A 136,822-nucleotide genomic window follows, 5' to 3' on the forward strand; every position below is an offset into this window, starting at 1 on the left:
GTGCTTTACAGGACACATATGTGTTACAAAATTACCTTTCCATGATGAAAAGAAAATAGCGCAATTGTATAATGCGAGCCACATTTTAAGCAGGAAATATTCTGATATATCTTCACGTCGACCCGAAACCTAATAATGTTTCGGAATCGCTCGTAAAAACACTCCAGAGTTCATGCATATTTTTAGGTGTTTGGATTGAAAACGTATAACACAAAATAAACCGCAACAAAAACGAAAAAAGAAAAAAGAATAGAGCAATATTTTGGTTGTGAGACTCATTTTGAGTAAGGATCAATTCCGAAACAATTTTGTTTTGAGTTAAATTTTTTTGTTTGTTTTTGTTTTGTAAGTGCCCCGGTCGATGTTTGCATCGCTTAATAAAGTACGCCGAGTGGGTCTTTCTAACAGCACGACATGTCGCTCTACACTCGGAAAACAAAGTGAGCATTGTGACACGGAACCGAAAAGATTACTACGGGAAACCCAAGGGAAGGACAAGTCCTTTTAGATGAAGTCACTTTCTTCTCGTGAAGGACAAGTCCTTCTAGGTGAAGACTCTTACTCCTCGTGAAGGACTTTCCTGTTGTGTGCGTGTCTGCTTCGTATATTATTCTCCGAATGCCCAGATGAAAGTTGATTGAAAACAGCTGCGACCGCGTGCGCTGTGCTCCCGACGCGGTCTAAATTGGAGAGGACGCCGAGATAGTTCCAAAAAAATAAAGAATATCAGACGGCAGGGGAGCTAGAGGTTGAATGTCATATTACGCGATTCATTGAAGCAAGAAAGCCTCTTTCATTTCGGATTATGTCACAACGCATTCACGAGAGACATATTTGCTTCTCCAAGAAGAGTCTGCGGCAGCAACAATTTTTCATTTTCCACTTTTTTTTTTCGCAAATATATATATTTTTTTAATGAAACTTTGCAGTTTTGTTACAAAAAAAAAAAAGAGAGAATTTGGGGCATTTTTTTTAAGTGGTGCCCTATTTGAGGAAGTTGCGACCGTGTTTTCGTGTTACTAGTCTTATATTTAAATGCGCCGATTGAAAATATACCTATTGTCCTACAGCGTTTCCTAAACAAAACCCCGCGGACTTAGACCACCGTATGTATAATGTGCTCGGGCGGTCTTTTTCATCCTTCCGTCATTGTGGACTCCGCGCGGGTTATTATGCGTGTCCTATTTCACTATCTGTCCTTTGTCGACTGATCGATACGATTGCTCTCGTTTCGCTGCACTTAATAGGCGTTCCAGTTCTGGCAACCGACGTCTTGTCACGTGGGGTGACCAAACAAACGAGGTCAAGTCGTTTCGCGCTAACTCCAGCAGTCAAGACCCCATTGATCGCTAAACACTAAAATATTTTTGCACGTTATCATTCGTACTAGAATAATGCATTAGCTCCGATTTTGTGGGAACTATACAACCACTAGATTATTCTACTCTCCATAGTACCGACACTTCAGCCATGGATGGATAGATGCATGCTAACCAGAGCCGTATATGTAGAGAGTTTGATCAATGGGAGGCACGGACACAGCCAGGGCGTGCACCAGACTCGGAAAGAGGGCTTGGCATGCTCTCTTGACCAACCAGAAGCCGAAAAGAATCGCCTAGCGGTGGTAGCGAGAAACAGTTCTGACCAAAGGTCTATGTTCGTAAATGGTTTTAATAAGCGCGTAAGATTGAAGTGTAGTAACTATTTGTGGTTGAAAATAGGGTGCACGTGTTGTTTTGATCATGATCATGCAGAAAGATGTAAGAAACGAATGCGCCGCTCAACTCTGTTCTGCTCGGACAGAGTGTGACCGCTCGGACGGCAGATTCCCGGCCCTCGGCGCTTGGCGTACGGATTATGTCGATCGCTCCGCTAGTCGCACTCCTCAATCATCATTTTGGATGAGCGTGATTAAAACATCACGTGTACCATATTTTCAGTCATCGAGAGTTACTCTATTGCAGTTATCAGGTTTGTTTCTCGCGACCACCACGAGGGTATTATTTCCGGCTTCTGGTTGGTCACATTCGAATTTCTGAAGACACCCTGGAACACGCCCAGCCCACTTTCAGCCAATGGCGCCTCCTCATTTGTCTCCTATACCTCCCAACGAATGGCCAAAATCTCTACATATACGGCTCTGATGCTAACGGCTGCACCCTTTCTAACGCGCGGTAGCTTGCGCCACCTAGCCACCTTGGTGCTTAAACTTTGCGTTGTCGGTTCCGTGAAGCTTCATCTGAAATCGCAGGAAACAATGTTCCGTCCTATATAAATATTCAAAGCCCGCTACAGAACAAAAAAACGATATCGCCTGAGCTTCTTGACGCGGCATCTGAAGCTCAGCAAGTCGCATTTTCGAATCGCATCAATCGCCGATAGGTAATTTTCAGAACGCCATCAAGCAACATTGGCGATCGCCATTTCTCGGATAGGCGCGAAGCTTGCGGATGGACCCGACGCCTCGCGGAACGCTGACTCTGCACTCGCTTTCGATCCGAGCGGAGTCGAGTTCACGCCGAATCCTCACGCTTCCCTCGTGTCTACAATAGGCGCTCATGGCTCCTTTACACTTGCGGATTCGGATTCGCGAGCGCATCCTCGCGAGCGGATCCGCGCAGGCGGAAAGTGGATTTTGGAGCCGGGTGATAAAATCAACTCGTCGCTGGCGGAAAATATCGATCAGTCCGGGACCCATATCCAAAATTTCGGCAAGTGACCAGTCGATTTCGCCACACGGCTCCAAAATCCACTTTCCGCCCGCGCGGATCCGCTCGCGATTCCGCAAATGTAAACGCGCCATTAGAGTAACTGTCCAAACAACGATGGACTCAGAGGAGAGACTAATCTCACTGTCATGGTTCATTGGAAGGAAGAACGTGAAGGACGAAGTGACGGGTGCGCAAAAAGGTGGGTGAAGAGCACGAGCCGCGACGTTCGGCAGCTGCTTCAAGGATCTGACCGGCTGTGTCCCGGTATCGACGACCTGAACCAGAACCCGCCGTTACGCACGGTGTGAAGGGAACAGCGGAGGCATGAGCATCTACGCCATCTCAACACCGTCCCTGGACTGAGCGTCCACAGAAGCCAGGAACCAAGCCTCGTCACGACATATGCCGGTGAATCTCTAGGACGATAGCCCCGTAGTTCGAACTGCGCATTTCTTTCTTGTGACTTTACTTGTATTCTTCTTACAGTTTTTTTTTTTCCTTCCATACTGATATTTCTTTTGTTTGTGCAAATATATGCCCTGTTTTTTTTTCTAACTCTCTGTCTCCCGACCCTTTTCTTACCAACCCCGGACGAGCCTGTGACAATTTGGCGAGCCTGCCAGGATGGCGCGGCCCATTACATCCTAGTTCGTTTCCCGGGAGGTGAGAGAGGAGACGGAGATTTGAGACTGGTGCATTACTATGGAGCTCGATAGAATAATCGCGGCAGCTAAGGAATTGGGGTATACTGGGGACGAGTTAAAAAAATGGGTTGATGAGGAAAGAGCGGGTAGTAGAGCTGAGAGAGCTCAAGAGCGCGATAACGCTAGGGAGGACCGTGAGGCGGCTCAAAGAATGTTAGCGGCCGAAAGCGCTAAGTTAGATAAGGAACGAGAGGTCCTGCAGTTAAGGATTGCGGCCAGTGAAGGGCGAGGTGAAGGTGCCGCAAATTCGGAAAGCGGCCGCGGGGAAGAGGCAGGCCGAGGGAGTCACGGAAGTCCCCACAAACTGATTCCACAGTTCAATGAACGAAGGGACGATCTAGATGCCTATTTGCAGCGCTTTGAGCGTACCGCAACAGGGCTGGGTTGGCCAGTGGAGAAGTGGGCCACGACTTTAGGCTTATGTTTGACCGGAGAGGCGCTGACGGTGGTCGGCCGACTGACACCCGAAGATGCTCTAGACTACGCCAAGGTCAAACTGGCGCTGTTCCAGCGATTTCGTTACACTAAAGAAGGATACCGCGAGAGGTTTCGCGACGCCAAACCCGAGGACGGCGAAACGATGAGACAATTTGCTGCTCGACTGGCAGGGTACTTTGATAGATGGCTCGAGATAGCGGGAGTTGAGAAAACGTTCGAATCACTGCGAGACAATATCCTAGTGGAACAATTTCTGTTGACATGCTCGAGCAAGCTGACGGTCTTCCTGAGAGAGCGCGACTGTCAGAGGCTGGATGACGTAGCAGCTAAAGCTGACCTCTTCTTGGAGGCCCAGGTGCAGCATAGCACGGGTAAGCAAAAGCGAGAGGAGGTGACAAAAAGGCAAGACGCCGGAAACGAAGATAAACACGCAAGGGGTGGTCTCCGAAAGAGTATCCGCTGCTTCCTTTGTGGGAAGATTGGGCACAAGGCAGAAAACTGCAGAAGTAATGGCCAAGCTATGAGGTCACTGGCATGTTGGAATTGCGGCCGTAGTGGTCACAAGGCAGAGAACTGCAAGGGAAGGCAGAGCGAGAAACATCAGGCGTCGTGCTTGTACACGGTGCCAACAGATAATTGCGAAAACGCCGACGATTCCTACGTCACCCTGGATAATGGTGACAAGATCCCAGTAGTGAATGCGGTCATGGGGAGAGCCCCGAAATTTCTGTCGGAGAACATGCCGGTAGTGGAAGGACGACTGGGAAAACACAAGATAACGGTGTTAAGGGACACTGGCTGCAACACCGTGGTTGTTCGCAAAGAACTAGTCCCTCAAGAGAACCTAACTGGAAAGTCGAGTCCAGTGTTTTTATTAGATCGAACAGTTCGGTACCTGCCGGAGGCGGTTATTCTGATACGAACGCCCTACTACACGGGAAAGGTAACGGCGAAGTGCGTCAGTAACCCCCTATACGACTTGACACTGAGAAACATACCGCAAATGCGTGAGGCTAATGACCCTGACCCAGAATGGGAAAGGAACAATGAAGGCAATCTCGGCGACTGCCTAGACAAGCCGAAGGAGAGATACGAAACGTGTTCGAACGCCATCGGAGTCAACGTGGGCTGTCGCAGAGCAATGGAAGCAGCCAAGAGCATCGACGAGCTCCCGGATGAGAAACCAGCCGTAGTTGCGTCCGCGAGCGAGGGGAGAGAAGCTGGAAGACCAATAGGAAAACTAGAACGCCCTCTGAAAGTCGCGCAGGGATCAGTAACCGACATAACAGCCGAGGAACTCGGAAAGCAGCAGAAAGAGGACGCTACTCTTACGAAGTGTTTCAACGATGTAGGGAAGACAACGAAGAAACACAATTCCAGGACAAGGATTCAGTTTCTGCTGAAGAACGACCTTCTATACAGGAGCGTCGTATACTCATCCGGCAGAAGATTAGAACAACTGGTTCTCCCAAAAAGGTTCAGGGCCGCTGCTGTAACTATGGCACATGACAGCGTTATGTCCGGACACCAGGGGGCGAAGAACACCCTCAATCTGGTGGCGGAAGAATTCTTTTGGCCATGTATGCAAAGCGAAATCAAAAGGTACGTTCGTTCGTGTGACGTGTGCAAACGCACCGTACCCAAAGGCAAGGTGGGCAAGGCCCCCTTAGGAAGCATGCCAATCATCGAGACACCTTTTCAAAGAGTCGCGATAGATATCATCGGTCCTATAGTGCCTATCGCAAGCTCGGGGAATAGGTATATTCTTACAATGGTTGACATGGCCACGAGGTATCCTGACGCAGTAGCGTTGAAGAGCATTGGGTCCCAGCAGGTAGCCGAGGCGTTGGTTCAGATGTTCACGCGGTATGGAGTACCGGCAGAGATCCTTAGCGATCGCGGCACCAACTTTACCTCTGAGCTAATGAGAGAGGTGAGCCGGCTTCTATCGATGAAGCAACTCTTAACCACTCCCTATCATCCCATCAGCAACGGCCTGGTCGAGAGGTTTAATGGCACCATCAAGCAGATGCTAAGGAGGATGTGCAAAGAAAGACCAAAGGATTGGGATAGATATCTCCCAGCGTTGCTTTTCGCCTACAGAGAGGTGCCCCAGGCTAGCCTCAGGTTCTCGCCATTTGAAGTGTTATATGGGAGAAGAGTACGAGTACCACTGGCCATCCTCAAGGAGTTGTGGTCGAACGAAGCCCTGAAGGAAGACATGAAGACGGCATATGGATACATCTTGGAACTAAGGGAAAAACTAGAGGAAACATGCAAGCTGGCGCACGTGTGCCTGCATGAAGCAAGGGAGAAGTATAAGCAATACTACGACAGGAAGAGCTGCAACCGAAATATGAAGCAAGGAGACCTGGCGCTCATTCTGCTCCCCACCGATCTGAACAAGATGATCATGCAATGGAAAGGTCCCTTCCCCGTAGTCGCAAGAAAGAATGATGTGGATTACGAGTTAGACGTAGGAGGCAAGAAAAAGGTGTTTCACATCAATATGCTGAAAAGATATGAAGAAAGAGAAGGAAGTCAACAAGGTAGACAACATTGCGGTATGGTAATGGATTCTCAAGAGAAAGATGAAGTCGCAAGCGAGCTAAGTTTTGAAGATACAGAGGGAATTCCTACGCCAAGCTGGACGAGGCAGCAAGGATGGGAAGACGTCAACATAAACGAACACTTGGAATCCCAAAAGCGTGATGAGGTACGAGAGCTGATTGAGGACTTCAAAGATATATTTTCGAACCTTCCAGGCAGGACGAGTCTGCTGACCTGTGACCTTCAACTGACTACGTCCCGACCAATACATGTGAAGCAGTACCCACTGCCGCTGTCGGTTCAGGAAACAGTCGAGCAAGAAATCGACGAGATGTTAGAGCTGGACGTGATTGAGAGATGTAACTCATCATACAACGCGCCAGTGGTAATGGTAAAGAAAAAAGACGGGTCAAACAGGTTTTGCATTGACTACAGGAGGCTCAATGACGTGACCAAGCCCGATGCGGAACCAATACCACGGATCGACGTCACGTTTGCTAAGGCGGGACAGAAGCGCTTCTTCTCGAAGCTTGATGTAGCAAAAGGGTACTGGCAGATACCTATGAAAGAAGAGGCCAAGGAAAAGACTGCCTTCTCTTCGACGAGTGGGCTTTACCAAATCAAGGTCATGCCCTTTGGTTTAAGAACGGCTTCTGCGACATTCACGAAACTGATGCGAAAATTGTTAGACGGCATCCCAGATGCACACCACTACATCGACGACATCCTGATCGCCACAAACTCGTGGAGAGAGCACGTTGATACGCTTCGCTGCATTTTTAGGCGCCTGCGCGAGGCTAATATTACCGTAAAGCCAAAGAAATGTGAAGTGGGCTTTAAGGAGATCAGCTTTCTGGGACACGAGATCGGAATGGGAAGGATATCACCGGACCCTAAGATCATTGAACGGATTCAAGACGTACCAAGACCGCGAACGAAGCGACAAGTAAGATCGTTCCTTGGACTCACGGGGTTCTACCGCGAGTTCGTAGAGGACTATGCGGGTCTTGCCGCGCCGTTAGTAGACCTCACCAGAAAAGGAGCCCGCAATGAGGTTGAATGGGGGCCGGAGCAAGAGGAGGCCTTCAATGAACTAAAGACCAAGCTGGGACGTCCTCCCATCTTGCTGGCGCCAGACCCCGAGAAGGAGTTCGTGCTAAGGACAGACGCGTCTGACGCGAGTCTGGGTGCAGTGATGCTTCAAGAAAAGGATGGAATGCTACATCCCGTGGCGTACGCCAGTAGAGAGCTCAGCACCGCAGAAAGGAACTACGCAACGATAGAAAAGGAATGTCTGGCATTGGTATGGGCCGTTGCCAGATTTAGGTTGCTTCTGTACGGCAGAACTTTTCGAGTTCAGACCGACCACCAACCACTGGAATTCCTAAACAAAGCTAAGCATACAAATAGGCGAGTGATGAGGTGGAGTATGGCTTTGCAAGATCATAGCTTTCACGTGGAATACATAAAGGGCAGGGATAACGTGGGAGCAGACTTTCTTAGCCGCATTTAGACGGTTATTTTTCTTTTAAACTGATATTTCTGTTAGGGATAACTAGTCGAGACCCCGAAGAGGATGGGTTCTCTTAATGTATATATCTTTTTGTGTTGTATGTGTGCCAATGTCTTTTGTTAGACTTAAGACGGGGCCTTTGCATATGTATGTGGCTACAGTGAGTTCTCACAAAAGAAATCCTTGATTTGAATGTGGATGAAGAGGGCCCTCCGGCCAAGTGTGGTGCGGTGCAACCGGACGTCGTTTTAAGGTCATCGAGAAGGTCGTGTCGTGAAAGTGTCGTGTAGGAGAATTGTGGGGGTGGCTTGTGCTCGGTGACGTCAAGATGGAGTTCTCGGAAGTACCAGGCATCAAGAAAGAAAAGTTTATGTTATAAACTTCTTGAAGTTGGGGGGTGTCATGGTTCATTGGAAGGAAGAACGTGAAGGACGAAGTGACGGGTGCGAAAAAAGGTGGGTGAAGAGCACGAGCCGCGACGTTCGGCAGCTGCTTCAAGGATCTGACCGGCTGTGTCCCGGTATCGACGACCTGAACCAGAACCCGCCGTTACGCACGGTGTGAAGGGAACAGCGGAGGCATGAGCATCTACGCCATCTCAACACCGTCCCTGGACTGAGCGTCCACAGAAGCCAGGAACCAAGCCTCGTCACGACATATGCCGGTGAATCTCTAGGACGATAGCCCCGTAGTTCGAACTGCGCATTTCTTTCTTGTGACTCTACTTGTATTCTTCTTACAGTTTTTTTTTTCCTTCCATACTGATATTTCTTTTGTTTGTGCAAATATATGCCCTGTTTTTTTTTTCTAACTCTCTGTCTCCCGACCCTTTTCTTACCAACCCCGGACGAGCCTGTGACACTCACCAAGAGTTGCACGACGTCAAAGCTGGCGCGGTGCATTCTGGTACCTGTAGTTCTCTCGTTTTGCGGCCGCGTCAGTGCCTGTTTTTTTTTTTTTTTTCAGCGCTTGGAAATTTTCGGGTTGGCTCGAGACTTTTAACAGGGTGTTTACTCGGGGTTTTCAATGGGTACGGTTCCAACTGTTGTGTGCCAGGGCGCAAAAAAGGCAGCACCAGGCAAAAAGGCATCGGGCTTCATGTCTTCCCGAAAGAAATCAGCATCCAAAAATATTGGTTAAGAAAGATAAACAGAGTCGGATAGCGCTTGTATCGCGATTTGCTTTATAACTTTTATCTACCTCATCGCACGTTCATTGAAAAGTGCCAAATTACAGGGCACGAGGCATAATAGGGAGTGCCGATGTGTTCCGTAATTTTGAATCTCCCTGAGCAATCGCTACGTAGCTGTCTCCGCATTCTTTTGCTGCGGCCGTTTTAAAAACAGCTTTTGCTCAGTTTATTTTGGTGTTTATAACTCTTATGGCGACGACATGTTTCAAGCACAAATGTGTTTTAAAAGAACAGGGCGATCACTGAAAAATAGCAGTGATTCCCGATATGCATCGCTTGAAACGAGACCCACTTTCTCAAATGCAGACTTAAAAAAAAAGTGAAAACACCACATAGCTCTATTTAGAAGTGCAACACTTACCATCAAAAAGGCAGAAAAAGAACATCACCCACCTTGTGATGGTCTATTATGCCACAATTTGGTTAACACCATTCGGGACCGCAGCAAAATGCTCCCGGACGACTGCTAAAGGTCGGAGCTCGCGCAAACAAAAAAAAAAAAAAAAAATTGAATATAAATTTTACACGAAAACTCATCTCCACCCAACGTTCCTAGGTTTCTAATGTGTTGTTTCTTTTTGATATACGCGATTTGTTACTGCACGTCAGGCATGGTCTTTCTGTAGATGGTCTCTTGTTTGTGTGCAGGCTTCCCCCCCGCAGTTGATCTGCACCCAGTCAAACAGGCTCTAGGCCAGAGTGAAACTACTTTTATAAAACTATCGCTGCCGAGAAAGTCTATTTAGCGTTTCTTACTTCATTATCAATTAAATGTTATACCCGAGACTGAGCACTAGCTCCGTTTTCCACCTACACACTCGATGCTGTTAAGCGGGGCTGCACAGAGCTGATGGTCCCTCAAATTTTCGTGTTCTTTGCCATTGAAGTAAATGTTCACTTGTTTACAATTTCATTGAGACGTCTGAGCAGCCAGAGTGCTCAAATAATAGGTTTTTTTTTTCCCCGCGGTCGCAGTGAAGAAGTAATTAGTTGTTAGTTGCTTCTACGGGTAGCTTAGTCTGGGGGCCTGAAGGTGGCGACATTGTTACACAGTGTAGATGTCAAATTTCACCGAGTGATACGCGACCGCACGCCGGTACGATGCTCATCCAGATTGAAGCGGGCGGGGGCGGGATTGAACCCAGGCCTCAGTGGGATCACCGCGTGAACGCGTTCACGAAAACTACGAAGCAGACGACGAAGCGATTCGAAAGCGATAAGACGACTGCAACCGCTTTTCTGCGCTGGCTGACGAACTAAGGCATCGAATAAACGTGTCCATATATGCAAGATACCGTCCGTATCGGTAGGCCACACCTAATGTATTACACACTTAAGGTAAGTCGCATATTTGAAAATGCAAGAGCTGTATTTGATCTTGACGTGATGTTGTGGAATGAGGTTGGCCATTTGAAACCGAAACATAGTAGCCAACGAGTTCTCAAGATGCTTTGCGCAGTTTTACACCGTTAGGATCGCTTCAATTTTGGAAAATCTTTATTAGTGCGCTACATTTTTACAAAGAAAGTCACCAACCGCCGGTGACTGCTTAAAACATTAAAACAAAAAGCTGGCTTTTTTGTTTTGTCGTAATCTGCGCGTCTCCTAACTAAACATCGATAAAACACTTTATTTCCTGGTTTTAGTTTGACCTCATATATGTTGAACAATATAAATCAACGGTGCAATGATTTTAGTGCTTTCATTAAATGCCGCTTAGGATTACTCCTTCCCGTTAATAATCTACGAAGCCAACAATATTTCTTTTTTCTTTCCACACAATAGCGGTCGCAGAAAAAGAAAAAAAAAAAGAATGGACAAAAAGTAGCAGCGTTTGCCCCCTCAATTTTCAGCCAGAGCGAGGGGTCACGCGATCTGGTGCAGCTTATGCGCCGCCAATGTTCACCCAAACAAGTGCTGTGGTTGGCAAAGCACGGGGGACATGTTGAGTCCCAGGCATTGTTAGGGTTCGGCTATCTAATTGAATGTGTCGAGGCATTGATTGACACTAACCTAAATCGAGTGCCCGAGAAATGCCCGGGTTCAGTATACTATAAGCCGCATTTTGATATCGTCACCCTAGGTTCTACCCAAGCACGCATCAACACGTCCATACCTATGACTACGTCATCAGGTTTTGCGAAGGAGAGATAGAAAGAAAAAAGTCAGTTTTGATCCCTGAAATATGCACCTCAACAAAGAAGCTTCTTAGTCAGGGGTGTTGCGCGCGAGTATGCCTGGGTTATACTAGTGCCAGTAAGCTTGAGCAAAGGAGAAACATGCAACTTAAATATTGTAGCACGGCCCCTTCAAATCATAGGAAGGAATTTTGTTACGACTCTCGGAGCTATCACGATTTTTGTTTTTTGCATTGTGTCAGTTACGTGGCAAACACAGGTGTAATGTATTACCAGATTAATGATCAACAGTCTCAGTCCCACGTAATTCCTATTTTAACTGACGTTGATATCCAGCAGGCTCGTAAAACAACTACTCCTACAAATAGATATAAAAAAAAAAAATTCTATTTGTCTTTGCCAATCAGCGCCAATCTTATTACAACTGTAGTGTTTGAGGGGCATTGAAGTTAAATTTGAGTTCGTAGCTGATGATGAATAATCGTTAATAGCATCGTTCTAAATCTGCTGACACATTAATGCGTTCGTAACGGGATTCAGAGCGGCAAAAGCTAGTGAAGCATCGTGTTAAAACCACGCATTTCCTCAGGACAATATCCTGTTGGAAAAAGCATATTAATTTTTCTTCAAAGATTTCATTCTTTATTGGTTTTTGATGATGCTCCTCATTTTTTACAGTAATTTCTCGAAAGATAGCATCCGTCAAAAACCAAACGGGGTGAATAAAAAAAAAAAAAAAGGGGGACATAACTTTTGATGTTTTTCAAGAAGAATTTCTCGCGATATTACGGTCATTAAAAATCCATTCTTATCGTATTAACATTCAAATATTCACAGACCAAACGAAACACATAGTAATATCCAACGCTAAGGTCTCTAAGTAGGTTCTATCATCATCTGGCACTTAACAATACGACATTAAAATGTGTTGTTTGTGATGTGATGTTCCTAGAAAAATGTCCTGTACTTCGAGAAACCCGTCGCATGTTCGTTATTTTTAAACGACGCGTATTTTGTAAACGTATCAAACTCTGATAATGAAATATTTACGCTGCTCTTTAAACTTACAATTCACTCAAAATCAATGCGGTTACTTGATCTCACCTATGACCTGACCTAATAAAACTTCAAAATATATAGCTCTCCCCTCCCCCCTCCCCCCCCCCCCCCCCCCCCCGTTTCCTCGACGATTTACTGCCAAACAAACGCAAGTGCGCTCTCCGTTTCAGTTGCTCACGCGATGTTTTCTAAAACATCACAGGTCTTTTTTAGAAATAATTTTGACGCTGTTTATTTCAAAAAGAAGAGACACTATCTTTAACTACTTTGGCTCCATTATGCTATCGCGTGAAGATATACTGTACACGGCTTAATTTTTTGCGAAGATACACTTTTCGCAAATCTCGGGACCTGAAAAATTTCTCGAAGCATCGATAACGCGAATATACCAATCACCACACGGTAACAAATACATAGGATATCTCCAAATCACAACATCTTGTGTCTTCGAAAAAATGATATGAAATGCACACTTCGAAAAAGTCGCGAAATAACGGGCCCGCGAAAATGAAGTCGTAAACCGCATTTCGGGAAAACGAAGGTTCTCCCGGTTGCGATCGAGACGTTGCCTTCTATTGCAATAGACCCTTCTCGAAACCCCATGAAGCACCACTGGCAGTCGCCATTCCTTGGGTACGAAGACTGTGATTGGATCCGAGTCTTTACCGAACGCTTACGCAGCCTTCGTATCCAATACGCGTTCAGATTGCAAGCCCAAACAATGGCGGACTCGGATAAGTAGCGCAGCAGCCACCAGAGGGCGCGCACTTTTCAAAAGGGTTTAGAGGAGATAATTGTTAGGAATACTCAGACGGATTTGAGGTAGACAACGCGAAATAAGCGATTCGGACAAGAGCTGGTCGAAAGTGTGGAATCAAATAAGATGGAAACGAAGACGCAAACTTAAGAGCTGGTGGGATGATGGCGTAAAAAAGGCAATAGAGGAGCGCCAAGAAGCTTCCAGAGCACAGCTATTCCAAGTGCAATAAAGAACCGGAAACTAAAGATAAAAAAAAAAAGTGGGATAGATTTATTAGATGTCGACGGGAGGCATCCTGCTTGAATAATAAAAAGATTCAGAGGGAGGGGTAAATAAAAATAAAAGTAAATTAAAAGTGAATAAAAAAAGATAGAGAGGCAGCCAAGGAGTTTTGGAATCACGCAAACTCACCAAGTCATAAAACAAAGTCAGAGCAGGAGTTTATTGTCATACCTGAGGGTAATCAGCTTGAAGGGTAAAAGGCACTGGGAAATATAGGAACAATAATGACAGAGAAGATCAAGCACCAAGGATACATAGGAAAAGTCTCCTCAGTGAAGGATAGCTCAAGTACTTATGTTGAAGTTATAGGACAAAAATAATGGGAAAGAGCAGAACGGTGTTATCCAACGGGTACATCAATAGTTGCAGATGGTGTATCAATAAAGTTGATAAAACAGTTAAAACCCAAATCGAAGGAAGTGTTAGGGAAAGCAGTAGCATTATCATGAAAGGAACTGAACCGAAACATCGGAGGCTAAGCATTTTTTTTTTTCAAGCAGATAAAGAGAAGGCGCGTTTACGCATTTGTGACCTGTCTTTTTTATATATATATAAAACGCCTATATAATCCATCTCTCTCGGTTTTATCTTTCGCTTAAAAAAAACAAAAAAAATTGCATTCAGCATGCGCAGTTGGTCTCTTATCCGGATTCTGATATGACGTAAGTGTTATTTTTTTTTTTCCCCTTTGTAAACTCTCTTAATTCTGTCCGATGCTGACACGGCAGCAAAAGCACTCTGTTCTAAGAACCACGCAATGCATTACATGTGCCACCGATGTTGTATACGAAACACCACTAAGTTGTGAAAAAGTTTAATCGGGCAAACTGGAGGCTGCTTTAACGATGGAGCACGAGGGCATTATCTTTCTGTGCGCAACAACGCGGCAAAGGGGGGGGGGGGGGGGGGGGGGGGGGGGGGCACTTGCAGACCACTGCAGGAGATGCGCTGGCTGTAAACCTGTTTTAAATGCAACAAAGTTAAAAAAAGGCAAAAAATAAAGCTGACAGAGAGAGATTACAGAGAGTCGTTTTATATAAAGCCAGGTGAAAACCGCGCATGCGCGCGTTGCTTTTACAACTGCTTCAAAAATAAGTGACTTTTCTAGATGACTGCTTATAAGAGTGGTGATTGGTTGTGATGCAAGTTGGGCAAATGAGTGTGTGTATATAGGTGATGCAGGGCTCTAATAAAATCAGTTCAGAGATGCGCCTATCCTGTTGCCTTTGGGTCTTTATTGTCCTCGTTTTCTTGGCGCTTTTAACCTTTTAAATCAGTATGAACCAACTCGCCCAAACAGAAGTTTTAATGCAACGTATTTCTTCTACTACTCAGGGCTCTTTTCTTTTTCATCGTGTAAAGCAAGGTCCTACCATCACTTGCGTCGACCTCATCGCCATCTCGACTTGCCAAGCCCAGATCCTTCCTGTCTTACTTTGGAAGTGCAGGGCCTCTTCGATGTTGTGTAACCATCTTGGGGTCACACTAGAAGGTTGTGTAAAATTCTTAAATAGGTATCTTGGAAACAGGTCAGACTGTATTTGAACTGGCTCCGTGTCGTCGTTCAGGGAGGATCGGAAGAGCAGTATATGTCATTCGCCGTTACACGGAGTACAAGAAATTGGCGACACAATCTACAGAGTTTTGTGGCAAAGGGTGCGACTGAAGCTTCCATGAAGGGAGAGGAAAGCTGACAGATCCACTGACAACGTCACCGTTTTGTGAAGTACTACTCTTCCAGCGGAAGTCAAGGTTCTACAAAAAGGCCCAAAGTTCAGCATGAAGCCTTCTATGACGCGACCAGAGCTGCTCGCCATGGTTCGGAGATTTGAGGATCGTGTCGGAGAACAGAATAAGGAGCGTGTCATTGGTGATGTTGCGGACTCCTCAGAGACACTGTGAGTCATCCTGCTGGGGCGAAGCCTCCTTTTGAAGAAGTAGTAGGTGTTTAAAAAACAAAGTAGACTATCCTTTGTCTCGTCCGATAAAGAGAGCGCTTTCGTTGTTTTGGCATGATAGGATCATCTTTCTGTGTGAAACACCGGGTGGGGCATGGGCACTTTGCAGACCACTGCAGGAGATGTGCTGGCTGTAAACCTGTTTTGGATGAAACACACATGTTAAAAGGAAGCAAAGATAGAGCTGCAGGAGGGAGATTACAGAGGCGTTTTATATAAAAAGGACTGATGACAAATACGCTAGCGTGCCTTCTTTTTATATCTGCTTCAAAAATAAGTGACGATGGCTTCTGGCAAGAGTGGTGATTGGTTGTAATGCAAGTCGGGAAAATGAGTGTGTGCTTCGATGACGATAGTTACTAATAAAATCAGTTGAGAGTTAGCGCTTGTCTTGTCTTTGGGTCTTTATTGTCCTCGTTTTGTTCGCACTTTCAACCTTCTTATTCAGTATAAAACAACACACCTAAACCAAAGTTTTAAAACAGACTAAATTGGCCTTTGAAATTTACACATCGTTTAAAAAGAACAGTGCTAAAGAACCTGCCTTTGACAATCTTAGGGGGAGCTCTTTGTTGTTCGAGACGATGACGGGAGTGCTGAGGACTAACCGCCGAATTCAGAAACCTCACTCAAACTACACTCAAACTGAAGGGCCCCCCCCCCCCCCCCCCCTTCCTCGAGGAAGTGGAGGGGCCCTTCAGTTTGAGTGTAGTTTGAGTGAGGTTTCTGGAATTCGGCGGTAAGACACATAGGGCTAGATATCAGGAAATATAGATACGGTGTGTGGAGTTTGTGGAGAAGAGGAGGAGACGGCTCAGCACTTGATACTTTATTGTAAAGGGCTTCAGCTTGTAGTAGATGAAGATACGACTAATTTAAGAAATGCAGTGGGATTTCAAGACAGCGAGGGAAAAAGCCACGGGGAAGGTGGAGATAACCAGGAAGAAATTATCTGGCTAGTGGCATAGGTCGCGGGAAGGATGGATATTTTCTTATTCGCTTCCGTGCAGTCGGTTGCCTAAAGGCCCCTTCGGCAGATCGTAGCTTTTAGGAATAAATCTCTAGATATATAACTCTATGTTAAATAAAAGTTAGGAAAGAGGAAAACACTGGCTAGGTGGCGCAAGCCGCCGTCCGATTTCAAGGGTTTAGCCTTATCCATCCATCTATCCATCCATCGGAGGGTAGATTTGCAAAAGTCCGCGCCAACGCCTGCCAGCCATTGCTTGATCACGTACTCTGAGTGTGTATTAGACACGAGCGCTACGTCAGCGTTTGGCGAAGGCTCGGATCCAATCACGCGCTTTGTGTCCGAGCAATAGCGACAGCCAGTGTTGCCTCATGGACTTTTGAGAAGGGTCTATTGAAACGTTTGCCTGCTTTCATCCAATTTCTTTCTCTTCCGCGTTGAAGTTTTCTCGTCCTCCACTCGGCCTCAGGTGGTTTAAGAAAATGGTAAATCTACATCAACTTGCCTGCGCTATCCATGCTTCATTGTTTGAAGGTTGTTCAGCTTGACATTTAAGTCACGAGATCACAAAGCGCTGTTCTCTGAAAACTATTGTTCTTTCAACATGAATACATATAAAATAACTGGGGAGGGGAGCGCTCGCGATAACATCTAACTTCTTAGAAATTGCTGTGGGCGTTCTTCGTGCGATGTCAGACGACTCATCTTTTCACCGAGCAAAATTATTTTTCCTCATGAACAAGAAACCGGTATGATAATGCAGCGCCGGCAGGCCTTAAGACAGCACCGCATGCGGCTATCAGGATTTCTTGAGCTACGTGATCCCCTTGCGTTATTTTTCTTCGTTGCTCCCATGAATAATTTTTTTTGCTTATATATATGTATGTATGATGTTGCAATCGGAACTCGAGAGAGGTTGGGTATCACTTGTCAAAAACACGACGACGGATTTTGCGAACTATCTGCACTGCCCTCCAGTTTTGAGGTGTTTTCGTCTAATTTGGTGTAATTTTGGTCTCAAATTTAATACTTATTATGAGAAAGTTCTACACATAATATTATTCTTTAATATTTTATTCCGTAGGCGTATTTCTTAAAATCAATCACGAGCGCATTTTTTTCTTTTTGCCAGGCCTTTTAGCCATGGTCGCATGATCCCATCGAGATATTCCGCTTCCTCATTATATGGTTTACTGTTAATTCAAGAATGGCGAGAGATAAAACCAATGGCAATACAGATTACTCGAAAGCGGCTTTTCCCAACGTGAAGACTTTTTCCCCCTTTTAATCTCTAATATATTAAAATGAGCCAGTCTGGACGTTTGTCTCGGAGCACTTAAAATGAGTGCTGCGCGAAATATCTAACCACCTTTGTGCCGCACGAACAATGACCCAATAGTGCCCTAGAAGAACTGTCACTCTACGGAAAGAATTAGCGACAATACAAATTGGTCAAATACCAACAGCACAGGTGCTAGTGCTCATCTATTCTTCTTCTCAATGTCATCGCTCCCTGATATCAATTTCCCGGCATGCATTTCTTGCATATCTTAACATGTTGATTTGACTTGCTTATTTTCAAGCTCCGATCCCGTCACTTATTTTACAAAACAAAACAAAAACGATGGGCGAAGCGAAGGGAAGCGTGTGTGAATCGAAGATAACACTAAGGTGCATTCGTTTCCTGACTGTAGCGCGACGCACGCTCGGGACAACAGCTGATCAACCGTATGTAATAGGCCCTTTCCGAAATTCAGTGCCATCTGGTGGTTTGTAAAGCAGTTTAGGCTTTTCCATATCAATGGCGGAAATGAACTTGTATCGGCACCGTCACTTTTGCAAGTCAACGGCTCGCGAGGAATTGTTGAGTGAAAGTTCTTTCTAGATCACTTTCAGTTCGATGGTGACCAAGAACCTGCATTCAGAACAAAGCTCTAAACCACTCAAATGCCTCGAGAAATAGACCGATCTCACCAGCCAGTTTGAGTACGCCACCGCTGCCGCCATGCATCGTAGGAGCCACTGATCTCTATTGTAGTAGGCTGGATCGCGGACCGCGGCCTCGGCAGATGGGGCCGAGTGTCGCCACTGGCGGGCATTGATTGACACCAGCCAATGCATGGGACTCTAGGGGAAGAACGAGAAAGAGTGCCGTTTTCCTGGTTTCTAAGCTCTTGTCGGCATTGAGACTTTTTGGAAGCTTTTCGATAAGCCCGTCAAATGGCTTGCTTACAACCATTAAAACTGACAGCCTTCGCAGTTCTTATAAATAAATATTTTGTGACCGAGAGTGACTCCGCTGTAGTGCAGCTCAATGAGGCGAGAGTCACCTAGAGTTACCACGGAGAAGGGGGCGGTTTCGTTGAGTTGGGTTTAGCAGACGACAAGCTCGAAAGCTTTGTTACGTGGAATTTGCTCACTGCAGGAAAGCCGCTGTCGAGATGGAACTTCTTAGTCATTCATCAACTTCTGGGCTCCCCCGAGGACGGTTTCATTGGCGGCAAGTTCCTTTGTTTAGTCCACTACGACAGCAAGCTTGCCAGCTCAGTCGTATATGCTCCGGTACGTTTGATATATTTAATTGGCGTTCAAACGTTTGACAAATACCGATTCGATCTCCAAACATCCGACATAAGAATCGCAGCACACCAGAAAATACTCGCCTCCGAGCACAGCGTACATGCTTCAATATTCGTACTGTTGTGCGTTTCTCCCATAGACTTGCGTGTATTCCCTGGTGTCAAGCAATGGCCGCCGGTGGCGACACCGACGGGCTCCCGATCCGCGATCCAGCCTACTACAATAGAGATCAGTGGTAGGAGCTGTAGTCCTTTCTGCACGCGCGACAACCCCGCTGGAGGTCTGCGCGAGCAGAGCACGAGGCGGCGTGAGCTTTCTCGTTAACTGTAAGTTAACTGGCGTCTGCTTTCTATGAACTACAATTATGGCGGCGTCACGCATGCGTGGAACGCCCGGTGAGATCGATCTATTCTATACAACAAAGTGCTCTAAAGCCAATTGTGTGTCGCCCACAGATTGACTGAATCTGAGTTATTAGAAATAAATGCTTACGTAGCTCTTGTGTTCCATTCCTACGTCGCGTTGTACTGACCCCCCACATGTACAGGCATCGCATCATCCGCTTAGAAGCATCTTCAAAGTCTTCCTTTATCAGTCACTAGAAGGCCGCCATTGGTATGGCACAGATGCCGTTCCACGGATGATGATAGTGATCAAAGTGGCCAGACTGAATTTCGGAAAGTGTCTATACACTCGCAAAATTTACAGACTACAGCGGAGACAGGAGGCGCCATTTCAAGCTCTGTGCTGCATGAAAGTCCTTGTAGCAAACTTCACACTGACTTATTCGAGGGAGTAGGAGGAACATATATGCGATGCGCAGATACAATTTTTTTCCAGCTTTTTGACAATTGAAATAAGAAACGTGATACCAGATGCTGTTCTTTCTTAGCGCATTCCTTGGAAGTGTCCCGGATCGATCCAGTTGATAAAGCAACTTTAGTCACTAAACGGCCCAAGAAACGCAGAGCGTCGCGAGTTCCCAGGCACGTTATTTTCACTCCGCAGCCAATAAGATATCGACAGTCGGTAAAAACGCCGAAGATTGGATCACCAAACATAAAGCACGAACAAAGTAGGCCACGCCCCCGCATTTCTCAAGCTGTCAGCAATTATAGATTTTCTTGGATCGAAATAAACCGAGCCAAAGTGCGCCACAGTCATTTCTACATAAAGGTATCTTTCATTGAGTCTCGGAGGCCCGGTCGGCGTATCCGAGGAAGATTATCGAGACGAATGGGGCAGTCCCGTTTTCTTCGAACGCCGTCGTGTTCTCTTTTCCACGCACCGCATATTACAACGCCACTCAGAAACTTAGCAGCACTAAAATCGCATTAAAGGGGCCACGAAACGATTTCTTTATGGTGCCTTCATGCGCGCTTTGCTTAGGGTGGTGGCATCTCGCCATTTTGTCACACACGTTTATTTTTATTTTTTTGTTGAGAAGCGCGTGAAAGAGCGTGTTCCTGCACGCGCTTGTGGCGCTGACTGTGCTATGGCGACATTTTGTTTCCGTCGATTTCTTTGTATTTTGCCCGTGAGCGCGTGCTGTCGGCATCTGGTACTACATAGGGTGGCATCACCCTAAACAGAAGGACATTGAGGCACCCTAGTGGCATCTGGCCATTTTGTTCCACAGGTTTTTTTTCTCTTTTTTGTTGAGAAGCGCGTAAAAGAGCATGTCCCAGCACGCGTTTGTGGCGCTGACTGTGCTATGGCGACCTTTTGTTTTCGTCGATTTCTTTGTGTTTTTCCTGTTAGTGCTTGCTGTCGGCAACGGGCAATACAAAGGGTAGCCACACCCTAAACAGAATGACATCGAGGCACCCTAGATTTTTCAACTTCTTCCTCGATAGCTTTAATTCTCAACAAAAGCGCAAAATGAGAAATCACGTTGTCGTGACGTGCTTGGGCACCGGTGCGTTGACTCCAAGCTTCCAACGTCCTTTTAGAGCGCAGCTCATAGGCGCCCGTTTCCGGCTCGGGCGGCGTCGCCGTCGGTGTAACCGTAAGGTCACGTGACCCCCAGATCACGTGACCCCCCAAGTCACGTGACCTGGGGGGGGCACGTGACCTGGGGGTGATTCTATATTTTAGAGCACAGCTCTTAGGCGGCCGTTTCCGGCTTGAGCGGCAAGGAGGACAGCAGTAGGAGGGAGGTGGAGGAGGAGGAGGCGAGGGGAGGAAGTTAAAGGATGAGGAAGAAGTGAAGGAGAAGGAGGGGGTGGAGGAAGAGGATGGAGGGGAGGAGGAGTAGCAGGCAGGATCGCGAGGGAGGAGGAGGGAGGAGGAATATACCCTCCCCTCAGTACCCTTGCCTCCTTTTCCTCAAGAGCTGCGCTCCAATTCGGCGTTACAGGGAGTTGTAAACGGCTTTCATTTTTTAAGCACACCATGGACCGTGCCATTCGTAAGCGATGATAAGTGCCGTCACGGCACTCATTGGCCACGAACGCGTATTCAGATATTCGTTGAGGGACTGATTGTTGACGAGCGGATACGTCCGAGTAAAACAGTGCTCGTGTCCAATCCGTGAGCTGGGTATAGGCTGACGTGTTTTCGGCGCCGCGGATGTATCACAGTGAAAAGGCGGAAAGCTTTCGAAAGAAAAAAAGGTACGAAAGTGTCCGATATGTTTTCACATTTTTGTAACGAAAAGCAGGCTTTTGATTTTTTTTTTCCTTTCGGGCCACTAAACGATATGCGATTAGTAAGATTCCAATTTAAAATTATTTATCCCAGCCCAAAATTCATTTTATGACACCTTTAACTATTCGCACGTTCACGGAATTGGGGAGGGGGGGGGGGGGGGGGCGGGGGGGGGGGTATGCACTGCTTTACACTGGAACTGCGCCTCCACATTCTTGGTGTTACGATCGACTGTTTGGAGAACAAAAGCAAGCGGCGGTAGGTTGTCCGCGCCTTTCATTGCAACGCTGGAATTCCGCCGCCGATCAGCGAGCGGGACGGCACGAGTTCGTTGTGCACTTATTGCCCCTGTAGAAAAGTTCGTGCCGTGGGATGCTGGTAACGAAGATTGGCATCGCTGATAGTGTCAATCCAGAAGAAGGCGAACCTATACTTCGCGACTACAGAAATTTATAGGGGTCGCCACTATCGGTCAAGTAGGGCAGAGCCTCCGTACATAGTGAGAGTTTGGTGAATCGGAAAAAGAGGGGCAGAGCCAGGGCGTACACCAGGCGCAGAAAGAGACATATGCTCTATTACCAGAAACCGAAAAAAATTCCCGAGCCATGGTAGCGACAAACAAATTTAATAGGTGCGTAACAATTAAATGTAGTAACTCTTCGGGGTTGATTATATGGTTCACCGTTCACGTGATGTTTCGATTATGATCATGCAAAAAGATGTAAGAAGCGAATGGGCCGCTCGATCTCTGTTTTGCTCAGACGGAGTCTGACCGCTCGGACGGCGAATTCCCAGCCCTCGGCGCCTGGCGGACGGATGACATCGATCGTTTTGCTAGTCACGCACGCTTTGTATGTCTTCGATACCTTTATATATATATTCCACCACGATTTTGCATGGCCCTGATTGAAACATCACGTGCACGTTACTTTCAGTCACCGAGAGTTACCCCGAAGCATTTATAAATTTTGTTTCTCGCGACTACCACCACGGTATTATTCGCGGCCTCTGGCTAGCCACATTCGAATCTGTGAAGACGCCCTGAAACACGACAAACCCGCTTTCAGCCAATGGCGCCTCCTCATTTGCCTCCAACACTTTCGAATGAATGGCCAAACTCTTTCACTCCGTGCGACGCGACTGGCGCGCCGCCGCGCGGCCGGTACCGAAGGTAGGCAGCGAGGACCCCAGAGAAAACGAAACCGAAACCACGCCGCGTACGTTGGTACGCATTGAAGTCGGAGTGGTGCGGTTGCGCTGGGTTCACAGCATGAAGTGCTGCCTGTGCTGCGTCATTAAGTGCTTCAATAGTTATGCGTCGTATCTCGTGGAGACAAAGTTTCACAGTTTTTCACCTCGCCGATGTTTTGTGGGACAGCGACAACGATGGAGCCGTGCCGTACGACGTGAGAAATTTGGTCTCCCGATCATGTCTGCCACTGTGTCGGCACGGCTGACATATTCTACACTGCCGCTTTGCGCTCTGCGTTTGTTTTCGTACCAGTAACGCCTACATGTGTCAGCGCCGATGGGACGAACCCACACTCGCAGGTATGCAGTGCCAATTTTGTTGGAGGAATGCCCTCCAAAGAAGCTTCGTCCCCATCGTACGTGTCGATGATATTTCCGGACAAGTATGGCACGCAATCTGTACTTCATGAAGAAAGATTCGAAAGGTAAAAAAAGTGACAAATATAAATCTAAGGAAAACAACAATGAAACTCGGAATCAATGGAGAATCGACGTTTGAGTATGGAAGTTTATGTGGTGTGCTTTCTTTCTTGACCAGCCTCCTTTTGGTTGGGGAAACGCTGACACCCCGAGTTCTGTAGACAACATTTTTTTTTCTCGGCTTTAGAGACACCTATTGCAAAGTGGTTCGAACTGAAAGTATCGTCCACTGGTTCCTTCCTACCTGTAAAGTGTGCACCTCCCACGATGAGTGGTATTATCTGACAGCCTTTGACGGTCAAAGCCAGTTCCCATTTAGTTACGCCGCCCAAACTAAATTTCCACCTGGTTTCGCTATGCCAACTATTTTTGTTATAATAGGTGTTGTGCCAAGTGACGGTCATGTCAAAGTACCTGTGGGCCGAAAATCAGCACCTCGCACAACAGGTTATTACACAACAGCTGACCGCAAAAGCCCTTGGCGGCCAAACCGTGTGTTGGCCGACAACTTTGTTTTCTCGGCTTTGGAACCACCTTTCGTGAAGTTGTTTCAATTGGAAGTACAGTCCACTAGTCCCTTCCTACCTCTAAAGTCTCCACCTCCCCCGACCAGTGGTATTCTCTTGACAGCCTTTTCATGATCACAACCGGTTCCCATTGAGTTACGCCGCCCAAACCAAATTTTCACCTGGTTTCCCTATGCCACCTTTTTTTTTGTATAATAAGTGCTGTGTCATGTTACTGTCAAGTCCAAGCACCTGTGTGCCTAAATCTGCACTTTGCACAGCCCGCTATAACACAACATTTTGGGTCCAATATTGGATATCCCGTACAGCTTTATTTCTTTATTCGTTAGAAACATAAATTTCACACCTGCTGTCTTAAAGAAACTTGGCTCTCTTCGTGCACAAACTTAGTGAACCTCTTACTCGCCTCCAAATATCATCGTTCCAGCAGTCCTAGGTTTACAGCGACGAGCGAAATAAATTTCCCACTCAGAGCAATTAAGGTGGCGGCCGTCTTGTTTTTCGGAAAATTACTCCAACTCCTTTTTCGGCCGCAACTAGAGAAATTACCCCTAATTACGACTCAAACTCAATATATAAGAATTTGAGAACAGCTAAATGCCCTTCTGCCCCAGCACTCATGCAACGTCACCCTCAACTTATCGGCTCAAAAAGCAAAAGTTTCGTCCGTGCGCGCTTCCGCCGCCACAGCTTGGCATGCGAAAAGGCGCCGCAGGCTGCTGAACGCGCCTCACAGTCGAACGCCAGCTCCTCCGCTAGCGGCGCTGCGCGCGTTTTTCAAAGCGCCCCCTATAGTTCCCGCACGGAGTGTAAATATGGCGTTGTAAAACAGGTCGTTGGCTCAACGCGCAACGGCTTTTCAGCAGTCAAGCACATGGCTTAAAATGGTTTGCATCGATGCTTATTCAATACATGTTTCAAGGCTGCGGCGATGTTTTGTTGTAAGCGAGCTTCCAGAGGCTCGACCTTCTTCAAGGAAGCGACGGAAGGACTGCGATGAAAGCACAATAGAGAGTTTTAGTAGATCGTTCAGACAGCTCCGATAACGGCACCCGATAACAACGCGATACATGCGCAAAGACGTCGGCGGAGTATCGGGTCTCGTTATCGGAGTCACCGGAAATATCTATTCGAAGCCTCTAATGCCTGGTTCACGCAGTAGCGTAGGTTGCGTCACGAGCGGCCGGGACAACTCGCTAATACGACAGTAGCAACATTGTAACGGGGGAAACTGTTTTATCGAGACAGCCGCCGACAACCTGTAATCACGGAGGCCACAGGGGACGAGCAGGAATTGCGAAAGGATCTATTTTGTTTAGTTCACTGTTTTCCCACTAGGCGCTGTCCGTTTTGTTGGGGTCCCCAATTCTTCGTTTCACCTTAAAGGGGCACTGAAGTCATATTTGAAAAAGGTCATTTTTGATTTTATATTGTTTAAATATGTTAGTCCCAAGTCCTATATTACAAAACCGCCTATTCATCTTAGGGCAATAGAAAAACATGTGGACTCTTTTTTTTCTCGTGGACTACATTGTGTGAACCAATACGCGCAGATTCCGGATGATTTTATTAAAACTTCTTTCGAAGAGGGTCTGATAGGTACATGTTCGGATAAGACTCCTCTTTTTCTCCGCGGGTGAATTAAGCCATCGCTTGCAACTCGCCGACAAGAGCCCTTCGTCGACGACTTCACTCGGAAGAAATTCTTCCCCAAAAGGGCGTGTCGCGACCTTTGAACACGCTTTTAACGAAAAAAATAAGCTACGCACGATTGTGATTTCGGGTTTGTTAGGACGCTTAGAGCGTCTAGATTCAGTTGCCACCGCAAAAGGACGATCTCAGAATTGACTTCAGTGCCTTGACGATCCACTCCAAAGTCCTGACGCAGCCAACTCCACGAGCTGACGAAACCAATTACACGGCGTCGAAAAGAGCACCAAAATGGTGTTCGTCGCGTTTCTGCACGTGTCCGATCATCGCTTAACCAACCATGTACTATCGGGTTCGAATGAAATGCGAACGGTGACGGAACTTCCAGCGAGATCGCCCAGTACAACCCAAGCGTCCGCGCTGCGCCGGTGTTGCGCTGGAAGCTGCGGAAGGTGTGCGTCCTATAGGACGCACACCTTCCGCAGCTTTCTACCCTCCACCCCGCAATTTGATCAGTTTCCGATGCCTCCAAGAGCCGCATCATCTGTCAATGGCCCCGGGCTGCAGTGTTCGCATTTCATTTGAACCCGATAGTGCAGGGAAGGCCCAGTGACTCGCGTTTTTGACGCTATTTGAAAGTATCGACGGCATACAAAAACAAACGAGCAGACTCAAAAACGCAATGTCGTGGAGCAGTAGCGGCATTTCATTGGTTTAACTGGTGAGGGAAAACACACAGGACGACGATATAGGCGCGAGGTTGCGCTTTTAACGCATCTCGGTTGACCTCATGAGCTGATAGAGTTAGCTATGCTTTATGAAACGAAGCATTTAGAATCATGACAGTAGAACATCATATCGTTGTTAAAGAAGGTTTATTGGATTTAAGCGAGGTCTCTAAATCACATTTTCCAAAATGTATCTTTTTTTAAAAAAAATCTTTTATAGTTTTTGTTACACCCTTTTGATTAATTTATTGGTTCAAGTGCACCTTATTTTTGAAAACTTGAGTATCACAAACGGCTCCTTGTCATTTTTGCCGTTAAACGTTTCGAGCAAATTTTGAAGCTAAAGGAATTTTTTTTTATTTAATTGTTAGCAAGCAGCCTCATTTGTGTATTTAAATAGTTGGGAAAAATTGCTCTGATTGGTTTAACACATCAATGCATAAACATATATCAGCCACTTGCGATAAATATTGAATCACGCTCCAAACCGCTTTGATCTATTTTTGTCTGAGGATAAAGCATATCACACAAGCGCTTAGCGTTCCCACACAAAAGCGCCTTTTAATCAAATCCTGAAGTGTACCCGTTACTGAAGTTCAATAAAAGTCAACACCTTATTCTGTGTTAAAAGTAATAATTCCATAAGACATGAAATAATTAATTTGCACTGATACCGTCAGTTATTTATATTCATGTTCCGAAAATGTTTTGCGTGTTTCTTAGAATTTTTGTTTTGTAACTCGAGTTATTCTAACAAGCCCACGAACCGTACACGCCACTTGTATAACACATTGTTGCAGGGGATATTGAGTTTTTAACCCAAAAGTTTGCAGCATTTAAGTTGTTCTTGACAAATCCTTCATATACCTGTTGTGAATATTCATATTAAGGCGCAAGAAGTTCAAGAGTACATTAATCTACAAATTTGAAAAGAATGGGTGCATGAAGTAAATGCCGACACTTTATGCCTATTTTCCCCCTAATCTGGAAACAGGAGTTCATATGAATGTCGCGTTAATCGAAGGGCGGAGCGCAGACACAGGTAAATCAGTTTGAAGAAGGAATTGAGACTCGCAGCAATGGTGTGCAGCCCCTGAGCAAACAAAACGCGTCCTTGCTTGCGTTCATATACATGTATACCTTTCGCAGTCTCACGTCTTAATCGCATGAAGTCGACCACACATTTTATCAGTGTGGATTCGAGTGTATAATAAATAGCGCGCGTTGCACAATCACGTATTTTGTGTGCCCTCGTAAAATAATTGAGACACGGCGAGCGCCGTGTCTCAATCCCGGTAGTTCCTTTCATAATAACAAACTCGTTAGAGCAGGTGTTTTGAACAAACCCGTCCAAACGTCCCTAAAAAAATGCGCAAACTGTCTTGGAACTAAATCTGTGGTTCGTTATCAAAATACAGCCAAGCAACGTCTCGGGATGTTTGCAACTCGTTTCCGCGGAAGTGGTTTTATTGACATCGCACTATACGTGAATACATAAAATGCGCATGCGGTACACTGTAACGGATTAGGAACAAGAGAGCGCTCTCATGAGACACGAGAAGCCTGTTAACCCGTGAAATCACGAGTCCACATAAAAAAAAAAAAAGTAGAGGGGAAAGATGACAAAACGAAATATGCGTAGAAGTGCCAACGCGAGGTAACCCCTCTACTCAGGATTACGAGATCACTGAGCTGAACGACGAAGACCCCGATCACCTTAACGCAGATAAGAGAAATAGATGGTCCCGAGTCTTCTTATTTTTTATTGTTTGGGAGGTTTGGTCCCTACTAATATATATATATATATATATATATATATATATATATATATATATATATATATATATATATATATATATATATATATATAAACATACACACACCAACCGTCGTCGTCGTCTGTGTTGATCAACACCCGCACACCCGAAACGCAAAGCGAATACGACAAGAAGCGAAAGTGAAACTCGAAGCATCACGCCTCTTACGTTGTATAATAGTGTTCTCTCGGCATTTCTACATTTCTACCGCAAGGTCACCCGCAGGCTTTGCGTATCGCATCGAGAGCGAGCCTCGCAGCCCCAGCGACACCAGAGCACCGTATTTATCTATATTTGTTTCTCCTTCTCGCCGTCGTGCCGTGGATTGGATGTGGTGGTTGCGCGCGCCCGGGGTCGCCGGCTCCCAGGAAACCGATCGGCACCCTCTGCGGGGTGGCAACCGAGAACCGTATTTCCGCATCTTTATCGACCCCCTCCCCCCAAGCAGCGGGGATTCTGGCGTCTTGACAGAAAAAAGAAGGAGAAAAAGAAAGCGTCAGGCACAAGAGCCGTGGACGGAGAGGAAAGAAGGGAGAAGCAAATGGGAAATGAGGAAGAGAAAGTGCACCGTCGGCGGGGTTGGGTTCACCCTTTCGCGGAGTGTAGGGTGTCAGAGACAGAGCAAACATGCGCCAAACGCAAGCACGAAGAAAAAAAATATTACGGATATTTGGTAATGCATAAATGGGTGCGGCGAAAGTCACGATGAAAGGACAACGATAAACTAGAAGGACGAAGAAAAATGAAATGAAAACAAAAACAGAAGAGAGAGAGAGAAAGGGGTGGAACTTGTAGCTGCTGCTTTCTTTTTTCCATCTCTCGTTCCCTCCTCCTCTTTGCTTTCATCTCCTTCTGTTTTCCCCGAGTGGTTCTGTCGGTAGCGATCCATTCCTTAATTATGGAAGGAAAAGATAAACACAGAGAGAGAAAGAGAGAAAAAAATATTAAGCAACAAAAACATCAAATCTCTTTCTTTTTTTTAGGGTAGAAGGAGGAAAGAAAATGATTCCGAATTAAGAGCACTGACCCAAATGTGTCCGGCTGTGGGAGCACACTTGTTTTTCTTTCCGTTCCTTATTATTGCGGTGGGAGTGCCCTCGGGGCAATTATTCCCAGGACACCACTTTGATCGAATCATCCCCCTAGAAAACACCCGCCCGGGGGGAGCGAGTCCGGAGAACGGTGACTCGAGTGCTGGGTGGACACACCATCTCGAAATTGACACTGGGCTAATTTGCGTTAAACAAGCTTCGGCAACTGTGTAGGCGTGGGTATAGCCCCACGTTTTAGACGGCAGTTTCTATCGTTCTTTTTAATCAAACAAAATTCCATAGAGCGTTTTCTCGGCTTCATCGTCGAACGGTTAAGTACAGGGCAAGTGACAATAGGATGCCGTTGCCTGATGCTTCACGGAAAAGCAGAAGCCAAGAGCCACTCTGCAGCACAGGTAGATGGCTCGAGGGGCTCCCTGAAGCCGGGGTAACACTGCTAATACATATTGCGAAAGACAGCCTTTAGAAGCACCGTCTGAGGCATGTCTCTTCTTTGTATGACGGCCACAAAAAGAAATTGGGATGTGTGTGTGTGTGTTTATACAGCCTAAAACTTGGTCTGCCTCAACGTGTGACGAGCATACCTCGGCAAACCTCACTCATGAGGGCCCTCACTCACCCTCACTCACCCTCATCTTCACAGGTGAGGTGAGGGTGAGTGAGTTTCTGAACCAGGAAAATTCATGAGTGTGAGGGTGAGTGAGGGTGAGTGAGGGCCGTGAGGGCTGTGAGGGCGGTGAGGGCCGTGAGGGCGGTGAAGACCGTGAGGGCCGTGAGGGCCGTGAGGGCCGTGAGGGCGGTGAGGGCCGTGAGGGCCATGAGGGCCATGAGGGCCATGAGTGCGTGAGGGGCGTGAGGGCGGTGAGTGACGTGAGGGCCATGAGTGCGTGAGTGGTGTGAGGGCGAGGAGTGCGTGAGGGGTGTGAGGGCCATGAGTGCGTGAGGGCAGTAACATGAGAGGCGTGAGGGCCGTGAGGGCGGTGAGTGCATGAGGTGTGTGAGGGCCATGAGTGCGTGAGGGCGGTGAGTGCGTGAGGCGCCCTTCAGATCGAGCATCTTTCTCAGCAATTTTGGTGTTAATGGCGGGTTGCTCTCTAGCTTTTCCTAGACCGACACGAATTGCTGAGATCGGGTCCGGCTCGAAATAAGCGAGCAACTCGGAGCAATTCGAGTACGTTTGAAGCGGCTGCATCCAATAAGGGACGCAAAATTTTCACGTGATACTTCGTGCCGGTGATGATGACACCGAAAGACTTGGTTCTGGTTTGAAATCGATCGTTTTTTGGAAATAAATTGTTTCACAAAGGTGCATTAGTATTCTTAACGAGATTTAAATGCATAAAAACACGTTTATAACGCGTAATTTTCTAAATAGTGCAAGAAAAATAAAATTTCATGATGACGATGGCAAATTGCAGCAATTGGTTGCTGCAATAGCTGCAATTGCGTCGCAACACCGTGTTGCTGGTGTTGCGACGTAAAGTTTCTGGGCGAAATTGCTCCATCTGAAGCTGGCCTGAGTGGCGTGAGGGCCATCAGTGCGTGAGGGGCGTGAGGGGTGTGAGGGCCGCAATGGCGTTGAGGGGCGTGAGGGGCGTTGAGGGGCGTGAGGGCGGTGAGTGGCGTGAGGGCGGTGAGTGGCGTGAGGGCGGTGAGTGGCGTGAGGGCGGTAAGTGGCGTGAGGGCCGTGAGGGCGGTGAGGGCGGTGAGTGGCGTGAGGGCTATGAGTGCGTGAGGGCCGTGAGGGAAGTGAGGGCGGTGAGGGCAGTGAGGGCGGTGAGGGCGGTGAGGGCCGTGAGGGCGGTGAGTGGCCCGAGGGCGGTGAGTGGCGTGAGGGCCATGAGTGAGTGAGGGGCGTGAGGGCCGTGAGGGCCGTGAGGGCGGTGAGTGCGTGAGGGCCGTGAGGTTCAGTGAGGGTGAGTGAAGGGCTAAAGGTGAGTGTGACTGTGAGGGTGAGGATGGGTGAGGGGCTGAAGGTGAGTGTAGCTGTGAGGGTGAGGGTGAGTGAGGGCAACCTAAAATGCCGACCTCTGGTGACGAGTCTCTCAGCTGTAGATGAGCAATTTAGCCAGTGCAGTACAACCGCTTGCCTGGGGTCCTTAACCTGCACCACGCAGTAGTGATACACGACCGCACGCCGGTACGATGCTCTTTCAAATTGAAACGGGCAGGGGTGGGGATTGAACCCACGATCCTGGGTTTTGCAGCTCGAGCTTTCGCTCCACGTGCTCCGAGCTGGTGTGCGCTAGTCCACTTGGCCACCGATCTCTTTTTTTTTCCTTCTTTATTACAGGAAAGCTGTAGAACAAGAGAGAGCACATCAGCCAAAAAGCAAAACAAAAAAACATTCAAACAGAAAAACTAGCATAGTAATATTCATACAAAGATGAAATGCTATTTGCAGAGAACATTCAGTGTGCAGTCAACAGTAGGAATTTCACGCTGATGTCTTGATTAATTATTATACAAAACTAAAGAAATGATAATCAAATCTTTCAAAATCTGATGACACTCAGAAGGCATCTAAAGTTCTTAGCATCACACTGCTATATACATAAATAACGAAGGAGTTGACAAAGGGCAAACAAGTAAAATGTTCAAAAATCTATTAGTCCTATGCAGGCGTCTAAAAGTGGAAACCAATCAGACTGGGATGACTGTGCCGCGTACACACTGCGCAGCTGAGCCATATTTTCCACAAAAAATAGATTTTGTGGTGCATGGCGCTTCCGCGTTTTTATCTATCATTCTACATCTCCACAAACTGCGGAGGCCTAAAATTACGAATATGTCATAAGGAACACTTTCCTCTTGTGAGAATGGAAGGAACCGAATATTTTGATCAGTGATGTCGAGGTCTTTCTTTGGTGTTCGATGAAGCACATCGCAGAAAAAAAAAAGCGTCATTACAGTAAATGAAGCAGTGTTCTATGGTTTCTGACTTATTGTATAGCCCACAGTTAACCGACCACGGAATAAATATCCCTCTACTATGAAGTCAAGTTTTAACGGGCAAGGTCGAAGCGTGCTGTTTGAAAAAGAACGACTTGGTTGATAGTGGAAAGCACATCTTCTTTACTCCTCAAAGGACATCGCCTTGGAGATTAACAGGAAAGTGACTTCGATAAAGCGGGATAAGAAAGACGCTTTCAATTATTGCTGCTGATAGTTCCTTGTGTGTTACAGTAAATAAATATTCTAATGAGAAACGTGTCTTCAAGAATTCAAACGTGTCCACAATCCCTTTTAGGAAGGCCCAAGGACTTCCCTGAAAGGAATCACCACTGGATACAATTAAATATATTAAACTTGTGGCCAGTTGTAACTGAAGAACGGTGTTGAGCATAGGGTGATCGGCATTCTTAAAAAAAGACAAAAAACGGGGATATTAATTGCTGAACAAATAGATGACACAGACTCAGTCCACCTGCCTCAAGGGGAAGGAAGATATTGCCCCTTTTGAGAGGCTCCCACGACGAACGCCAAATAAATATCGAAAAATTTGATAAAAGTTTTGAATATTTTTACGCGCACAATGCATCACCGGAATTACATACATTAGCTTAGACACTAGGAACACGTTGCAGACATTTGCCCTGGTGAACATGGACATGTCCCGTCCTTTTCATGCTTCAGCTTTCCTCCTCAACGAGGTTTCCATAGACGTCCAATATGATGAGCTACTCCTAATGTGTGAGTGCGGACCACGATTCTATTCAATACCGGCAAAAAATGGGGGCGCGATCGCCCATGAACAACACCAAAATCTATTACATTTTTCCGGGTTAACTGATGCTGCAGGAACACTACAGAAATGTTCTGTAACCGTGGATGGCCTCTTCCACAGTTTTCTCATCAGCACAGAAGACAACAACGTCATCAGCATGAGCGAGTACCTTTACCTCAGCATTAATGAGTGGAAATCCTCGAATACTCTGACTTGCAAATATGCTCCGGCACAAAGGTTCCAAATATATGGCAAAGAGAAGAGGTGATAATGGACAGCCTTGGCGAACGGAAGCTTTTGTGTGTATTTTATCGGAAAGCATGTTGTTCACAATTAATCTTGCTATTCTGATAACATAGGTTAATACCTTCGGACACTGTTTCGCCTACCTTTATGTGGCATAGAAGTGCAAACAAAAATACGTGGCTCACACGATCAAAGGCTTTTGACAAATCAATTTGTGTCAAAGCAACTTAAGTGTTACTGTAAGAGGCACACTCAAGAACCGAGCGCGCGACGTGGAGATTGGTTAGAATAGGTCTTCCTCTTATACCACATGTCTGGTGGTCACAAACAAGGTCTTCGATTACTAGCTGGAGTCTGCCATTCAATATTTTAGCAAAAATCTTGTAATCTACATTGCAAAGTGATATTGGCCTATAATTTTCAACTTTTTTTCCTCAGTCCCACGTCTTCCGTCTTGGGTATTCGGACAGCATGACAGTCGTAAAAGGATGGAGGAAGCTTCTTCCATTGGTAGGAGTCATGAAAAATGTCAAGTATGTAACACTTGACATAGTTTGTCTCGGTATTTCTTATAGAATTCTTCGCTAAGCCCATCGGGTCCTGGTATTTTGCCATATTGAAGAGAGTCAATTGTGGCCTTGACTTGATTTAAAGTTATAGGGCCTTCTATGATATTTTTATTGTCTTCACTAAGTGCAGGCATCACTGATAACAAGTTATTGACATCCTCTGCATTGCCTGTGTGAATCGCCTTGCCAAAATGCTTAAGTAGTAGTTTTGAAAGGCTTTAACAATCAAGGTTGGCTTTTTGATAGTTATACTTTTTTTATCTAGTTCTAATATTTCTTTCGATAGGGCATATTGCCTCTCATCGTCCAGGGATCGTTTGGTGGGTTGCTCGCCAAACGAAAACTTTTTCGTGCGAGAATATATCACAGCTCCACGATTTGTTTATGCTTGGAATTTTTGAAGCTGTGCTGTGGTGACATTAATGTCGTCGTTGTGAAAACCGGGACTGATCCTTTCCATCTCATGGAATAACGAGAGAGTTTGATCGAGTTCGCGCTGTTCCTGTTTGTTTTCATAAGATATTGTTGTAGAGCGTTCAATTGCCAACTTTTTTACCTCTCGCTTAAAACTGTCCCATATTGCAAAAATATGCATATTACTATCTTTAAGGCTTCCCGACAGAGTTAATGAAACACCTTTTGAAAACATCTAATTTTTTAGAAGCTTCACATTAAGTTTCCACAGCCATTTGGGCCGAAAATTTCATTTGGGCCGAAAAACACGGAGAGTTTTGGTCCCGAAGCTAACAGAAACTAAACAATGGTAAGAAAAAAAAACAAAAAACACCGGTTTAACGCTATAGTTGTTCATTAAATTTAATGCGTCGCCTGGCACAATATTCTATCAAGACGATCGTGTGAAACACCTTGAAAGTGGGTGAAGCGTATAGACTGGTCTTTCCGACATGCCACATCTACAAGGTTGCGCTCCTGGAGTATGTCATTGAGTAACGCAGAGCTTTTGTCATACCGTGTCGGCTGTAGCGCATGGTCTTCTGCGCTACAGGCACAATTAAAATTTCACATTAGTACTACTGTTTTGTCGGTGTTCAGAAAATGTGCTAGAAACTGGAAGTAAAAAGTCATTCCAGTTACCGCATTAGGAACATATATACAAATAAAACGCCAGCTTAACTGTCTTAAAGAAAGGTAACATGAAATGAGACGCCCTTCCTGGTCACTGGTCAAAGACACAGACGAATAGCCAAGCTTTTTACGAAGACAGGGAAAAAACCGGCAGAAAGGCCTACTGCATGACTCACACATATTTCGAGGTCATTCCGAAAAGGCTCTAATGCCTCTGGCACGTCTTAATCTGATAACAATTTTGTTTCTTGTGCTGCGGCTATGTCAACATGCTCGTGATTCAAGAGCCTTAGAAGTTGGTACTACTTCCTTTTAGACCTTAAAGGTGTATTCACACGAAGGACTTTGTCCGCGGACAAGTTCCTACGAAAGGCGTGACGTCATCTCTTCTCGGGTATAAAATCGGCCATTTTTCTGGCGAAAACAGCAGGCAAAACCAAGGGATATGTCCACGGACCTGAAGAACGTGTCCTCGGACCTGGTGTATCTTGCGTATCACGTGGGCGAACGTCACAGAATATGTCCGCGGACCTGCCGGACCATGATTATAGGAGTTTTGAACGCGATCCAATTCTGCCTTTTTTCGAGTCCGCTGTGGTCCACAGACAAGCCCGGGAACCGATTGCGTGAACGTGCTCGTGGTACACTTCGTTGCACGAGCGGCTTTTTCTTTTTTTATAGACGCTTTACACACGCGCCAAATTACAGCCGCCATTGCTGACCTTCTCTTGGCTTACCGAGATGCCGAGCAACTGAAACGGTAGTTGACGATCCTCTACAAAGGCCGGTGCTTTAGAAAAAGGCACAGTTGAATCTAATGTGGCAATAACCTGGCCTGATATGGTAATGATGAAGTGAAATAAACGAAATAAGAGGAAACAAAAACTGAAGGTCAGTTATGGCGGCGTCCATGCACAGCTGCTGCAAAGCGCCTATATGCCTCTCACGGTTCTCGTACACGGATTGGCCTTTACTGATTTTCCAGTGTGATTTGTACGCACGAGCTACAGCTGTGGAAGATGCTCGAGGGTTCCTGCGCATAGTGAAAAGAGGAGCAGAAAAGAAAAAGAAAGAAAACGACTGGAATTTGTTTTTGATTCGAACATGAAGGCCAACAAGGCTTCACGAGTTGTTGTGGCATGTGCTCTCATGATGGCGGATGAGGAAGTCACGGAAGCACCTAATACCGACGGGAGAATACCATGGATTAAAACATGAATGTCCAAGAAGAAGCTCGGTATACAAAATCTACTCTATCAAGAACTTCTGGAGAGCGACCCCGTGGAGTCCCGCCGCTTGCTGCGCGTTGACTCCAACCAGTTTGCTGACATTCTCTCGTCAATTGCATCATGCATCACAAAACTTGACACCGAAATGCGTCCAGCCATTCCAGCTAAAGACAAACTTCAACTGACGCTGCGGTTTCTTGCCTCAGGTGTGTGGTGGTTATTCTTACTTTTGTCCTTGTTTTAGCATATTTGAGAATTACGCTCGACCTAGCAGTGTTTCTTGTTTTCTTGCGAATTTTCCGGGGAAAGTCAACATTCCTTAAGCAGGCAGTTCCGCATTAGCCACAGCGCCGTCAACGTGTTCCTCGTTGAAACTTGTGACGCCATTTACAAAGTGCTGGGGCCAAAATATCTGGTTTCCCTGCGGGCGAAAGACAAGTGGCTTGCAGTAATGAAGAACTTTTACGAAAGATGGCAGTTTCCGCAATGTATTAAAGCGCTGGACGGAAAACATGTCACAATTATCAAACCTCCAAACTCTGGATCTGTGTATTTTAATTACAAGAAGACCTTCAGTATCGTGCTGTTTGTTCTCGTGGATGCAGACAGCAGGTTTTTGTACATTAATGTCGGCGCACCCGGGTCTGATGGAGATGGAGGCATTTGGAGGACGACACCACTGCGGAACGCCATCAAGAGCGGAACAGCCGGGCTGCCGATCTCAGGACCTGGACCGGTCGGCGTCCCACCCGTCATCGTGGGAGACGACGCCTTCCCCTTGTCTATAAACTTACGAAGCCATATACTGGTACAACTTTGGATGAAGAAAAGGTTATATTTAACTGCAAGTGTGTTGCTTACATCGTGTCATTTTTTAACATCGTTTTCCTTAGCGTTTTATTTTTTTTTTTTTTCATTTCAGATTAAGCCGAGCCAGATGGGTAGCAGAAAATACGTTTGGCATTCTGGCAAACCGTTTTAGGTTTTTTCGCACGACTATCGATGCCGAACCAGGAAGGGTCACCTCATTCGTCAAGGCAGCGTGTGTGCTGCACAACTATTTGCGAGCTGCACCTGTGCTTTTTAAAGCGTCGAGGGAGGGCCACCAGCGAAAAAGGGCAATCTACTTCGGGCTACGAAGTTGCAAAGGGCGCTCCGGGTCAAGAGCTCTAGATGTGCGTGAGCGTGTACGGAGATAGGACGAAAGCGCCGTCGCGTGGCAGAGGGAACAGGCGGGCCTTAATCTGCGGATACATAACATTATGTAACCTTATCTGCAAGTGCAGACAAGTGCGAAAGCAAAAATACCATTTCATGGTCTGTATATTGTTACTTCCCTTACTTAACAATCGTTCATACATGTGCTGGCACTTTGACCACCAAAACTTTTTTTGTGTTATGCTCTAATTGTTCAACCTTATGTAAATAAACTTCAAAGAATCTTCAATGTTTTCTTACTTTTTTTATTTCGTCATGCAAAATATTGGTCACAACCTAATACACTAGCCCACTCCGACAAAAACAGCCAATCAGTTTTGAATGTAATAAGGATGTTTGTTTCCAAGTATTCCTTTTACTTAGGAGTGGGAAATGCTAATTTTGGTCTAACATTTTTTTTGTTTGTTTACATAGGGTTCCTTGAAGTACATTTATTCTTACTGTAGGTCTAGGTAACGCTTGACTAGTTCCAATACCTCTGTCTGACACCCAATAAAATTGGTTCGGTTCAGGTTTCTCATGTGGCCCGCCACTACTCTTCCGAACTTATCAGCGTCGTCGCCACTTTTTTCAGTTGCAATTTTAGTTAAAGAAACCGTGTGTACTTTCCACCCAGAGTTGGAGCAGTCATCTGCTTTCGTTTTTCCGTCATCGCACTTTAGGCGCTTCACAGGAGTGCCAGATGCTTCCACACTGGGACTTGTTGTTCCGCGCGGTATGTATGTGGAAGGCGTGCCAACGACGGGTTCCCTCATCTCGGTCATAACAGATGCCAATTCAGTCTCACTGTCCATCTGGAAAGGTAAAAGAAATACGGATGCGTTACTGTAGAGGAACTATGTGTAAAGCACCGCTTGCACGGCAGAATACCGCAAGTGTCGGCCATTTACTCTTCAGAATATTCAGCGAGAGATAAAGAGAGAGAGAGATAGAGCTTTAGTAGTGAAGGAAGGACGGTGACAGGTTACATGACCAAGAGTAAATGTCACCACCGTAGTATTATGGGAGAAGCGAGAGTTGTTTTTAAGTCGGACCCATCGAAGGCTCACCGGCGGTTAGCCGTCTGACTTGCAAAATTTAATAATACAAAGAAGGTTTACTCAATGAAGGACCCTGCACACTGCATATAAGGTGAAAACTGTTGCGTGGCCCTGAAATTTGAATGAAACTGCATTGCGGCCAGTACCCGGCCCGCGGGCCGCCAGTTGTCGAACCCTACGATAGTGTCTCGCAACTTCATCCAGAGACTACCAGCATTTCAAGAGACCGTGATTAACACGGGTGAACGAAATAAAATGCTGAAGCATGTAGAGCAAAGCCAGAATTCGAATGTCAGCCAAGCTAATAGGATTCATTCAGTGACCTCCATTAACGAACGCTCGCCAACGTTTCATTCGATAGGTCTAAAGAATCAAGTTAAACGAATCGGTCAACCCGCCAAACGTTACTCACCCCACCGGGACCCTTATGTTGGTAAGATTCGTTGCACTCCCGGGAAAGGACAGGTTTGCTACGATCCAAGAACAGGAGACAGCGGTAGAACCTCCATCTACCGTTGTACGTGTACTCCGCAGCCTGGCCGCTCTTCGTCTTCATGATATTTTCCTTCTCCCGTCTGAAGATGCGTCGCTTATTGTGAAAAAAGCCCCCCACTCCCTTTGAAACATCAGACAACAATAAGCGGTCGAGTACAACACGGAATCGACACTAATTAGTCTGCCGTCAATGAACTCACCTCCCCTGTAAGGCCCATACTGGGAGTAGCGCCGTTCCATTTCATTGGAAATTTGTTTCCAGAGCTCTGATTTTATGCTGTTGTTGCGGTACTGGTCGTTTTGAAGGCACCAAAGCTGTGGAAACTCTTCTACGAGTGCAATTAAACACAGCGTCGCTTCATCGCTGAGATCCTTCATCGTTGTCGTCTTCAATGCCAGGTTCATCAGACGTTAGCAGGTTTGGAATCGACCGTCACGTGCGTTGTGTGGCCGTTCTCTTGTAGCTTGGAACGCAACGAAGCACAACCAAGGCTCTCGGCGCAAGGTGAGAGCGTTGGAAAAAAGCAATCCTGAACAGAGAGCTCGTGCAGCGAAGGCAGCGAGAAAGGTATACGAGCTCGGACTCGCAGATCTCGCTTTGGTTCACGGCAACCTTGCAGTATTAATTCGTAGGTCCTCGGACTTGCACAAGTCCGCGGACTTGTCCGTTGTGACGTCGAAGCCACGTGATACGCATATTTTACAGGTCCGCGGACATCGTTTCCGAAATTTGTCCGCCGTGTGAATACAATTTGCCCCTTACATTTAACGTGAAAGAATGCAAAGACAAGGCGGATTTTATGAGCGGCATTAGGGTGAGGTAAAGCCCTTCATGACCATCTGCAAGGGTCTTATGGCTACTTTGTTTTCGATACGGTTGATGTCTGGTTCCTACCTATTTTCTATCTTTTCTCGACTTTGCGACAGGCCCTTCATCAGCTACCACAGTGTCCAACTAATGGCCGAGTCCTTCTGAAAGATCTTGCGGCTTCAGCGCGTCTCTAACCCGGTGGTCGTTGGTGCTACATCAAAGGTGGTGGTGGTGTCGTCTTCACTTCCTGTGGCATCCTCCCCGACCACCGTGGTTGTAGACGAGTTGTCGTCATCATCGTCAGGTGGAGGAGATGGTTCAGGGAGTAGTTCTGGATCGTTTTCCATGGTTTGGGGGTCGGTCACTGCTGCTGGTAGGTCACCTTCTGCTTGGCTCTTAAAGGCTTCTGTGGGTGGTGTGTGCCCGGAAGCATCGACAACCTCTGAGACATCCATCAGGAGCTCAGACCGTTCCTCCGAGTTCATCCTGGGATATCGTTCCGCGAAGCTTGCTTGCGTAAGTTGTTACGCAGTCGTCTGCGGTGTGTCCATAGCTTGGAACAAGGATGAGAGACTGACATCCATACACTTTAAGTAGGAATGGCATTCTCTCCGTGGTGTTTCCTTCATGCAGGGTAATGTTAACTTCCCTGTTGAGGGTGTCCATGTGCTTCATGCCGGGGCGCCACCACTTCTCTCGGCTGATGTTACGGACTGTGCCGTAAGGCGCTAGAGCTTCGATGATGCGCCTATCTTCGAGGTAGTCCGGAAGCCAAATAAGCTTGATCTTGAAATCCCGGGTGTCTGGGTCAAGGACAAGGCATTTCTTGCCTTTCACGACCAACTCACCAGGACTGTAAAGCTCCTTTTTGGTAAGGGCGTTGACGCAGGTCCCCATTCACACATGACTCATCTGAAATTGTCCGGTGGCTTTGACATCTTTCAGGTCGATAACATCTTTGACGGCGTCTCGAAAGTCCGGGGCCGTGTATGGCCTAACAGTCATATCGGCGTGGAGAAATACGGAGTTGAGGACGATGTTGTCGGTTGGCAGATGTGGAAGTATGACCTTATATTCGTTGGAGACGACATCCGAAGATATAGAAATAGCTGGGGCACTGGCCGATGCGGTGTTTGCACCATAGAGCATTTTTCCACGGCCGTTCGCAACGGCGTCTTCTTCCTCCGGCCACCGATCACACTGGTCACACTAGTCACACCGATCACGCTGATATGACTGTCACACTGGTCACAGAATTGGATAAGGATAGCTAGTTGGGATAGTTGGTTTTGCATAATACGCAAAAAAAAAAAAAAACACGGACGAAAACGAACAAAAAATTAGAAGCGGCGTAACTTTCAACTTAATGGTTTATTTGGATGAAATACTTGTTATATAAAAACCAGCATACTTGGCAGAACAGGAAGATATTGTCTAAATACCCACCACCCTCAAATACCAGCGTCATTTGTTCTTCAGATAGTAGACTTCTATATCGGACAATGACAAAGAGGGTGCGCTTACACAAGAGTTGTCGTGGTGGGGCTCAACCAGGAAGATTTCATGAATTTCTGTGGCCGTTTTTGTTTTGTAATGGTCCATGACACAGGTCTCACCAAAGGTGGGGCTGCACTCCTCCGAGTCGGGCCCGCATTCGCAACGGTCGCAGTGGACCGCTAGGGGGCCAGACGGGTACTGCCATATCGCCAACACATGCTGTCTTACCCTATTATTGAGGAAGAAGAAGAAGGTTGCGGCGAGCGGACGCATGCTCATTAAGGCTCCGCGAAAAACCGATGTTTCGTGCTGAAATTCTTGATTTCCGAGCGAGAAGAAGTCTTGGATAGACAGCATTAGTGACCCAGTTCACGTGGATACCTTCCTCAAGCTGGTGAGCGGAATATTTTGATTTTAGAGGCATTTTGTTTTGAACCCACGAGGAACCTCGCTAAGCCTCGTTGGGCCTTGCTCGACTAGGGCGATGAGCCGAGTTCGCTCGGTGCGGCCGCCCTACTGGCCCTAACCAGCTAAGCGTCACCACGTGGAACCGCCGCGGCGGCGGTGGAAAACGCAAGATGGAAGTAATATCGACGGAAGCTCTCGTGCTCAGCCCCAGGACCGGATACGATCCGGACAAGGTGGCTTTTGACTTCATAAATCCAGCGGCGCGGCCCCTTTATACGGATGGAATTCAGAAAACCGCCTCGGAGGAGCAAGTAGGCACGCTACCCGGCAATAGCTGGGTACAAGTTCTGCATAGAAAGAAGACCCAGAAGAAAGAAGTCCATGACCAGCGGAAGGAAGACCGAGGACCTACCGGTAGAGCAACGGAGGTCAAGAAGAAAGAGACGAAGAGACCGTTTCGGCTTCCCAGCCTCAAGGAATTCAAGCACAAGATCATTGTGAAGCCACGGAAGACGGCGGTCGACTTGAAAAGCTGCCGGGACCAGATCGGCGAAGTGGTGCAGAACTCGCTCCCGAGGTGTCTTGCGGAGAATTCAATCGTCCGGTTGCTAGAAGAGCAAAACACCATTATGATCTGCACGGACATATGGGACGAAGCCGAAGCGTTGGCGAAGCTTAGAAGTTTGATATTCCCGTCCGGACAACTCGACGTTGAGGCCTACCACGTCTCCCCGAGGGAAGAGGCATGCCGTGGCGTCATTCATGGGGTTCGGCCGGAGCTGTCCAATGCACAGATCAGAGAGAAAATCAGGGCCCCAGGACACGAAATACTCGACGCTAGGAGGCTCGGAAGGTCCAAATCGGCGCTCATCACTTTCGCCCGGACCAAAGTTCCGTTCACGGTCACTTTCAACTGGCTGGAAACGCCCTGCTTTCTATACAAGAAGACAAAGGCAGCCTGCCTTAACTGCGGAGAGGCCGGCCATCGGACGGATGTGTGCAGCAAACCGACGAGTTACGCGTGTGCGATGTGCGGGGCCCCGCAAGCGATGGAGGGACACCCATGTGTCCCGAAGTGCGCACTGTGCGGAGGGGCGCACAAAACATACGACAGTCACTGTCCTGAGAAGTTTTTCAAGGAGTAGAGACAAATTGAGAGAACCGGACGGAGCCGCTCGAGGCACCGCAACGGAGAACAGCAGGTGCGCTGGCTGTCGAAGGAGCGGAGTGGCTCAAGGCCGCGTGCTCGCTCTCGCAGCAGATCAGCAAGCTGCAAGAGAAACTCGTCACGCCCGGCGCCTCTTTCCGAAAAGAAAAGGAAGAGGAAAAGTCGTAAAGGCGGGAAGAAGCAAAATTGGAATCAAAGAACTATGTCGCGGGACGGGAAGAACTTGGACCTGGGGGACCAGGAGAAATGGCCCGAGCTGCAGAAAAATGATAACCATATCAATGTGACCAAGAATAACCCGCCACCGAGGTCAAGCGGGAGTAGCCAGCATACACAAGTCCTCAGGCAGGATGCCCCGAGTAAAGGAGTGGAAGATGTGGAAATGAAGAGCATTTGCTCTGGGACCCCCGGGATCACTACGGACCAATTTCGAGAAATCGTGGAGGCTGCGGTGAAACAGGCGGTGCATCTGCCACGCAGCTTTTAATGGAAAAAATCACGCAGCTTTCCAACAAAGTGGTAGCGTTGGAGCGAAACCGGGAGTCCATGCTCAAGCAACTTGGGTCAAGCGGGAAAAAATCGACATTCTTGGAACGAAAAAGAAGTTCCCTGCTCCAGGAGCTAGGGACGAAGAGAAGATCGCCGACTGATGCACGACGTGAAGTGGAATCAGTAGAAGACACGAATAACCATGTGTCGTCTAAAACAATCATATCTGAAAATATGGCAATGGAACTGCAGAGGGATAGGTCCGAAGCAGGCCAGTCTCAGCCTTCGGTTGTCGCTTGAAACCGATCCCCCTGCGGTAATACTTCTGCAGGAACCTGGAAAGAAGCCCGTAAAGATTAAGGACTACCGGACGGTCGGCGGAACGCAATACCTCTCGACCCTCGTCCACAGGACATTCGCGGCCACGGAGAGGCACCTGGACGGGGGCGGAGTGGAGTGTGGGTATGTGGTGATCGTCCCGGTGAAGAAGGGGGACCGGGGTGTCCACATAGTGAATCTGTACGGGAACCCCAAGCTTCACAAGGTTGACTACAGAACTCTCCTGGGAAACGCGGTGAGGGCGGCCGGCAAGAAACCTCTCGTCATCGCGGGGGACTTTAATGCCCCGCACCCGGGATGGGGTTACAAATACGTCACGCCGAAAGGACGCAGACTTTTCGAAGGAATCAACCAGGAACGCCTCACGCTCCTCACGGAACCTGACCAGCCTACCAGGACTGGGACTAGCACGTGCAGAGATACGTGCCCGGACCTCACGCTGGTGAAGAACGTGGGGAGCGCCGACTGGAAGAACCTGGCAGAACAACTTGGAAGCGACCACTGTATCCTTGAAACGACACTAAGAGAGACAGGATACAAGAGAAAAACTGGAACCGCAAAGATCACGGACTGGGACAAATGGAGGAAGAAAAGAGAAAAAACAGAAGTGCACCTGGCGGACATTGAGGAGTGGGCTGCGGACGTGACCACGAGCCTGCGCCCTTTTGTCACGGAGGTTGAGCTTTCGGAGAAGACCCCGGCTGTGGGTGCAAGACTCCTCCACCTTTGGGAGGCCCGGCGTGGTCTGACCAAGAGGTGGAAACGTCAGCGACACAACAAGAAGATTCGTACTAAGATCCAAGAACTAACTAAGGACGCGGAGGACCATGCGGTCGACCTCGCTATGAACAACTGGTATGGGATTTGTGACTCTATACGCGGCAGCCTCGGTACGGCACGGTCCTGGCGTCTCCTTAGGGCACTCATAGATCCAACTAAGACTAAGTCGGTTACGGACAGTAGAATAGCTGAACTCATATACGAGTTACCCAACAATACAGAGCAAATCATGGACCAACTCGCGCGCAGATATTTGTGTCTTGAACGCGCGGAGGAAACTCTAGAATATCTAGGACGCGAAAACTCCGAACTGGATAGGCCGGTATCGGTGGCAGAATTCGAGTACGAGCTCGGGGCCATGAAAAAGGGCACCGCGCCGGGGCCCGACACCATCACGGCAAAACTCCTTTATAACTTGGAAAAAGGCGAACTCGGGAAGCTAGTTAATCATTTTAACGAGCACTACTGGGCTAGGGGGGTGACGCCAGCTTGCTGGAAAACCGCTGACATTCGCTTTATTCCCAAGCCCAAAAAGAACTTAAATCTAGAAAATCTTAGACCCATCTCACTTACCTCATGCGTGGGTAAAGCTTTTGAGAGGGTACTAAACACTAGGCTCATGAGGTACTTGGAGAAGGAAAATCTCATGCCCCATACTCAATTTGGGTTTAGACCTCGTACCTCAACACAGGACATCCTCCTGTGGCTATGCAAAGATCTTTTGGAGAACCCTTCCAGGGGACAAACACGGTGTATTCTCGCTCTTGATTTAAAGGGGGCTTTTGATAACGTTTCGCATGCCAGCGTACTCAGAGGCCTGAACGAGATCCACTGCGGACAGAGAACGTTCGAATACGTACGGAGTTTCTTAACGGACAGGAAGGCTACTCTAACCTTAGGGAGCATGAAATCCAATAGCTTCGAGCTCGGCTCAAAGGGGACGCCTCAAGGGGCTGTTTTATCTCCGCTTCTTTTCAATCTGGCTCTGCGGGGTTTGCCGGAGGCGCTGGGGGTGGTTCCCGGTGTGGAACACGCCATCTACGCCGACGACATTACCCTGTGGTGTCGGGAGGGAAACGACGCGGAGATTGAAGAAAGACTACAGGCGGCTGCCAAAATTGTAGAAGACTACGCTGAGGAGTGCGGTCTAAAGTGTGCACCGGAGAAGTCCGAATTACTTGTCTTGAGGAACCCTTATGAACGTGTGTCGGAACAGATTGAGGTTTGGGTGAGCGGGAAACGGGTCTCCAAACCCACGGAGATTCGTATCCTCGGCCAGCTCATTCGACAAGGCAGGGGCAACAAGTCGACTATCGATAAACTTGACACCATGACCACCCAGGTCTGTGGCATGCTTCGAAGGATAAGAGATCGTAGGAGGGGCATAAAAGAGAAAGAAGCAATGCAACTCGTTCAGGCCTTTATTATCTCCAGAATCACTTACGCCACACCGTACTTGGTCTTGAGTAAAGCGGAACGGCAAAAAATTGATGTTTTGATAAGAAGAGCTTACAAAAGTGCGCTAGGGCTTCCCGAGAGGACAGCGACCGACAAATTACTAAAGTTAGGGGTCCACAACACGATAGATGAGCTTCACGAAGCACATCTCGTGGCTCAGCTAAAGAGGTTGGCGTCTACGAAGAACGGGGCGTGGCTCATGGACAAACTCGGGATGGCGGTTCCGGGAGGAACGCATACGGGTACTGTCCCCGACCACGAGCTGTCAGCAGAAATACGGAAGAAAATAGTGGTTAGTCGTATCCCGAGGAATATGCAACCAGGAAAGGACGACGGCAGAAAAAAGGCCAGATCTGGGGCCCTGTCTAAGACATGGGATCACAGAGAGGGAACGCTATATGTTGCCTGTGGCGGCCCAGTAAACGGAGTTGCCACAATCGCAGTGGCTAACGCCCAGGGTCGGGTGTTAAGATTAGCTTCGGTCAGAGTAGAGTCGGCTGGGCAGGCTGAGGAAGCGGCGATTGTGTTGGCGGTTGTTTGCAACCCCAGGGCGACTGTCATCTCTGACTCCCAGAAAGCATGTGGAAATTTCGCTCGCGGGATGGTGTGCGCAGTCGCTGATAGAATACTACGTAAGACGGAAGTGCAGGGGGTGCATCTGATCTGGTCCCCTGGCCACATGGGGAACACTGGGAATGAGGCAGCAAATGCTGCGGCCCGAGGCTGTATTCTCCGGGACTCGTCCCAGTCGGGTGGTCAAGTGGACACGGACCTCTCGTTTAACGAGGCACTCAAAATGAAGAAACTCGACAGGCGCGTATTCCCGAGCCCGTGCGGGGGGCTTGGAAAGGAAGAAGAATGGACTTGGAGAAGGCTCCAGACGGGCACTCTTGTGACCCCCGCCAAGTTGCACCAGTGGTACCCCGACCGGTACACTACGGGAGCCTGCCCCTTCTGTGGTGACCCCTGGGCGGACGTGCATCACATTACTTCGAAGTGTAAGAAGATCCCTGGACTGGCCCCACTGATGGAGCCTTCTACTCAAGAGTGGGAAGCGGGGCTGCAGAGTGAAGTCATCGATGTGCAAAAGCTGCTGGTGACCCGCGCGCTGCATGCCCAAACCGCAATTGGAGCCCTGGAATGAGGGCATACACTCACTCTCTATCTCTTTAACTCCCCCTTCCCTTCCCAATCTTTCCTGTTACGTCCAGTAAAGTTTTCAACAACAACAACAACAACCTATTATTGATGCACCTCCCAGATCGGGATAGCAATCGGCTGTGCCGCAAGGGACCGGCAAAAAACGACGAGTCGCTAAGTTCCGCGAGTGCGCCACTAGGGTCCCGTACGAAATTCCCCTTTCATGTGGTAAGGTGTACGTTGGCCAGACGGGGAGGTGCATCAATGATAGTGTCAGAGGGCATGCATGGGCGATCAGGCAGTCCCCGTCTGGTCACCTAGCGGTCCACCGTGACTAGAGCCACTAAATGAGCTGCGCTTAGAGTATCGGCACTCTGTCCCCCAGATACCCCGAGATTGTTGTGGACGCCGCCTTTTTGGTTCTTGTGCAAAGCAGGCGCAACTGCCGGTCGTCATGATTCAAAAGTGCGATTTCCTTAGCATTAGCTTCAGTGTTAGGAAGCTCATGTAATATTGCTTTGCCCTGTCGCGAACTATTTCAACATTTGTGGAGGCCGGAGAAGCGTTTCTTGTGATTTCCGATAAAGCCTCAGGTAACTGGCAACCATGATTTTAAGACACAATATGGCCAAGTGTTGTTACTCTGAAGCGTAGCTTATTTAGTGGCACTAACCGTGACCATTGCCAATGCGCGTCCAACTCTGAGAAGTGCAGCCCCACCTTTGCTGAGACCTGTGTCACGGGCTATTACCAAAGAAAAACGGCCACAGAAATTCATGAAGCCTTCTTGATTAAGTCCCACCAGGACAACTCTTGTGTAAGCGTACCCTCTTTGTCATTGTCAGATAAAGAATTCTACTATTTCAAGAACCAATGACGCTGGTATATATAGGCGGTGTGTTTTTAGACAATATCTTTGTGTTCGGCCAAGTGGGGCGGTTTTATGTTCTAAAAAAGTATTTAATCCAAATAAACTATTCAGTTGTAAGTTACGCCGTGTCCTGTCCAATTCTCTCTTCGTTTTCGTCCGTGTTTTTTCGCGTATTACACCATGGTCACAAAAGCACCCTCTGCAGACACCTTAGAACCATGTATACTGTGACTGAGTTTACTTTGGTGTGGTCAATGACCAGATTAGAACAAATATTGAGCCGGCCCTGTGCAGTCTTCGCGCGCATCGTCGTCGTCCCCAGTGGCTTCTGGCATGCGCCTCCTTTTTTTTCTACGGTTGTTTTTTGTTAGAAACATTAATTCTGCCATAGCCTCCTTTTTTTTGAAAGCCTATCGATTCCACAACAAAGAGCCCCATTTAGTGCGCGGCCGCCGTAAAAAAAAAAAAGGAGCAGCGCCAAACGGTTACCCATCCCATATGGCGCAGGGCCGCTTCTGGTGTAACCTAGAGTTTCTGTATATAGGCTCCCTACGGGAGCCAGAGTTGCACGTTCAGCCATCTCGAAATACAAAGTTATGCGGGAAAGCCACTCCTCGCGAGTGTATAGGAACCGTGCTCTGTTGATTGCAGCCTGTCACGTGATTGAATTCAGTGAATAGCGGCGCCGCGCGCGCCGCCGCGCATGGAAAGCAGGAAGGGTGGAGAAGGAGGAGGCAAAACCGGGGGAACGTACGCCGGGGCGCGTGCAACGTCGGCGAAGTGACTTTCCTGCACGGCGCCGGATTCTTTCCTCCTCACGTGATCAATCTCGGCGAATAGCGGCACGGCGGCACGTGGAAAACAGACGCGCAACTCTGGCTCCCGTATTCTGCATTCACATTAGCGATCGAATCACAACCGCAAAGCGGATCCCCTTGGTTTCATCATCAAATGAGTGTGAAACTGCACTGAATCTTAAAGCAACCTCGTTCGCAACCGCTTTGCGAATGCGGTTCAAGCGCAGGCAGTGGGGAGCCTAGACGGAAACTCTATAGGGTAACCCTTCAGCCTGCGCCGCGAAACAAACCGCAACGAAGAAAAAAGAAAGGAAGGTACCTGCGCGTGAGCAACAGGAGAGGCCCGGAATAGGGGGAGGAGGGCCGACGCCAAAAGCTCTCATTTCCTTTAAGAAAAAAAAAAAAAAGAACGCGTTTTTGTTTTGGGGTTTTACCGCTGGGGCATTGTTTGGCGCAGCCAGTGAGAGCTCCTGCGCGTGCCCTCTTCTGAGTCTGATCTCCAATTCCCTTTACAGCCGCCCAGTTTTTTCGCGATTTGACAGGCTTTCTAGAATAAAGAAGGCTATAATTCTGCTTAACCTTCGCCACGTTCCATTAGAGCCAGTCACTTTTTCTGCACCTGTTCTCGCTTATGCTCTCATTTGCACACTCACGTTATTCACGCCAAAGTCACAGTACCTCCGCAACACCAAATTCCTGCTCATTCGCGCCTTTGAAGTTGATGCGCGCAGTTTTGAGACCTGGTCACCATTAGCTTTTTTTTTTTTTCGTCACCTCCGGCGGTGAGTAAATCTCTGATGCCGGCACATATGTCATATCGGTGCAAAAGTTCACAGCACATTTACTTATTTGACACTCAACTCCGAAAATAAAATGCACCAGTAAGGCCAAAACCCAGGAGAAACTGGAACGTACTGTGAAGATTTTCGCCTATTACCTCATCCGTTGAATAGTCACAACGACGGCAGGAGAAGCATTCGAGTCCAGCGCGCACTTACGCGCCATGAGGGCTTGAAGCTCTGTTATATGCCGATGGGGCCATCGGCCAACCTGGGATCTCTATTTCAGTTCCAGAGAGTAGTCATGAAGAACACGACGAAGAGGGTAATTGCTTGTTCGGGAGGTTCGGCCTGAAGATCTGCGGCTTCAGGTAATCCAGCCGCAATCCTTTATGGCTTAATGAGACGCCGGCGCTGGTCCCATCGCAGAAAACTTCCTAACAGTACGCTTTCCGAGTACCTGAGATGCCAAGAAAATCTCACTTCTGATACCCGTGTTACGGAGTTTACCTTGCTAGGTGTCGTCCATGGCCAGATTGGAAGATATATTTAATCGGCGGGTGTATCTCGAAACAATCCATTCTTATTTGAACCCTTCTCGTTTGAACCCATTCGCAAAACGCCCTTCTCGTTTTAACCTTTCGCGTTTCGACCCTTTCTTATTTATACCCGTCTCATTTGAACCCATTCTCATTTGAACCCTTCTCGACTGAACCCATTCGCAAAACGCCCTTCGCGTTTTAACCTTTCGTGTTTCGAACCTTTCTCATTTGAACCCGTTGTCATTTGAACACCGTAGTGAGGTATAGAAAGAAGGAAAAACAGTTGAGGATGAAGGTTGAAGATGAAGCGAAGCGGCATCATCTCTTGCATAGCACATGAAACAATTTTCCTTATGCCTGCGTGCCACCCCGAGTCTGTTGACCTAGCTACGTGGTCACACGGTGAAGTGGTTTCAAAAGTGCTAGCGCAGATTCGGTACTTCATTTCTCTTCTGTCGCTGTATGTCGTTAAGATGTCGTCGTGTGGAGCGAATGGATCATTGTGCTAGTCGTGTGTTATTGCTTGTAATGGCCAATTCGGGTGGTCATTTTCCCTGAAAAAAAGTTTTCCCATACCTTCGGCAAGGGCGTTCGCGTGGTCAAAGGCTGGCGGGTGCAAGCTTTTCGGGTTGCGCTTCTCAGGCGTGTACCGGCAATTTACCAGCAGAAGTTTTCCCGAGCTCCAAGAGGTCGGGCAGCTTGTCTGCCAGACTGTATCCGGTATCGTCACATCAAAATCGGGATAGGGAACCAAACGAAACAATGCTCGCTGAGACGGCAAATAGCGGGTTCGAGTGGCACACGAAGCCATCGACACAGGCACCCTTTTGTGCTCTGAGACAAGATAGCAAAAACAACGAAGAGAAAGATAATTTATGTTTCAAAGAAAGTCAACATTTTTGGAAGAATTTATCCAGCCTGAGCAAGGTATGTTTGCTCGGAGACACGGGCTGCGTCATATATCACTTTATTTTACAACTCTGTATTAAGAAGTTATTACACCGCTAAAAAAAAAATTATGCATAGTGATGCAGTTTGAAACTTGAACACGCATTACAATTTCAAGGAGGGTGGGTGCAATGAGAAGACTGAGGATTCCAAAAAAGGTACTAGAGAGTTTTAGTAGATCGTTCCGATACCCCTGATAACGATACTATGCATGCGCAAGGGAGGCGGTGGCGGAGTATCGGATATCGTTATCGGAGTCATGGGAACGATCTACTAAAACTCTCTACTAACAGTAAACAGAATATAGAAAGCGACGCTGGCAGCCTCCGTGGCAACAGTTAATCGAAAACCCAAACAAAGTTTATTGAAATTTGACGCGCGTGCGGGCAGCACCACACTGATTTATACATCTACCCTTTCATTGATTTTATTTTTTAATATTCTGTCAGCAGTACGGATTGTGGTAATGCCATTATTTTGAAAAGTTTTGTGAAGCCGCTTCTGTTTACACACATCTCAAAGTGTCGTAATTTATGTTTATGCAGCGTGCTCATGGTAGCATAGAATGATCGAAGAAGAAGTTAACAGAGCTCACTCGCCACCCAGTCAAATAAAAACGCCAGTTCATTGTGCTTTGCATTCGGGTGGAGACGTGATGCGCCGCTGGCGCGTTTTTGGTCGCCGGTGCCACAGGCAAGGGCTCGAAGGCAATTAATTACCCGAATTCGCCATAAATACCGCAGAAAGATTGCGAGATCATGATGTTGGATTAATTTGGGTTCGAAATGAGAGAGGTTAAAACGAGAAAAGTCTTTCTGACAATGGTCAAAACCAGAAACTATGTTTTGAGAAAATTTGAAATGAGAAAGGTTAAAATCGTTTTGAGTAGGGTCCAAACCCTAAAGTTTGTTTTGAGAACGGTTTAAATGAGAAAGGGAAAAACGCGAAAGTTGTTTTGCGCTAGGGTTGAAATAAGAAGGTAAAAACGAGAAGGTAGAAATGCGAACGGGTTCAAATGAGAACCATCCGAATCGGCCCCGTTCCGCCTGCGCGCGCGCGCATCGTCGTCGTCTTTTGCGGTTTCTGGCACACGCCTCAGCCGCACGCTCCAATGTATAGAGCTTTGCATCGCTTATCACCCGGGCGAAAAATGCTGACTCACTGTGCTGTGGACACACGCGCAGCGTCTGATATACCGCACAGCAGAGCAACAGCGCAGAAGGCGTTCCACAGCCCAGCAGACAAAGGTGGCAACATGCTTGAGGCGCACCCGCAGATAATTTTGTCATCGTGTCTCCAACGATCCCCGTGTAGTATGTGGTGTATGAGCATTCTGGCTGAGGCGTAGTGCTCTTTCGGTGTCGCCGGACACACCAAGAATGCCGGTGCTTAGTTTGCGTACATATTAGTATGCACGTAAAAAGTTTTGTATACTAAATATTTTTGTTTTGCTCGGATTAACCAAACAGTTATGGCTGACACGTCTCTTGGTTTTCGGACTTCGCAACAAAAAAACAACAACAACAACAACAACAACAAAAAGCAAGCAAATAAGATGAGGACTCTGTCGCGATTACAGCCTAGAAAGACGACTAAACTATTTGTTTAGATTTAATTATGCGGTCCTCATTACCAGAGCACAAACTCCAAATCCTGTGTTTTTCCTAGTTTTTCGTAAAAAAAAAAAAAAAAAAAAAAAAAAAAAATACGTGCGCAATTTTTTTTTCTAACTTTTATTTTGAAAAAAAAAAAAAAATTGGATGCCTTACATTAACTGCCGATTGCGCTTGTCAACACAAAAATGACAGCCTTCGGAAGCGTTCTCGTTTCCTTTCCGAACTTTTTATTACCCGTGTCCTGAGAGAACCGACGTGTTGTTTCCGGTTCCCAAATGCCTTTCCTGGCAACAACTGAACAAACGATAAAAACACTAAAACAAACAAAATACAGCATAATGAATATGCATAAAGCACGAGTATGTCAGCAAGGTGACGCAATTCCTTCAAACAAATCACGGGGAAACGCTAAACTACTCCATAAACAGAGTTAATGCTTGAAATATAAATGCAGCGGGCGTGACGCACGAACAATAAAAGCCTTTCACAGATGCCAATAAAACATAAGAGGCAGAAAAACTAAAGAACAAATAAAATAAGAGACACAAAAGAGGCGGCTTCGATTTTCATTTTGACATATAAAAAGAATCGTGCAATCGTCCCGAGCGCCCCGAAATGCGAATATGTCGGTAGACGGGAGGCATTGATCGACTTCTCTTGTTCTCCAATTCCGAATAGTATCTCGTCTAGGCTTGACGAGCCCGTATAAAAGGAGATTTCGGAAATCTATTTTGTTTCCTCGCGAAATCATTAGCGACGGCTGGGACCACGCCCTTCATCATCTCTGATCGCTTTACGCAATGCTCTGGAGCAACGCAGTGAAGCCCCAACGCTGATTCCTCTACGACACATCGTCAATCCATCCATACTCGCTCGACAACTCCGGTGCGTTAGCTATAGCTCGCTTCGCCCGAGCGCCGTCGCTGCAGGACGAAGGCGGCTTCCGAATGGAGATTTATGTCAGGGCTTGCGCAGATCATCGCTGGTGAAACAGCCTTGAGTAATAAGCCATAAATAATGGGGCACTTAGAACGTTAACAGAAATGCAAAAAAAAAAAAATATCATGAGCCATTCTAGTCTATGAAGGTGGATGACCAGCGAAGCTGTTTAGCACACGACAGAGACGTGACACAAAATTTTGACCAAAGGTACGAACACATTTATTGTCTTGATCGGGGGTCATCGTGACGAAACGTACGCACACACATCTCGAGGACTATCGCCGCCCTGAGGAGCCGGAGGAAACTAGACACGCGCGACGAGACCACCACACGGCGGAACGAGACTAGACACGCAAGCGCTTAGAACGGCGACAAAGAGAGGGCGGTGCGCTTCCCTCCTCCTCCTCCTCTCCTGCTGCCGCTGAATATTCCGGCTAAATTTGGCGGGGAAATTCGGGTGACGTGACACGAAGTCGTGACGTCATTTTCCCCGCTAAATTCAGCGGGGAAACTGAATTGGTGTTGAGGTCATGTGACGTCAATTTACCCGCCAAACTTAGCGAAAAATATCCCCGCTAAATGTAGCGAGAAAATTACTCCTCCAAATGTAGCGACAATGTTGTCCCGCTAAATTTAGACGGGAAATTTCCCCGCTAAATTTAGCGGGGAAATTTTTCCACTATGGTGGGAAAATTTTTTTTGCTAAGTTTAGCGAGGAAGGTGGAGTTTTTCTAGACGCACACGGAAAATCCAGGGAACCACAGTCATAAACAGCTTCGCTGTAAAAACATAAACAAAATAACGCCTGTCCGCAAAAAAAAAAAAGAAACAATGGAGTGTGTCTGTTTGTACAGCTTGAAGTTAGTCTGCCTTTACGGCAACTTGTCTCTCAGCTATAGATGCATGCTTTCATGCTTTCATCTGAGCATGCTTGCATCTCTCGATCTCCACCTGTCGAGCGCCTTGAAACGTCAAGAAATGTTTTGTACCGAATTATAGCTTTGGGTACCGTTCGTGTGAGGTGCAAGTCTTTTTATTTATAGCACCTACAGACCCCGATCGCCTCGCATTATTGGGTGGGAGAGGTTCTCCCACCCAAGTTCTCCGCTCCGACCGCGAGCTTCAGCCCAAAGGCAATTGCGTTTGCGAAAAACGTTTCAGTCCGCAACTGATCTCTAACCACTCATTCACACTGGAAGCGGATCCGCGTTCGCAAAACGGTTGTAAACGCGGTTGGGTAAAGATTTAGTACAATTTCACGCGCACTCGATGACATTGAGTGCGCGTGCAATTGTATTGCATCTTTATACAACCGCGTTCGCAATCGCTTTGCGAACGCGGATCCGCTTCCAGTGTGAATGAGCGGTAAGACCTATTACGTAGAGCACTAAGGAAAAGTACTGCTGAACGCACCAAAAATGTCATTTTTCTCGGCAGAAACGGTGCCATTGATTTTTTTCACCGTCCAAAGTACTTGCCCTGGGCGTCGTTCAAGCCGCCAAGGAAAGCACCAAAGAAGCGGCCGCTCGTATTTCGTGAAACTTCCGCACAGCGACGCTTCTCGCGAAATGAGTCTATAGTGCGGCGGCGGTAGTCGACATGTCGACACCACCCAAGCAGCCGTGCCTCCGGGTACTTGTCCCGGCAATGAAACAAGTCACGCGAAGGAGAGTGTGGGGAAAAATATAAGAAGCAGAACCACTCATGGCCCAAGCCGCGGAGGACAAGAACATCGTCGCGGGCACGGTGTTTACGGCAGCAGAATCACCAGTGACCCATGCCGCGGAGGAAGAAAACGTTATCGTGGGCACGGTGCTCACGGCAAGCAAGCGTTGCAAGACCCTCTTCGAAGCTAAAGGCCCTCCCTTGTCGGTAACGGAGCACTTGATAAATGCTGAATTCGGACCCGTTTCTCCGACGGCGATATTTTCTTCTCGTTGCAGAACGGGGCACTTCGCAAAAATGAGAAAGATGCAACTTTCTTCCGACCGAATCGAACATACAAGAGGTTCCAGCAGCATTCCTGGCGCCACCTGCATGGAAGAGTACTGGAGACGAGAGTAAGAGCGAAGATTCTTTGGGCGCCCTCGCGGCGGAGTGTCTTCACCTGGCCTCCTTTCTTTCACTGCGGCGGTGAGTGTGTTTGTTTGAATTATACGAAGAATAGGGGACTGGGAAATAGAAAGACGGGGTTTGGAGCAGGTACAGTGGTGAGGTCCCGCTTTAATTGAAGGTTAGATTAGAAGATGGGCTTTCTTGATATTGTGAAAGGCTACGACACACCCGTACCACGTTTACGAGAGCGGCGCGTCCCCCTGGCTTACGTCGACCAAAGCACGCTCTCGCACCGACCGGCGGCTCGTGCGGGAGCTTTGGAGAACTCGGCTCTCGAGGCAACCTTTGTACAAGCTGGGTGTCTGCGTGTGCGTGTGGATGACTCTTCAGCGAGCGAGCCACCAAGCCGAGAGACTCGCCACGAACTTCTTCGGCATTGGCTGGCCGTTGGCACACGAACGTCTTCCGCATTGGCTGGCCGCTGGCACACGAACTTCTTCCACATTGGCTGCCGAGGACCACGTAGGCCCCTGCGATTGGACAAGCCAGTGGACGGCTAGATTGCGAGGCGGATATATAAAGAAAGGACACCCGTGAAGTTGGGGTGGTACGAACACTGAAACGATGTTGTATTTAATGTAAATATAGAGTGTTCTGTTTTGCTGAGCTCGTCGGTACCGGCTCCTCGATCCTGTCTCCTACCCGGCACAAGGTAGTGTCGCCGGGCTGGGAGCCTTCGTCGGAACCCTCAATCACGACAACTGGTGGCAGCGGTGGGATACGACTACGTGGGACTCGACTTCGTGGAATTCGACTACGCCGGATCGACTTCGCCGGACCCTGACTCTCGGTGTGGGTGAGTGCCCGGCCCTCTTTCTTGGATCCGCCAGACCTGACAGCCATTAGATTTGTTGTTAGGGTTTGGGGGAAATTGTATCGGTCTAAACGAGTGTGTTTCCGTTGGACGCGAGCTTTCCTGAGTTCTAAAAGGGTGCCGATACACAGAGAGAGTCATGAATCTCGAGACGTTGTGTGTGCCACAACTGGTGCAGGTTTGTACCGAATTAGGAATTGATTTGGGATAAGCCAAACGAAAGCCACATATCATCAAGCTCATTCGGGACGCAGAGATTACCGATGAGGAGCTGATGGAGTGTTTGCAAACACTCAGAGAGAGGGAGAGCTGCGAGAGAGAGGAACGAGAAGGAGAACACGAGAGGGAGAGAGAAAAGCGAACTCAGGAGCTCGAGCTAAAGAAAGTGGAACTTGAGCTTGAGAAACTGGAGGCAGAGTCTCCGAATCAGGCAGCAGCTAGCCTTGAACCGGCAAAAAGGTTCAAGATGAAAGATCTTCTTCAGCCATATAAGTTGGGCGAGGACATCGGGTTGTTTCTCGTAAATTTCGAAAGAACGTGCGAGAAAGTGCACTTCCTCCGCGAGACATGGCCCCATAAGCTACTGACGCTACTCCCTTGCGAAGCGGCGGACGTAATAGCGCGCTTAACAAGAGGGGACGCCGACAATTACGACCAAGTAAAGGCCGCACTTCTCAAGAAGTATCGCTTGTCCACGGAAGCATTTCGCCAACGCTTCCGTCAAACATCTAAGAAGCCATCTCAATCGTGGCCAGAGTTCGCATATAACTTAAAGGCAGATTTGATAGAGTGGTTAAAGAGTGCCGGGGCACACGGAGACCACGATAAGGTGGTCGAGTGTGTTGCAACGGAGCAGTTCTTCCGGGAGCTCCCTGAAGCCGTGATGTTCTGGGTTCAGGACAGGCTCAGCGAGCCTAATCTCATGAAGGCCGCGGAGCTCGCGGAGGAACACGCGATGAGAAGAGGCCTGCAAGGTGATAGCTCAAGCAAGGCGCAGAGGGACAAAAAGGGTAAGAAAGCTTTCTGGTCGAAAAAGAACGAGGTGGGAAAGCCGTTCCCAAGACGGTTCGCTAGCGAGGGGTCTTTCCAGAAACCTAAAGAAAAGGAAGTCGAGGCAGCGAACAGGAAAGTTGGCTACGAGCCGAAACCAAAGAGCGAAAGCAGCAAGGTCTTCGAAAAAAGGAGACCATCTATTTGTTTCAATTGCAAAGAGCCGGGCCACTTTGCAGCCAGCTGCTCAAAGAAAGTGGCTTTCCACTATGTCCGTGACAGCGAAGACAACGAGAGGTTGTTAGAGCCCTACACGCGACAAATGCTAGTAAATGGCAAAGACTGCCGTGTGTTGCGATACTCAGCCGCGACGATGGACGTCGTACACCCTACGTACGTACGACCAGAGGAGTACACTGGAGACTGCGCTTGGATTCGACAGATGGTAGAAGAGCAAAGTGTTTGCTTGCTTATTGCTAAAGTTTCTATCTTGGGACCTTTTGGAGTCCTAGAAACCGAAGCGGCAGTCTCCAGACTTCCCTTGCTGTATCCGTACCTCTTTTCAAATAAGTCTGAAGAGATGTTGCAACAGAGGGGGTTGAGCTTCGCGAACAAAACAGTGTTGGCCCTGACGCGCTCGAAGGCACGTGCTCTAGCGAGGCAGCTGAGCTATAACTCCGTCGAAGAGGCTTCCCCTTCCGCTGAGTCGGGAGACAAGCCTGGAGTGTCGGGGGAATTTGCCGAATCACAGCACCAGAACACCGAGCCAGGGACGGAACGGGGAGAGCAGACTGCCGATCATGAGAAAGAAGATGGCATACTTCTCTCACCGGCTTCCGAAAGCTTTCAGGCTTTAGCTAAACTGGATAGGCCGACGCTTATTTTGGAGCAAAAAGTGAAAGCCGTTTACAACTCCCTGTAACACCAAATTAGAGCGCAGCTCTTGAGGAGGAGGAGGGAAGGGTACATGGGGGGTGAAGGGACCTTGGGGGTCACGTGACCTTGGGGGTCACGTGACGATGCCGATAATGTCATCAGTGACGTCACTGATGACGTCATCAGTGACGATGACGATGCGGACTCCGATGACGTCATCAGCGGTGATGACGATGACGATGCGGATGTCGGTGACGTCATCAGTGACGTCACTGATGAAGTCACCGGCATCCGCATCGTCATCATCACGGATGACGTCAGTGATGATGAGGATGACGTCATCAGGGAGGTCACGTGACCCTGGGGGTGGTCACGTGACCTCGGGGGGTGTCACGTGACTTCGGGCGCGGGGGGGGGGGGGGGTCACGTGACCTCGGGAGAGGGGTTCACGTGACCCTGAGGGGGGTCACGTGACCTCGGGGTGGTCATGTGACCTCGATGGGGGTCACGTGGCCTCGGGGGTGGGGTCACGTGACTTTGAGTGTCACGTGACCTTGTGGGCCACGTGAACCTAGGGGAGGGGTTACGTGACCATGGAGGTCACGTGACCTTGGGGGCCACGTGACCTTGGAGTGATCTGGGGGTCACGTGACCTTGGGATGACCTTGGGGGTCACGTGACCTTGGGGTGACCTTGGTTACGGCGACGGCGACGGCGACGCCGCTCTAGCCGGGAACGGGCCCCTAAGAGCTGCGCTCTAAAAAATGATCGATCCCTGAAAGATATCCAGGGAAGTAAGAGGGAAGGCATAGCCAGGAAGAACATCTCGTTTCAAACGAGATCAGGCGTGCTCTACCGGCAGTACCGAGACCGAAAGGGAAAGTCGTTCGACCAGCTTGTCGTTCCCCGTAAGTACCGAGCGGACTTGCTCCATCTCGCCCACGATTGCTCCTGGTCAGGACACCTTGGAAAAAAAAAAAACCAAGGCGCGACTGACGCAGGAGTACTACTGGCCGGGATGCTGGAAGGACGTCGAGGGATTTGTGAAGACCTGCGACGCATGCCAGCGTGTCGGGAAATCTACGGATAGGCAGAAAGCCCCTATGACATTGGTTCCAGTAATTACTGAGCCATTTCGTCGTCTCGTGATCGACACCGTCGGACCACTTCCTCAGACGCAGTCGGGGTACCGGTATATTTTGACAGCTTTGTGTCCGGCCACAAAGTTTCCAGAGGCAGTTCCACTGAAGGAACTGTCCTCGGCTAACGTGGTGGACGCTCTTTTGTCCATCTTTTCTAGGGTGGGGTTTCCAGCAGAAATTCAGAGCGACCAGGAAAGCGTCTTTACTAGCTTACTAACTACCACCTTTTTCGAGAAGTGTGGTATAAGGCTAGTTCACAGCTCCATCTACCACCCACAATCGAACGGCGTGGAAAGGCTTCACTCGGTGCTGAAGCGCGTCCTGCGCGCTCTTGATGTGGAGCGCAGAAGGGATTGGGAAGCCTGCCTCCCAGCGGCGACGTTCGCTCTTAGAACCTCACCTCTCGAGACGACGGGGTTTAGTCCCGCGGAGTTAGTGTACGGGAGGGCTTTGAGAACACCGCTCCGTATGCTTCGAGAATCCTGGGAGGATAAAAAGGAAAACCCAACGGTCGTCGAGTACTTTCTGGAGTTGTTGAATCGGCTAAGTAATGCAATGGGGATCGTGGAAAGGAACGCGAAGACCGCACAGAACAGGGCAAAAGCCTATTATGACCGAACAGCCCGGCTGCGTACTTTTGAGGTGGGCGACAAGGTCATGCTTCTCGTTCCCTGTAGAAAGAACAAACTTGACGTTCAATGGGAAGGCCCAGGCAGGGTTCTGCAGAAGCTGTCTGACACAAACTACGCAGTTGAGCTAGAAGGGAGGCGGCGAAACACGCGAATTTACCACAGCAACCTCATGAAGCTTTACAAAGAACGCGAGATTATTGTAAACTTAACTCTGAACGCGCCAGAGGAGATGCCGCATGAGATCCCCTTCCTCAAAGGTGACGGATGCTTCACTGTCGAAGAGCTCTGCGCAAAAATGATTATTCATGAGAAACTCCAGCCCGCTCAGATTGCAGATCTGACCCAGTTGATCGGGGAGTTTCGAACGACCTTTTCAGATAGGCAAGGAAAAACGACCTTGGTGGTCCTTGACATCGAGCTAACTGTCAATCAACCGGTTCGTTCTAGGCCGTACAGAGTATCTCCAAGACAAAGGGAGATAATGGAAAGAGAGATCAAGCGCATGTTGGAGCTCGGGGTTATTGAACCCGGGGACAGTGACTTCACATCGCCCCTGATCCTTGTTGAAGCACCAGGGAAAGACCCTAGGCCCTGTACCGATTACAGAAAGCTAAATGCTATCACCCGGGATCAAACCTACCCGATCCCGAACATTGAGGAGAGAGTAGAGGTAGTTAGCGGGGCTAGGTTTATATCGACGTTAGACCTAGTGCGGGGCTACTGGCAGGTCCCTCTTACCGAACGGGCTAGCCGGTACGCCGCGTTTATCTCTCCCATTGGCACCTTTCGGCCGATCATGTTGAGTTTCGGCATGAAAAACGCGCCGTTTTGTTTTTCTAGCCTTATGGATCGTGTCCTTGGAGACTTTCGCGACTTCGCCCTCCCCTATCTGGATGACGTGGTTATTTTTTCGGATTCCTGGGAAACCCACGTGGAAAACCTTCGCGCGGTTCTAGAACGGCTTCGCCAGGCGGGACTTAGCGTCAAGCCCGAAAAATGCCAGCTTGGGAGAGCTGAGGTCAGCTATTTGGGCCATGTGATCGGACAAGGTTGTCGCCGGCCCTCTGAGGTTAAGACTGCTGCCGTCACAGAGCACCGGCGTCCCAAGACGAAAACAGAAATACGTGCATTTCTGGGGCTTTCTGGTTACTATCAGCACTACATAGAGAACTATTCGCACATAGCAAGCCCGCTCACCGACACCCTCAGAAAATCCGAGCCGCAAATAGTTCAATGGGACGAAGCAAAGGAACGTGCGTTCAACCCGTTGAAGGAGGTGCTAACAAAGGGGCCGGATCTGAGGGCACCAGATTACGCGAGGGAATTCGTAGTGCAGTGTGACGCCAGCGATCGCGAGGTCGGAGCTATCCTGAGTCAGACCCATGACGAGGGGAACGAGCGGCCGGTACTCTACATTAGTCAAAAGCTCTCCACACGCGAAGAAGCTTATAGCGCCTCAGAGAAGGAATGTGCATGTCTCGTTTAGGCCGTTCAGAAGCTTTCATGTTACCTCTCAGGCACCAAGTTTGTCATTAAGACAGATCACTGTCCATTGCAGTGGCTACAAAACATGTCGCCCAAAAATGGCCGCCTCCTTCGGTGGAGCTTGATCCTTCAGCAATACAATTTTGAAGTAAAGTACAGAAAAGGACAGCTTAATGGAAACGCAGATGGGCTCAGCCGTAGCTTCTAGCGAAAAGGGCGAGCCTTGATGAGTTGCGGCGAATTTTCGAAATTCTCCGGGGAAAAATTCTGTTGTGACTCGCAAGGCGTGTTCAGAGAAATGACTATCTCGGTGAGTCGGCTATAGTGGGGGCAATTAATTTGTTTTGTCGTTGTTGTTTTTTTTTTTTTTGGGTGTCCGTTGTATCCAGCTTTTCAGCTTGCAGTATTTCTAAGCTCTCTAGTTTATCTTCGTAGCGCAAGGGCTTTGAGGAGAATTGATGAGCTGCTTGTTTATTTTGTGATGGTCTGGCGGACTGAGGGAGGGGGCTGGGTGTTCATCGGCCCGGGGTTTGGTCTGGTGTGGTTGTTCCGTGTGTCTACCTCTTCCCGGATGAACGAGTGCCCGAACTCCTGCCGAGAACCCCAGAGCGAAACCGCGTCTCTCGGAAGAGCGGTTGCTAGCTGCTCAACCTCAAAACGCTCTCCCGGTTGCCGGAGGAGCTATTGTGAAAGGCTGCGACACACCCGTACCACGTTTACGAAAACGGCGCGTGCCCCTGGCTCACATCGACCAAAGCACGCTCTCGCACCGACCGGCGGCTCGTGCGGGAGCTTTGGAGAACTCGGCTCTCGAGGCCACCTTTGTACAAGCTGGGTGTCTGCGTCTACGTGTGGATGACTCTTCAGCGAGCGAGCCACCAAGCCGAGAGACCCGCCACGAACTTCTTCGGCATTGGCTGGCCGTTGGCACACGAACGTCTTCCGCAGTGGCTGGCCGCTGGCACACGAACTTCTTCCACACTGGCTGCCGAGGACCAGGTAGGCCCCTCCGATTGGACAAGCCAGTGGACGGCGAGATGGCGAGGCGGATATATAAAGAAAGAACACCCGTGAAGTTGGGTGGTACGAACACTGAAACGATATTGTATTTAATGTAAATATAGAGTGTTCTGTTTTGCTGAGCTTGTCGCCTCCCGGCTCCTCGATCCTGTCTCCTACCCGGCACAAGGTAGTGTCGCCGGGCTGGGAGCCTTCGTCGGAACCCTCAATCACGACAAGACTAGAAAATGGGCTTTCTTGATTAGAACACCCTCGTCCCACAAAGACGGGCTGGATCGGGGGATCGCTGGAGCCCGGTCAAGAGTCTCACGGGTAAACTGATTGCGCAGCTTATTTTCAGCAATCCCTGAATATCCAGGGATACACCTTAAGGTGACCGTAAGAGGTTTCAGACTCAGAGGAGTCATATCTAGGTCAGTATATATCCGGAGGTAGGGGACGCTTTTAAAACGCCCGAAGGGCGTTTTGGGAAACAGTGTATACTACGTTTTGCTGGGTTGGGGAAGCTGTACAAATTCCTGGACTGCATGCACAATGGAGAGAATTCCCATGGCGGTATTGCCCGCCACACCCTATTTATCCCGTTTCCGCTTTGACCCCTCCTGTCCCCGTTGTCCTGAACTCTATGCCGATTTCGTCCACTGTCTCTCCCTCTATCATCCTCAGTCCTCCCCCGGCACAGCCGGCTGGCTTCTCCTCATAACGAGTACCAGTTTGGCCTGGTGTGGCAGGCGGAGCGCATTTTGAGCACTTCATTTGTGTTCGACAATAAAGTGATTTCCTTTCTCTCTCTCTCGGGCGGCGAACCTTGTCTCTTTTGCCCTATTTGACATGTTTAACTAAGATGAACCAGCTAGCCCAACAACGTACCCTATTAATTCAGCGGAGCGAAATTTAAAATGCCCTATTTTTTCTTTTATACCATGTGGGCAGCGCGACACGGTTAGTGCCAACAATCGATCACCAATTTTAATTTTCTATTCTTTCCTTAAACTTGAAAGGCTCTCACCAAAACAACTAGTGTAGTGTGCAGGCTACATCCAAGTCCGAGTTATGATCTTGGATGTGTAGTGGGCGGTCCTCATTCAAAACCAAATAGGCGACCAAATTTTAGCTAAGCGGTATCATTTGGTCACCGCAATTGTAACCTCTCAAAGTAAAATGCAAAAAAGCGCCGATGTCGCGGTCGCGCTACCAGTATACCGGCAGCACATGGACGATACGCAACACCAATTTCATTGTTATATATTTATCAATGTGTGAGCAAGATCAACTACGCTAAACGAGGTTCATAAACATAATACTGAACGTGCGTAACATGTTTGCGTGTGGATGGGGGGGCCAAAACATCTACTTTATTTTTAGCTTTGTGAGCAGAAAATAGGACGAGGGATTAATTAAGTGGACTATTTTATTTCGAAGCCACGCATAAAGGCTACAAAGCTCACAGCTCCTCTAATAGGTGTGGGCGACACATCTATTGAATGCTAGTGGCGGCCGGGCCTAGGGAGATTTCAGTGCTATATCTCTGAGTAGGTGTGGCAGCAGCCTTTGAGACGTCGAAGTCTCAGACTGGCCCGTGTGGAATATTTTATAATATATTGAGATAAAAAAAAAGAATTCAAGACAAGGAGCCGGATATGTTTTCATTTTTTTAATTGCGCATTTTAGTTATTTGTTTGCATTGCGTAACCAATGATGGTACACTTCATTATTTAATGAAGACTATTTGTTGTTTTATTTCTATTATTTTAGAGCACAAAACTATAATGGTCCGTTGAACTTTACCTATTATATATAAAAAGACGCCAAGCTCTAACAAATCTTTGGTATTTGGAAATCTTGCGTAGGAATGTTTGTGCACGTAGCGTATCGGGGAATTCGGAAGAATATACAGTCAGAAAATTAATTCTTGTTTGATGGTCAAGTAAAACGAACAATATAAATAACATTTTAATTCGCCCTAAGTTAAAGGATTTTGTGAATGCTTGTTAAACTAAAATCAGCGTTATTAACATTCATACAATAGGCGTTTCCCCGTGTTATACGCATTATATTTGTTTTAAGCGGTTCTGACGCTCTGAAGCAACACACCGTATTAGCAGCTCTGGGTAGCGTTCATTTAACAAATGTATCACCTCAAATCCAAACCGTGCGTTCACTTTATGGTTACTTTAAGTGTTCCTCCGCTTTCTGGTTTATACGAGGTAGGCTAACTTTGTTTCCTTCGAGGGCAGTCACCGTTTTAGTGAGCAATGCGTTCAACCACAAAACCGTGGATGCACAAACCTTGCGCTTCTGCCTGCTGTACAGGGGGTATTGAGCCCCTTAATTAAAATACGGTAGATGAAGTGTGATGACAAGAAACGTAAACGTAAACATTTTATAATCAAGTTCAATAATATTGTTCTACACACGGGTGCTCGAGAGCTCGCGAACAGAAAGCGCTTGATTGATTTACGCCGACGCTCTTGAACCTGTAACGTTAGCAGCACTGCAACTTGGGAGATTGCGTCTAAATATATGCTGCAGTTCTGCTCTTGGTTTGCTACCATTAAATATTTGAGACTTGGGGTACGTGGGCAGCGGAAACAAGAGAAAAAAAAAAAGCTTGATAGTAAATTGTGATTAGAAAGTAATTCTACGTGTATCGCGTGCTTTTACGACTCACGCAAATCAGCAAGATTCCTACCAAAACACCCAGCAGAACTTTCCGCTATCAGGTTTAGAGAAACAATTCCAGTTACATTTCCAGTTCCACAATTCAGATAGTGAAAAGTTATACTGGGTTTTTCGGTAGGGATATGTGGGCATACTAGAGAAATTAATATTGCTGTTTCATTATAGTTAACGCAGTTCAATTAAGACAGACCAGTTAAAACATTGAAGCGAAAAACGTTCGTTTTTACTAAATTATATCATCTCTGCATCGTCAGGCCGGTAATGTTCGTGAAATAAATTATTATTTTATTTTTTTTCAGAAATACTAGATATTTTGTCACGTCTATGAGATAAACAATTTCCAGTTTTAGTAGGAGTCCTTGCCGTCTCTTTCCGAGCACATGACGAAGAAGCGCCAACTTCCAGAAGAGTGCCTCAGAATCCTCAAGTTTGTCCTTTGTATACACAGGATGTCACATGGCTGACTCCTTGTTTCCGGCTTCGTGCTCTAATAACGGAAGACCGTCACACGAGCGCTGCGTCGACGTTCGGTTTGAACTCCCGTCCTCACTGATTGGCCACGACTCCCAACCGAATTCTCACGCAACACTGTCGTCCAATCTGTGATCCGCTTTGGCTTCCGGTAGGTATCGTAAAAAAACCTACAGCACTACGACTTTGTTGACGCCCATTCACGCAGCAGCGTTCGACTACCTTACGTTGGCTGGGTTCCCAATATTACTGGAATAGATCTCAATTGCTCCCACAGATCACATAGCACGTGAAAGCAGAGATAGAGCGGCGCTGGACGCGAAAGTTAAAGGCGAAGTCAGTACGCGTCGCCGCCGTAACGCGTACGTAAAAACGTTGTCTATCAAATATATATATATATACAGGGTGTTTTTTTTTATTCTTACACATTTGTTAAAAAAAAGACGTGAAAGCTACACTCATGCGGTTTGTGCAGGTGGGTTATACGGCCAGGCGGACATTATGTGGGTGGCTAATTTTTGCGATAAGTCGGCTAATTAACTAAAACTCGTTAGTTAACTTTTTAATTATTGAAAATGAACATACGGTTTCAATTAAAAACTTGCTGACCGTCATCAAAAACCCCTAAATCAACTATTTTTAGCAGGATATAACGCCGGGGCAGCATTTTACGGCGTTGTGTAAAAATGCTCCATTTGGACGCGTTTCTAGATTTCGGTTTCTTATCGGAGCGCATCTACGCGCCCGCGATCCTGCTACCCGGTGATCGCGGCGCGAAGCCACCTCCTCGCCTCCCTCGTAGAATGGAGGGAAGTACGGCGCACGTGTGTTGCGCGTCTCAGCCGCTGGGGAGCAGGACCGCGGGCGCGGTGATGCCGCTCCGATAAGAAACCGAAATCTAGAATCGCGTCCAAATGGAACGCTTTTACAGAACGCTGTAAAATGCTTCCCCGGCGTTATATCCTTCCAAAAATAGTTGATCTAGTGGTTTTCGATGATGCTCTACAAGTTTCTAATTGAAACCACATGGCAATTTCCACTAATTAAAAAGTTAATTAACGAATTTTAATTAATTAGCCGACTTATAGCAAAGATTAGCCACCAACATAATGTCCGCCTGGCCGTATAACCTACCTGCTCAAACCGCATTAGTGTAGCGTTCACGGTTTTTTTTTTTAAACAAATGTGTAAGAATAAAAAAAACACCCTGTATATATATATATATATATATATATATATATATATATATATCGGTGTTAAACTTTTGCATATGACCCGCTAACGTTGCCGGATGCTTTCTGCTTTCACTTTGTTTTACCTGCACAGAGAGACAAGAAAGGGAAGCGACGACACAGAAGGAAAGAAAGTGGCTGGAGAAGAATTGTCAATCGCAGCGCTTTTCCAGATGGCGCGTGGGAGGAGCCCACGAAACCCCAGAAAGAGGCCCACATCCGGTGTCCTAAGGATGATCCCGACGCCGTTTCCTTTACTACACACAGAGTGACCGGCAAAGGAAGCGCCAGATCAAAACTGGACGCCGAAGAGCAGCGTCCTCCCATCGGAGCACAAAACCAGAGCGGAGCAATCCAAGTGCCCGGAGGGACCAGACGGACTTCATATACACCGTCCCTTGTGTACACCGAGTCGGTGGGACACGGCTCGAAAGATGAAAAAGAAAACAAGCGGCAATCAAAAGCGGCAAAGGAGGCGGGAGAAGAGGAACGAGACCAGAGGTCAGATGGCAACGGCGGGGCCGAAGCACACTGCTAAAATAAAAGAGAGAAAAAAAAAAAAAGAAAGGCGGGAGATTGTGTCCGCCCTGCACTTTACTCGGCTGTTTTATTTATTTATTTCAAGAGCGTCAATAACGACGCGAGTGTACCGCGTGGTATTTTATTTTGATTAAGAGCGACAAAATAAAACAAAACTTGTCCTTACAAAATATATATATATATATGGGTGATTTCATCTCAAATCGGGCAGGCTAAAAGTGTCTCATTTTTAATTTTCACGAAAAAAATATATGTTTTGGGGGTATTTCTCAAATGAAGGAGGGCGCAAACCGCATGTTCTCTCGATTTTTTGTTCTCGAGTTACGAGCCGTAGAAGCCGCAGTGGCAGAAACTAGTGTTTTTGCCTGCCGTCGCAGGTCGCGTGTTTGACACCCTCTGCTGACGCTATTGTTTTCTCTACACCCTTTTAAATTTTCCCCCTAATTTAATAGGTATTATAAAGATACCTTGATGTATTCAAATATTTTTAGAAATTTCATTGTTTCCTAAAACACATGTCAAACTCGTCACTCCGGTCGCTTTTCGGTCAAATTTGACAGGTCATTACTTTGTCTGTACTTAAGGTAAAATTTCTTTCTTTAGCTCTACAGAAAGCCCAAAGCAAGCCCATTATAGATATAATAATATCATTATGATCTGTCGACTAGCCGCTCCGCTACCTTCACGTAAACGTTGTAAGAAATAACAAATGTTGAAAGTTTGAGGTCGATTTTCTCAAAAAACCCATTTTTGTAAATTTTGATTTTTTTAAGTCTTTTAGACATATTAGTCGACTACAAGAAAAAACAGTCTAGAAATGTAATATTTTGGTTGTATGTCCTCTGTTTGAGCCGCAATCGCGTGAAATGTGTGAACATTTGTTATTTTTCACAACGTTAACGTGAAGGTAGCGGAACGGCTACTCGGCAGATAATAATGATATTATTATATATATAATGGGCTTGCTTTGGGCTTTCTGTAGAGCCAAATAAATAAAATTTACCTTAAGTACAGACAAAGTAATGACCTGTTAAATTTAACCGAAAAGCGACCGGAGTGACAAGTTTGAACTGTGTTTTAGAAAACAATCAAATTCCTAAAAATATTTAAATACATCAAGGTATTTTTATAATACCTATTAAATGATGGGGAAAAGTTAGAAGGGTGTAGAGAATACAATAACGTCAGCAGAGGGTGTCAAACACGCGACCTGCGACGGCAGGCAAAAACACTAGTTTCTGCCACTGCGGCTTCTACGGCTCGTAACTCGAGAACAAAAAATCGGGAGAACATGCGGTTTGCGCCCTCCTTCATTTGAGAAATACCCCCAAACACTTATTTTTTTCGTGAAAATTAAAAATTAGACCCTTTTAGCCTGCCCGATTTGAGATGAAATCACCCATATATAAAAGGCGTACTAAAGAAAAAAGAGGAGAGACAGGGCTTGTCGCTGGCGCGATCATGTGCCTGGCTGATCGACATAACAGAAGCAGCGCAAATGGGCATCCAGTGACATGTGTCTCTTTCGGGGGCGCGTGAAGAGAATTAATGTACAAACTAAAGGCTTAATTACACGCTGCATCTTTTCAACGCGCCACAGTGTAGCGAAACCGAGATTTCGCGAAATTGGCCTGTTCACACGTGGAGTCTGACGCGCGAAACCTATGGCGTATTGACTCACGAAACTTTCGCCAAGCCTTGTCATCTGCACGGGGAATATCAAGCGTTTCGCGTCAAAGTGATAGGAAGTACGCAACTGTGAAGAGACAGTCTGTTTTATTAATACCAATCAATAAACTTCGTTAGATTCGGTTCACTGGAAAGACCGCGAACATCAAAGAACAGCCGGATGATCTCGAAGCATTTCCGACATTTTTGCGCCGCTAAAAGAAGTTATCCCCAGTTATCATGTTTATATGCGGTGCTTCCACTCGTTGCGGCTGTTGATGAATCTGCACCGCGCCACCAACCCGTACTGTTATAGCGCGGTTCAACCAATTTCAACCGAGTAGGACCCGTACGCACCGCTTCTCCGCTTGTCGCTCGCCATGTTTGTTTTTATTTTTTCGGCTTTGGCTCGGATACGGAATCGGCCAAAAATCAGACTCCTCCAAAAGCTCGCTCCTCCTCGAAGGTCAGACGTCATAGCAAAGTCGAGCGGCCATTGGCAGCGCCCGCGTTTCTCCTTTGGGTGATTGACGGGCGTCGGTGAGGTTTCAGCGAAAAATTACTCCAGAAGCGAGGAACACGCGCCACTTTTTTCGGAGGCGCGCCACTTTTTCGGTCGCGTTCAGACGGAGAATCTGTTTCCCGAAACCTAGTTTCGCGACACAAGATTTGCCAACAAGATGCATGGTGTGAATAGTCATGAAAGCATATTAGATCCACTGCAAAGCGCTCAGAAGTACGTAATAAGAGTCATGAGATTTAATACATTTGCGTATGTATTTCTATTAGGACTCTGGAATTTATAGACTAATTCCTACACAAGTGCGTTGATCACCTACTAATTTTTTTAATCGTTGAATGGATCAAAAATGAATTATTTTGTGTCTTTCACGGGCATTACCTCAGCAGTAAACGAATCGATTTAGATTGCGTTGTTTACGTAACTCGCAAAATCAGATGCGAACCCCTTTTCGGCAGAATGTAATGCGGTGCCCGTATGTGCGTATTAGGATTGTCAGGAAGGATCGGTGGAGCATCATTAATGCTGACTTCATGTCGATCTTGCGTTTAAACTTCTGTCATTATAAGCTTGCCCTTTATAATTTTGTTTAATGGGCATTCTGTAATCAAGAAAGAGTTGTTGAGCACTCAATGAATGCAAATACCGTATATTTTTATATACTGTACGTTGCACAACTTTCACTGAAGACCGTGTTCTTGGCATTGTGTTCAGTTTTCCATGTGACAACATGCTACGACATGCTGGACGCCATTAAAAGATACATCGATGTTTGTTTCTGTCCTCTCCTCCACTTTTTTCACCAGCAAATGGCATAGAATGTGTCAAACAAACCAATAGGTGCGAGTAAATGACGTCATTAAAACGCGCTGTTCTCCTCTCGCTAAGACTATACGAATTGCAGAAGTTGGGTTCCAACAATGTTTGTTGTTACATCAATAAATTTCGCAGTTGCTCGCCTTGTCTTCTGCCTGCCTAAAAGACAAGGTCACGGCGCAGACCTTGTCTGCTAGGATTATTGACTATGAGCACATCTTTCTCGCCGAGCAGCTATCGATCCCAGGGCGACAACGAGGACGCACACAGCGAAGCGCGTCTGGAGAGCCGAGAGCGAGACAAGCGGGAAGTGGGGTGGAGAGGGGAGGGGGGTGGGGAAGGGGGTTGGACTCAGGATAGACGTAGGGGATTGCAGCTCCTGGCTGGGTCCGGCGCCAGAGCGCCAATTAACTTCCCATGCACGAAGGACTGGGCGGACCTGTTTCGATTTTTTTTTCTTGCCTAAAGCAATAAAAGTCTTCTGAGCATGAAAACGCCCAAAAGCTATAACGCAAAAAAAAAAAAAAAAAAAAAAAAAAAAAACTGTAAGAGCAGTTAGCGCCCCGGCCGTCGAATGCCTCTTAAACGTCCAAATTATTTTTCCTGGGTTCTTCCTTCAGAATGAACACTCAACTCCTGATTTGTTCAGTTAGCATAGTTTCGAAAGCAAGCCCAGTGAAGAAAAACAGCAACAGTGTTTGCACCCTGCAATTCATCCCATACTATCATACGAGAGACCCATAAAAAAAAAAAAAAAAACTTATATTTAGGTATTTTTATCAACTGGCTTCACAGTTTTGAGGGAATACACCTATTGTACACATAACCCACAACATGATGTCGGTGTTGGCGCCCCCATCTATGTTATTAATATGTCACTAATTAGGAAGTTAATAAGTACAAATGGATAAAAGGAATTTCATTTAAGTTTCATCAGACAGAATGTATGGCAGAAAACCATGGCCAAACATCAATTAGAAAAATGCATACATTCTGTCAGATGGTTATTCTATATAAATAATGGGATATACGTTGTATGGGTGCATATGAATTTTTTTTCAATGAAGTATAAATGACTAAGATTGCTTTAGAATGGCATAATATGATAATAACCAGCTATCACACTTAAACTACTACTATATCCCTACTGAAAGGACATTAAACATGTTATCCTCAGTTTAGAAACGTTTTCTGTTTCCGTTCGTTCTCAGTCACGTGAGTTCCGTATCTGGTATTCGGGACGAAAGAATAATAAAACATTTCAACCTGAAATATGCGAGTAAATATAGGTGACGCAAAGCAAGAATGTGTGGCAATCACACATTTTTCGTAAACAACTTCCAGCGGTGCCGAGATATCAAAACGAAGTTTTACCGCATACCAGAAGTGACGACATTCAAGGTGGCTGCGCCCTTGTGGAAAAAGTGTATAATCGGAACCTTCAACGGGTCACTAGACGTTTGTGGGGATCGCGGCCATGAGGGGGCCGAATATGGGACTCGGGGACCAAGGAGGAAAACGAGGATGGCACGGGGCGGAGCTCGGGCGGCGTGCTCGAGGACGATCGGCAACGGAAGAGAGGGGGTGCTGAAACAGGGTTGTTCTAACCTACATATTTTCTCAGCTTCAATAATTTCTCTTGATAGCTGGTTGCCTCTCCTGCTGATGACAGTGCAGTTGGTCATGTCCGGAGAACAACCGCAGTCTCTGCAGTGGATCCCTAGGTGTCCCGAAATTACTTTGTGGAGGGTGTATTGATGTTCATGCAATCTGTAGTTGAGACATCTATGGCGGGGAAATTGAATACAACACTCCTACCTACTGTGCATGGAATGTACAAAAGTTTCGCTAAGCCGCCACTGGCGCGATGCATTTTGGGAACTGTAGTCTTTCTGCACGAGGGTCAACGCCGCTGTGGGCTTCCGCGTGTCGATTACGATCCATCTTGTGCACTGCCGCTGCCTCTTGAGAACTACAACTATGGCGGCGTCAAGCATGCGCCAAGCGGTTGGTGGGATCGGTCTATTACATAGTTGTAAATGACTACTTTACCAACTTGGTCTCCACTTAGTTCCGGTGTCAACGAAGTGCACCTGCCGGCTGAATATCTCTGGAGTCTCTGATGTTCAGAGACGGAGTTATTAGGATAAAACGCGGCCACGTGAGAAATAGTGATAACCTAAAGACGTCGTAAATGGGACATAGGAACAAACATCAATGCCAACCGCGAGGTTATCGCTTTTTAACCTAATGGCTCCGCCTCTGTACATCGAACAGACTACAGAAGTACTCGGCCGCCTGCCACCGCTTTGATTTCTCTTATGATTTTCATTTATCACGAGCATTCACAATCGCACATGTACAAGCCGCAGCTAGAAACCGTGGGTTTCTAGCTGCGAGCTAACAGAAGGGCTAACAGGCTCTCAACATGATTGAAAGGGGGCATCCCTTTCAATCATGTTGAGAGCCTGTTAGCCCTTCTTCGAGGGCGCAATTGCATTTCTTTTTTTGCTTTCGAAACGGGGCCAGCGGTGTACCAGCGGGCACCGCGGACGGCAGCCATGTTGGATGATACGCTATTGGCTGGCCGTAATCATTACCAGAGGATTCATAGTGGTTCTTTGTTACGGATGCTTACGATCACTGCGTTTTGAACGCGGAGATCATAAGCGGCCGTAACGTAGTTGTCGTAAGAGTTCGTAACGTAGCTTAACGTAAAAAATGGCGCAGTGTGAACGGGCCTAGCCCTGCCCCCCGATCGTCCAAATGTTAGAAAGTAAATCCTTTGTACCTTATGTTGTGCGACCTACTTCGGGGCGGTCGAGGCGAGGCCTGATCGGGCTTTGACTAAACTGGACACCCACATCATCTGGCGCTCGAACGCGGGGCCAGATCAGCTGGCCCTTGCTTTCGGCCGTCGCTTGTTGGTCACACTCGACATATTCCTTGATCTTTTTGGAGGGATAGCGCACCTAACTCGCTGAACATTCGTTATTGTGAGATCCAACGTTGCCCGTCGATACTAGGTAAAGCGAGGCTGCGAATAGGGAGGCTTCGTCGAAGAGCGAAACTCAGCGAGGGTCGGACGTCGCCGGGCCTGTCCCGGTGATGGGAATTATAGGCTCCCGAACGCTGTCGGAACCTGGGACTCCAGCTCCGGCGACGGATGTTGAAGGCGTCGGTGAGCTCACGCGCGCTATGACGGTTATGTTCGAGACGCTTTCGCGGGTGTGTGGAATGCCTTGCTTACGTCTGGGCCCCGACCGCGGTTGAACGTCCTGTCGTCTGTACGCTTAAAATATTCTGATGAAAACTATGTCCACGATTTCCTACAGGACCTGGACGCGTACAAAGTTCCCCTACGCCAGTCGAGGACACCTTTGAGCCCAGCTGCGTATGACTGGACAGACTGCGGACTGCCCGATCGGGTGTCATGGCAGCTCTAAAAAAAATTATTGCGCTTGTGGGGACCCTCTCCCTGGCTCCTCCGCTCTCCGTGACCTTGCCGCTCCCTGCCGCCGTACTGTCGGGCGCTCCTTCGTTCCCCGTGACCTTCCCGTTTCCTGTCGCCGTCCTGTCGCGGAACGTCCGAGCTCTCCGGGAGGAACGGGGCAAGCGCCCCCTCACCCAGCGCTGACGTCGGAGGATCGGCTCGCAGCAAGGTTCCCGATTGGACGGTCGGCGGGACAAGGACTTGGGAAGGTCTTAAGAGGGGAACGGAGACAAAGGAAGAGGGCTTGGGCTGCCGACTTCACAAGGGACCGGTCATGGAGGCGAGCTCGGACGGCGCTGGACGCTGGCGCAGGGAGTGCGGGCACTACGTCGAGTGGCGGACTCGACGAACGGACCGGACAGCGACCCTGGACGACGACGTCCCCATGACGCGGTGTGGACGAACACCGCTGGGACTCGGAGAAGCTGCTCGGGCAGCGGACTCTCCCCCGGCCTCGCTGATGACCGTCCCCCGATCCCGAAACCCCCCAAGGCAATGAGTGAGTGAATAAACCCTTTTGAAGAGAGCGAAGTATTGCAGTGTCATATTCATCCGGAGACAGGGTCTGAGGGAATCGGAGCTAGAAGATGCCCGCATAAACTGGCGCCGCAACGTGGGGCCTGATTTTTGATCAGGCAGGCATTCCGATTTCTAACCTGTTTCCGGTCGAATGGGGGCACTGTTTCCCGCTCTTTTTGGGGGTCACCTTTGTCGCGGGAGCGCCGCACGAAGTTTCGTTGCGGGCACGCCGCGCGAAGGTGCTGACATGATCGCCTGCCTGACGAGGAGGCGCGGACCTTGACCGTTGTCTTTAGGGATTAACCCTTTGTCCCAGCACGTCAGGAATTTGCTTATCCCCGTTACGAGAAGCGCCTTGAGTATTTGCTGTTCAGCGCACCGCTGGACGCTGGCAGGTTGATCCTGCTGCGCAAGAGCGCTGTGTGCGTCGAAATTACCGCACCCTCTCGAGGCCTGTAGCGTCGGGCTTCACCCCACCTATGCCTCCGGCCGTTTACGTCTGCTGGGAAAGATGCCAGCTCACGGTTTGGGGAATGTGACGCGCCTAACCGCCTTTGCTCGCGTATCGATGTAATGGTTTGTAACGCTTGTTGCGGATCGGACGCGTTAAAGAGGCATCGCTCTGGGTGGACAACGCTCCCATTGCGGATGGCGGTTGCATGTACTGTGTTTGGAAATTATTCCCGCATTGCATTTTGTCCGTGAGGAGACTAGCGTCTCGGTTTGACCGCATGCTAGCTCCCAGTTGGCCTTGCTTGAGCTGTCGGCGCGGTTTTGAGGGTCGTTAGTTGACAGCGTTTTAAGGTACGGATGCGCTCTTGTGGTTCCGACCAAGATCGCTTTGAACGAGTACCTTGTGGCCAGAGGCTACATTTAGGGGCTAAGCCCACTAAATTGTTCCGGATACGCGATGTCTGGTGCGCAGATATTGGAATCCAGAAAACCACACAGTTTCTGTTTTCACTTTATCAGTGGCTGTGCGTGTGTAATGCTCCGTGGAGTCCAGTCTGACGCGATGGGCATGACCCGTGCGTTTCTGGTTGTAGAGTTGTGAGGTTGATCTCGTTTAATTGTGCGCACAGTTGGTTCCGGATCCTCACACCGCCATATCGATGGTTGAGCCTCGAGGCGGGAGTTACTCTTTATTTCGCTTTCTCCGTCTCCGGAGGAGCGGCGGCAAGCGCGCGCTTTGCGCTGCCGCCGGATACAGTACGGCTCTCGGCCGTGGTTGGGTTCGCGTTGGGACGCGAGGGTGTAGAGAGCGCAATTGGTCGTGCAGAGACCTGGAATAGAGCTAAATTATAAATTTAGGGGAGAAAAGACAGCTAGGTGAGGAAAGAGCTGGGCTCGTGCAGTGAAAACCTGCACGAGGGGAGTGGCGGTCTTGCGAGGATGTGACGAGTTGCTCATAGTTTTATCCTGTACAGATGCGCGGTTGGCCCGGGAAAACGTACGGTTCACGTCGGCGGGTACGTGCCCGGGAAGCCTAGAAATTATGGCAGCGGCATGGCCGTCGGCGGCCTATAACTGTTGTGCGTTGGGTCAGCCCGTCGCTGTACTAACTGCAGCCTTTGCATGAATGGGTAGCGGGTGTTGGAATGCGGCGCTAAATGCTGTAGACACTTCGACGCTGCGGAAACTGTTTATGCAGAGCAAATATAGTTTATTAGCTCGTCCATTTCCAAGACCGGCCGGTTAGATTATTTGGCATTTCGGTATCGCGCTCGTTGCGCGGAAGTTGAGAGGTGCGCGTGTGGGGTACTTACATTGGTTCGAACCCTGCCTGCCCTCACAGTCGCAAGAAGACTTTTCAGTCATGCGGCGAGTTGACTTGGCTGGGGGCGAGCTTTGTGCGTAACCTACTGCGTTTGTATGTGGACACGTTGCTCGATTCGAGAACGTTGAAGAGTCGCGAGACGCGTTGACGGCGTACCTTTATTGCTGGATCCCGGCCGGCCTTGACATCAGCTGGAAGACTTTTTAGTTATGCGGTGTCGGCGTTTGGCCGAGGGAGAACTCTAACGTGCGTCGATGCGCTTGTCGCGGTTATCGAGCGCGTGCGGGGTTCGGTGCGGACCGCCGTTACGCGCTCGTCGCTCCTGTTGGGTGGTCACCTCCGAGCGGTGAAGCGGTAACGTCTGGTAGATGCCCAGACGTTACGGACATAGCTTTGTAAATAGGCTGTCCAATGAGATCTGCTGTTCGCACGATCCAGGTACTGTTCCTTTTGTACTGGTGTAAGTGGCCGGTACCACGGAACAACGGCCTCTCAGTAAGGTGATTACCCCTTCTGATGAAGGCGTGCTGCGTAGCTTGGCTGTAGCGTGTTTGTAGCTCGGGTAGCGTGAACGCCGAGTGCATGAGTGCCCGTCATGGGTTGTTGGCAGCGTGTTCTTTCCGAGTCGCACCTCGCGAACGGGACTGGATTTGTGACCGTTTCTGTTTTACGGGAGGTTATTGTTAGTTCTTGAGGTTTTGTACGTTCTTCGCGAATGTGTTGGAGATTAATATTGTTGTCAGAGGTGTGCGGTTCTGACGCTCTGGTAGATTGCTTACTGTATTAAAAGAATGCGGTTGAGTTTGATAGGAGCAAATGTTGTGTAGTGGGCGTATGTACGATTTGAGTATACAATGAGTGCTCACGCTTTTTAGTTCAGGAATGATTTCCTCTTATGTACCTCTTGAACGTGTAGCTTGACGTTCTTGATGATTGCCTGCCCGTTAGTATTGAAATGAAAAGTTTTGTTTTTATTTCGTGGCATGTCCAACGATCGAAAGATTTTGGTTTCGTCTCGCTGTCTGATATAGCGTGCCGCTATTCGTTTTTGCGCATTTCGCTGTCTGTTACATTAGGGACGGAAGCGAACTTTAAGAGCCGGCGTGTGGTGTGTGCCCGTCCGTGTTGTGAGCTGTGGTGCTCCGGACCAGTTCGTGGACCGTGCTCCGTCGGTCACGAGCTTCCCAGTGAATCAACGTTCACCGCTGACCTGCTTGGTTTGATGCCATCATCATCATCGAGGGTGCTCGTCGTCATCGGCGACACTCAGCTGAACGAGCTCCCTGCCCAGGGTCCTGGGGACCACGCAACCTCAAGCCCCCCGGGGTCCGAGCCTTGAGGGAGGGGAGGTGTGGGGACCCTCTCCCTGGCTCCTCCGCTCTCCGTGACCTTGCCGCTCCCTGCCGCCGTACTGTCGGGCGCTCCTTCGTTCCCCGTGACCTTCCCGTTTCCTGCCGCCGTCCTGTCGCGGAACGTCCGAGCTCTCCGGGAGGAACGGGGCAAGCGCCCCCTCACCCAGCGCTGACGTCGGAGGATCGGCTCGCAGCAAGGTTCCCGATCGGACGGTCGGCGGGACAAGGACTTGGGAAGGTCTTAAAGGGACCATGAAATGATTTTAAAATCGAGTTTCATCCACCGCACGTCGTAAAAGGTGTGAAAAGAAACACAAAAACACAAAAATAGGGAGCCCAAAAAAATTATTTGCTATAGAACTTTTAAAAGAAAACTGGACTCTTTTGCGCCTTCCTTCCTTCGCCTGTTCACTACGATGCATACGCAGAATCGGTGCACGTCAGCCGAATCCACATCGCCTATTGGGTAAGAGCCTACCTCACCAGCACCGCGATCGTAAACAATAAATAGCCGGCGAATGTTTCCTAAAAGTTTTGTTAAATAATATTCAGATCCACATTTTGTAGCATAATTAGAGATGTGTGGCGAAAATTTCCAAATTTGATAATGCTGAGAGCCAAGCGCCATCTATCGTGTGGTAAACGAAGCAACTACTGCGCGTGCGCAGTAGGGCAGGGCCGCCAGTTACTTGGGTGACGGCGACCGACCAACATTTATTTTCTTTGTTTTCCTTCCTCTCAAAACTCTGACTGACTGAACGTTTATTTTTCTACGTGTTCTTCCCGCGCGTGCCGACTTCAAGCAGCAAGAAAACAGTACTTAAAACAGACCACGACGAACAAGAACGCTGGATTCACCGACTCCGACGAAGCGTATAGGCCTAGCAGGCATTCCGACTCGGCGCTGCGTTGCTTCGTCGCAAGACCGTCTGCCTACGACCGGCTGGCGTGCTAAATGGAATATGCCCGCGCGACCCTTGTGGACCCTTCCCGTATTATAGTTTGATCACTGACCTCAATTCTAGATTAAGAGGTGAGGAGGTCAATCTCTTCCCCTTGTTTTCCGAGGCAGTGTTGACGAACACTCGTCGAAAAGGGACTCTCGTCGATTCTATCTTCTTGTTTTGTGTGATATAGAGCTGAAATAAACGCCGTATGGATTGCCTTCGTAACACGGTATGTACACTTTGTTATTGGTATGCCATTTTTATTCTGACAGACTGCACGTCACTGTCGACCCCGGTCCAACCTTTCTTTGCCGAGTGTCGCGTCAGTATCGAGTTGCAATCGTAAAAGAACGGTCCCGAAGCGCTTACCAACAGCGCGAATACAAGACTTCCATCAAGCGCGCGCGTCCGCTCCGAGTGTAAGCAGGTATTTACGTGGCTCTTGCTGACACTCGTAGTTCAAACGTATCTTTTTTAACGTCGGCTCGCTCCTGCATCTCCGAGGCCGCGAAAAACGCCATCTACGTCGCTTTGCAAACGACTGACACGGGCCGGCCCTTCTGCCAACAATGACGGGGTGGTGACAAGACTCGCTGCACTTCCCAACAGGCATACCGGCGTATGGGACTAGTCCCATGCTGTCGCTGTAGCGCAACATATCTCATTGAATTTCGCTCAGCTGCGATGCGGCGATGAGAGGCGCCGATTCAGGAAATACGTCGGTGACATCAGCGCAGTAAAACCTACCGGCGCACCCCAACTCGTTGCCGCTAACACTCCCATTCTCCTACTGCCGAGAGAACTTCCGGTTCCGGAAACGCTCTACGTCACGGCTTCTTTTGCGGTCAGTTGGAGAGAATGAAAAAGTCGATATTTCAATAATTTTTTGTGTAAAAGTTAATAAACCGAGACGAAAACGGATGCCTGTTCGGCATTCAGTGAACATTGACGGTTTAATGTAAAAGTTATCTGGAAAAAGTAAAAAGGTCATTTCATGGTCCCTTTAAGAGGGGAACGGAGACAAAGGAAGAGAGCTTGGGCTGCCGACTTCACAAGGGACCGGTCATGGAGGCGAGCTCGGACGGCGCTGGACGCTGGCGCAGGGAGTGCGGGCACTACGTCGAGTGGCGGACTCGACGAACGGACCGGACAGCGACCCTGGACGACGACGTCCCCATGACGCGGTGTGGACGAACACCACTGGGACTCGGAGAAGCTGCTCGGGCAGCGGACTCTCCCCCGGCCTCGCTGATGACCGTCCCCCGATCCCGAAACCCCCCAAGGCAATGAGTGAGTGAATAAACCCTTTTGCCGAGAGCGAAGTATTGCAGTGTCATGTTCATCCGGAGACAGGGTCTGAGGGAATCGGAGCTAGAAGATGCCCGCACGCTTTAGGACAAGGATCGTGGAAGGACAGACAACACAGTCAGCACTTATCCGTTTAACTTTGCGGGCATCTTCTAGCTCCGATTCCCACAAACCCTGTCTCCGGATGAGTATGACACTTCAATACTTCGCTCTCGGCAAAAGGGTTTATTCACTCACTCATTGCCTTGGGGGGTTTCGGGATCGGGGGACGGTCATCAGCGAGGCCGGGGGAGAGTCCGCTGCCACAGCAGCTGCTCCAAGTCCCAGCGGTGGTCGTTCACACCGCGTCATGGGGACGTCGTCGTCCAGGGTCGCTGTCCGGTCCGCTTGTCGAGTCCGCCACTCGACGTAGTGCCCGCACTCCCTGCGCCAGCGTCCAGCGCCGTCCGAGCTCGCCTCCATGACCGGTCCCTTGTCTAGTCGGCCGCCCAAGCCCTCTTCCTTTGTCTCCGTTCCCCTCTTAAGACCTTCCCAAGTCCTTGTCCCGCCGACCGTCCAATCGGGAACCTTGCTGCGAGCCGACCCTCCGACGTCAGCCGTGGGTGAGGGGGCGCTCGCCCCGTTCCTCCCGGAAAGCTCGGACGTTCCGCGACAGGACGGCGACAGGAAACGGGAAGGTCACGGGGAACGAAGGAGCGCCCGACAGTACGGCGGCAGGGAGCGGCAAGGTCACGGAGAGCGGAGGAGCCAGGGAGAGGGTCCCCACACCTCCCCTCCCTCAAGGCTCGGACCCCGGGGGGCTTGAGGTTGCGTGGTCCCCAGGACCCCGGGCAGAGAGCTCGTTCAACTGAGTGTCACCGATGACGACGAGCACCCTCGATGATGATGATGGCATCAAACCAAGCAGGTCGGCGGTGAACGTTGATTCGCTGGGAAGCTCGTGACCGACGGAGCACGGTCCACGAACTGGTCCGGAGCACCACAGCTCACAACACGGACGGGCACTCAGGCACACACAACACGCCGGCACTTAAAGTTCGCTTCCGTCCCTAATGTAACAGACAGCGAAATGCGCAAAAACGAATAGCGGCACGCTATATCAGACAGCGAGACGAAACCAAAATCTTTCGATCGTTGGACATGCCACGAAATAAAAACAAAGCTTTTCATTTCAATACTAACGGGCAGGCAATCATCAAGAACGTCACGCTACACGTTCAAGAGGTACATTAGAGGAAAACCATTCCTTAACTAAAAAGTATGAGCACTCATTGTATACTCAAATCGTACATACGCCCACTATACAACATTTGCTCCTATCAAACTCAACCGCATTCTTTTAAAACAGTAAGCAATCTACCAGAGCGTCAGAACCGCACACCTCTGACAACAATATTAATCTCCAACACATTCGCGAAGAACGTACAAAACCTCAAAAACTAAGAATAACCTTCCGTAAAACAGAAACGGTCACAAATCCAGTCCCGTTCGCGAGGTGCGACTCGGAAAAAACACGCTGCCAACAACCCATGACGGGCACTCATGCACTCGGCGTTCACGCTACCCGAGCTACAAACACGCTACAGCCAAGCTACGCAGCACGCCTTCATCAGAAGGGGTAATCACCTTACTGAGAGGCCGTTGTTCCGTGGTACCGGCCACTTACACCAGTACAAAGGGAACAGTAGCTGGATCGTGCGAACAGCAGATCTCATTGGACAGCCTATTTACAGAGCTATGTCCGTAACGTCTGGGCATCTACCAGACGTTACCGCTTCGGTGCTCGGAGGCGACCACCCAACAGGAGCGACGAGCGCGTAACGGCGGTCTGCACCGAACCCCGCACGGGCTCGACAACCGCGACAAGCGCATCGACGCACGTTAGAGTTCTCCCTCGGCCAAACCCCGACACCGCATAACTAAAAAGTCTTCCAGCTGATGTCAAGGCCGGCCGGGATCGAGCAATAAAGGTACGCCGTCAACGCGTCTCGCGAATCTTCAACGTTCTCGAATCGAGCAACGTGTCCACATACAAACGCAGTAGGTTGCGCACAAAGCTCGCCCCCAGCCAAGTCAACACGCCGCATGACTGAAAAGTCTTCTTGCGACTGTGAGGACAGGCAGGGTTCGAACAATGTAAGCATCCCACACACGCACCTCTCAACTTCCGCGCAACGAGCGCGATACCGAAATGCCAAATTATCTAACCGGCCAGTCTTGGAAATGGACGAGCTAATAAACTATATTTGCTCTGCATAAACAGTTTCCGCAGCGTCGAAGTGTCTACAGCATTTACCGCCGCATTCCAACACCCGCTACCCATTCATGCAAAGGCTGCAGTTAGTACAGCGACGGGCTGACCCAACGCACAACAGTTATAGGCCGCCGACGGCCATGCCGCTGCCATAATTTCTAGGCTTCCCGGGCACGTAGCCGCCGACGTGAACCGTACGTTTTCCCGGGCCAACCGCGCATCTCTACAGGATAAAACTATGAACCACTCGTCACATCCTCGCAAGACCGCCACTCCCCTCGTACAGCTCTTCACTGCACGAGCACAGCTCTTTCCTCACCTAGCTGTCTTTTCTGCCCTAAATTTATAATTTCACTCTATTCCAGGTCTCTGCACGACAAATAACGCTCTCTGCGCCCTCGCGTCCCAACGCGAACTTAACCACGGCCGAGAGCCGTACTGCATCCGGCGGCAGCGCAAAGCGCGCGCTGGCCGCCGCTCCTCCGGAGACGTCGAAAACGAAATGAAAGATTAACCCCCGCCGCAAGGCTCAACCCTCGATATGGCGGTGTGAGGATCCGGAACCAACTGTGCGCACAATTAAACGGAATCAACCTCACGACTCTACAACCAGAAACGCACGGGTCATGCCCATCGCGTCAGATTGGACTCCACGGAGCATTACACACGCACAGCCACTGAAAAAGTGAAAACGAAAACTCTGTGGTTTTCGGGATTTCGATGTCTACGCACCAGACATCGCGTATCCGGCACAATTTAGTGGGCTCAGCCGCTAAATGTAGCCTCTGGCCACAAGGTACTCGTTCAAAGCGATCTTGGGCGGAACCACAAGAGCGCATCCGTACCTTAAAACGCTGTCAACTAACGACGCTCAAAACCACGCCGACAGCTCAAGCAAGGCCAAATGGGAGCTAGCATGCGATCGAACCGAAACGCTAGGCTCCTCCCGGACAAAATGCAATGCGGGAATAATTTCCAAACACAGTACATGCAACCGCCATCCGCAATGGGTGCGTTCTCCATCCGGAGCGATGCCTCTCTAACGCGTCCGATCGGTAACAAGCGGTCCAAAACAATACATCGATACGCGAGCAAAGGCGGTTAGGCGCATCACATCTCCCAAACCGTGAGCCGGTATCTTTCCGAGCAGACGTGGACAGCCGGAGGCGTAGGTGGGGGGACGCCCGACGCTACAGGCCTCGAGGGGTGCGGTAATTTCGACGCACAGAGCGCTCTTGCTCAGCAGGATCAACCTGCCAGCATCCAACGGTGCGCTGAACAGCAGATACTCATGGCGCTTCTCGTAACGGGGGATAAGTAAATTCCTGACAGGCTGGGCAAAAGGGTTAATCCCTTAAAACAGCGGTCAAAATCCGCGCCTCCTAGTCAGACAGTCGATAATGTCAGGGCTTCCGTGCGGCGCTCCCGCGACAAAGATGACCCCCAAAAAGAGCGCGAAACAGTGCCCCAATTCAACCGGAAACAGGTTGGGAATCGAAATGCCTGCCTGATCAAAAATCAGGCCCCACGTTGGGCGCCAGTTTATGCGGGCATCTTCTAGCTCCGATTCCCACAAACCCTGTCTCCGGATGAATATGACACTTCAATACTTCGCTCTCGGCAAAAGGGTTTATTCACTCACTCATTGCCTTGGGGGGTTTCGGGATCGGGGGACGGTCATCAGCGAGGCCGGGGGAGAGTCCGCTGCCACAGCAGCTGCTCCAAGTCCCAGCGGTGGTCGTTCACACCGCGTCATGGGGACGTCGTCGTCCAGGGTCGCTGTCCGGTCCGCTTGTCGAGTCCGCCACTCGACGTAGTGCCCGCACTCCCTGCGCCAGCGTCCAGCGCCGTTCGAGCTCGCCTCCATGACCGGTCCCTTGTCTAGTCGGCCGCCCAAGCCCTCTTCCTTTGTCTCCGTTCCCCTCTTAAGACCCTCCCAAGTCCTTGTCCCGCCGACCGTCCAATGGGAACCTTGCTGCGAGCCGACCCTCCGACGTCAGCCGTGGGTGAGGGGGCGCTTGCCCCGTTCCTCCCGGAGAGCTCGGACGTTCCGCGATAGGACGGCGACAGGAAACGGGAAGGTCACGGGGAACGAAGGAGCGCCCGACAGTACGGCGGCAGGGAGCGGCAAGGTCACGGAGAGCGGAGGAGCCAGGGAGAGGGTCCCCACAAGTTCTAGGACTCTGTACGAGAGAGCAGATTATCGTTACTTGGGGTGAAGCGGTAAGCAAGGAAGAGCTCGTTGAAGGCCAGAAAGCAGGTGCGTTTTGCCAGCGGGTGTTGCGAAAACTTGCGGAAATTGCAGTTAACTGAATTAGGGTTAGTGAGGTGGGGTAGTTGGTTCATACTGACAAAAGAGAAAACGGCGCCCGAATAAGGACAAGCGCCGGCAAGCGTGAAGACAGGACAAGCGCAGGCAGCTCTTCTCCTGTGTTCACTTCTTCTACTTTGTTCCTGCTTTTTGCGCGCCGTCTGCCCTTTTGTAGTTAACACCGAGAATGCTGGCAGTCGAGGTAATGAGCACTTGCATTCATATCTGCTGGGCGCAGACAGGCTGTGGCTTCGCTACATTCCAACGATGGATGAAGAGGAGGGTAACGAGTCTCTTTTCAGGGTCCTGAGTCCTAGAAAGAAACTGAATTGAGGTTTATCGTGTATTTCCACGACTCCGCTCTGGCTGGTCATAGCAGTGGAAGCAAGACTTTTCATAAGTTATATCGCGCCGCGACCTGGCCGGGACTGAGGGACGTATTCCGGTACACTCGTAGATGCCCGGCTTGCTGCAGATAGCAAAGCGAGAAGCGCGAAGCCTCCGGTTTTGATGTAGCCGGTGGTGCGTCGCTAGGTCATCGTTTGCGACATCATTGGCCCACCGCCGCAAGATGTAGATTCCTCAAGGATCGAGCGGCCGATGTGCTGCGGTAAGAGTCATCGTCACCTGAAATTCAATGTCGGGGGCGTGGTCTTACGAGAAACCCACCAACTGAGCAGCGCAGCTTGTGGTTTCGCGGCCTCGCTGAGAAGCTGGAACGGGCCCTACCAGATAACCGCGCAAATGTCGGATATTACTTACGGACTCAATCGGCTTAGTACAAACGAGCACTCTGAACGCGTTCACGTCGCCGATTTGAAAAAGTATTTCCTTGGAGACCAGGACGGGGATGAACGAGACACTACGGAAGGAGATAGGGAGCGTCCCGGTCGCTTCAACGACTTTTTGCGCGGGGCCCCGAGTGCAAGCCAGCCGTGGCGGTCAGCCGGTTTGTGAAATATTGACAGCAGCTCGGACCTTTACATGAAAGAATGGCGCAGAGTGCAATGACTCTGATCGCCTTTAACACTGTTCCATTGCAGAAAAAGTCCTCCTGGAATGATGCTTTTCCGGTCAGCCAAGGAGACGATCCCGGATTACGGTGGTCCGACTCGCGGGGCGCGAAACCCTGGAGGTGGTTATCACGGAGGAGGCATGGTAGTGGAGCCGGTCGGTATCGACCGGGCCCTACCGAGCTGGCAGGAGTTGGTCCATCTGTACGCCCCGTAGCGCGGACCGGGTCAGGCCCGTTCGCGGCGGGGAGCTTGGAGCAGGACCCCCTGCCACGCGATGGCCACGAGTACGGAGTCCGAGGGACTGGGGGCAGTCCATTTCGTCTCTTGGCGACGGTGAAAATACCAACCGAGATCAGAGGCAGGGTAGCCCCGTGGCACCATTTCGTTGCCCTTCCGAGAGCATGCGGAAACCCCTCTGGCTCCGCCCCCTGGACCATGAAAACAGCTCCTGGCTGTACGGTGTCCCCCGGGTACACCCGGAGACACACGAGACCGGACGCGTGTACCAGCAGAGACTAAAGACACTGTCTCCCCCTGCCAACGTAGAGGCGGCAGTTCAGCTGCTCCGACGAAACAGGCCCGACCTGCTGGCGCCCGAGGCCGGGCCCAGGGCCTAAATTCAGCAACCTGCTGGGCCACGACGCCGCCACAAGCGCCTTCTTAAAACCTGGAGCCGTCGCCGCACAGCACCCATCGACGTCCGCATGCCCAGACGTGTAAAGGTTAGCGCTTGTGTAAAGGTTCGCGCTTGCCCCACGCCCGTCGCTGCTTCAGTGGCCGTCGAGGACACGGGCCCGCCGGGGCCAAGGGAGAAGAAGACGATGATGACACGGGGCAGAGCTCGGGCGGCGAGCTCGAGGATTGTTGGCAACGGTGAACATCTTGGGAATAAAACAGCGGCAAAGAAACTTGGACAAGAGTAAACGAACAAATCCGACAGGACAGCACTGAACTAACAACTGTTGTTTATTACACAAAATTAGAAGGAAGAAAACAAGAAGCATCTTAATCAGATAAAAATATATAGACACACACAAACGTTCCAACCAAGCAGCATACTATGTCGCGATAGGCCCAATCAGTGGCTCGTAATGCCGGACATAGTCGATCGCAGGTACCCGAACTCTTTGTCAGATAACGCCACTGACGGTTCGCTGACGCATCTCCTGCCAAGTTTTGAGATAGGGGGAGAGAGGAAGACTGGTTTCGACAAAAAAAGAATGGTGGTCCTCCCCTATTTTCATCAGGTTTCCCATAACCTGAAACAAGTCGGAGGTCGCTATGGTGTACCGGTTGTGTTATCAACACCACAAAAAAAAAAAGGGTCAGTATGTGCAAAGCCAAAAAGCGGTCAAAAAATAAATGCAACCAAAACACGCAGTGCCGTTTGATGCCTGTGTGTCTGGCATGGTCTATAAAATCCCCTTGTCTTGTGGCAAGGTGTACGTTGGACAGACGGCCGCTGCCTAAATGACAGACTTAAGGAGCATTCTTATTCCCTCAGGGTTACAGTCGGGGGGTTGCTACCTTTACACTGCAGGGACTGCATGTGCCAGCCTAATTTTGGTGAAGCCACTGTTTTGGACAGACATAGAGACAGGGTGACAATTAAAACTATCGAGGCCTTTTTTATCTCAGAACTTGGCGGGAGATGCGCCGGCAAACCGTCAGTGGCGTTATCTGACAGAGAGTTCGGGTACCTGTGATCGACTATGACCGGCATTACGTAGCCACTGATTGGGCCTATCGCGACATAGCACGCTGCTTGGTTGGCACGTTTGTGTATGTCTATATATTTTTATATGATTAAGAAGCTTCTTGTTTTTTTCCTTCCAATTTTGTGTAATAAACAACAGTTGTCAGTTCAGCGCCGTCCTGTCGTGTTTGTTCCTTTAGTCTATGTTTCTTTGCCGCTGTTTAATCCAAAGATGTTCACCTCAAGCCAACTAGCCCAACACGTCACATTGTTGGCAACGGAACGAGAAAGGTCAAGGCGCTGCCTCCAGATCGTTCAACTGTGAGACAGTAAATCTTTTGTACCTCGCGCTATGCGATCTCCTTCGGGCAGTCGAGACCGGGCATGATCGGGCGTTGGCTAAAATGGACACCCACACGTTAGGGCGGAGATGGGGCAAAGTTTCGTCATTTCCGTTCCCCCCGAATGTTTTCGCTAGCCCACTGAGCAGACGACTGGGACTGATCGTTAAACGCGCGCGCGCATCGAAGAACCATTATCTAAGCTTAGGTTAGCGACTATTATTAGACCCTTTTCAAAAGTTCATGGAGCAACATCGGCGGTCGTCACTCCGTGGGCACGAAGGGTGTGAGCGGATCCGAGTTTTCGCCGAAAGCTGGCTCAGCCCTCGTGCCAAATATGTGCTCAGAAAAAGTGCCTGAACAATGGCGGGCAGGCAAGGGTGCGCACTTTTGAATGTTATCCGTTACATGGGGTAAGATACAGAGTCAGATCTTAGGTGGCTAACCTCTCGTAGGGTCGACTTAATGCGATGACGTCTCGAAGGGATACAGCAGCTTCTCACGCCTTACTGGTCAAACTTCCGCATTCAAATAAGCATTGGTGCAGATCGAAGCGTTGTCTAGATTTCCACCATTGATAACATCGCCCCAAAGTGTGTCACCGGGCTACCCACAAATGTTTCGCTTAGGGATGTCGCGAACCTTCAGTCGGACCTGAGGTTCGGCGTAAAACCTCGAGGTTCAATTAATTCCGCGAATGTTCGAACTTCTGACGAAGCTTCACAAAGTGCAACTTTGAAACAGTGTTGCCCGACTACTACAAAACAAAAACAACTAGTTTTCAATTTCTGTGCACTTTTGCAAAACTTAGAGCTAAAAGTTTAAAAATTGGAGCTTAGTTGAACTCTATGCTAGGCAGGTTTACGACACCCTGGTTTTCTAGGCAGGTTTACTAGGCAGGCTAGGTAGGTTTACGACACCCTCGCGGCCACGCTTTTACCTGCTTTCACAAAATGCCGAACAGCTAACCAAAGAACGTTTCACATAAAAAAACAAAGAAGAAGCCAATATACCCTTTTTTTAAAGTTAATCGAGCAACATTGGCGGTCGCCATTGCTTGGACACGAAGCGCGCGATTGGATCCGAATCCTCGCCAAACGGTGACGCAGCGCTCGTTTTCCGAGCTGAGCCGAGTTCACGCTGAACGCTGGCGCAGTCGTCGTGTCCAATAAGTGCTCAGAGTACGTTATCAAGCAATGGCGGATAGGCGTTGGCGCGGACTTTTGAAAAGCGTCTACTATGCTCTCACCGAACCCTACTTGATTCCAACCGGGTCATGGCAGGGCTTGACCAGAGGGCTCATTGACTTGGCTAGAATTTGGTCCCACCTTTTAAGAAAGCAATCTGGACTAGGTCGGGTTGCCAGCTCTCCATCGAGTTGCGTCAGATCGGGGCAAATCCGATCGTAGCGTGACGGCCTGGACCGGATCCGGTCAGGTCGTGTTGGGTTTTGACTAATTAGCCATTTGGGGGCCTGTCGGTGGCGATCCAAGACGTTTTTCTCTTAATTACTAAATTAAGCAACATGTAATATGTATAAGACCACACAAAAATAACAAAGTAAAAACGAAAATATTATTATTACCTACGACCTTAGATGCCCGGTAAGTTCACTAGAGCGACCAATAAATAATTTAACCGAAAACAAGTATTCTCGGGATCACATTAGAAGAAGGGAAGGAGAAAAAAAAAGGCAAGAACAACTAGAAATAGGTGTCAAGCCTAGAATAATAGGGAAAATAATACAAATCCATATTTCGTGCTCATTGACTTCAGTCCCTATGTTGAGATAGTAAGAATAAAACTCCACGGACATATACGAAGTTTTCCTGAAGAATGCGTCAGTGCATAGTGTCTCTGTTTGCTATGAACACCTTGCACACGTGCCAGATTACAGTCGCCATTGCTTACCTTCTCTTGTCTTATCCAGATACCAAGCCACTGAAGCGGGCGTTGACGAGCTTCCACAAAGGCTAAGGCTGGGAGAAGGACGAAGTAGAATCTAAAATGGCAATGACCTGTCCTGCTGTGGTAATGGCGAAGCGAAGTCATCAAAATAAGAGGAAACACAAACTGAAGGTCAGTTATGACTGCGCCCATGCACAGCTGCTGCAAAGCTGATATATTTTGTCGCATAACAAGCCCCAAGGGCTCAGTATCCCTTTTTTGTTTGGACAGACTGTCGTAAATGCGACTTTGCGCCAATTCGTTTAAGGTCGAAAAGTTGGGAAAGTAAAGAATACGATAACAGCTTATTGTGCAGAAGTTTGATGGTGATAAAATGAAGCAAGCTGTACTACATAAACATAATATGCAACTAGTGAACAAAGAAATGAGCGAGTATAGTTAGCTATAAATAGGCTATCGCGTTTTCGGTTTTTATTTTTTCAAAATTCGGCATACTTTTTTCGGTGTTTATTTTAAAATTCAATTTTCGTTTTTTTTCGGTGAATATTTATTTTATTCACAAAAAAACTTTACCGTTTTTTTTTCGGTGAACATAAAAGACACACCATCGGACACCGGATCAAATGATCCTTGTAGCTGTGATATTTGTGATCACTCAAAGAATAACGGCACATATACATACATGGTCTTCGCTACAACTTCCGTCAGGACACACCTCAAAATCGTTCGAGGGCATAATCTTCAGCGCGCTTCTTTTTCCTTCCCATTCTGACGACGTGACCGTCTGAGGTGATGACCGTACAAGATTCAGCGGAATGTCAAAAGAAAAATCCACTGTATTTATGTTTTTAACCACAGGGAAGTTTGAGAGCGGGTGGTAAGGAATGTATTAACGGCTTTCCTCGATGTCGTCTGAAGTGCATGAAGCGAAAAACCTTATGCTAGCCCACATCCGAACTTTCTCTTTAGGACCGGGAACTTGACACACTAAGCCCGATCACAGAAAGGACACAGGTGTCCCGCGAAGGCCAATCCAAGAGCTTTTTTGTTGCATGATGAACCTTGGAAGAGGGCAATCACGAAGACGTCACTCAATGTCGAACCTTGCAAAGCCCTTCCCCCCCCCCCCCCCCCCCCCCGCGCACCCTCCCCCCCCCCCCCCCCACCCCCCCCCCCCCCCCCCCCCACCTTGACGCGGCCCTAAAAAGCTTACCTTTTTCGGTTAAAACCAAATTTTAGGAAACGGATTAGACATACTTTTATCGGTTTTTACCGAAAATGCCGAACCTACAACTGACCTTTTTCAGTTAAAACCGAATTTCCGAAAATAGATTCGGCGTACTTTTATCGGTTTTTATCGGTTTAAACCGAAAACTCCGAACCCTAGCTATAAACCATTACACCCGGAGTCGGCAGGTGCATCAAATGGGAAGCTTGGAGACCCGTATTAGAATGAAAACATATCTGGAGCGGGAAATGGGCTAAACGGCTTCTAATAGCGCCTGATTCACGCCAGGCAATAAATCTCTCTTTCATCATCACGTCGCATTCGGTCCCAAAAGTAACGATCAAGATGAAAAAAAAAAAAAAGCGTAAGGACCGGCGGTTATTTTTGGGTTATTCAGTCGGCTCGGGATGAATGGAACTGCCTGCTACCGAGCCCTGTCAATGGGAAGAACTAACGGTGCCGGAGTCCATACACTCAGAAGAGAAGCGTGCCAAGGGAACGATACAGTACACAGTTTGACGCCACTTGTATCGAAGGCCGTAAACATGTCTTCGCAATGGCATCACGTGGTCTCGCAGTCGCCCTCGGCGGCCTTCGTTCCGGCAGCCAAGTCCTCTTCAGTGCCAAGGACAGGTCATCAAAAGTGTTCTTCGTAAGATAGACTGCAGAACAAACATATGGAGGCGTTGTATCAGTTCCTGTCCCGTGCTTATATGCGCTTCTCGCTGTCGCGTTCCTTTCCGATAAGAGGCACCTGGTTTGTCGTGGCTCCTCGCGGAAAATTTCTCGAAGTTGTAGAGCTGGGATAGATTCGGCCAGAAACTAATCTGAAAAGGACTTTGCGACATGTTTCTCGCTTTACAGAAGCGTAGTAAAACTAGCGTGCTCCATTTATACTTAGGTCAGTGGCGCTGCGTGCGAGAATGAATACTCGCATGGAACGTCACTAAACAAGAAGCTTATTTGTTGTCGCGTAATTTCAGGAATAAAAGCGTACGTTTTATTTCAATCTTTCCTTCGCAAAACTTGATAACGAAGCTGTGGGGTTCGCAATGATGCCGTTCTTGACAATGCGGTCCCCAGGATTTTGTCATCGAGCTTCGCCGTCCCCGCGATGACGATATTTAAAGCCGGCTGATACGGTGGACACTATAGTCACTGAATAGGTTTCCAGAGTACCGAAACTGCCAAGCTCCGCGCTGTGGAGCTGAAATTCGTCCATATTCGTGCCGCAATTTCGGATCCTTGCGTAGTACACTGTACAATGACTGTATACGCGTAACGCGTCGTTGCCGTTGTCGACAGATCTTTCAGGAATGTGTGTGTCGCCATGGATAGCCGCTTTAAATCATTTGCGACATTATTTACAATGTAGTCTAGCTTTACTAGTGTATTCATTACTCCGTGGTTCAGGTTAAAGACCACAGGTACATTAAGCCGCTCGCATTTGTTTGTCTACACTTTATGAGCATTCAAAAGACCGTCGTATAAACGAATCAGCATTTTATCATCTTATTTGCAACTACATAGAAGAGTTTCAGTACTGGACAGGAACAGGACAGTTTGAAACATAGTCTCAAGCTCTTGTGACATCTTGCAGCGAAGTTCTGGCCAGATGAAGTTTGAACAAGATTCAACAATGATTTCCCCAAGATGATTCCCATGGCCCGACGCCGTCTTTCTAAAGTGTTGATCCAGAGAAATAGATCGGACGATTAGCTACAAAATAACTTCATTTACGTTATTTTTTGGGGGTCAGGGCAGCAAAACAGCAATGTAACCAAAAAAAAAAAAAAAAAGAAACTCAAATGACAATCATTTGAGTGCCAATTCGCACAAGACTGTTGGCTTAAATTGCGTTATGAGTCACGTGGACCTTCGTGCTTCGAATTTTGCATACAGGGCTGTTCTTTTCATTGGTTTTTTACGCTGCATTCGAAGCGAAACAATTTGAGCAGAAACCGCTGCAATAGAATTCTTTTTCAGAAGCAGCCAATCTTCCAAGCATTGCTCGTGTCAAACCAAGCTCAGTCGAAGCAGCCTTATCGGCTGCGAGGCGACGGGCAATACACGGAGAAGACCAGTGAAATACACTTACCTCACAAAGCTTGCTTCCTGCAGTGGGCTTGGAATTCTTTCGTTTAATAATGGCAAGCCAAACACTCCTCCGCTTCAGAGTAGTGTTCTTTCTTGCTTGACTGGAAGCGGAAGAGCCTTTTTCCATCCTCCGACCCTTTTCGGCACACGCAGACAAGTAGGCATATGGGAGTCGCGAAATGCGGAACGCCAGAATGTCATTCCCTGAAAATACGTGCGCCACGGTCACACGTATACAAGACTGAGCGCACGCCAGCGGGGCGCGGAGTCAGTCTTGTATACATTACTGAAAAGAAGTAACTGATTACAGTTACAATTAATTTACTGAAAATACAATTGATTAAAATTACCAATTACCGCCTGCTAAAGGTAATCAAAAATTCCGAAAGAGTATATTTATATTATTTTACGCGTTACATTTTTTAACACATTACAGAAACACAAAACATTGCAGTTTATTTCGATCTATCGATGAAACAGACATATGCAGAAATGCGTCCTAAGAGGAATGCCGCATACTTAACTCTAACTCACGGAGGAAGATATAGTGTATTTTTTAGAGGCTCCATATTGTTTTCATAAGAGCCTCGAAAGCTACACTAATGCGGCCACTATACAGGTAGGGCGTCATAACATAGGGAGCTACTCGTCACGATAATGTAAGAGATGAAGTAGAACTTCCTAATTCAATTTTGAATTAGTGAAACCAAATATATTTCTCTGTGGATACCGAGCTAGCGGTGCTACCGCTCCAATTAGAAACATGCTAAGCGTCATTGGCAACCACTAAATTCGTCAATTGTAAAAAAGATCTGGTGCGCGTTCTTCGTTTTTCTGGGTCTCAAAAATGCGTTCAAATTCAACACTCTCGCGAGTTTTTTTTTTTTTTTTTTTTTTTTGCTGTTTGTTTTTTGTGCGTTTTTTAACCGCCCACCTTGCGCCCTTTATATGAGTGGTAACGTTAGCACACAACGCGCTTAAAAGTTTTCTGATATTAATTTATATTGGGCAGGGGATCTAACTATAGGGGGAGCTTTTTCGAGCTTGTTGTCCCCACAGCCCGGTGTTTACTAACACAGAATAACAAAGAAATTGAACCTCACCATGCACGGTCTGGACACGAGCGCTTCACTCTTACCAGTGCTTTGGTTGCACGAGGAGCGGCTTTCGAATCGTCACCATCGATATCGCTGATCAAAAATAAACAAGAAAATTCGGTTTGTTGTCCCCCCAGCTGAAGCGTGCCGCCAGAGGCGTGACTGTTCGATCTCCTCCCCAATAGTTGGTTTCAATGACGTTCATTAAATTTCTTAGTTAAACCATATCTTTGTTTGCAATAAAAAAAAAGTGTCATTCTTCGGGAGCCGCAGGTCCGCTATACGCACTTACATTCTGGAAGGAGTGGCTAGGCAACGTCAGTGTTTTCGCCTGTCGTTTTCTTTCTTTAGCTTAGTTTTAGGCGTCAACAACGCGAATACTCGGGGAATCGTAACAGTTCCGGAAACAGAAAATGAGACACTCGGAACAGACAATTGCTTCGCAGCAACTTGACCCTCTAGAAAGCACTGCTTGGTGCATCCGGAAAAGAAATTAAAAAGAAAGCTATCGCTGGATACCTGGCTGACTACTAATTCAAGAAACGTTTTCTGAAACTAAACCCCACAGGCGTGCCAGTTTGGTGCCTCTAGTAGAACAATACTTCTTTGAGTTTAGAAACCCCAGCTGAAGTGAAAAAATTAATGGATTACTAGTAACTCATCACCCGAAAAATTCTTTGAATTACAGAATCGTTATAACTCAAGAAATGTAACGGAGGCGTTACAAAATGTCTATAAGATGTTATTGAAAACAAGTAACTTTTAATGGGTTACGAACAGGTTTGCCCGCAATCCGCACTGCACGATTTACGAAACGCCCCTAATAGGGACTTCTCGTAGATCCTGAGCTGCGGAATGCGGGCCGAGCGAACGTGTGCTCAATCTGCACTCAATGTTACGGCACGAGCTCCACCTGGGTCGCTAAACTCGTCAAACACAAAGTTGGGGCCGACGTTCGCGGAGCGTGCTGATTGGACACTCGCGACGATGGCGTCACGCGGGACGAGATGTCAATCATCCAAACACCTCTCGGGGCTCAGATTCAAGCGAGATTGAGAAACACAAAGTCCCAGCGAGCTTCATCAGAGCGCGCGCGAGCAACACCGTGGGGCCAGCCGATTGAACGGCTGCACTGATGAAGTCGCGCCCGCGTGTCCCTCATCCCTACGTCGCGTTTGAGTAAATGCTGTCTAGATTGTCCCCAGGTGGACTGCGAATATTTTGAACCTTGTCGTCGCAAGATCGTGATTTGTGGAGGTTATCGCTGACGACAAAGTGACGTTTCGCAGCTTTGGGAAGGAATTATTTGAGGCCGAAAGCTTCGCTTCGAAATCGAGGCGAAGATTGAACTTTGTGATATTGTGGAGCCGCGCCCGGAGAACGCTATTTTAGAGCTCATCTTACGCCACTGTCAACCACGTTACCGGGGCCACCGAGAGGCGGTGTGGGTAGTGACGTCGGTAGTGTACATGAGTTGAGGGGGCGACGGGGGTTGGCGAGAAAAGAACCGGGGGCAGGAAAATGGAAAATAAAAAGAGGTATGTCCAACACACACGCACACACACACACAATTCGGGGTCAGGACGTGCCGTAGAAAATGTTCGGGAGAGAGAGAGACAGAGGGGCGGGGTTGTATTAAAGGGCTACATCCCTTCCCTCGAATTTTGTGTTGTATATTTCTCAAATGTCGGCTAAGGTGATCGCCAATTCACCCTCCCCCCCCCCCCCCCCTTTTATCCCCTTATGCCCCTTGGCCCCTCTTTCACGAAACTTGGGGAAAGGGGGGGGGGGGGGTGGAAAAATTGCCCGCTCCCCACCCCTTTGTTCCCACGCACCTGCTTGGAGGTGTTACAACTGAGAGACGACGAGGAACAGAGTAGCGTGCTGTGACGAGCCGCAAAAGACGACTCGCGCGGCTCGTGCGAGCTCCGGTGCCGCGCGTGCGAGCGCGAGAAAAGGAGATCAAAATAAAGAAAGAAAAATAAGTTCTGCACGGAATCTCGGAGGTTGACGTGTCTTTCCTGAGCTCGGAGCCCTTTTCTCTTGACGACCAAAACGAATCGTCACATATGGCGCCCGAACGGGGACCCGGGTCTTCAGAAAATTCACGCTAACAACCTATGTGGGGACGGCGCTCACTTCGACCAGGTCTCCACCAACCACTGTCACCTGGACGGCCAAGGTTTCAAGGTAGCTCCAAGATGGCGGAACGTTCCATCGAAGCTTTCCGAAGGCTGGATGACGACGCCAAGGACGCCGCCTACCAATCACTCGTCAGCGACACGGAGATCTTGAAAGCCGAGGTGGAGCAGCTACGCCTACAGCTAGCAGAGCTCAAGGACGCGACCTCCGCGCAACCGATCGACCGGCTGGAGGACATACCGCGCCCTTGCGACGACGCCACCAACAGACAGCTACAAGCAACAGAGAATTTGATCTGCGGACTGCTGGCCCCTGTCGTGGATCGTCTTGATCAGCTCGAGGGAAAGATGAAGAGAACTTCGTCGGCAGATTCGCTGTGCAGCGCAATCTCTATCGAATACCTTGCCGAGAGCGAGTCCGCCAAGAAAAGAAGTCCCAAGGCACCCAAGAAAAGCGCTCCTGTTACAGCTGAGTCACCGCAGATACTGCAGTCACGCCAGACCGGCCGACAAAGTCGCTGACCAACGTGGCTGTCAGCTCGGTTCCTCAGCTAGGCAAGGACGTCATCGGATGGTTTCACCAGATGGATTTCTGGTTCCAGACGTTTAAAGTCGCACCAAGTGAGGCCATCCCATTGATTGTATCCAAGCTACCATCTAAGGACTTCATGTGGGTGAGGTACCACCTGAAGACAACCAAGGTAACGACGTGGAAGGAAATGAAGACCGCTTTCCGTCGGCGTTACAACCTGGACAACGAAGTTGAAGCGAAACAGAAGATGTTCGGCGCAAGTCAGCGTTCGGGAGAGTCCTGCACAGACTTCGCCTTCCGCAAACTGGAGCTCATCGACGAGAGCAACTACCCAGAGACGGAGGCGGAGAAATGCAGGGTTATCCTGGGAACACTGTCTGGCAAACCACGAAAGCACTACTTCGATAGATTCTTTGCTTCGTTGGATGAGTTGCTGGACTCATTCCTCCGCTTTAACCAGGTAGTCTTCAGCCAACCAAAGACACCGGCATTGACGGTAGCTGCAGAGTCAGCTCAGGCTGCGAAGGCAACCAAGAAAGCTTCCTCCTTCCCGCTCTTGAAGCAGGACCGGTCGCCGCCTCGTCAGAATGCGGACGATGGTCATTGTCAGCAGCCTCTTTCTCCAAGCGAGAAGCAAGGAAAGCAGCACGTGTCGCCTCAACGCCCGTCAAAAGCTTCCCAGAATTTTCGGCGTTCTTCGTTTCGTCACCCGGAAGTTCGTCCGCTGTGCCTCAATTATAAGAGCGGCCACTTCGTCACGCGTTGTCGCCAGGAGCTCACACCAGACTTTTTGGAGTGGCAACAGGGCTTCGAGTCCACTGCAGCACCGACGCAGGGAAACGACAAGCTGATGCCTCTGACGCCTGCGAGAGGTCATCAGTAGTTCGTCGCATCCCATGTGGCGCATTAGTGGGTACCAAAACCATAAAGGTTCAACTGAACGGAGAGCCTCTGACAGCTTTCTTAGACTCAGGGGCCAATGAGAAGTCTCATCAACGTTTCCATCGCCAACCAGTTGCACCTTCTGATTCAACCTTCTTCCATCCGTCTCCATGGTGCAAGTGGTCAATTCCTCACAAACCTTGGCGAGGTGACTGCCACAGTGACAGCTGACGGGCAGATGCTGAACCAGGCATTCATCGTGGTCCCACATCTGGAGGAAGAACAGTTGCTCCTTGGTGACGATTTCCTGACAGCATGCAAGGCTATGATCGATTGGGGTGCAAATAGCTTCTCTATTCCTCCGCCTACGACATGTCATAAGGTCATCTTGGTTACGGAGCAGCTGATACCTCCGCGGTCACGAAAGCTTGTTCAAGCACGCCTGAAGAATCTTGTCCGAGGCAATCAACGAAGATAGAGGTGAGCGGCACAAAATTGCTTCCATCTTAAGTTGCTCATGCCTGCCTTCACCGGAGGACCTGGATCGCCCAAATGCTTTAGAAATCGTCGGCCCTTAACATCAACCGCTATCGCTTGAGGGTGTCACGTTCAAAATTGGTTCAACGCTGGCACCTGAAGAGCTCCGAAAAGTTCAAGAGCTTCTTGCGAAAAACATGGCTTGCTTCGTGCAAACCAGCACTGACGTTGGAAACTGTCGGCTTGAGCAGCACTTCATTCCGACAGGTAATGCGAGACCTATCTCCCAGAGACCACGTCGACTGTCGCCTGCGCAGCGTGATGTCGTCAAGGCGATGATCAAGGATCTCATCGATGCCATAATTGTGCAACCATCGCGCAGTCCATGGGCATCCCCCTTGGTTTTAGCCACGAAAAAGGACGGATGAATACGAATGTGCGTCGACTACAGAAGGATCAAAGCGCTCACTGATGACACTGTCTAACCCTTTCCGCGAATTGAAGTGCTTCTACCTGATGACTGAACTTTTGGAATTTAAAGTGTGTGCATTTGTTTATAGCGTGCCTTCTCATTTAGCATTTTGTATGTACATATTTATTCACTCTCGTGCATATCTCAGAGCGCGGTATTTGTTTAATGTTGTTTTGTTTTTGTCTCAAGAAAGCGCACTGTCGGGTCGACAGTTTCCGAAACCCCGGCACGTGACGAGCCGCAAAAGACGACTCGCGCGGCTCATGTGAGCTCCGGTGCCGCGCGTGCGAGTGCGAGAGAAGGAGATCAAAATAAAGAAAGAAAAAGAAGTTCTGCATGGAATCTCGGAGGTTGACGTGTCTTTCCTGAGCTCGGAGCCCTTTTTTCTTGACGACCAGAAGAAATCGTCACACGTGCAATTTTCGAAATAATGGTTTTAGAGGTTCTGGAATTAAAGGGGTCATGAAACGATTTTCCTACTTCTTCCTCCTCAGTTTTAATCCTCAACTCAAATGCGAATTCTGAAATCACGTGGTCGCGACATTACTTCGGCACCGGTGCGATGACTCCTAGGTTCCACCGTGCTTTTTATGCACACCATAGAACTTGTCATTCCCCAGTGAAAATAAGTTCCGTCAGGGCACTCATTGGCCACGAACGCGAATCCGAATATTTGTCGACGGATTGATTGTTGACGAGCGCATACGTCCGAGTGACGCAGTTCTCGTGTCCAATGCGCGAGCTGGGCTCTGCTGACGTCAGTTTGGAGCCGGTGACGCGCTTTTGGAACCCCGGATGTATCATAGTGAAAAGGCGGAGAGCTTTCGAAGGCAAGAAGGTACAAAATAGTCCGCTATATTTTCAGATGTTCCTACCGAAAAGCTGGCTTTTGACTTTCTAGCCTCTTTCTTTTGGCCAACTAAACGATATGCGATTAGTAAAGTCCCAATTTAAAATCATTCATCCCAACCCAAAATTCGTTTCATGGCCCCTTTAAAAATATATCAAAGACCGTAAAAAAAATGTGAGTGTCTGTCCGCCCATTTCTCTTTCTGTGTGAACCATTGCTCTTGTTTCTGTGGATAAAGCAGAATTGATCCCACTTTGACTAATCTTGAAAGCGACCACACCGTCGTTCTTGTAGCCTTTTGCTTCGGTTTTATCGGCAGAAATAAGAACGATATCGAACTATCAGTTTTGACGGCGTTGATTTTAGAATGCATTTACCACAAGCCTGCGCCGTGCCATTTGGAGCCCATCAAACATGTTGGTCGCAGCTGGTGATACGTCACACGCATGAACCACGGTCGTCTCCGCGCGCTCTCTCGTGCTGCTCTTCTTCGGACGTGTGTAGGGAGTGCTAGGGAGTTTTCGCCCTTTCTATTGAAAAACGTCACGAAGATAAACAGACCTGCGGGTTTGTGAGAAAAGACAACTTTGCGGCGCTCTTTCGGCCACTCCCCGCGCTACGTCATAACACAAAGAATATTTGTGTCCGCGAGTTTAGCGACCCTGGTTCCCGCTAGCATAGCATAGCTTTTGTGAATGGCCTAAAGATCCTTAATGAGATTCTGCTCGCTATTTTCAGATGCGAGGTCGCTCGTGCTGCAAATTAAGTGTAAACTGAAACTACGGTGATCGATATCGAAACTGATCCTTTCAAGCAGAATCGGACCATTAAATGAGACATAACAAATGGGCGTTTTCTACGGTTACAATGTCATCATCTCCTTGTATCTACTGTTTACACTAAATCAATTCAGCCTGAACACCCATTAAATTTATAAGTCTTGAGAGGCCTATGATTATTTCATATCGCAATTATCGCGAAAGCAGCGTGCATATACCTTCATGTAGTGTACGGTTCGTTGTCATTTGAAAAGAGAAGACGGCCTACGGTGTTTTGCCATTTGAACGTGAACGTGCAGACGGCCTATAGGAACATGGACACAGTGAACTTTCGATGATTTAGACCGCTTGGTGGTTCTCCCGTGTACATGTTGAAAGTATACAAATAAATATTACGACAACAAGTGTGCGTGACTTAAAGGAGCGATGCAACAATTTTTGTACTGTGCACAAATACCGCTTAAAACGGATCCCTAACGTTAATGACCTATCAAACACGCGTTTGTTTTTCACCCCACGCAATGGAAGTCCCAGAAAAGAATTTAAGAAAAACGAGCACCGGTCACCCCCTCAACTCGCAGCCAGAACAAGCGGCCACGTGATCTAGAGCCGATTATATGCCGCCAGTGTTGATCATAGCCACGCGCTGGGGTTGGCAATGCGCAGGACACGCGCTGAGTTCCAGACATTGTTATGGCTCGGCTGTTGTCGTCGTTGCAGCGATTGGACACGGGTCACAACCCGAATGCTTCTCGAGCTAGCAATTGTCACGAGCCCAAGTCGAGTGCCCACGCAATGCTCGGGTCCAATCTATGAACCGCATTCAAATATCGTCACTTGGGTGTACTGCGATCCCCGAGTTACGTCATCAAATTTTGCAAAGGAGAGATTGAATGAAAATGATCGCTCTTGTCCTTGAAATTTCACCGCAACAAAGGAGTTTTTTGGCCAATGGCGTTGCGTGTGAGTATCCTTGAGTCCCAGGTGTGCCAGTAAGCTCGTGTAGAGAGAAAAGCATTCCAATTGAATATCGTTGCACAGTTCCTTTAACAATGATAATAATCTTTATTTCCAGACATAGATGTGTCTGAAGGGCTGCGGCAAAAGAACACAAAAAAAAAATCTTCTGACGATGTCTTCAGCCCCTTTTTACGGCAGTCAATGGTGTGCAGGGCCCAGTGTGAACATAAAAGCAATTATACAAAAATAATCATATTGACCTTAGCTAAGCATCGTCATCACAGTAATTAACATCAGCGTCATCAAAAGTTTCAAGTAGAAATCATTCACATCGGCTTCATTGAGATCATATTCATTAACATATAATGTCAGCGCTAATATAAAATTCTCCATTTCTGTTGCAATCAAACCGAATATATATATATATATATATATATATATATATATATATATATATATATATAAAGATACATGAAAGACATAGGTATATTTTTCAGCATCAAATTATTTATAGACTTCATTATTAATGAAAAAAGATCACACGCACTATAAAAAGCACATTGAAATGTGCTACCCACTCGCGTAACAATTTCTAAGTTTAGGTCACTGGGGTTAAAAAATACGCTTTTACAGTTTTCTTGAACATGCGGATTCTTCGTTTTCGGCGTACTATTTCAGCAATAATGGGTTGACTATTTATAAGGCTAGGAATTGGTAATCAAGTTTAATCAAACTATCATCAAAATGATAAGTTAAATAGAGGGCCCCTTGGAACACCCGTCTTGAAGAAAGAGTGCTATTGCTTGTTTGATCATAAATCAAAATGCAGTCAAAGACTACAAAGTACACAATCACAAACAGATATACTAAAAGTGCAGGGCCATAGTGCATGGTTTGCGCTTGAATGCTTTATCCGATGACAATAAACATACTAGAATAGGTCGAACTTCGTGACGTAGCGTTTTTTGGCTCGGCTTGATTGGCCTCATTGACTTGTTATGCGGGTTGCGCTCTGACTTAAAGCGCAAATAAATTTAAACATTTAGGTCGTGAAAAAGCTCTTTCATTTACTAAATGCTGACAAAGCATGTCCTATATATGTTCTTTATCGTTTGATAACGTTATTCACTGATTGATCAAATATGTTTTTAATTCTTGAATATTTAAATCAATAGCTACTGGCTTGCCAGCCCCTAACGAAATCGCTTTGCCAAAGCTCCAGCGCGGAACAAGGCCAGTATCAAAGAACAAAATTTACCCAGCTTGGAACTCTCGCTCGGGTCGATGAGCTAGCAGGGCTTCTGTGCGAACTTTGCACTGCTAGCACCACTGGCACGTTTGCTGGCATTTGTGTCAGCGGGAGCACGCGCTGAGCGCTGAACGTGCACGACCGAGCAGCAGAAAGGAGGAATTTAAGAGCAGAGGAGGAACATCAGTGCCACGAGCCACTAAATAAGCTACGCTTCAGAGTAACGACACTTCAGCCATCTTGGTGCTTAAAATCATGGTTGCCTGTTATCTAAAGCTTTATTCGACATTGCAGGAAACACTTTTCCGTCCTTCAGAAATGTTAAAAGAATTCGCGACAGAGCAAACCAATATCACTCCAACTTCCTAACACCGCGTCTAAAGCTGAGGAAGTCGCATCTTTCAATTGTGAAAATCGAGAGTTGCGTCTGCTCTGCACTAAGCACCAAGATGGCGGCGCCTACTAGCAGATAGGGGAACGGAGTGCCGATAATCTAAGCGTTGCTCATTTAGCGGCTCTAATCAGTGCCACGAGCCAGTTTTCTAGCTACACGGATGAGCGCCGCCATCTAGTGGTTGAACTAATGGCTGCTTCAAGATAGCCGCCGTGGGACCGCCGCCTCGAGATATCGGATTTGAATGTTCACGACTTTTGCAGAGGCGTACTGTTCCTAGTCTGGCACAAGTACACTCTAAAAACGAGGGTGTGAAAGGGTGTATTATTACACCCCTTGTCCCATATAATACACCCGAAAACTTCAATTCGACGTACAGCGGCCTGTGAAAACAGACTGCTTCGAATTTTACGAGGGGCTTGATAGCCGTGTGGTACAACTTATTAAAATAGATAATGTACGTGTTACTGACTGAAAAAAAAAAGTAATCGGGGTTTTCTCGGCCCTACTGCAAAACCTCAGTGTTTTCTTTCTGTGGTCTTTGATGCGTACTTTATCTATTTAAAATGTTGTACCACACGGCTATAAAGCCCCTCGTAAAATTTGGGGCCGTCTGTTTGACTATAGGGCGCTGCACGTCAAAATGAAGTTTTTTTTTTTTTTTTTTTTGGAAGAAGGGGGGGGGGGGGCATTATATGGGACAAAAGGGTGTAAGGTGATACCCTTTTTCTTAGACTGATATACTCGCACAAATCGCCATTGATTCAGAAGCTTTTTTGTCGCGGTGAAGTTACATGGATAAAAGGGGGCTGTTTCTTTCAGTCTTGCCGTCGCCAAGCTTAATGACGTAATTGTGGGATCGAAACCACCCGGCTGACGACGATTGAGCGCGGCTCATGGATTGGACAGGAGAACTGTCAGAAAACTCGATTTCGGCTCGTAACAATCAATGACACGGCGGACACTCGTGTAGATGGCTCGTGCCCAACCACAGCGGAAATGAGAAGAGACGAACTCTAACAATGGCTGGAGCTCAGTGCGCGTTTTCTACTTTACCAACCCCAGCGCGTGGCTATGATTAACGTTGGCGGCATATGATAAAGATGATAAGCATTACGCCACGTGGCCGCTCGTTCTGGCTCCGAGTTCAGTGGAGGAACCGGATGAACAATGTTCATATTTCTTGACTTTCTTTGGCGACTGCCTTTGACCAGAAAGAAAAATTAAGACAAGTTTATTCGGTTATTAACGTTAGGGAGTGATTGTAATTAGTGATATTAAGCACTATGTTGTAAGTCGTTTATTCGGGTACTAACGCTAGGGAGTGGTTCTAAGTAGTATTTAGCGAAAGTAGAAAAATCGTTTAATGGCCCCTTTAATCATGTGGGGAACTCAGTACGTTCCCCGTGCTTTGCCAAACCCAGCGCGTGGCTATAACAAACATTGTCGGCGTATATTCGGCTCCACATCTCGTGGCCGCTTATTTTGGCTTCTAAAGGGTGAACATTGCGTGAACGCAGCTCGCTTTCGTCATATTAGACAGTTTTAGTATAGCGTTGCTGGCTCTTACGTACGCAATACGCAATTGTATAGCGTACGCTAAAAATGACCTGCTCGGACCGAATTTAGTTATGCGTTACGTTTTCGAGTGAACAGCGCGCGCATGATCTTAATTCAATTTGCTAGAGCCGTAGAATTCCGCGTTTTATAGCGCAACCATGCTCCTGGAAAGAACTATTGAATATGAAAACGTGTCCAATTATATTATTTCAAATTAAACCAAGCCGCAGCTGCCTCGTCAAGCGCGCTTTTTTTGCGTGGTACAGAGGCTGTGCGAGCGCGTAGCCAAATTCGATCACGAATTCGATCAGTCGTCCAGTGGAAATGGCACCTTTTATCAATGCTATTGCGGAATGAAATGCATGACCTACTGATGTCCAGTGCATAGCGAGAACTTCGGCGATTTCTTTTAGAGTCGTTCGTCCGTCGGCGATGAACTGTGCGAATAGGCTTAGCGTTGAGCAGATCGCAGCGTTGACACACATTACGAGCGGCGAACATTTTACTGCGCACTCCTTCAGCTGCACGGCGATCTGATTCGGCCGCGGTAGGTCCCAGAAAGAATTGCCGAGCTGAACACCACGCAATTTCACGCAACACAGAACTTTGAAAACACCACGTCGCCCTTGCTGCGCCAGTCGGGGTAACCGCCATCTTGAAACTGGCGCTCTCGTTGGGTCTGAGATCTCTCGAGAGCGTCCCGCAAAAGCCCGCTAGCCCGCCACAAAAAATCCCCAGCGTTGCGTGCGTACGCAATACGCTAGCCCTTCTATTGCGTTCTGCGCATGCGCACTCACGACCCGCAATTTCCTTGCGTACGCAAAGATATAGCGTACGGTCCACTAAAACTGTCTATTGTTTCTGGGGCTGACACTGCGTGGAGGCAAAAACTAACGCGTTTTTCATATAGTTTACAAATGTCTTGGAGTAATTTTCGTCTGCATTATAGACATTTTTCAGAAGTCAGTCTATCCACCTTGTTCAGAGACAAGCATGACGCTTCAATGCTGCGTTCACACTGGCGTTCGAATCGCAACCGCAAAGAGGATCTGCTCGTTTTTATCATCAAATGAGCGTGAATTTGCAGCGAATGTTTAAGCAGCCGCAACCGCGACCGCTTACCGAATGCGGTTCAACTGCCAGTGTGAATGAGGCCTAATGATGGCATTATAGAGCTTTTCCACTCTACAAAAAGTGAACGTCTTTGAAAGCATAAAGCTGAAAGAGAAGAATTTTATCTGACAATTTTGATTTTGTTTGTCGCCTTTGATTCACGAGGTCGACAGTGCTTGATTTAGGAAATCTTGTTTTCCTATCACCGCCATTAGAGCGAAAATATTGAAGCTTTAGAGACTGCCACTAGGTGGCTCTGACTTTTCAGACGGGTCTACAATAGTCTGCAAAAATGGAAGGTGTGACCGTCGCGTGGGTGTGTGTGGCCCCGCTATTTAGTGGATGTGGCAAATCTCAGGCGGGAGTGTGCGACTGCTACACTCTAAGAAAAAATGGAGGAAAAAAGTAGCAACGGCGCGTCTTCCTCCCTTCTACCGACGCGCCCCCAAGCGGACACAAGAAAAGGGGAGGAACGAAACGTTTTTCTCCTTCTCCAGGCAGACGGGAGAAAGCTTTCGCCCTCCCGACACATCGTCTTTCGGTTTCGTTTTTCGAGCAGGTCGCGCATGTTGTTTAATAAATTAATGTTGAGTTGATTGAGCTTCAGCAGCAGCGAAGGCCGCCTGTAATTCCGTCTTTTAGTTTAAATGTTCAGAACATTTCGGTTGCATTCACGTTTTTATCACTAATTGTATCAAACGAGCAAACGAAGCCGCTAGAAACAGCGAAGTTCCGGAGCAGTGCCAGCAGCGCCACGTACACTGGGGGATGGCCGTCTCCGGATTGCGTGACTCGCGCGGCACGGAACTACAGCCACTACAGCACTACAGTCACTACAGTAGCGAAACCACGCGGTACTGTATCGACGTTTTCGACGTTATGGAAACCGCAGGAACTGCGTCCAAGACAGGAAGGTTTTGCTGCCGGCTGCCTGGGTGCCTTCCCCCCTGAGTTCGGTTCTGTTTTCCGATGCCGAGTGCAACCGGCGTTCAACGTGGTTCTGTGTTTGTGCGTGTCAGCAACATAGCTGCAACATCGTGATGGCAGTCTTGTGGGTTCTGAACAGAAGACTGGAATTATCGCCGATGTGACCATGTGTTCGCGTATCAGTGGTGTAACAAGAAGATGAGATCGTAAACTGTTGGGCATTGATGCCGCTGGTCGAGTTGTTATCGGAAGGGGCGGGTGTCGCAGGTTGACGTTCCGCTTTACATTAAAAAGTTTAATACCACTTGAGGGGTTACGTGCAATCGATCGACGTGCGGATACTCATGTTGGAACGCTGGTAGAAGCTCCTATCGTACAGTGGCCAATGTGACTGTCGGAATTGTCTCGTCCCCGAGAGCGATTGCGCTCAGGGGCAAGGACTGAACAGTACGAAATCGTGACGTAAAGTACGTATATTTACAGTATGGAATTTCGGCATTAAAAAACAATAGTAGGTAAAATAGAAAAAAAAAACTACCCTTTATTTTGCTGTTTAAATATACTACGGTTGCTGGAAAAACTGCCCTCCGTGGCGCGCTGGGATGAGCGCTAGAAGTTTTCGGGCTCGCCAAGGGGCGTCGCTCCGCACACTTAACACCTGCCGCAAATCGCGGCTTTGACTGCATTCAAGTTGATCGAAAAGCGATTTCTCAGTCCGTGAAGCATCACTTCCAGCTGACTGAATATCCGCTCTACAGAGATTAATTCAAGACGGCAATTGCAGCTTTGCGCGAACAGCACAAATAGAAAAACAAATAGAAATACAGGCTACGACGTGCCGTGTGGGGAAACAAACTCATGGCTTCGAACCGCATTGGAGCAACTTGATTTATTGGCTCTCAAATAATTACGGCATGATCGAGCGTTTACTTTTTAATAAGAGATTCAACCCCTGAGCCATTCAAAATACTCTCAGAGGTATGACATTGCAGGGAAAAAATCAACATGCTGGGAATATTTTTTATTGCTTAGGGAGTCACCGAAAAGTTCCGTACGTTCAAAACGACCAGTATAAAAGACTGAAACACAGAGCACGGGTGTAGTGTTCGGGTTGATGTGGTGTTCCGTTGTATTGATATTTGTGTGTGCAGTGTATGAGCTTAATGTATGTTCACCTGATGCTTGTAATAAGTGTAAGGGGTGTAATGTGTGTATAGTAGAGGGTCCTCAAGCGCAGCAGTCGCCTGAAAGAAGCATATTTTTTTCTGTAGAACATGAATTGGGCGGTGTCTAGCGCCACCTAGCCTAGCTACTTGCAATTACTCTGCTTGACCCCGCCATCTGATGGCTAGCCATTTAACCTTCTTTCACGCTACGTGATAAACAGCGGCTTCGAGTTTGTTCTTTCGAGAGCGGCTTTTGGTTTCGCGGAGTGAGTTCGCCCTTCTCCGTGATGTGCGGTTGACGAAAGAATTGTGACTCGAGGAACACCAAAGGTAAGACGCAAAGTGCGCGAAGTGACTGGGTATCGGTTGTCTCCGTTTAACATCGCAGTGCTGTCGACGAGAAGGCTGAGTAACTGCTTTCGAAGCGCAGGTTTCTGTACCTGTGGGGGGAATCTGGCTTCGGAAATAAACACAGTTTGCGGAAAGCTCGTGTTACGCTTTCATTCGCTGCTGCTCTCGTCCCGTACAAGAGACGTAGCGTCCTCGTTAAGCCTTATTGGGCTCGATTTTCTCGATTCGGGGCCGCCATATTGAGATGCAAGCGACGGAGGAACTTTGCTCCCCTGCTTCAGGGACGAAGGTTTCTCCCTTTCTAAAGGAACATAGGTTACAAGACCGTTCCTCCCGTAAGGGAGGACTATCCATACCCTTTTTTCTAAGAGTGTAGTGGGAGGACAGAGTAGCTGGAGAATGCGGATGCAGCAGAGAGTGCCGTTGAGGCACTGCTGTCGAACTTTACCGATGATATTGCACGTTGAGATTGAATCGCGGAGCCACTCGCGCCCGTGCGATCGTCGGATGTCTCCTTCGAGCCCATTTTATTTTAAGTGAAGAGCTATTAATAATGGTATATACACCAAGTGTGCGGCTCTCCGCCTCTATGGAGTAATGTTAAAACGTGTCACTGTGACGAAGTAGTGATCAAGAAAAAAACGCTGAATACTTTTTTTTTTAAGTCACGTGGTCATCATTCAGAAATGCGAGAATACTTTTGCACACTGGTGGAAATATGCTGGTCCGAGATTTTAAATAACTATATAGTGAAATCTGCAGCATTTGTCGGGTTGCAACTTGCAAGAATTACTTATTTTCTTGTGTATGCTGACTGCGAATGAAAAGTGATGGTATTTACTCAGCAATTGTGAGCCACACCTCGACCATGTATTAAGGCAAGGCTCATATGTTTCGAGTATACCTCGCTAAACTGAACGAAAACATTGCCGTGGCCTATAATGCTCCAACGGCTCAAAGCTGTGCGTTTTTTTCTTCTGAGTTAGGGGGAACTTAGCTCATGAATCAAGGCTATTAATCGCTCAGATAGCTATCGCTGCCGGTTGCCTGTGAGCGTCACATATGGCCAGAACCTTCGCAACTGGGTGTACAATGCCTACTAGATAAGAGAAGGCTCACTAATTTAATAGGATCGTTGGACAACTTTAGAGCGCCGGGAAGAATCCGAAGAGGGTGCTGCGTCTCTGTATGGTCAGATGTATCCACATTTGCCCCGTTCTTGCATGTACCGGAACACAACTATTAATGTGCCAAAGGACGCTTCCAATTGAGCTGGATTTTTCGATGTAGTCGATTTAATTGTGTACAATGTAAAGGTTTTAATGCTCGACGTGCCCACTTATTTCAGAACCATGGCGCTAAACACTCATGGCGTTTTACACAGCGTGGCACCATTGTTAGCTCCCCGGCTGAAATGCATTTCCCAACAAACTTTTGGGAAATTTCTGCGGTAGATTGGAGGTGGTCTGAAATGCTTTTAGCCTCATATCTTGCAAGCGCGACAGAGCAGCCGGAGAGCCCTTCTCAGGTCGCTTCGATTCCACCAGTGGATTTATCAATTAGCAACACTAGCTTGCCCAGTTGTACGAAACTTCCTTACCAGGTTTCGCTATATGTCACACCATGCAGCTTGTGCGTAAAACCATAAATACCTTTTATGATATTCTAGAGTGCCCGGGCTTCATCGAAAATAGTCTAGATTAAACGAAAACTTTCGGAAGAAAATAAAAGAGGCCCGGGGGCTCAGAAAGCACTCCGGAGAATCCGAGGAGCTTTCAGCGTAGCCAGGAGCCGTCCTTGTTCGGCGAGCTGCGGCGGCCGGCTGCAGCGGGAACAATGCGACCGTCGGGTCCTTTGTCCCCGGCCGTAGCAGCCCGTTCCTCGCCGCTCCGAATGAGATTCGCTAAAGAGGCTCAGGAGTGAGCGAGCAAAAGCAGCAAAGAGTAGCGACCGTCGTCGTCCGACTGATCGTGGCCGTCCACTGCGGCTGCGCACAAGTCGGAGTCGAGGCGACAGGCTCGGACGGAACAAAGGGTTTGTTCTGCAGCAGCGGTGTCGCGAAGACTTCCTCGCAATCGCCGGTCGTCGCGACGTTTTCTATGTTTCGCTTCTACCTTATGCGGCACGGTTTTGGCGACAATGAGTGCGTCAGCTTTGGCATTCGGCTGAGTGAAACCGAGGAAGCCAGGGTGAGAGGGTATTGGGAGCATCCGAATGTCTGCGCCGACACTGCGCAATCTTGTGCCTTTTTATATCTATATTCGGCCGAAGCCAGTTTCGTCTCCCTTCTGTTCAATGGAAGGCACTCAAAACGTACCTTTAAAGTAATAAAATAAAATGAAATGCAAGAAGAAATAAAAAAAGACGTTTGTGATGTTATATTGTCACGGATTGCAGGCGACGAGGAAGAAGAAAACTGAATGAGGCGGAAGAAAACGCAATGAACCCGCGGCGTCAAGCTGTGCTACATGGAATACGCCTAAACGTTGCATACACAAACAAGTACTTTTTCCTCAGAGGAAGGCTTAATTCGCCAGACTGCGCTAACTGCAACAATTCGGAAGATTTCATACACATTACGCTGGATTGTCCCGACTATGAAACTGAACGGACACAACTAAGAATGGATATTAAGTTAGAGCGATGCTATATGCACTACGTAGTGCACTTTGGACGGAAATTGCTATACGCACTACGTGGAGAGCTCATACCACTCGGGCCATTCTTTTTCGAACTGCCCGAGTATCACTGGGGAGCTCGTTAACACAGCCCTCCCGCCTGCGTTCACGCCGCTTCGCGGTGACAGTATGCGGCTGCCAATTAGAAAAGTTAACCAGTACACGCCGCTTCGCGGCGTCCAGCCGGCAACCCAAGCACCGCTGTCCCCGATCTGCGAAGTCTGCGGTTTCGTCGACAACATTCGGTGTTTTTTTTTTTTTTAGTATTCGTCGCAAAAAAGAAATTTAAATGTCGCCAAATGCCTCGACAAAACAACGTTCAAAAAAAAAAAAAAAAGGTAGGTGTTGTGTTCACCTAGTTTCGATTTCCACTTCATCTTCTTCGCATTGTTGTAAATAGTTCGATGCTATCATCAATCTTCTCTTCTTCATCTTTCTTTGCTTCTATTGGCTCAATCTAATAAAAGAACAGTCTATCAGAACGCTCGGACCAGACTGGCTGCTCACTTCACAGTGTCCCCGTAGTCCGGGACACAACATACATTTCTGGCGACGAGGAGTTCCTGGACCCGATTGTCTTCACCGGCAAGACATCGGCTGCGCCCTTGGTTTCGTCGGCTGGTTCTCGGCGAATTATTCTGTTCGTCCAGCCGCGTCCTTCGGTCGTCCCCAGCCACATTCAAGATGGCTGTGCTATAGAACGGCCTCCCTCGCAAGCAGAAGGTCATCATCCCATCATGGCGACGTCCGGCGGCAGACTTCCACCAGAGTTCTTGGCGAAACCGGGTACTCCGCCCATTCCATGGAAACGTTGGATACGCATTTTTGAGCGATATCTTCTGGCCACTGGCGCTCGAGATTACGACGCCGAACGTCGGCAGGCCATGCTGCTAAACTGTCTCGGCGAAGCAGGCCAACAGATATTCGACTCATTACCAACGCCCGAGAGTGCTGTTGCAACGGCGCCAGCAACGTCGGCAGCAGCAAGCGGCGAACAAACTCGCCGTCCACCGGCGAGAGACATCTACAAAGAGACGGTGGAACTCCTGGAAGCAGAGTTCACTCAACCCGTCAACGTGACTCTGCAACAGCTGCAATTTCACCTTCGTAAGCAACAAGAGGGTGAGTCCCTCAGGGACTTTCTGTCGGCGCTGCGAGCCTTAGCGATTCCGGCAAGTTTTGGGGACCAAACGCAAGCCGAGGTCAGGAAACAGTTCATGATCGGCGTCGCGTCGTCTGAAATGCAAGAGCGAATGGTTCTAGATGCCGCTCTTCCATTCGACGTGGTTCTTCAGACGCTTCTCAACATTGAACGTGCACGACGTGAAGTTCGGGAATGGACAACGGCATCGACGCCTTCACCGAACTCTCTATCGACTTGCAACGTTTCCACCGGAAGCGCAGGCTTCGAAGCAGGATCGTCGACAGAAAGGAGCTTGAGACGGAATCATACACCACCACCGTCTTCAAGAAACTCATCACCTCGAGAGTCTTCCCGTCGGTACAGTTCTCGCTCTCCCGCAAGGAGTGAAAGTGCTGAGAGCCGAAGATCGACATCTCGAAGCACGCGCGACGCACGCGCGCCAGCTATTTCGCCCTGTGCCACCTGTGGCGGTACCGGCCGGAAACAATCGTCTGGAGGTGGACCACGACGGTCTGGACAGCCAGGTCGTAGGTCGGTCCAATTCACACCTTCGCCTAGCTCGTGGCAAGACACACCCCCAAGACGTAACAGTCAGAGAATTTATGGACGAACGTGTGCGAACTGCGGACACGGGTTGGAACGCTGCCAGAGTTACGACACGTGCCCAGCCCGGAATCTTTACTGTTACAAGTGTGGTCGTCGTGGTCACTTCGGAGGTGTCTGCAGAAGCACGCCCCAGGGCTATTCACAACGGCCGCGGCACAAAAAAGTCGAACAGATTTTGTCGGATGACGACGACGACAATGACGAAGACTCAACGCTCGTGAATCATATCACGGGAATGTGCAAATCACGAATCTTCATTACGGTAAAAGTCTTTAAGACGTCACTACCGTTCTTGCTTGATACAGGATCGTCTGTTTCGATAATGGACAAGTCAACATTTATACAGCAGTTCGCAAGCGACGCCAAAGTTGTGCCACCCCCTGTCACGTTGCTGAATTTTTCCCGCGAACCCATCAACGTGTTGGGAGCTTTCACGGCCACTGTTACGTTCAAAACGAGACAGGCACAAGTGCTGTTTTATATAGTGGACAACGGTAGTCGGCTGGTTGTGACCTAGCCACGTCGGGCTACACTTTCGTCAGATTCGAAAGGCCGAGATAAATCAAAAGAACGGCAGGGTATGGAATGCCTCCAAGCTAGCAACCGTTCCAGAGCCGGAGGTGACTGTGCCTAAAAGCCCCCTCCAAAACAAAACCAACAACAAAGAAAGGGCGATGTGCAATCATCATGACTGGTAACCAACAGCTGTCGCTTCGACACCTCGGTTGAGACCAGGATCAGCGGAACCAAATTCAACAGCACCAGCGCCCCAAGTACCAAGACTGCGACGGTCTCAGCGCAGCCGGCGACCACCAGAGCGATTCAGTAGAACTTATATATAACGGAACGAACTGTCATAGTTTATCTCATGAAACCTGTATGTGTGAGTGGTTAAAAATGAGTACATGTAGTAGTATGTGTTAACGTCTATAATCCTGGTCAGGAATAACTAAACGTGTAGAAGTGGAATGAATGTGCTGTAAATAAGTCTGAAAATGGGTCATGTTACCTTGAGCGATGCCTTCGAAATTGTTCTTGGTTTCAAAGTAACGAACTTAGCATTGTACATCGAAAAAAATTGCCAGTTGTATATATGTGTAATTGTTGTTCACATGCCTTTGGTACTGTATAGTGATCCGGTTTAATTTGTAATTTCCTTGAAATGTTCTTCTCTTCTTGGTTCTCTCTATTAACTATGTTCAATGTTTCATTCTTATTTTCCAAATTCAATGGGAGGGGGGAGAATGTTGTGTTCACCTAGTTTCGATTTCCACTTCATCTTCTTCGCATTGTTGTAAATAGTTCGATGCTATCATCATACTTCTCTTCTTCATCTTTCTTTCTTCTATTGGCTCAATCTAATAAAAGAACAGTCTATCAGAACGCTTGGACCAGACTGGCTGCTCACTTCACAGTGTCCCCGTAGTCCGGGACACAACAGTAGGACCACTGCGACTCGAACCCACGTCCTCTTGTGTACGAAACGAACACCTTAACCCCTACGCTATGCCACTTTTTTTTTTCTTTATTGCCAGGCTTCATTAATTCACAAAATACACCCTCAGAAGCACTTCTGAATAAGGTCAAGCTGACTTACGACTGACGCACTCTGATTAACATGATCTTAAAGTGACCAGTCCGCCTAGAACTAGCAACCAATCAGGCCCTTCTCCCAAAACCTTATACACTTCTCTAATCTGACTAATGCTCTGAGTAAAATAGTGACATACTGGTCGAGCATCCACATCAGCATGCCGCACTGCCATGCGGCTCTTCCAGATACTGTGTAAGCCAATAACCATAAGTAAATCATACGGTACTGAGTCGGTTGGGGCAACAGGCAGAAAACGTATCCCGTGTGCGCTTAGAGGAAGTTCCTTTTTCAGAGTTCGCTGCAGTACATCCCAGTAGAACACTGCGTCCCAACAATCTAAAAACACATGCTCTATCGACTCGGGCCTTTTGCACAAGATACAGTTCACAGTCCAGGGAACAAATATGCCCTTTTCGTTCAGCCATGTTTTAACCGGAAGCGTTCCGCTGTGAAGTTGAAAGAAAAAGGTTTTCATTGTGGCCGGGACCAGCATTTTCTTAACGCGTCGAAGTACATCCTGTCCTGAAGTCTCGCTGTAAATAACTCGATACAAAGGGGTTGGAAATGACGTTTCTATTAGATTTCTTGTAAGTGGCTTTCGAGAGACAGTACTGAGATATTCTAAAGAGAAACGCGTGGTTAAAAATTTGTATGCACCGACAACTTCCTTCAAATAAGCACTCAGTGGTCCCGTAGCACCATCACTGGATGAAACGATGAAATTGGGTAAGACACCCGACAATTGAACCTGAAGAACAGTACGCAGAAAGGGATCCTCTTGATCACGCAGGAAAAGAAAACGGTTAACAATTTGGCGCATGAAAAGATGTGATAAAGAAAGACCACCATGCCGTACGCGCCGAAACAAACTCATCCGGCTGACGCGCTCCCAGCTGGACGCCCACACATATACAGCGAATACACGATGCAACTTCTGAATGTGAAATCGAGAACAATGCAAGACCTGTAGAAGATACCACAGCTTAGCGACAAAAAATTAGTTACACACTGTAGCTCTTGCGAAAATAGACAAATGGCGGCCTGCACTGGGGGCCGCTTTCTCGCGCAGCCTATTTGTCTCTTCGCTCCACAGACCCGCGCTGTCACGATAGTATTCCAATGGTACGCCAAGATAACGGGTGGGAAGGGTTGACCAGGCAATTTGAGCGAGAAAGTTTGGCTTCGATGCCCATCGGCCGTGCCAAAACCCCGAACATTTCGACCAGTTCACTGAACATCCGGTCCGAGTACAAAACGTTTTGGTGATTTCGATGGCTTTTTCAATACTCTCGCTATCTGTACAAAAAATAGCAATGTCGTCCGCATAAGCCAAAATGCGTACCTCGCGCGCATTCAAGGTAAAACCGCGAACATGTTCACTCCGAATGATACTTAAGCAGTATGGTTCAATATACAACGCAAACAGTAATGGCGAGAGCGGACAGCCTTGTCTAACAGAAGATTTTACAGGAATGCGTTCACTGACTCGCTTATTAACAATAAGACTCGTTGTACAATTATAATATGCCATTTGCACACCTTCAAGAATAATAGGTCCTATATCGATATGCTTCAAAATTTGGCTTAAAACGTCATGAGACACCCGATCGAAGGCCTTTTCCAAGTCAATTTGTAACATGGCGACTTTGCGCAGCTCACCGTCACAACATTCCAAGATACTGCGCGCAACATGAATGTTGGTCAAAATAGTCCGACCCTGTATGCCGCATGTCTGATGAGGCCCAACAACACTCGTTATCACACGCTGCAAGCGGCGAGCGAGGACTTTCATTAGTATTTTATAGTCAACATTAGTAAGGCTTATTGGACGGTAGGGGTTAACACTGCGAAGCTTAACGGGATCGTCACACTTTGGGATTAACACTGTGTGTGTGCGTGAAAAGGAGGGGGGGAGAGCTTTTCTTTCATATGCCTTGGTGAAAACTTCGAGTAACACGGATGAAATTTCATGTTTAAATGTTTTGTAAAAACCAGCAATTAAGCCATCTGGCCCAGGCGATCTTCCGGGTTTTAAGTCATCTATCGCTTTTGTTACCTCTGACAAGCTGATTGGTTCCTCTAAAAAGTCCTTATCGTTTCCGTCAACCTTCGGCAGTAGAGGCAGAAAGTCGTCTTTAAATCCTGACAGTGGTGGGGCGCTACAACTAAACGGCTTTTTATAGTGCTGAACAAACGCCTCTTCGATATGACTTTTGTCGCTGGACAAAACTCCTAAGTGTTCTATTTCAACTACATCATTAGCTCGCGCGTATTTCTTTTCCGCCGCCACCATTCTTTTTGTCGGCTGCTCTCCCACCAAAAAACGCTCTGAACGAGCCCGTATTGCCGCCCCCCTGTATCGGTCGCGATCGAGATTTTCGAGTTTAGCTTTCAAGTGGTTAATATCCTCAATGAAAACGCCGGGTGCTCGGCATTCTTCCTGTAGCAGCTTGTCTAAGGTTTTTCGGTACTCCAATTCTTGACTCTTCTCCTGATTCTTTAGGAGACATGTCCTTTCAAGTGCAGTTAATTTCACCTCCTGTTTAAATGTTTCCCAGCGCTCGCTTGCACTGCCTCCTTTCAGTTGCGCGTCCGGCCAGATTGTCTTAATACAGGAAAGGAATGGTTCATCCTTTAAAAGTTTTGCATTCATTTTCCATAATTCCCATGAGAAACTGGCCCCCTCTTTCTTTTTACCTAATTGGAATGTGACAAGGCAGTGATCGCTAAAAGCAACGTAGTCTACAGAATAACTCCGGCACAAATATACCAGATCCGATGCAATATACGCCCGGTCCAGTCTCGCGTGACTGACACCCTGAAAGTGCGTGAAAGGCATACAGTTTGACCGAGGCACACAACATGCGACGTCTTCCAGAACAAAATCTTCAATAATGTTATTTAATTCTAGGGTACTGGCATCCCTATAGCGCGTTCGGTTGGACCTGTCTTCAGCTCGGCAGACACAATTGAAGTCACCCAAAATGATCAGAAAACGATCGGACTGACAATGTTGGTAAACGTTTTGGAAAAAAACCCGGCGCTCCTCAGCCTAATTAGGTGCATAAACACAAATGACACGCCATTCATTTCCCATAACAGAAAAATCACACATGACAAACCTCCCAGATGGGCAGGTCGTGACGGTTTGCACAGCAGCACCTAGAGATTTTCTGAGGAACAGGCAGCAGCCAGCCGAGAAACCAACAGCATGACTCACGCAGACTTCATACCGCGCCAGAAAAGGCCGTACCATGCAGTCAGTCTGGTCCTCGCTCTCGACTTTGGTTTCCTGAATAGTGACAATTTCCAGGTCATGCTCGGTGAACAGCCGGTAGAGCTGTTGCTGCCTTCGTCTGGCTGCAAGTCCGCGAACGTTCAACGTAGCCACGCGCAAGGCGTTTTCAAGGGAAACCATCGGAAAGCGAGTCTCAGACCTCGTACGCTTGGGTCACCCCTCGCCCTACCTGGGAAGAGACGAAGAACGGCTGCGGCCAGCGCGTCGTCCCCTCTTGCTCGTCACTATGAACCAGGGTCCCGCAGCCTGCTGGAGCGTCTGGTCGGTTCCCTGCTCCGGGTCGCTGAGCCGCCGCTTGATCGCCTCGGTCGCGAAGTCCATTGCTGTACCATCTCCGGCGTCCAGTGCGTCAGTCGCGTCCTTAGCTGCCGGTGTCGTTTCACTGGTCTTCTTCGCGTTAGGCTCATTTTCACCGACAGTGCCTTCTGCCGTCAACGTTACGGTGGAGACCTGGCCTTTTGGCATCGCCGTCAGCTCGTGTTCCTGCTCACCGGACTCTTGACGGTCTTGCGAAGAAATCCTCGCGGTTGGAGTCGCCGCCGCCTCGGCCTCCTCCTCGTCCATTACGAGGTTTCTGTCCTGGCTGTCGGTGGTCTTGCTGGCAACAGCTCGAGCATACGACCGTACGCAATCCGAGGCCTCATGCCCGAAGGCTCGACACTCCTCGCACCTCGGCACTCTGCAGTCGCGCCGTATACGTCCCGTGCGTCGACAGCGGAGGCACACCGGCGCCCGCTCGGGGACGACAACCAGGAGCGGGCCTCCGTAGAGGCGGAGCTGATGCTGCAGGGACTCCGGTGTTACGCCTTCGCGGAGCACCATGCGGACGATGACGGTAGTGGAATCCACGTCTGCCAGGCCCTCGATTCTCCACTTCTCTCGGGTGACACCCTTGACCTCCCCGTATGTCTCGAAGGCCCGTCGAAGGGCGTCTGCAGTTACGTCGAATGCCACCCAGTGGACTTTTACCTTCAGCTCTCGTTTTTCTGGATCAATGACCAGGCATGGTCGCCCCTTCACCAGCATGGTCCCCTCTCACAGAAGCTTCTCTTTGGCGGAGGTGGTGTGCAGCTTCAGCAGCCAGACGTGCCCCATTTGAAACGCGCCAAGCCCTGCTACGTCTTCCCGAACTCCCACCTGGTTCAGAGGCCCTACGAAGTCTTCAGCACGGTACGGCCGCCCCCGGGTATCAGCGTGCAGCACAAGGCTGCATTTCATGGCTTCTCCTGTCGGCAGAGTAGGCAGTATCACTGCGTAGTCGTTGGGAACATCGCCGCGTACGGCATCACCGCGGCTCAGAGCCGCCGTCATCGAGCTCAGAGCGGAGCGATCCATTCCACGTGCGCACGCTACCGCGTTCGAAATTGGAATGACCCTACGCTATGCCACCTTTTCTTTTTTAAAACAGTTTAATTTTAGTTTGCAGTAATATTTGAAAATGTTCAAGTACACAAAGCATTCACCACACTATTTACAACATCCTAACATGAATGGTGAAGTATGAAACACACGTGAGGTATGATACATGGTAGACTTACACGCAGTTCTCACTCATTCCAATCAGTACATAAAGAATACACATCCGCGTCGTTGGCTTGTAAAGTTCAGCACGAACATGTCACTGACACTTACAAAAAGTAATTTCAAGAAAGTCCCAAACAGTGATCTTTAACAACTACAACACATATGTGACCGATTGAAGAATTACTTTTAAAAAGGCTTCATTACAATGTTATTACAGCTGGTTCATTTGAATGAGAGTGTCTAGTAAAGGTGCCCACTCGGGGGCCCCCTCGGCGGGGGCATAAATACTCTTAATCTGCGTGACAAGTTCAATGAAATATACATCCACGGTGTGGGCGTTTATGTCTGTGTGTCTAACAGCCATGCGGGATTTCCAATACTGAAAAGCCCCAGAAGCACAAATAAGTCGTAAGGGACCAACTCATGTTTGTCAACTGGAAGAAAACGAATGTAATAGGGTGTGATAATCAGATCTTTTTTCAATGTCCGCTTTAAGATGTCCCAAAATAGTACGGCGTCCCAACAATCAATGAAAACATGCTCAGCACTTTCTGGTTGTTTACACAATAAACAGTCAACCGACCATGGAACAAACATTCCTCTTTGTTTCATCCATACTTTCACAGGTAGTGTTCCGGTGTGTAGTTTAAAAAGAAAGTTTTTACTGCAGGAGGGGTATACATCTTTTTGACTCGAAATAGTATATCCTGACCTGGGCCATCTGCGAACAAGGCGCGATAGATAGGTACTGGAAAAAGTGTGTCCAAGAGTGCCCGTGTAAGGTCTTTTCTGTTGACACTGGAAAGGCACTCCCGTGAAAATCGTGCGGATAGAAAATTAAAAGAGTCGACGAACTCTTTCAGAAAACCTACGGCGACCATAGGTTTTGAATTCTCGGATGAAATCAAAAATGATGGGAAGTGACAAGCTAATTTTGTCTGAATCAATGTACGAAGAAATGGCTGTTCCTAATCTCGGAGGAAGAAAAACCTCGACACAAGAATTGTCGAACATACAAATGTGGTAAGCCAATCCCACCAACGGAAATACGCCGGAAGAGGTTGTCTCGCCTCATCAGTTCAGATCCGGACTTCCAAACAAATAAAGCACAAATTCTATGAATTTTTTGCACGTTCTTCCTGGCACAATGCAGAACTTGCAATACATACATAATCCTAGCAATAAGAAAATATTGCATGCAGTCGCTCTTGCAAAAATGGACAAATCTCGATTCGGCCATTTTGACACTCTCCGTTTCAAATCATTAGTGACTTCGGACCAGTACGACGTGCTATTACGATATTGGTGGAGTGGTACACCGAGATATTTACAAGGCGTATCACTCCAACGGACGCCTTCGTATTCGATTGGCCGCGTTGCCCATGAGCCATGCCAAAACCCAGAGAATTTCTTCCAGTTCACTGCAGCACCAGTTTCATTGCAAAACATTTTGGTTAGAGAAAGCGCCTCGGTAATACTTTTTTTTGTCAGCGCAAAAAATGGCAATATCATCAGGGTAAGCTAAGACTTTTACCTTAACCTCCTTTAGGCTATAACCGCGAACGTTCTCGCTTTTAGCGATGCTCAATCAAAAGGGTTCAAGGTATAAAGCAAACCGCTTAGAAAACTCGTTGCGACCATTCGTTTTATACGAGACAAACGTAGTGCGTATAGCAGTTTTCGGCCGAGCTGTACTCCGGAGTGCATATAGCATTACTCATTAGGTTATCCCCTCAAGAAGACCTCACCTTCGACACAATACTGGGACCGTAGAGAAACAAAGCCACCGCCACACTTGCGACAAAGTCCCTTCTGCGATTCGTGACCACGACTGGTCTCATCAAAAAACTTTAATGGAAAATAATTTCATGTTAATCTTTTTTTTGTGCCTTTTTTTAGACCTTTTAACCCTTCCTCACCACCCTTACCAAAGTAGCCAGTCGAGATACCCTCCCGGCTAATTTTTCTAATTTTTGTTTTACTCCATCAATAAAAAAAAATGTTTCATGGGGACGAATTTGTGTCAGAAACAAAAAAATAAGAACATACGTCGATAAAGCAGCAGCGAGCGTCGACGGCGGCAGCAGCAAGTGACGGTACGTCGGCGTAACAGCTGGCTATCGCGAGAGAGAATCAGTGAATGAATCGGCGATACAACACTCGGCTCTTTATCTACTATGCTTGTCATCGACCTAGAACGTTCGACCTAGAAAGTTCGGGACAGAGCTAGGGCAACAGGACGACAGACAGAAAGGAACAGACACAGCGATATTTAAACTGACCTTTATTTTCGTTGTCACTCAATATATATACCGGCGTCAAAAAAATCAAGTTAAGAACGATATAAAAATACACGCTGTTAAAAGGCTAAAAGTGTGACATCACTCACCACACTATCTCAGACTAGTCATCCCTGGTTGAGGAACAGTAATTCTTTGTCTGACAAAGATACAGAGGGTATGCTGACACCCCGCAGTCCCAATCACCGAATTTCTTGGGCCTCAAGTATTTCTCGTGTGATTTTGTTTTTGCTTAGTACAGTACAATCAGCAAAGAGTGGAATGCAGTCACAATCTCGGCTGTGCACAACGAGATGCCCTAATACAACGCTATCTAAGTTGTATCGGTGCTACCTCAAACATTCATGCAGGTAGCGGCCCGCCTGACCCAGATAGTGACGGCTACACGATAATGGGACGGAATAAACGACATCTTCTACACACTTAACGAAGCAGGTTTTGTGCTTCTTCAGGCAGCTGCGTCCGCCTGTCGTGTTCGACTTAGAGTTTACCTTGTTATTCAAGCTAGCTAACTTCACAGGGGCTGAAAATCGACGTTAACTCCCGCGTGCAAGCCCACTCTTTTAAGGTTGTAGGATTCTTTAACTTTTTGAGGCTGTTCTCGGCTACCGCTCATAGAAGGGTGACCGGATACCCCAAAGACTTGAGTCTTAGCACCTGATTTTTAAAGCTATCGTCGATCTTGTGAGCGCATGACTTTGCTAAAGCGTTACCGAAGCAGAGATCAATAATTACCCTTTTCACGAATTTCGAGTGTGCAGACGCGAATGGCAGTGTTGGCTGGTTCCCCTAGGTTCGTAAGTCCGGCATACATGCTCCAGTTAAAAGTCAAGCCTCAGATCCAAGAACCGAATGGACCCCTACCGGAACTCCATGTGTTAGCACCAGGGGTTTTAGACAGTCACTGAAAACGGACAAGGTCACAGACACCACTTCATCGAACACATCCGGGCTGCAGTTCAAGAGGACCAAAATATCCTCTACAAATTTAAAAGTATTTACCACCCCCATATGTTTAAGCTTGCTAGCCAAGTTTCTATTAAGAACCGCCAGAAAAATGTCGCTAAGTACCGGCGCTATACAAGATCTAATACACACTCCCGAGCGTAGCGAACATGGATTTGAAATCGAATGCTAGAAGTTCCAGAAAAGAGCCAACACGGAGTCCCGCCTTATTCTGAAATACCGCAACACCATGCTTGTCGATCCTGTCTTCTACACGAGCCAAGAACGCATCCTGGGGGATTGAATAATATAAATTCTTATTGTCAACAGAGTAATCCAGGATGTTCTTGCTCGGCAAACCTACCAAGGCATCTGTCACATCATCCGAGCTTTTAATCAGGAAAGGGTCATCAATAGGCAGCAAATTTAACTTCGCCTGCAGGTAGACGGCTAGAGCCTTCTGCCAGCTACCACTTTCCGAGACTATAACTTTCAGTGGACAGCTTGGCTTGTGTGTTTGGCTGAAAAAAAAAAAAGGTTCGAACTCAACGTTTTGCTCTTATCTATTCCTAGGGCGAGTCCTTCCAAGTTTAGTCTTTTTCACAATGCCCGTGCATCGATTTTCCTTTTCGCCAACGTTACATCATCACGTCACAAAAAAGTTGACTCAAGCGCCTCTGAGGCCTTTGACATGGACGTGTCCCATAACATTTCATCACACCCGAGTAATGAGTATGTCAGCGTCACTGTTAGTAAGAGAACACTTTCACTCACAGTAATCGACGCATACGTTGCACCATCATGTTACTTTGATGTTGACAGATTGAGTACTCAATTTAATTTCTCAATTTCTAATTAGGAGCTAAAAAAACTGTTTCTCTTTACCTGCAGTACGTGACGGTTGAGTATTATCATCAGACAATGACCTCCTCCAACTTTAGTGACGGGTTACTTTAATGTTCATAATGCAGCCTGGGGTAGTGCAAGAACAACACGCCGTGAAGGGAACTATTAATAAGTGGATGATTACTAACTTTGCGTACTAAATGACGGGACACCGAAATTTGTTCGTGGCACACATTTCAGTAGCTGTCTAGAAGTCTCATTTATGTCATGTGAACTCGTGTCCCGGACGTCCTTGTTTATGGACGTTGAAATCTCATGGTAGAAACCACACACCTACCTACATCACAGTACCTGGTTTACAACACGGAATCAACCGAAATTGTGTTTCGTACATTGACTGTACGTGCTTTAAGGATAATGGGGAATATGCATGGTACAAACCACAAGGATATATAATGCGTTTATTTCCACCATTCAGCAGTCAGTAACTGAGTCCAAGCGGTCTGTTCATCTTCCTTCCTCGCGTACATTGGTAAATGCAGAGTACGAACGTCTCCGTGCAATCCGGCGGCGTGCAGAACGGCGAGCAAGGCGCACTCAGCTACCTAAAGATATTTCGGTTGATATACGAACTCAAAAATATATCCGCCTTCACTTTAACAAGCTAGGTCGAAAAAAGTGGAGAGGCCTCTGTGCTTCTTTTCACACTCGTGCTCTTTTGACATGATTACGGCACACCGCGCGCGGCCTGCGATTTCCACCGCAACAAAGAACACCATTCAATGCCCTCGCAATATGTTTGTGAAGGTCAATTCTAGACATTGCAAAATACTTCTGCGCTTTTTTAGTAAGTTTGCCAGCAGTGACCAGCTTCAGTCTGGCAAACGCGAACCTTACAAATTCACCTGGCCAATATCCAAGCGAGATAAATTAATTAATATCTTTACCGCCCAGGAACTGGAGGAAGTTCTGGCGTCACTAAACTACTATTTTTCAATTGGACCAAATGGAATTACCAGCGGCACGCTTGCACACCTTGGACATGAAGGCTGTCAGTGCCTTTTAGAAATATTTAATGTTTTCTTGTATGCGGGCTAAGTTCCAGAAGAGTGGAAAACAGCCTGCATTATGCCTGTACTTAAAATTGGCAAATCTCCCTTTGATATAAAATCCCATAGGCCCATTGCTGCACTGACGAGTCGCATCGGAAAATGCATGGAGCGCCTAATTCTTTCACGTTTAGAAGGGCTTCTAGAGTCAAAGTAATTATACCCCAATACAATGACAGGCTCCAGTCAAGGACGGAGTTCCATCGACAATGTAATAGATCTAGTCACTTACTACAAAAATTTCGTGGCAAAATATCAAAAACCGTGTTTCTCGATGTCAGGGGTGCAATCGGCAACGTAACTCATTCAGCAGTTTTGGAAGGATTTAAAACAATTGATATCAAGGGTCGTCTTTATCACCGGATAACTGATTACCTTCATACTAGATCAATCTTTATGCGGACGAGTGAAGGGGACACTATACAACATGTGCTGAAGGAAGGAGTACAACAAGGCGGGGTTTTGACTCCTGTGATTTTCAACGTGGCTCTTATTGGTATTTTGGAGGTTGTCTGTAAGTCTACTCACATCACGCTTTACGCAGATGATATGTGTCTTTAGACATCTGCTATTTTACTGAAGAGCACGCAGACTTGATTTTTTAGTACACCTACTAGCGTATCTCGGTTTTTGGTGATGCGTGAACTTTAAATATCACCTGAAACGTCTGCCGCTATTTCGTTCGCACGAATCAAAAAGGATCGATACCCGCTAAAAGTAAATGGTACTAGGGTTCCTTATGTCACGTCTTACAAATTGCTTGGAATATTTATTGACCGCGGCCTAACTTGGAACTTCCAGTTAACCCCCACCTCAGGGTCAATTTATCTTCATTTACTAGCATTGGCCAGTTCATAAGGGGAACAATGCAGGGAACCTTGACAGGTGCCATTCTTCCCTTTTACAGTAGCTTATTCGTTGGCATTCTTCGATACTGCCTCCCTGCCCAATGCATGGCCTTATCCTACCAACATCAAGAAGCTTCAATCACTACAAGCTCAGGTACTTAGAGTTTATCTAGGCGTACCTAAGTGTACATGCACATTAGATACTATAGGAAAGTCCCACTAGCTTTCCATAGCATCTCTTTGTACCCAGGAGACCCTTCGGAATCATTTGCTACATCTTACACGACATCACGTCTATTGCCTTGCTAACATCCCAGAGCGCTGCTTGTACAGCCGTATTGAGCAAGAGATTCTTGATCACACGCACATTACACCGACATCTTTTCAACATCACAATCTACTCTCCACACCACCATGGTCATTACCACCTACCAAAATATAGAGTACTATCCCGCGAGTTGCCAAGAAATTAATGCTACCCAATGTCGCTCTTCGACAGCTATCTTTGTCTTACATTCATTTCGAGCGCTGTTCTTTATGTCACATATACACTGATGCCTCCACAACACACAACCAGTCATCCATTAATATAGTAGTTCCGGTGCATTCCATGAAAGTTGGTTACAACCTTTCTCTCACGATGTCGTTGACAGCAGTCGAGTTTGGAACTGTACGTGAAGCCCAAAGATACATCCTCACAATACCTGATCGTTCTTGGGCAATAATCACTGGCTCTGAAACATCCTTACAATTCCTCCAGCGCCCATGTAATGAAAACCCAAATGGTCAACTATTATTGGACATTCTTAAATTACATTGGGACGGAGTTTAAGCAGCTCACTCATTATGCATCCAGTAGGTTTCCAGTCACTGAGTTCCAGGCAACGAAACGGCTGTCGATATGGCAGCAAATCCTCAATACTCCATTCACGAGATCCAAGCCCCGTTTACTAGGTAAGGCACAAAAAGAACAGTAAATATACTGGGTAAGACTATAGCCACACGCCTTTGGGATGACACCACTGACCAATGCATACACTTACGAGCCATCAGCCCTGACTTAACGTTTTGTGTACCTCACGCTCTCACTCGACGACGCCACGCGGTGCTCCACCGAATACGTCTAGGGCAGGGTGTAGAACCGGAACCGAACCGAACCGAAAACCGGAACAGAACCGTTATTTTTAGCCGAACCGGAACTGAACCGAACCGAAATCTTCGCCGCCATCTTGGAACTGAACCGGAACGGAACCGGAAAAAAACATAACGGTAACCGGTTCAAAACGGTTCACGGTAATTTTTTTTTTGTTAGTATTACAAATTTATTATTTGGGAATAAAAAATTGGCACGTGAATTCCTCTAAGTATTGATCAAATCGTCATATACAGAATTCCAATGTATAATAAATCCTGGTTTTTTGCGGCGCTTTCTTATTGGCACTATGAATAGCCATGTGTCACATCGTCACGTGACGTCATAATGTCAAGACATGCTGTCAAGTAATGTCACATCACGTGACCCCGTGACGTCACGTGACTCACCGCTTAAAGTCGATTCAAATTGAGGACGTCGCTAGATCTATTAACGTTGTTGATACCGTGACGTCACATGACATCACAACTTCGCACTGATAGTCCCGTGACACCAAGATGTACCCGATTGTCATGATCCCGAGTCAAATGCTCTGGTTCATGACAACCAGTATCGCCAAACATTCGGGTAACGGCTCGTGTTCAACTCAAAGATTATGATGGGCCCGAGTCCCACTAGAGCTAGAAGCAGAAGCAAACGAAAGCGACAAGCCTCAGACACATGCAGCATGTTCGCGATGGTACTTTTATACGGGTTTGAGTTGTTCGGTGCTCGCGAAGTTAGCAGGAGTGTTTACAAGCCTGCAAATGGTACCATCGTGTGCATGATACTCGTGTTTGAGCATGGCCTTCTTTATTCTACAAAGCCTTTCAAATCGCGAAATACTCTGGTTTAAGGCTAGCCGCTGTCGTTTCTTTCTGTTTGTCGCTTTAGTGGGGCTCGGGCCCCATTATAGCCCAACTAAAACTATATCTGAAGATTAGCCCATGCTTCGCTTTGCCAACCCTGCTTATGACTATGATAAACACTGACGCTGCATATATTAGGATCAGATCACTTGGCTGATAGTTCTAATTTTGAGTTGAAGAGGGGAAAGCTGTTTCATTTCTTTCTTTCGACTGTCTCTCATTTCTCGGAGGAACAAACTAATGGATGCTTTTGCAAGTTATCAACGTCAGGGATTACAACTTGGCGGTATTTATTGAACTGAAGGTAAAAAAAAATGCTGCACGGCCCATTTTACATGTATGCACACCATTGAGGCTCCCAAACATGTTTTCGTTATTGCTGAACTGCCTCAGAAAGTTGTACCAAGAATAGAAGTTTTAAAGGGTCTAAATTCCGACGTTACATGGAACTATTAGTGTGTACGTGAGGGATAGCTGAAAAGAAAGATCCTAGTGGTCTCACGGGGATAGCCAAACGTTGGCAGCCGCTCTAAGTCTCACAGGAGAGTCGTTCTCAAGTTCTCCAAGTTTCGACCGCCCTGTATTTTGTTTAACCTTCACAGTTTGGTGCAAAGTAAAAGCAAGGGAGAATTACTGTTAACGAGTGACACAAATATAATTGTCGAGTGAACACCACTCAATACGGAGCAGGCAATCCCTAAGGAATAAAAAGTACCTTGAGGAGCAACTAAAAAAAAGGGAGTGGGGAGGGGGGTAGTTTTAAAGCATACTGTGTCGTAAAGATTCCAATACCGTGCACTTTCGGCGCAGACTAGAAAGCGTGGCCTGGAAACGATAGTGACAGATTGGTAGTTGATACAACTTTTATTTGTAAAAACACTCTTGCCAGAAAGAACGTTTTCGCCGCGCCAGATACTCGCGCCGTGTCTAACGACGATGCACCAACGAGAAAAATGTGTGCCTCTCAAATACATAGCTTGCACTGAGCGCGAAAATTTTGCAGCGTGCATTTTGCCCCATCGGATTTGATATTCTCAGCAAGAACAACTCGCAATGACAACCAGTATCTAGTGCGATTACGTCACGTGCAAACCATGTTAAATACTTCAGCTTTCTGGTGAAGTGCGACGTTCGCAACACCAGCAGTAGACGTCCAAGGTATAAAGTTGTTTAGTATTTATAGCAGTCTCGCGATGATATACGGCAGCCTAATGAAATGTTGCAGCACATGACTGATAAAGACGAGAGTCATGAAGTAAGGTCCCAAAACAAGTGCACGTAAAACCTAAGATAACATTAGTAGTATCTCGCGACGTTTCGAGCTGAGGCAAGCTGATGCCCAAAAGTGACTTATATTAGGATTCTAAAAATCTTCATTTGCCCTGCGAGGAATCTATGTTTAATTAGGAATATCATGTTATGCATTTCTATGCATCTCTTTTTGCAGTAAAGCGTTGTGTAAGGGATTATTTAGAAAAAATTGCGTGTCATCTCCTTATTTCTGCACATTTCGTGTATTTGCCTTGCGATATATCATGTGACCACAGTGTTTTTTGGCATACCCTTCAACCCAGTATTTTACACTGCAAAACAGCTAACAAGAGCACGTTGCCGAAGACTCAACAGCTGGCGTGTTTTCGAGTATCGTCCTTCCGTGTCGGTCTCAGGCGGTTATGTGAACTTCATAAAGTCAAATTTATCGATGATAATACAAATATACTTAATTCCTGTCTGAAGATTTGGCAGCATAAATAGAAGATCCTCACCTCAAACATATATAAGTAAATGCACTTTTAAATTATCTGAAAGATGTTCTGCAAATCTTTTTCGGCGCTTTTATTCTCTATAGACACGTTATAGGTGATTTGGAAAAGCCTTGTATAATGTTTTTTTTTTTTTTATTTTGAAGCTAATTTAAATAACTATATGTGTTCCTCACGCATATATAACTTCTCAAATATATAGAAGTTTATTATTGCGTTTTTTATGTGTTTTTATTATCGCCTTTTTTTACTGGAACGAATGATGGAACTATGACGATCGCACACTTAAGCTCTCAGAAAGTGTCCAATTAAGTAGCTTCCGAATTGAGTAGAGCATGAAATCCCACTTTGTTCTATTTGACAAAAATCAACAATTAGAGAGGGTGATGCTTATTTGCAAATTAAATTGATCGGCATTTTGTCAAGAGCGAACCTCAGAACCAGGCTATGCCAGTTTATCCAATATAGAAAATGTTCGCATGGGTAAGCACTGTTTTTGGTCAGATTCGATCTCAGTACGAAGGTGCTCATAGCTTAGAGTGAACAATTTCAGCCACTCCTTTTCGCATGATTCGTCGCCCGCATCATGGTGCTGAGAGCAAACAATGGTAGTTAGAAAAAACAAGCATTGCGATTGTCGCTTAGTGTTTTTATAAAATATAGAGTGGAAGGACTTGTCCCGTGACTTTCGTGACATTTTTAAAATTATATTGCCTTAAGATCAGTCGTCTCGTCGTCATATATATATTGTGAAACGTATTCCGTAAAACACATTTTATGGTATATATGGCGACGAGGTGCCCATTTCATGATTTTATTCACTGTAATTAATTTCTTAGTTCAAGGGCAAAACCACGATTCAACATCTAATACTGCGATACAAAGTTGTACCTGTCACGGGTATTTTAGGCAACCTACTTCACTTCGCGAAAACATTTCGATTCAGGTACAATGTATGTGACTCTGGTAAACGAAGGGAGGTTGAGTCGTATAAACACGACGTTTGGTATGTTAACGGAGATTTTCCTTTCTTGTTATGTAGGTATAAATAACAGAATTTTATAATTTTTGTACCTGAAAATAAAACTGGATTGAACAAACGATAAAATAAAGAAAACTATATACTGTAAACGACTTATTTTTCGTGGGCTCAATATTTCGCGGTTTAGGTCAAAGCTGAAGTTTTGGAATAATTCGTGGGTTGTAATTTTCTCGACGCGGTGGAATCTCACTATAAATTTCAATCTGTTTACATTTTACCGAAATTGTTCGCGGGACCCATTTTTCGCGAATTGTAGACGATTCGCGAAATTCTCAAAAATAGGTCCTCGCAAAAATCAGATTGTTTACAGCAGTTAGTTTCATGGCCTAAATAGTGCCTATTGACAGAACAACGCAGAAAATATATTCTCAATTTAGCGGTTCAAACCGGTTCGAACCGGTTCGAACCGGTTTGAACCGTTATTTTTGCGCCCCGGAACTGAACCGGAACTGAACCGAAAGCCGTGAACCCGAACCCGAACCGAACCGATAAAAATATCGGTTCGACACTCTGGTCTAGGGTGCATACACTAACCAATACTTAAACCGCTTAAAGGGACCATGAAGGCAATTTATTATTTTTTTTTAAAGAAGGTGTTTTCGGAAGCATTGGGGTCCTGGCATGCCACACAATTTGTTCTAGAACGTTGTGACTTTTATTTCTGTATACCTGCAAATAAATTTGCGAAACCGAAACAAACATTCGGATTTCTTCCCTTTTTCGCCTCTGGAAAGAGAAGTGACGTCAGGGAGCACTGTCAGCATCGGTAGGATTTAGTGCACACTCAGCGTGGTTCCCGTGGTTCGCTCTAGTGCACGGCAGTCTGTCAAGAAAACCTGAAAGAAATGGACGACAACGCCGCGCTCGCAAACGAGTTTGAGCTCCCGTTCAGCGACCTCACGCCGACTGAACGGGAGATGCTGCTAAGGACGCAGAACTCTGTACGAAGATGAACGGAAACAACTGAAAGAGGAAATTCAGCTGCTTCCCGGAGAAGAACTCGGCCTACCCAAACTACGGTGTCCATGGGAAAACGAAGCCTCCGCCACAGCGGCTACAACTGATCTCCTGTGATACCTGTCAGATGCAGGTCTCAACAAAAACTCTAATACCGATACACGTTCTTTCTAATTCAATTTTAATTTTTTATTTAACTTCCCTTTCTTTTTGTTTATATCCAAGTCTTCCCTCATCTATCTATCGTCATACCCACATCTCATCAAAGTAGCGAGTCAGGAGATACTTCCCGGCCCTAATATCTCTGGCTTTATTATCTTCACAAAAAAAAAAAAAAATATATATTTGCGACACCCCAGGTGCAGTTCGGGGATGGTGTTCGATATACTTGTATAGCGAAGAGAAACTGCTTTGCAAATACGACATTCAGCCGGAGTCCGCGAATCAATGAACCAATAGATCTTGGTAAGGTTGTGTCCCAGGCAGACTTGGGAAGTAATCCGTTACTTTTTCAAGTAATTTTGTAATTTCCACATTACTTTTTTTCGGAAGTAATTTGTAATGTAATTTCGTTACAAAATATTGGTAATAGATTATTACTTTAATTACTTGCTGCTTTTTAAAAATATGAGCATAATGCAGTAACTGAAGCCATACGAGCAGAACTTTCAGCAGTATAAAGAGAGCAAGTTCAACAAAATAGAAAACATCAGGAAGGGGAGAATAGCCGAAAAGAAAACACGACTTTTTCGTATGACCGGTCACTAGAACCCCTAGAAAAACGGGCAAGGCATTTACAGATATACTAAAGACAAAGATCAAGTAAAGACGACGCCGAGGAGGCTCCCCGTCGCCTTACATCGTATTTTTCTTGTTCTCCAGGCCAGAAAAAGCTCTTCGTGTTTGTTTGTTTTTGCCTTTTACACCCGTTTCACCCTTTCCAACATCTTCGACGTTTCCCGCCACCTGCACAGATACCAAACGCGGGTCTGTACCCCCTCGATTCGCGGGTTGTAGCCTCGCGCGTGGGGGTCGAATTCTCTTTGTGTATTATGTGAGCTACTGCATTCTAGCACACTCTTGAGGCACGGCTGAAAACCGCCCAGCGCGAGGCTAAGAGCATATCGTCTTCGAGGGTACGGACGATAATACTTTTGGTTTACTTGTCTGGACATGGTAGTCGAGTCCACTCCTCACTTTACAGTCAACTGTCAACACAAAGGGGGGAAAGGGGGGTTAGGCCATCTAAGGAGTGCTGCCAGAGAGAGAGAGAGAGAACGCGTAAAAGTGATGTGATCCTCGATTTTTTTGTGAGACCGATGGCCACCGCTTCTCTTGCTCGCTATGCCTCCACAAATATTTGTATGAAAGTGAAAACCGATGACGATAGATAACCCGTAACCACCACTTTTTTCCGACTGGTAAAATTTTTGGTCATGGAATGTCTATCTTTAAATGAGATGTTCAAAATTCAGGGCATTAAGGAGTGCATACTTTGCTTGCCAAATAAACACACATTGTCATCAGCAAGAACAAACTCTGATTTACGGAAACACATCAAGGTAAGCTAGAACAACTGCATTCTGCATCGGCTATACTTTGTAACGTTAGAACCAAGTTTTTAGTTTCTTGTGAATAATAGTGAAACACCTGAGTCAAAAGGGAGCTTTTTGATCACTTCTTTAGCTCCGAATCTCGTAGCGGGGGTGGACGCTGCTACTGAGCATGCGCACCGCTAGCTTTATCTGCACAATTCCAGGGATCATTTCCGGAGGCCATAAGCGAGCGAGATGGCGGGCGTGGTTGCAGCTTTCGGTGCCTTGTCAACTTACAGGTGAATGGAATGCACCCCCACTCTTTTTCTTTAATACAATATTTTATTTTTACAAAGACTACCATAATAAGGGCGTATGAGAAATGAAAAGTAGTGTTGCAGAACATTTTTGAAAAATATCAAAATTGTTTCTATTGTTTTCTGGATAAGTGTACAGAAAAGGTAACGTCAAAGTAATTTGTAACGTAACGAGTAAGGTAATCCGTTACTTTTCAGCGAAAGTAATTTGTAAAGGTAATCCATTACATTTAAGGCTCGATAATTGGTAATTGTAATCCATTACATATTTCAAGTAACAAGCACAAGTCTGGTCAAAGGGAACGACGAGAGTAGCATCTATGGCGTAAAAGAGAGGCGCTCGGGCGTGTTCATTGAATCGGGCAACACTGCATAAGCGCTCACGGAGGTCTTTGATAATAAAACGTAACAACGCAGCTATAGACGCTTTACACACGCGCCAGATTGAGCGCCATAGCCGCCCTTCTCTTGTTATACCGAGATGCCGAGCCACTGAAGCGGGCGTTGACGGGTCTTCACAAGGGCCTATGCTGGGCACAAGAACACAGTAGCATCTAAAATGGCAATAACCTGTCCTGCTGTGGTAATCATGAAGTGAAGCGAACGGAATAAGAGGGAACAAAAACTGAAGGTCAGTTATGGCGGCGCCCATGCACTGCTGCTGTAAAGCGTCTATATCACCTAATGCACCTGAATAAAAAACGCAGCGACATCTTCTCTTTCCTCCTCCGGCGCGCACACTTTTTATCTTTATGTTTTGCTTTTTAAACCCGCGCGTCGGCTGTAACCTGACCCAAGATAGCAGACGGCCCTGAGTCAGAGCGCAGTCAAATGCTGAAAGACACACAAACACATACAGGCTAAAATCGCACAATCACGGTCTACCAGCCTTGAAGGATGTGCCCAAAGAAAGACGACGAAAGCCGTGACGTTTCACAGTTGGCGTTATTTGATTGGCGACATGAGCTCATAGCATGTACTGCACTCCGACAGCATAAGGCATAGGCATATTCCTTCTCTTTCCTCCCCTGACGCGCACACCTTTTATCTTTATGTTGTTTTTTTTTCTTTTTTTTTTTTACACCCGCGCGTCGATTGTAGTGCCGCCTGGATTGGCCCAAGATAGCATACGGCATTCTTCAAAGGATGTCGCCACGTTTCCGTATAAAGGGACTTTAATATTACCCAGGGAAATTGAAATCTCCTGCAAGTTCACGCTGTGAGGGCACTGTGTTGATGCACTTTTGGCGCTGCTTGAATGGCTCCATCGGATCGAAGCGTTGGCTGCGCTCGGACTTGAAGTGGAACCGAGTCTAGCGTAGTGAGTGTATCAGCTTTTGCTTTCCCGAGAATGACGCTGTGTCCAGGCACCCACGGAAGCTCGGTGCTATGGGCAACCTGCAATGCTGTTTGGTTTGACGCTATCTAGCGACTGAAGCGAGAGCCATCGGGTGTGATTGGAAGTGGCGGCTGCATTGTTTAAATATGAGTTATTATATTTTGGCGGCGTCGCTTAGCCTAGTGTCTGAAGCAAGAATTGCTGGGTTGGCCAGGAAGACGCGTGGGCGTGTATCATATCAGTATACGGCTAAAGCTACGTAACGCCGCGATGCGCTTTACTGCGAAGAACTGTCAGGCTTTTCGCTGCATCACGCTCCACTCCAACATGTGTGCGTTTTGTTCATATACGTAGGGCACATCGAAACCGTTGGAACACAATGTAGGCGTAGCGTTCATCCCTTGCCAATTTACAATGGAACAGGTTTTAACCGTGGGCTCTCACTCTGCTCGTTTGCCTAGCCGTTGCCGGCTGGCTATGGCCCACCTCTGTTGTTTTTTTTTGTTTTTTTTTTCCTGAAGGACTTGGCGCATTAACGTATCATTGGAGACACGTGTGCTCGTGACTTGCAACCAGGCAAGGGCTGTCTTGGTGTCTTACAGACAACCCATCTTGAGTACTGCTGATCTGTGTAATAAAATGAAGAACCCTGCAGCTCAGATGTCGTGGATAAAGTTCGATCAGAGATGCCGTACAGCTCGCGCACATTAGGTCAGGTATGGAGAAGACAGATGCAGGGCCCTGTCCTGTTATAGTTTTCTCTGTGTGCGAAAAGGGCAACTTTCATTGCAGTAGATATGACACATAGTCATTTGTACTGCAACCACAGAAGACACTGCTAATCTTTTTGTAAGTTTTGTGCTTCCATTTTAATCTGGAGCAATGGGATAACCGGGAAGCGTAAGTACCTCTTTACTTCCAATATAAAAATTGAGAGCAGACGACTTGATTAGACATACAGCCGTAAACAAGTTACTCCTTTTTAGATAGCTTGTAGGCGGATCGTGATTATAGGACCATATTTTTTTATTGTGGTATGGCACGTGGCATTGCTTAATTGCTAAAGGTATATCTCTATTTGAAAATTTCAAGTGCTTGCATGTATTGGGTTCTAGCAAAGTTGGAACAAAAACTTACGAATTCGTGACGTTTGCTATGCAAGATCCGCAAAAAAATTGCTCAGACTCGCAGTCGAAGGCAAAGTGCACTCTGGGGCGCGCGCGTGAAGCAAATACACGCCACCTCATTATATTGCCTTGTTCAATTTTGGTAGCCCATTTGCGCCTTTATATTTTGAATACGTGAAACGCCAATTCTCTGAACCGAATTTACAAATAAACCACGATACGAAACGCTGCCCAATTTGCATAGAATTAACCTTGTTTCTGGAAGAAAGAAACCGATTCTTGTAAATTTTGTTTTTCAAAAAAAAAAAGAAAGAAAGAAAGACAGAAAGAAAGAAAAGTATTTCAGTTTCTTAGATCGGCAGTCGGTCACGCAGTGAGGGCTGGCTAAAAATAACACGGTCACAACGCGATTATTGATTTGTTTGTCCACTCCATTAGAAAGGACCTTGTCTCCGGGACACGCCTGGCGACAATACAACACGGAATGAGATCTATACTTCCGTTTTTGTGCCGCCGCTATTCGTCTTGTGTTTTTTCATCGTGTCCGCGCATTGATCGTGATGAACTCTGTAGGCTTGGACCCGCGGGAGAGAGTAGATAGTGGCCCCCCTTTAGGTCGAATCTGGTCTACCTATCTTTAGACGATTAATTTATTACTTATGAGACATTAACACAATATAAGAATATTATACTTTCAGAGATGTTATCCTCTATGGCACAACATAAGAGTCAGTTCTTCCCACCTAACATATTTGAGGGTGCTGTTTAGAGCATATGCTCAGAACGAGCTCGCATTAATAAGCCGTTATAATGGACAACCTTAATAATGAAAAACTTACGTTGCAAAAAAAAAAAAGAAAAAAAAGAAAAAAAAAAACTGTGAAAGCTTGCCATCGGCACGCGCTCAACAGTCGCGAGCGCAGGTATGGTCGCGAGTGAATACTCCCCATAAGCGCGAGTTTCTTGCGTTTGGTAGCGTCTGCGCATACTCACTGCCAATAGCAGCCCCACCGCCGCGGAGTTTTCTCACTGAGGCCAGAGGACATTTTATGTCGTTGTTTCGGTACTGGTAGTATTGGAGGCAGCGCAGTTGTAGCCAAAAAGCTTCCATAAATAAAATAATAAAAACAAAAACTCGCCGCTTCGGCGCCGGGGCCCTCCATCTTTGTTTCCTTCAACGGGAGATTAGCCAGACGCTGACTTGATGCAAATCGAGCGTCACGTGCGCTGCGTTAGCTTGGAGTGCACCGAAAGCTAAGGGCGCATGCAAGGTCACAGCTTTGGGAGGTGCTGGTTCTTGTTTGGTATAAGCACGCGCAGCGAAAGAAGCAACTGAAACTACGAGCTCGAACTTGCAGTCTTTACTTCGGTCCACAACCACCATGGCAGTTAGCGCCAGGTCCGCGGACTTACCGTGGACTTGCGAATTTGTACCGTAATTACGTCAAGGTCACGCGCTACGCACATTTCTCTGGCCGCGAACCTGGATCCTAAGATTTGTCCTTTAGGCGAGTACACCTTTAGTGTGTTTTAATTACGTTCGAAAAAAATCTAAGCGTTAACTCGTTATAAGCTGAAACATGGCACCATTTTGTGACAGTACTTTGGTTGGATGGGTGCCCGTAAATATAGCAAGGTGATCGGTGATGTCGCAAAGAATCACTGCAGTGTATTTATACTCAAACAGCTAGCCCACCTTAATATTTTAGCTCGAACCTAGAGCCAATAGAGAGTTTTAGTAGATCGTTCCGATACCTCCGATAGCCCAGATAACGATACTATGCATGCGCAAGGGAGGCGATGGCGGAGTATCGGGTATCGTTATCGGAGTCATGGGAACGATCTACTAAAACTCTCTAATAAATCATTCTAAGCCTTCGGAGAGTAAGAACACTTCAGCAGTGGCGTACCAATTTGATTTTGAGTGGGGGGCAAACCAGACTCTCCCCCCTCCCCCCCCCCCCCCCCCCCCCCCCGGTTGGTCGCCCATGCACTTCAGCCATCTTGGTGCTTCAAAATCATTGTTGCCAGTTGTATCAAGTTTGATCCGAAATTGCGGGAAACACTTCTTCCTCGAAAATTATAAAACAATCCGTGTCGAAGAAAAAGGACATAGCCTACCCTTTTTGACACAGTATTTAAAGCCAAGGAAGTCGAACTTTTTAATTGTAACGACCGACAATAGCGCCCTCCCCGCACCAAGCACCATTGTGCTCCCTAAAGAAAATCGTGAAATGGAGGGACTCTCAGAGTAGCTCGTTTACTCGCTCTGCTCGAACTCGATCGCGCAACCAGTTGTGCAGATGTTCCCATAAATGTCAGTGCTTACTGGGGAAAAAAAAAGCCCTTTTTCGTGATTATAAAAAAAGAAAAAGAAAAAGAGAAAATATGGGTGGCCCTTGTATTTGCTCTTCCTCAGGTTGCGGCGGATACGTCGCTACGGATCTCGATGCCAACTATCCATCTACGTTTCCGCGTCTCGTTCCCAGGTCGAAAATCGAGAAT

At 47.7% G+C, this 136,822-nt stretch overlaps 1 protein-coding gene and 2 pseudogenes across 1 annotated transcript; 1 reads left to right on the forward strand and 2 right to left on the reverse strand.

Annotated features, from left to right (window-relative positions):
* Positions 1–2,825: 2,825 nt before the first annotated feature.
* On the forward strand, positions 2,826–36,788 carry LOC120841133. The gene is made up of 3 exons (XM_040211963.1): positions 2,826–2,910; positions 3,832–6,794; positions 36,729–36,788. The coding sequence occupies exons 1-3, from the start codon at positions 2,826–2,828 to the stop codon at positions 36,786–36,788; spliced, it is 3,108 nt and encodes a 1,035-aa protein (XP_040067897.1).
* A 187-nt stretch (positions 36,789–36,975) lies between these two features.
* Positions 36,976–40,441, reverse strand: LOC115318244 (annotated as a pseudogene).
* A 76,388-nt stretch (positions 40,442–116,829) lies between these two features.
* On the reverse strand, positions 116,830–117,894 carry LOC115318245 (annotated as a pseudogene).
* Between the last annotated feature and the right edge of the window lie 18,928 nt (positions 117,895–136,822).

This window comes from Ixodes scapularis, unplaced genomic scaffold (assembly GCF_016920785.2).
Source record: "Ixodes scapularis isolate PalLabHiFi unplaced genomic scaffold, ASM1692078v2 PGA_scaffold0__279_contigs__length_252992795, whole genome shotgun sequence".
Classification (NCBI taxonomy): domain Eukaryota; kingdom Metazoa; phylum Arthropoda; class Arachnida; order Ixodida; family Ixodidae; genus Ixodes; species Ixodes scapularis.

Excerpts from the sequence above, each read along its gene's own strand:
- LOC120841133 (XM_040211963.1), top strand. The coding sequence starts at position 2,826 with ATGGACTCAGAGGAGAGACTAATCTCACTGTCATGGTTCATTGGAAGG. Across the intron at positions 2,911-3,831 it reads AGTGACGGGTGCGCAAAAAG|GCTTATGTTTGACCGGAGAG; the intron begins GTGGGTGAAGAG and ends CCACGACTTTAG. Across the intron at positions 6,795-36,728 it reads ACAACGCGCCAGTGGTAATG|ATTAAGCCGAGCCAGATGGG; the intron begins GTAAAGAAAAAA and ends TTTTCATTTCAG.